This window comes from Numenius arquata, chromosome 8, assembly GCF_964106895.1.
Source record: "Numenius arquata chromosome 8, bNumArq3.hap1.1, whole genome shotgun sequence".
Classification (NCBI taxonomy): Eukaryota; Metazoa; Chordata; class Aves; order Charadriiformes; family Scolopacidae; genus Numenius; species Numenius arquata.
Window position 1 is genome coordinate 40,425,426 of NC_133583.1, and position 144,179 is coordinate 40,569,604.

The following is a 144,179-nucleotide window of genomic DNA, read 5'->3' on the forward strand; positions in this document are numbered from 1 at the left end:
TTTAAAACAAAAATAAAGGTTTGTTTCAAATATTTCCCTTAATTTCTGCTTGCTTGTTTTACCTTAGTTTGTGTTCTATTTGTAGACACTGAAATGTGCAACTGAAATACAGGATAACAGTCAAAATATCACCATATGCATTCTGATAGATTAGTATATCTTTTATCAGCTATTTTAAAAAGGCTGCCTACAAAGACTCCTAAAGACTGGATAAGAACATATTTAAATCTGAAAATTTAAAAATATCTCCAGTACTAGCACACTGCTTTTACAATTGAGAATAGAATTTATTTCTTTAAAATTAATAGTGACACCAAAAGACAAATGTTTTATTTTATATAATTTGGTGGATAATGTTAGAAGAACACTAAGCTGTCACTGCATGATCGTCTCCAGCTGATATAAAAAACAGGTAAACAGGTTTATTTCAAAGCAGGGGAAAATGATGTTGTGATTCTATTCTTTCTTAATCATTTTCTTTCTACTATATACAATGACTTATGTCGATCTTGCCATTTCTTTAATGAACAACTGCTGGAGCAGTAAAGTGACAGTTGCTCACTGCTGTCTTGTGTCCTGAATGATGTACAGAACACAAACATAATGGGTGTTTCAGTCTTTCATATTCTACTTGATTCAAAAAATTACTTTTTAAATTCCTTCTGTACTGTTGTAATGTGCTTGCTCTGCCTAGATGAAGTTGAGGTTGAAGGTGGGGAGTGGAGGTGGCTTTCTTTTAAGTCTTTACCCCAAATAGAGAACAGCTCTCCAAAAGTTTGGTGGATTAAATAAATGTCTTTTGGTGAACTAAAGCAATCATCTTCAAGCAGTAAACCTATGATTTCTTTAGAAAAGAGGAAAAGGAATTCCTACATTTAGTTCTTCCATCCGTGATGCCGATATTTTATTAATACTGATATATCTTTAGAAAATCTCCACAACTAACCAAATAAATAGTATATAGATGAAATTATGAACCTCAATTATGGCAGCATTCTACTTTTCCAAACAAGAGACTCCTGAATGATGGACAATGTGAGAAAGATTGATCAATAAGAGTTATGTGTGTCACTGCAGAAAAAAAAAAAAAAAAAGAAAAAAAAACCACAAAACCAAAAAAATAGGATATGTGAAAGGTTATTAGCTTAGTATGGACCTAATCAAGAACTGAGGTGGGGCAGGGGATTTACTAAACAGAATTTTCTTTCATGATTTTTTAATTGTGAGTTCTCTCCAGTAGCTTTTCCTGTCAGTTACACAGGGAGTGAAGAGGTCCAAGATAAATTCCTAGCAAGCAGGCTCACTGGCTCTCTCATGCACCAGAATCACCTGGGAGGTAATGAGGACATCACCTTTGCATTCTAACATCAATTTCTGAGAATGCCACGCAACCACCTGACTCCAAACAGTAATATCCCATTCCCTAGAACTTCTATTCAACTCTTAAGCAAATTTCTAGTTAGAATAACAAAATCAGCTTTGCTTTTTTGTGATTCCAACTTCAGTCTAACAGGAAGTCTAAATAAGCACTTCACTTACATAAAATAAATGCTTCATAAAATGTAACAAAATCCAGCACAGTTTACTATGACTGGCCCACTCTGATTCATATAACTTGAATATTTGCAATTAAAGAGGCTAATTTACAAAAATGATTTTAAAATGTATCACTGATTCCAGTGACAGTGTCACAATATTCTAAAATAAACAAAAAACAATGCACACGTATATAAACACATGCCTAGATATAAGACAACATAATATAATGGGCAATATACTTGTCAGAAATATTGTATCATAAGCTGACACATTTGGCCTTGTCACTCTGCTGGTTATCACCCTAAATTACTTGCTATTTCAAGGCATTTAACAGCTCATATTCCTTATTGACACCATCATTCCTCTAAAAGGAATAAAGCTGTGATTGTAAAAGGTGCTTCAAGTCAGGAGACCACTGACTCCAGTAAGACAAGCAAGCCCTCAGGAAGAGGGAAAAATAAGGTATGTCTTTCATATTTTGACATATTTCACTTTTTGCTAAAATGTTCTTTCTCTTGGAGACCACACAAATCCAAGGAAATTTATAATCAGACTAAAATATGTTAATTCACAATCAGAACATAACAACAATGCCTGTTTGTGTTTGCAACAAAATGAGTTAGTTCCATACCTTGACATATTAGCCCCAGGAAAGAACAAATACTCTTCAGCCTGATTGTCAGATTTGCCTGCAATAAAGATAAAGCTTGCTGTCAGGTAAGCAATGAGCTCACAGGGACATGTGTTCCCTCATGTCCTCCAGCAGGATTATCTGAGGTCATGCTAATTGGACAAGCAGAAAGTTCTGAACATCTACATGCACTCACAGCATATGACTGTAACCAAGAATGACTGAAAACTAACTCATTTTAACTGGCAAGTGGCTACCAGGTGTTGTGGGTTTTTTCTGAAAAAAAGAAACCGAAAGCACATGAAGGAAAATTTTCCTTTGTAATTTCAGGTTGTTTGTAGGATTGAAGAATTTGTGGGCTAGCTAAAGCAATAAGGAATTTGTTGCCTCTTTATAGTTATGTCTTTGTAGCTTTTGGTTGGTAATATGGAGGTATTTGTTCCTTTTTCTTAGGCTAAAATAAGCATTTTAAAAAACAACACCACACAATGACAACAGAAAAGAACCAAGACATTTGGGAGAGCTACTATTCAAAGGACAGTGATGTAAACCACAGCATGAGATGGCCCAGCTGATAAACAGAAAAATGACCAATAATTATGGGGGCAGGTAAGAAAACAAAAAACTGGGAAGAAAGAATAATGCTACAAGGATTAGTCATAGGAAGTAGTGAGGTAATGAACTAAAAATGTATTTGCTGTTCTTAGACAAAAATTGTGTCTGAAGGTGATATCAAAGCTGTGTTTGTTCTAGATCTCATTTAGCAATCATCAAGCAAAAGGAATTTAAAATGATCTCATTTTAAAATATCACAGAGTTCAGGATACTCCATGGTTTAAAGAAGCTTTCAGCTGGACACAGATGAACGAGTCTAAGCAGATAAAAAATACTCCTACTCCTTTGCGGAACACTCCCTTCCCATGCCTTTACCATACTTTTCTATGTAAATACCTTTACAATGTGCTTTAGGAGAGGTTGCAATTAAAACAAACCAAGCAGAGTCAAAACAGTTACAATCTTGCCAGTGTACAAGACAATTAAGTAAAATAAGTGATGAGCATAAGGCTAGTAATTTGTATTTATTGAATAACAGCACTGCATGGGAGATACAATAAAACAAGCAGTAAGAGAATAATAGAATATTGTTTCAGAGTATTAAAATATTCAGTTAGAGGTGATGTCTTGAGATGTCTGTATTAGAAATATACAGAGGTCAAACAACCACCTGGTTTTGAATTTTATCTCTGTATCCATAAATATGTACTTGTTTCATGGAAAGTCCTTGGATCCAGGCAGGGCTCTTGCTAGCTCTAAAACATACTAGAGCAGTTTCTATTATTATTCATATCGGGTGTAAAGCAGCTGTTCTGTAAGGAAACAGGAGGCTGATTTAGATGCCAACAGACCAGCCATAAAATCATAGCGCCTTAGATGCTCAGAAAGCCATTCACCAGCAAGTTAAAGCCCCCATATAGTCCAAAACTTCAGTACTGTAAGACATTAAGTAGTACAAGCCCACAGAAAGTAAAAATTAAATGCTTCATACTTTAATTAGATCACGAAAGGTAGGAAGTATGCAGGAAGTGAAGACAAAATGGCCATTCTTTCTCATGACCTAATGAACAAGAAAGTCCAGAATTCAAAGTACAATGAGAATTCAGCAGGACCCAGGAACTGTCATGGCCTGAGTTTTCTCTTTTGCACTCCCCTGTCAGCTCATCTGAACAGCCTCTCATTGACAGAGGGTAGAAAGGAGGGAAAATGTTTTTTCCTTCAGGAGTGAAGCTCTTTCTCTGTTTGAACCCAGGGAATCCATGTAGGCCTCCAATGATATGTTCCCCTAATTATTACAGAGACACCTTTGGCAATCTCTGCTTTTCCCAGACACTGACATGAATTCAGTATGTACCATTTTTTAAAGAAAAATCACCTAAAAATTTTACATTAGAAAAGTTTAGGATGTGGGAAAATAAAAGTTTTCTCATGGACTACATTTGCTAGCTATGAAAATAAATGAAGAAAAAGATGCTACAGTGCTGTAGCAAGAGCAGACGCCTGTTGCACCCATAAAAGAGAAACATATTAAGCAGGATACAATTAATATTTCCTGTCTTGAATTCAGGCATAGATCTTCTGAATTAACATAAACATACACTGTCACTGTGTATAAGCATTTGTGTAAGCTTTACACAGCTTAAGTGTAATACATAACAACAAAAGGGGTAAGGAATATAGAAACACCAACAATGTGAGAGGAAGAATAGGGAAGAATGGCTTTACCCACAATGGTTCCATCTTCCCTCAGCGAAGAGCTCTGTAGCCTGATCACCTCAACCTCAGTGACGAAGACCAACGACCATATCCATCAGCACTAATTACATGTCTCTGTGGTACTACCATTAATTTAGGATAAGCTTGTTAATAAGAATTGACTGCTTTGAAGCGGTGATATTGATTAATAATGTTTAAGAACTAACCACTGGCAATACGTATTTTTACTAAATGTCAGTCTAGTATAGGTCTGTTTTGAAGCTTCAAACTGTCCTGATTTATCAAATTCTAAATACTTTCATTGCTGCAATCTCTCGCCCTCTTATTCTCTAACTTGCATATACTTACATTCACCTGCTGAGCTGAGCAGGTAAGAAAAACATTGCTGCAAAATAAACTGTGAAAATATTGAAGTTGCAGGCTTGGAAACAAATTTTTATCTCACCAAAGTTTACAAGTCTGTAAATTTAGACATTAAAATAGGCAAAAATTAGTCTGAAATCAGAAGGAAAATACTGAGTTCTGACAAGTCTCAAGCTTTCAGTAAGAGAGCTTTACTGAGTTCTGATCTTCTACCTGCAGTATTGGCATCAACTGAATCTGAGTGCAGCAGTGTCTCTACTGCTTTGGGACTCCATGCAACAGCCACAGCCCAGGGCCACAGCACTGTGATGGATGCACTCAACCGCTTAACCAAACTAGCGGCAATTTGGTACAGGCTCCAAAGGAGGTAAAGGCCTGAGCGGTAGCCAGACCAAGAATTCCTCTAGTTTCAATCTGTTCTCTGAAACCCACAAAGGAGTAGAGTGATGCATATGAGCTTGGAAAACCCATTATGCGATTAATGCATGAATAGTGGGTGTCTTTTCTAAGACTCACTTATCAAGGAACAACGTAAGTTGTGGGTACAAGGAGTATCATACATACCTTTCCCATTGCATGTACAAGCCAACCACTTTATTGCATAAACATGGCAGCCTAAGTGCGCCCTTTCTGAGCTCTCCCTGCTAGGCAGCGTGGCTGCATGGCGGCGATCTCCCCTTGAGCTGGGACAACTTTCAAGTTTGCTCCTTGAGGCAGAGAGACCTTTTACCAATGGCAGATCTTTGGTAAGTGACTGATAGCATACTGAATTAATACTAATGAAACATTACTAGTCCATGTAGCTATTAAATATTAATCATTATAAACTTTGTATAGATAATTCCATTAGACATAAACCATCTTCCAAGCCTGAGACTAAGATTGGACCTAGCCACACCTAAGCTCCATCAGGAGTTTAGAAAGCAAGGGGTTTCACTCTGAACCTCATGACTCCATCAGGAGGGTCTTCCTTACTCTTTGTATTTCTTCTATTACACATAAACTGTTGTCCAAGTCTGAGACTAAGATTAGACCTGGCTGCACCTAAGCTCCATCAGGTGTTTAGAAAGCAAGCATGTCCATCCTGAACCCTGTGACTCAACAGAAGGGTCTTCCTTACCTTTTTGTGTCTCCAGTCTCTATGTGAATTAAACTCAGTTCCAACTCAATTTTCCTTTGTAAGTTTCTTCCATGCAGTAATTAATAAGGTGAACCTTGCCATCAAACTTATTGAACCCTGGTAAACCATTGTTAAAATTAGTTAAATTCCATCAAATTTATTGAACTCTGTCAAATTATTATTTTTACCTCAATAAAACATATTGCTGCTTCTCTCTTTTGAGTGAGACGCATTCCACGCTTTTGCGACAACATCCCACTAGGGTCTGTGCCCAAAAGGGCTTTGCTGGAAAGCACACCTCTTTCCCATCAAACAACCTTATCTCCTTCCTCAGACATTTTTCTATCACACCCCAGGGACCTCTACCTCCCTTCACACCTCCCCCCAAAATGCAGAGTCTAAAGCACTGAATTCACAATATTCAAGCATCTGTGCTGTTATTCCCCACAGGTATTGCCTTATGGCTTGGCATAAGGTGGAAATTTTACATAATAGTCCGTCTTGTTTCAGGAAAATATCAATAACATTGTGGGAACAGATTTTCTTTTTTACCAGGCAGGTCAAGGAATTTAAAAAGAAGAAAAAATATTATTACCGATATAAGCGTGTTAATTTAATCTCTAAAGGTCAGGTTAAGACTGCAGGATATAAGAGGATATCTGCTATCCTACACCAGCTTACTTTGCCGCTGAACTTCTAACAAAGCATTTACCATGAGGGAAAAGGAAAATGCATGTGCAACTGTGGCAACATCGAGGAGTTTCCTTGGAAAATGAAGTTTGACTCCAGACTTGTTCTGTGCTACACCACCAATACACACTTGCTGTAAAACGCTGGAAATAATTAGCAATTATTGCCTCTCCCCACTGTGACCCTCACCCCTCTACTTCATAAGCACGTTCCTTCAACATATAGCAGGCATAATCCTTTCTACAGCAAACACTAACTCTGCTTCAGTAGTAGCAAAAAAGAGAAAGGGTGAGCTGACTTAGTACTCCTGTCTTGGGCTACATAGTATGGCTATTTGTGGCTCAAACCCAGTGTCCTGACCAGCGTGGCCTCTGGATACCTCCAGTATAGTGAAGGAGGAACATATGAAGTAGTAAAGAGTTCAAGGACATCTGGCTTTAAAAAGTTAGTACTAATGCTTCTGTCATTTTCAGTGCAGCCTGTATTTGATCATGATGCTGTTTACCCTGCTGTGCAAATGATATTTTAATGACAATGTTATGAATAGTAAGAGTCATTAGAAGCAGAGAGAATAAATGAATAAAATAAATGAATGAAAAAGCGAAGGCAAGAGAGAATTTCATTGGAGAAAGCAGAGCTTTGCATACTGATGCTTTTCTCTTCGAGGTGATGGGAGGTGCTACATCACTTGATTCATTTTTAATTGCCCCCAAAATGCTGAAGAAAAAAAAATGCAGAAAAGCCTTATACTGGAAGTGTAGTGGACTAGCTGAACGGATGGTATTTATTTCTTGCACCTGCTCTTCTCTAAAATGTCTCTTGCATGTAAGGTACTCAATTGATGCTGTTTACAGAATGCTATCATTTTGTTTTTGATAAATCTGCAAAGAAATTCTGTTTAATCCTAATACCAATAAGGAGTTCAGCAGTTTCTGCATTCCATATTCCTTTAGAATTAGGTCTCCTATTTGAAGCAGAGGAAACTGTTAAAGAGAATGCATGTTTCCTGATTTTAGAGGTATGCCTTCCTCCATGCAAGGCAGCAGCAATGAAACAGCAAAAGCCAAACTCAAACAGGCATAAGGAACTGCAGTTCCAATTAAAATTGTATCAGAGTGGCATTGAGAGAGGGTGAGATAGCACTGAGAGCCCAAGGATATAGGAGGTCAGATTATACATAATTAATTTGTTAATATTCCATGGCATTTCATTGAGATGTGTTATTTTCTCAAATACATCTAGAAGGATGACAAACTATCTTTTCAAGTGGTTTTATGTGCATGTGCTCTGTGTTCCATATTTTAATAATAGATACAACAGGATGACGATGTTTTAACTACTTTTAAACATCTCTCCTAGTGTTCGGGGATTTGCTTACTTTGCCATATGCTATTTAGTGGCACTTTTATGATCAATCAGAATGTTCAATCACAAGAATCTAAAAATACCAAATGGCAGTATTTTTTCTTCACACAGAAATCACAGGAAACTGACTCTTCAGAAGTCATTCAGTGTGATCCTTTATGTTTGATGTTACAGATATTTTCAGTGTTTGGGGCTTAATTCAAAGTCAGGGGGTTAAAATGCAAGCCTTTTGATTCATTTAACAGATCTGCATTTTCTGTTTTACTAATTATAAACTAAAATTTTTTCAAGGTGTACCTCAAAATGTATAATTAGGTAATTCCTTAGTACAGTGGAGTGTTAAAACTATTTTTTTTTTATTCACTGCCATAAGGGAATCATCACTTATAGAGAGACAGATTTTATGAGGAACAGTTCAATAAATGTACACACTGCTGGACTGCTTTGCTATTTTGTGTGACACTTTGCTGCCTTCTGTTTCCCAAACACTCTCTAAGAAAATAATAATTATCGAGATTTTTTTAAAAAACATCTGTGAGGAAGAGCTATATTATAAAGTGGTTTTATTGAGGCTGCAAATGGTAAAAATGTATTTAACTGAAATGATATTCAGGCTCTTGGTCTGCATGTGGTATCAAAAGAAAAATGCTGCTACAAATGCGAGGAGCCAAGCCAGTGCCTCACTGAACGCTGTGAACAATATTAATAGGAAGAACTTGATGCTGACCTTGAACACACGAAAATTTCCAGTGCTGTATGTCAGTGCTGACTAGTGAGATGGTGTTGACCTACATTAACATTTGATTACCTTTTGGCACTGTTTTTAAACTGAGCCAAGGTAACATTCAGTCATTACTTACTTCTTTACTTTGCCTGTTTAAAATAGAGCCATCCAGGTGAAAATCAGTCAAAGAAAGAAGAAACTAAATAAACAACAAAATATACTTAAATTTAGATTGAAGAGATATCTTAAATATTCATCATGGAGCATTTATTTATGATAATAGCACATTTTTCTATTCTCAGCTGCTGTGATCTTTTGTTATGCAAAATGTGAAGTTACATAAGGTTTTTATTAAAATTCTTACCAAGTAGCTATTTTCAATACTCCCTATAGCTAATACTAGAAGGTGGAGGTAATGCAAATTATTTCAAAGATACATCTAGATATAATACAGTTTCAGGATCACTTAATAAATTACCTCCTTCTACCTCCTAACACTTTGGATTCTGAAGCATCTTTAACTGGTTTAGTAAATTACCAAATGACTTCATAGCTAGCATGACAATTGCATTACTGCCAAACTGTCAAGAAAGCAAAGGTCTTCAGGAAGCCAGAAGCCAATGTCCTCAGAAGCACACAGGCATTTAAGCCAAAGGGGGAATCTAGTGGGCATAATCTGGCCATCGTCATACCGTGAGCCTTATGGTTTCCTCAGACCTCACTCCAACGTCAACAGCGGAAAACTCTGATCTGGAGATTTTCGTCCTTCCTCACTAAGCTTGCCATAAAATACTCATATTCTAGACTCAAAAAAACAAACTGGAGACTAGAGGAGCATACTGAATAGTTACTAGAGAAAGTATATGCACCAGACACAGAATCCTAACCTGGAACCCCAAAATACTCAACACTCAACTTCAACAGTCAATTATCAGCTCCCCCATTCTTTTAATATAGCTTTAGTCCCTTTGGTGTCATTTTTGTCCTGCTACATTTATGCCTGCTTATTTAGGAGATATATAGCTCCAATGCAAGAGTGAATATCATCTATAAATGATACTTTATACACTTTTTAAAGCCTGTGTACAGGAGAAAAAGGAACAAATGCTTACAGTGAGAAACTATGTTTTGCAAATGGAAGGGACAGTTTGAAACTAACGTTATTACATCCATAAATACACAAGGAATTTTCAATGCTAAAGCTTTATAAAGCTTCTGTGATTGATGAAGAAAACCACTACTACACTACTACAAACATATAAACATAATTGGAAGGGAATTTGTCTCTTTTTCCTTGTTTTTATGTAAAATTAATTTCACACACAAATGGAACGTATTTAGAATGGAAATGTAGGAAATGTAAAACTACGTTTGATTCAGTCTTTGTTAATGAAAGAAGAAAGAAGGCAGGAGACAAGAGGCAGGGAGAGAAGAGGAAAAGAATGGTTTTATGGTATAATAAATAAACTTTCAGACCAAATCATTTAAGCTGATAGCTGTTGAATTTAAATATAGGCAGACACATTTCTTGGAGCCCTGTGATCAGCTTCCAAATGATATGGTAGAATGCTAGGGTGAAATAGATATCAAAAGCAATGCTCAAATAGAGAAAAATCAATTCCCCTATAAGGACAGACTTTACTTAGAAAACTTTCTTTAAAAGCCCTAGAAAGAATAAAACAATAGTTCTTAAATGACTGGATAATAAAAATCAACATTTCAGAACACAGAATACAGCACTTTACAAAATGTATCTCAAAGCTCATTACTTGATTTAGTCTAGTCTTGAAATTTGTAATCAAGGTGTTCCTTTTCTCTTTTCATGGCTACAAAAATATTTTATTTGTGAGTCATAGTTTATGTTATTGTAAGGGTGTTAAGAAGCTTTTTCAGTTGGCCTTTCCTACTGATGATACCACATGAAAAGTAAATTTCCACAGTTCCCTAATTAGACTTGAACTAGGTTGTGGAAGATTAAACAACTCTAATAAAGCAATTTTACCTCTTATCAGACTGAAGACTCTTTCTTCCAAATAGATTTTAGAGAAAATCACCTTGTCTTTACCAGGTATTCCCTTCTCTCAAATTTACCACAGCTACTGTGCTTGTTCAGCAATGTCAGCAGAGCTGAAACAGAGATAAAAATGGTAAGTAATGGAAAGGGAAAAAGATTGACTATGCCAAATAGCTCTGAACTACTCACACAACTACAGGACATCAGTTGTACGAGACTTGTCTCTTCTATGAAAAATGAGAAGTCTCTTAACATAAACGAAATCTCTCTGATTCCTCTTGAGCATTTCAACTGACAACCATTTGAAGAGTAGTAATATTAGCTTCTAGAAATAATTTCTTTGGAACCATAAGAAAAAGGAAGAGTTGCTAAATGTATCTATTTTAGCACAACTTTAAATGTTGTACTATTCATCCCAAGTTCATTCAACTCCTTCATTCCTCAACAAAGCAAAAGGATAAGACTGGAAGAAAGTACATCTTCAAAATACTGTGGGGCGTATGGTTAAAATGACATCCATATAATAAAGGTTAGGAAACAGCAGCAATATAGAACTTCCAAATCTGGGCAAAAGCTGGCAGGAAACTGTAGTCAGAGCTGTCAAAATGAAGGGATGTGCCAAGTATCTGCTTACCCTAGGTCTGAACTGGCGTGTTGAGCCTTATTTGGACCAGAACACTTTAAGATACATATCTTGGATCCAAAATAAAATGTAAAAATCATCACTGGGAAAGCTGTACCATGACACAATCATTAGGAAGACGGTAAATAACAAAGACACAGGTTAATCAATATGAAATCATTTGCATCACAAACAAAAGACCCTACATGTAGAAATCACAGAATAAATGCCAGGTGATGAGAGGAACTACTTATTCTGGAAAGCAGTGATTTTGAAAAGAATTTGGGATTCATTATGAATAATTGGCCTTATAAACATCATGTCCTGTGCCAAATGGACTAACACAGTTCTAATATCTGAAAAAAAGAGACTCTCACCTACAACTGGGCAAGTCTTATTCCTCTACTACAAGAAGCAGGAGCATGTATGTACATCAAGAGATGTGTATGTGAGAGAAAAAAGGTGTGGAGATGAGAAGTTATCATATGGCTTTTGTCTTTAAAAAGGGATAGTCCAAAAGTGCATTTTCCCATAATCTAATTTTCCTTTATTTTATAGATGGTAACAGGAGAGTATGTAGAAAGATCTGTATTCAGAGTTGGTTCTAGTCCAATTAACAATAAATCGATATTGTAAAGCAAAGTATAGTCTTGGTCTATGTAAAACCCTACTGTACGTTCTTCAAAAAGGCACACAAGGGAAAGAATAAAATTGCTTCATCAAGCAGAAAGATTCAAAAGCTTGACAACTAGCTAATGGCAATCATTCCTGGATTTTCAAATGCAAGGTCAAATCCAAATTTAGCTTTTCATCTTCTTCATAAACTCTACTTTCTATGAATTCCAACCCTCCTTTAGTAAAACACAAAACTTAAAAGCTCTGGATTAATGTCAGTACCGCAACACTCCAGTTTGCTAGAAATGTAGGAAATTTATAAATGGTAACAACGGTCCACAGAACATTGGCACTAGTTCTCTAGGGAGGCAAAACTAGTTCTTCTAGGGAGACAAAACAGAGTGCCCTGTTCCTGCTTTCATTAGCATCCTTCAGGAGCCCCATTTGCATGCTAGCTGCCAACTTCGGGATCAGAGATATTTGGATTTCCTCTCCACATCAGATTAGCAATTTTTCCTCATCATCCCACACACAGTGAAGCATGAGTACATCTAGCAGCTTTTAATCAATTTGCTGTATTTTGAGATACCTACAAGGCTTGTTTACTATCCACAATCTCTTCCTGTACCACACTACAGTTACAATCTTTGATCTTTGTTACCCTATCAGAGTCATTACAAGGAGTTGGTTCAGAGCATGCAGCATAAGTATCCTTAAAGTCTTTTTAAAAAAAGTCCTCAAACTGTGCCTATGTCCACAATTTTGACCACTGGACCAATGGATGCTCCCTTCCAACATGCTCACTTCTAGTTCTGTGCTCCTATCAAGCACAAAGAAATGACTGAATACAATAAAAATAGTGATGTATCATTTTATTCCATCCATCTTGTATTGTTTTATCCCTGTTACATCTACGATCTTATTTCTTCCTTTCAAAGTTCAAAAATTATTTTAATAATTGTAAATTATGATGGGAGAAAAGTTGGAATTTGAAACAATTTGCACCCCAGAAATTTTTCCCAGTTGAGATGATCAGTAATCAATATTTAAATTCTAGAAGAGACGTATTGCATATACAAACTAATTAAACAATCAAACAATTAAGTTCTCAAAGAAATCATGGGAAACATAGAAGTACAAAAACCAAAACAAGAGGAACAGTACATCGTTTAACAGAAAGAACATTCTTAGTAGTTATCCAATGATTTTTCAAGCTCAGAGACAACTGTTCTTACATGTACATCGTAGTTTGGTACATCAGAGGCCAAATAGAAGGAAGACACTGAAGCACTGACACCACAGTCAGTTGCTGTGACTGAAAACTGCCAGAGACAGAAACTTGGAAATACTTGGACAAAGCAAATGAGGCAGGGACATATAGCAGGGGAATGGACTGAGAAATGCAGCGATGACTGATAGGCTTTATACACTATAATACGGATAGGAATTGCCTGGGGTAACCTCAGGTATTTCTGAACCCCAGAACATTGTTCCTACAGGCAAATAAGCTGCATGGTGGTATGCATCTTGTGGAGGTCACTGTAAAGCATATAGTGTCCCAGAATAAGCTGGGAATGGACCTTCTTTTCTCTAACAGCTGAGTTGCTCCAGAGCTAGTACAGAGAATACTTCTCAAGCAAATAGCCCTGGCCTCAGGCCTGGCTTTGTATCTATACAAGCTGCCATTGTAAATGACTCAACAAGGACCCAGGGAGATGGTGGGATGGGAAACCAGGGCACACAGGAAACCTGGAGCTGAAGAAAAACTAGAATTCAGGCACTAGCAAGCAGAAGAAGACTGAGATTGGGAATGGACACAACTTAGGCAGCAGTCAAGGAAGGAGAATAAATCTAGGGGATGACTGTTATTCTGGAACAATGGATTACACCTGTGGATACAGCTTATATGTGAGAACGTGCAAGTCACTTAAAACAGGCTATCACACGGCTAATAATTGCATACTTTGTATATTCTGGGTATTTAAATGCCCTGTCTTGAGATCTGCAGAAGTGCCGAATTCCCATTGCTGCAACTGAATTGTGGAAGTTATGCTTTAAGCATACTAAGTGATCATATAAGAAGTTTGAAAAAAAAGCTCTAGACATTCAAATTAGGCACTTACAGTGAGTGCAAATTTTTTACTTTCAATTTTCTGTATTCTATCTTTTTATTTCTATAAAAATGAGGTTAACAGTGCTGCCCCACTCTACAAGCACATTGTGGAAATGTATGTATTTTTTAAAGCACTCATATTTTAGTTATGAACATCATTTAGAAGTTCATAAATAAATTACTAATAAAAAATGCCATGTTTAAGTAGTGTGCATGTATCTGGGTGAAAAAGAGATGCAAGAAATATTAGAGAAAATATTACACAGATGCTCAGTGAGTACTGTACATCTTGCACCTTTAACAAGGAATGTGCTCTGCACCTGGGTAAAGAACCACTGGCATGGTTAAGTTGGTCAGGAAGCAATACTGACCTTTCCCAAATTCTGAATACTAAATAGTTGCAGTCTTAGTCTTCTTTTAATGTAGTTTCTGGGGTGTATCTGCACAAAACATTCATATTACGCAGTGCTTCTTCCTTATGATAAACATTACCAGTCACTCCAAGAAAGGATCTCTTCACATCCATCTCTGCTACACAGAGATATACCTCTCAAAAGCAATTGTAACCTCCATCACTTCCCAGGATAGGTTACAGTTTTAAAAAAATAATGTATTCAAGGAGACGCTGCCAACAGAAATGATGATTCAGAACACTGAATAACAAGAAACACAAAAGTTTCCTGGAAAGGAAAGTCAGGCACACAGCTATGCATGATACCATACTTCTGGAGGGACTGGGAGTCATTTTTAATCTATTAAACTGTAGGAATAAAAATCTAATTAATTATGCATTTCTGAATGGGTCATAACAGGCAATGAATCAAAGCCTTGTTGCTTTTTATGTCTTTAATTGTTATGAATTAGTGGGGTTAGATATTCAGTTAGAAAGACAGTACCTGTTTTGCATCAATCAACTATCTGCAGAGAAAAAATATACAAAGGCCTATGTATTTCAGTTTACAAGCTGTCCTAAACAAAACAAACCGAAAATACCAACGCACCACACATGTTTATCACATGAGGATATTAAGGCAATCTCCCACAGGAGAAATTTTCTACCACCATCTACCCCTACACACAACAATATGCAAACATCCCTTATGAAGAAAGTGGTATAAGTCTGCACAAAAGCAGAATTGAGAAGAAAAAAATTTGTGCAACAGATATATATATTGATATGGCATTGTTTTTTCCATGTAAGACTGAATTAGCACAGCTCTAAAGAAGTCTTAAAGATTCTACCACACCGTGCATCAGAAATGTCAAAGAATACCAATGACAGAAGTAAAAAGAAGCAGGGTAATTTCTGTTAGCAGGTACAACCTTAGAAGTGAGTGTGTGATCAGTAGTTAGAATCAAGAGTATTATTACATGGCAGTATTTTTAGCAGCAGTACTATCAGCAGCAGAGTAGCAGACAATCTCAGTCGGATCACTAGTATTTTCATCATGGGTGGATTTCAACTTGAACTATCACGTGGCCACCAAACTAAAGAACTGTATTGAACTCAGAATCTGCAACATAGTATTTGTAGAGTAAATGGTTTTCAGCACTTGCTCATACCTACTTAAATCAATGTGCAGGATGCTATTTGCTTCTTGGCACCCTTCAGTTGACCTCTTAGGCATAATTGTGATCGCTCTAATCAACAAACATAAAAAGCACTTTCAACATCTTAATATGGACTTGCAGACATTAGGCACGGCATTTAGCTAACAAGCACACAGTATGGTCCCTGAGGAACAGAGCCTTAACGTTGAAACACAGAAATGATGAATCAGTTTTAAATTTAAAAAATTAATACTAAATGATAAAAAACCTATCAGAAATAACACAGCTTACTTCATTACTTAAACCTTTTCTCTAATTGCATTCAGTGTAGCAACCATATATTGGGAACTGAATTTCTTCTACAAGATCGATTCAAAACAACTGAATATTTGACTGGAGAAGATCAAGTGTTTAGTCTTGCATTGTACACCAGACGATTTCTTAAGACATTTTCTTAAAAATTACATAAAAGTTCATGAATCAAAAGGAAAAGTGTACTTAATACTACTAGATAAAATAGACATTCATTCATATGAGATCTCAGCAACTAATGGTGTATTTGGCTAATGGAAACTTAGGGAAGGAAGGGCAGTTGCACCGCTTAATTTTACATATTGAAATTAGGTACACAGTTTAGCAGGTTAGCCTTCAAAGTTCATATATATATTTACTCAAAACAAAAAGGGGCCTACAAAGTACTATGCAAGAAAAAAGCCAGATCGGCACAGGTTGTTATTCCTTATGTTGATTTCCACAGGTTTGCCTTTAATACCGGCCAGCTTCTGATTACCTACTCTAGAGGCTCTAGATCTTCCATGCAGATATCTGGATTCCTTAAAGTGATGTTATTCCATATTGTCCATTGAAGTCCTCTGCAGGTTCCTCTTTATCAGTAGTTTTTTTTCTGATCTATCAGCTGCTGTATAGCTAGTCTGCTTGCAGTCTGACTAGAAACTGATATTGTCTTCACTGCCTTGAGTACGGTTCATGAAAATAAAGCCGAAAATAGTGCTATGAAGTCTACTATTTGAGCTACTGTTAGGTAGAAGATGAACGGAATTAGTAACAATTGGTCATCAGGGACGTGTATAGCTAAAACTCAACTATAGTGGTAGCTTGGATATCTTTTATAGCTAGATTGTTTAACGTACTGCAAGACACTGATGTCTAAGTTTTGAACAAGGGGAGACACTTTGAATATGTATGTCGGGTAATGTGAATACCTTTTTCTCACCCTTGGCAAAAATAAGAATATTGTTATTGTGGGAGGATTCTTACAAGGACTCAAAATATAAAATTTTCATTACAGAGGGCTTTCAAAGATTTTTTCTCTGTCGTTTCATTCTTCTGTCATGAATGTCAAGCATTTCAGAGTCATTATGAGAACCAACAATATCCTGTAGAAAAGGTGGGTACCGTGTTAATCACACCACCTCCCTCACTCTGTGCCTCTTGAGCCTTTCAGAAATACCGCTCAATTACTTTTTTCTTTTTTTTTTTAATTTTTCAGGAGAGGCATTGTTGCGACTGTTGCTGGAATAATTAAGTGTTAAGAGAAGAGTACCTGAACTCAAAAGCCATTCTTTCACTTGAAATGGAGGCAGTTGGTAGACGGTGACTAAGAATGCATGAATGTTAATTTCAATGATTCCATAATTTTGGGTAATATAAAACATATTGCTTTAAGCAAACTGTCACTGTAGTCTCTTCCTTATTTCAACCTAAAAATGTTACTATCTGAATCACTTCTGTTTAATTATTATTTTTGCATTCTCATTGTGTGTGCACTTATGATATGCTTCAAATATAACATTTCCTTGCAGACAAGCAGAACAACTGTGTAAGTATAAAGTATACTGAAATCACTTTTAAGCTTCTCAAAAATTTATCTTAGAGCTGTCTTATACCTGGACCTATGATTAAAATTTATCTTGCACTTTGGGGAATAATTTTAATGATGATAAGCTTCTTTAATTTTTTCAGTATGTTCCTTCATTTCTTGGGAACTTTATTTTCTTGCACAAGAAGAGAGATGGGGATGAAGGGACCAACATGATTATATTTAAATAACTGTTTGTATAAAATACTGTTAATGTTTATGGAAGTACGACAAAGGGGATTTTCTGAATAATGAAGTTACTCAATTAAAAATAAGTCAATGTGCTAGATTAGCAGGGTGTTGGGAAAAGACCGAAACAGTTACCTGGCAATTGATCAAGGAGCCTTGTCTTATAGAACAATACTAGCATAAAAATAGCTCATAAATCTGAAAGGCTGATTACTAAAACTGTTGTGGGAGCTTTATTTTTTAGAATAATATTGAATTAATGAGAAACAATACAAAGGGGGAATTTAATTATTCTGAATAGAATAATTTTCTACCCTAGCCTCTCAGGATGGGTATGATTATGTAGGTCACATATCTCAAATGACTTTTATGCATATTTCATTAAAAGCCACATCTTTTCATGAAGGATAGCAAGCAATAAGCCCTCTTCAGATAGTGCTTTCTCTATAATGCCTTAAATGAAAGCTATTTCCTTTGTGGTTATGGGATTGTTAAGATGAGCAGTCAATAAATACAAAACCAGGCGTATCTTATTTTTAGGTTATTGTTTTCACATAATTATAAGGAAGTTGTTTTCTTTCTCACTCTCTCTAACACCCACCATCATTTTGAATGTATAATAATTAGACATTGGCCAGGATTCCTAGTCTGCTTGTACTTCTGCAGGGTTAGTAACAAACTGATGAGAATACCAGACAAGCATTTTTATGTTTATCCAAACAATGAGATTTTGATTCTGAATTGATTTGTAAGATTTTCAATGAAACTTTACAAATGTGAATGTCTTATTAAGGCTCCAGATGCCTTCTGACCAAACTATGTCAGCCATCTGTTACCTGATGAACTTGGCATTCTGAACTATCTATTCACCAGACAAGATAGTTTGGTTGGTATGACGTTGCCAACCTGCACTAAACTAGGCATGAGGGGAAAAGCTTCCCACTCCCCAGAGGCAAACACACTTGCAGCTGACCAAAAAAAACCAGACACATACTAAATTAAAAGGAGGAAAGGTGGAAGCTACACTCTAGTGTGGGAAAGATCTCGAGCTAGAGTGCATACAGGTTTTGTACACACCACACCTTGTGTGCAGAGACTTACTGCCTCTACCATCAAAGTTATTCTGCTTCCCCACACTAGCAAATCCTTCCAACTCAGAGAAAAAAGAGAAAATGTTTTAACCACCCCTAACATCAATGACCTTTATATTCTCTTTCCCACAGGTGCACGCTAAAATCTTCATATGTCTGAAAGCGTAAAAGCCTCTGGGACTGGTTCCCAAGCAGGAGATGACATCTTCTAAAGGACTCTGGCATCCTCCCATAAGAATACACAGGACAAGAATAGGCACGGTCTACAGTTGGGTCTAATACAAACAAGTGACATTGGATCACCACTTCTCTCGACTCATTTTTCCCATAGGAATTCATATTACTTAGCAGATCTCATACTAGCACAGCCCTTCAGTGATTCATATACAACACAGTTGGAACAGGTAAGAAATACGAACTGCTTCAGAGTTGCAAATGATTCATGAGCTAAAGCTTGGCTCCCCTAGGGCCATTAAACATTTACAAGAGAGTGAAAAATTGTATGGATTTTCACACATCTGCTAACACAAAGACCCTAATGCTATATGCTTAAGCTTATGCATACCTTTTGTGCTTAACTTTCCATTTTGCTTGTGATGCTTCTTTTTGCTTAGTTTTCATATGCTGTCTTTATTTAGGGTATTTAATCTGGCACAAAAATTACTCCTACTCTGCACAAGACCATATGCCATGCTTAGAGAGCAGAGCAAATACAAATAAGGAGCTTTCATTTAATCTCTTATTTAATTTGCTATGATCTACACCACTGTGATCTGAAGGAGTACCGTACCAACACCAACATATAAAATCAGGAAAACAGTGCAGAGAGCACACCTGCTACATCAACTAGATTGTGCCTGACCTCACCCACATATAAATTGTGACTGGTCACAATATGGGCAACTTATCACAGGGCTGGAAATTAACATTTTTCCAGTAAGTACTCCTCTGAAACGAATAAAAGAAACAAAATGATACCCAGGATCTGTGCACCCCACTGTTTTTAACTTGCAAAAACTATGCCCAGGTTCTTATCAACAGTTAGACTCAGTCTCAATCTTCACAAAATATTAGCTTGATAGCTGTTAGTCTGAGCCTAGGAGAGAAACCAGAAGAAAAAACTACACTAGCTCTTACATATACAATTAAGAATAGAGAGGTAAAATTATCAGCTTGGCACCACAGGTAAAAAGTAAGAATTGAGTACGCTTTGCATTGCCCAAGTAGACACGGGTAAATTCCAGTTACTTATTCTTTGCTACACCTAACTGAGGTTCTATCCAGTTTAGCTCATATATGTTTTCTGATGCTACTTTATGATAGCGATTCAGCGGGTGTGCTTTCATGTACAGCAACTGCTTCTGGAAGACATCTTCTCAAACAGCATTTGTACTGTAAGAGATAGTGTTTGTTCAATTCTGACGATGACTCAGATACTGAGACATAACAGGGACAACAAAAATATCAACACTGGAATATTTTCCAGTATAAGGTATACTTTATCATCATCTGAGCAATTAAACTAAATTTTAAGCTCATTGTAGTTTATGCAAGGAAAAAAAAAAGGAACAACCATATTGCCATATTGCAAGGAGTTGTTTTCTTCTGCCTGAAAGTTAAGTGACATGAAACATTTCTAAATTTCTAAGGCTCTGTGTTACTTACACAATAGATAGTGCTTTCTCATCCATTTATGCATATTATGTATGTCATTTACAGACATTTAAACGTCAGCAGTATGTGTATGCATACAAGCAAACCAGGACTATTGGGAACAGCATACTACAAATTAATGATGGGTAACTATCAAAAGGTTCCTAAATGTCAAGTCAGCTCACCATCTGTAATTATTAAATGCTTTATCTGTAAAAAGAACTATGTCTATGCAACAGGATTATATCATAATACAGCAAGTCCTTGCTGATCAAGAGTCAATTAGAAATATTGTAAATACAATGTTATGAGAGCATTTTTGCATTTTCAGTTTTAATTACTTGAAACTCAAAATGTAGAAAATAATTCAAAATAATACAAATTTAGGCAAATATGTGTTTTCAGGATGTGCTTAAGGTTGGGGCTTTTTAGCCTAAGCAGGTAATGAGAAGAAAATTTTAAGTATTTATTTCGGATTTGTTTTGTTTTCTATATTGTTTCGTCACTCAACATTTTTATTTTAGTCACTTTCCCTCTTTTTATACCTCTGTTCACAGGCCCTCCCCTTATCTTACCTTCATTCCCCTTACACTGCCAAGTGTAAAATTGATAAATATCTGCAGTGTAAACACTTTCTAAGCTACTACTCCAAACTTTTTAAAAAAACTATAACTGACCAGGTCAGAAAGTATCAAGACCAACAGGAAAGATTTCCTTTTAAGTGATGTTCTGTTAATTACCAAACAAACACCATTTTTCCTCACAAAGATTAAAAATGTTTACCAAAAACATGAAAACTGTTCCATTTAGACTTCTCTGTGTATACATAAGTTCTATATATACAAAAATAAATTAATATAAATTTTCAGATGCAACTTTTCAACCAACCTGTGTATTATTATGAAAAATACAGTCTGAAGCTCTGAAATACAAATAGCAAAATTTTACATAAGCACTTCTAATATCTTTCTTTACTAGCCTGGATAGCTGTGCCATCTTTACAAATCTTTGTTGTCTTATGCAAAGCTTCTTGAGAAAGCACCTACTGCTTATATCTGGGTTTTGTCTTATCTGAGTGCCTTTGATCCCGCTTTGATCTTCTTGTTTCAGTCTCACAGAATGAGAGACTCAAGTCACATTAAAATCCTTACCATGTTTCTAAAAGCTGTCATTTAATACTTTGGGAAAAGTGAGACTGTTAAAAATCTTTTCACAAGATTTCTGTAAAGCTTTGATTGAAAGAAGTAGTTTTTAATTTTTAGAGTAACGTCAACATATTTCAAAGAATTAATTTTCTAAATCTATTTAGGCAAAACATTTTCTCCGTTTAGAAGGCTGAATAATAAAATCAAGAGCTTCTAGTACAGTGTTTTCAAATAACCAAAAGACACAGAATGTCAGTTAATTTCTTTTAGGTGAAGACAATTAATTGTGAAACTACATTTTGAACACAGCTAACCACATTCCTATAGAATCTAATGGACTAAGAGAAAAAAACATGCTAGCCCAGTCAAACTGCTGTTTCAAAGGTAATGTTACTCTTCTATCTGAAGCATAACCCAAAAGTGTTTGAACATAAACAATAGCTACACATCTATAAGGATACAATTTAGTACCATATTCTAAATATTTGTCACAAAACTACATAGTATACATACAGGCATCTACGTATTTGAAAATTGACACATTCCAGATTCTCTTTTTCCAACCATTCATACATAGAAACTGGATTATTTAAAAAGCAACCATCAAACTGATGTCATCAACTCTAACTGAAGATTTTCCTATCTGGAGACAGACAGGAAATGAGAGACACCGGAGGCAGTCCGGTGAAGTTCCCGCTGATTGGAAAAGGGGAAACATAACCCCCATTTTCAAAAAGGGAAAAAAAGAAGACCCAGGGAATTACAGGCCTGTCAGTCTCACCTGTGTGCCTGGGAAGATCATGGAGCAGATCCTCCTGGAATTGCTGTTAAGGCAGATGGAAAATAAGGAGGTGACTGGTGACAACCAACATTGCTTCACCAAGGGCAAGTCATGCCTGACAAATTTGGTGGCCTTCTATGAATGCACTACAGCATTGGTAGATAAGGGGAGAGCAACAGACATCATCTACCTGGACCTATGCAAAGCGTTTGACACTGTCCAGAGCTCCCTTCCAACCCCATATCATTCTGTGATTCTGTGACATCCTGGTCTCTAAATTGGAGAGACACAGATTTGATGAATGGACCACTTGGTGGATCAGGAACTGGCTGGATGGCCACACTCAAAGGGTTGTGGTCAACGGCTCAATGTTCAAATGAAAGCCAGTGACGAGTGGCATTCCTCGGGGTTCAGTACTGGGACCAGTGCTGTTGTTCAACATCTTTGTCGGAGACATGGACAGTGGGATTGAGTGCACCCTCAGCAAGTTTGCCGACGACACCAAGCCCTTCTCTTTCTAAGTATGCTTACCCTGTCCAAAGACTTCTCAATATCAGATGTGTAAGAGATTCCACGACTGGTTTAGAAGTAAAGATATGCTGATCAGCTAGCTAGCAAGGCAAACAGAACAGTAAAATATAAGACCTTTTCTCTGAAAGCAGTGCTAATGTAGGTCTGTCTTCTGTACAACCACTAATACTTTTTTCCCCAAAGCAAGTATGAAAATAAATTTCTTTGACACCTCTATCCCTCTCTTAAATTTGGATGAAATTAGCCAACATCTAATTTCAAAAAAATAATGGGAAGATGAAGGAGGGAGCAAAGAAACAATGTGATTGCTTTTTTCCCCCTGTAGGAAACAGGATCAAAACAAACAAGCTAGTCAACCCAAACATTTCTTTTGTCAATCTGTTACTGTAGAAGCAGTTATCCAAAAAGCATAACTTTTTTTTTTTTTCTGGACAATTATTTTCAAGAATTCAGCCATGTTTTGCTGAATTTAAGCCTCATACCTTAGCAACAGAAGTCCTATACACGTTCCTTGGCAGATGGAAACAGCATCTCCTCAACTATGATTCAGGTTCTCTTAACCCCTGTCAGAAGCTTTTCTGGAACCATTGTATGCCTTCTCTGTGATTTCTAGCACCCAGTTATTACATTAAACCAATGGATACCCACAGCAAATATTTCATTAACACAGTAAGGACTTCAGTAACTTTCCAAATAGCTAATTCACATACAGAATTTGTAAGCCATTATAGATTTATAAGCTTTTATAATTCTCTTCCTGTTAATCTCGCAGGTCTGCCTAATCAGAAATTTTCCTTCTTTTTCATACTATGCCTGACTGCATTAAAATACGAAATGTCTATGCACAAAAACTGACTGTAATAATTTGGACAGTTTTGACCATTTCTATAAGGTAAACAGAATTTCCACTGCAATGGATTTATATGCAAAATATTCAGTACTATGGCCCTAGACAGTGCCAATAACCTATAATTTGATTGTAAGCATCTCAGCACAACTGACAGCTATAATAGAATCAAATTGAAAGCTTACAGCACTCCAAACTGTTGGTTTTCTTGGCTGAATGAATTGGTCAAAACTAATGTTTAAGTCTGCCTGTGAAAAGACTTTAAGACTTCCTAGACTACAGGTAATTGGTTTTCTTTCTTTAAATTATTCTTCTGTTACATTAATCTTCTGAGCTGTGGTTTTATATTGGCATTTATTTTGTAACAAACTCAAACATGAGAGAGAAAATGTTTGACTTTAAACACAAATAAAAGAAAAATGTAAGTTATTATGTGAATAAAGCTTTCCTTTCTCTCCAGTCTTCTTTAATCAGTTAAGAAACTAATACACTTGTAGAAAGACAGGAACACCAATTTGTGCATTGTATTACCTAAATCCTGTCAAATTTATCCTGATAGTTTGTTCTTGACTTTCACAGAAGATCTACCTGAACTCACACTCCTTATTAACTGCAGAAATCAATTAGCTGGGAAAAAAAAAAAGCCTTATATCCTATATTACAAGAGTTAAGTTCTCAAAGAACAGGTGTAGATAGGAAGCCTCCACAATATGAAACACAGAATGGAAACAGCGCGATTCCTTTATGACTGTGCTGGTTTTCCTGGAGGATGGCAAGAGAGTAGAGGCCCTATTATAGGAGTCTGGCAGTAACAATCTCTTTGGATTCAGGCTGAAGACTTTAATTACAATTAGCACATACAGCAAGGTATTAAAAAAGAGGATGTCAGAAGCCTTGCCACTGAGCTTTTGAATGTGTCTATCACCTAGGCTTAAAAGGTGAATTGTAGAATGCTCCCATTCTTGATGTGGATTTCATCATGTGCGGGTTGGTTTGGTTTTTTCTCCTCTTGGGACTAACAGATTTGAAATTCTGTATTTCTATTTCCAAATCATTTAATAAACAATTAGCAATGCCTCCTTAACAGTGTGGGGAATACGAAGTCATCAGAAATTACATTCTAGTGCTGCAAAACAAAGTAACATCAGAAGCAGAGTTAGCCCTTGTAAAATTTTCATACTAGCCTAAGTGCTCGTTTATCACACCACTCTATCTGACCTACTTAGCTGCTGTGACTTACAGTACTCTTTCTGCTGTGAAAAATTCATTCCACCTCCACACGCACCCTCCTGGTCATTGTCTGGAATGTTTCAAACATGCATTCAAGTCAGATCAAAGATCTGCTTCACAGATCAGCTACGAAACTCTAGGACATCTACCTTTATAAATCCTCCAGCTAGTTTCAGGATGGAGCTTAATTGCCTTGCAAAAGGGTCACATTCAATATCAGGGCCAGGATTCAGTGTCCTTTCCACTCCCACATTCCTCTTGTAAACTAATATGTCACTGAGAATTTGTCATTATCTATTTCATTAATTATTGATCTTTAAATACTACTTCAAAAATTTTTGATCAGACTCCAGTTCCTTAACATAACTTCAGGAACAACATACACTCTGGCTTGGGAGTCTTCTTCAGGAAATTAGAATATAAGTAATTTCCAACTGGTTTGGAGCCAGACAAAGGATCACACTAAAAGCATTAGCCAAGAGCAACATCTAAGTCTAGGCTTAGCTCTAGATATCAACCAGTAAAAAATAGTATTTAATGCATGTATATTCAATGTGTGCACAGATGGACATCCCCAGTTTTGTATGACACCCCAAGAGCCTTAACTGTAATAAGATACACCCACACAGCATCATTATTGATTTCAAAACCTAGCTGAAGGTTATACACATCCCTTTGAGAAGTTCCAGTCTTTTCTCCATTACAAAAGTGTAAGTTGTAAAACAGTCCCATATTATACTGACTTTACCAATCTGGAAAATACTTAATTAAGACAACAAATAAAGCTTCAGAATACAAAAAAAAAAAAAAAAAAAAAAACACCACCAAACAAAATAAAACCCCGCAACATTTATATTGATTTATAGCAGTGCTCACAAAAGTATGGCTGAAGAAATTCCCCTGCGGTTTATTTAAATGGCCTGTACATCTGCTAGAGCCAACCTAAGCATTAGATTGTCTGCTAGAAAAGGAGAGGTGTGAATCCATGAGCAAATTACATGAGCCACTGCACTACCAAATTGAAACTAAGAGTGATAAGTGGGAAAGTACATTATAGTTGCAAATATCTTCTGCATCCATATTAAACATAAAGAATCTGCAAGATGCAGGTGACTGCCAACACAAAGATGCAGGCACTTCATGACAAAAATGGTTGTCTCTAAAACAAAAACAAACAAACAAAAAAAACCCCTATTTCTTTTTTGTAATACTGAGATAAAACCCCAAAAGAAAGCAATATTACATTATTTGAACTGCAGTAGTGCTTAAGATCATGCCATGGTTCTACGTAGTACAAGGTACTACAGTGTTATCTCTTGAATCCATGAACTCCAAACTCAGTGTGTTTATCTTTTAGATCTGGCTGAAACATAGGAAAAAGTCATATGTATCTTAAAATGCATATTCAAATAAATTATTTAGCTTTCTTTTTTTTTTTTTTTTTTACAGTAATAATTCCCATTTTATAAACATGTTTTACTCAGAATTTGGAGGGTACTTTTTGATTCTGTTTTGTTAGAGTTAAAAACACCTTAAGAGAATTTTTAAATTAAATTTTTAAAATATGTCACAACTTGTATTGATAATTTTGATTGTTTGTTTCAGTGACAAATTTCAATCAGTAGTAGCTTTTTCTCTCAAGTTTAACATACATATTTCTCAAAACATCTATAAAGAATTTTAAAATATGGTGTACATTGTTACTTGTACTCACACTGTCAAATTAGCCTCAAATTATTTTTTTTATATAATATTCCTTCCAAGGTCAGTATTTAAAAGCACAGCATGATATAATAGCTGCTTTTAAAATCATTACAGAGCAGAATGATTTCAGCTATTTGTCTTCTTTTCACAAAGAACTTAATCTGAGAAGCATTATTAAAATGACAAACCACTGGAAAATTAAGGAATTAAAAGGATATGCCTAATAGCATAGGTAATGGTATAAAATTGTATACCATAAGAATGGTATAAAATTGTACCTGTTTGCCGAAACATCGTTTGAGTTAAATGTTTTGTAAAATTTTGACCAATTCAAATGTCAAAAATATCAGTTCTCCATGAAATAGAAATCCAAAACGTTTCAGTTTGTTCTCATGTAAATGTGAATATTTATCACATAGTGATAGCAGCAATGCAGTAACACACAGAGATTTTCATAGTGCTCTCAACTGCCTTTTCTTCACTGTGATGTCACTGGTAGATCAAAAATTCACAGATTACAAAAATGTCATATGTCTCCCATTTTAAAGTTGCATTTTCAGTGCCAATTTCAAACACCGAAGTAGGATGCAGTGTGATTTACAGAGAGGATATTAAAGTTATATACACATACACAACTACAAACTTACAAAATCAGTTTATACCCTTTTTATCAGGACTTCACCATCATTGTCCACATACTTCTTCAAGAATATTGCAAGAAGCAAACATGCCTCAAAACAAAAATAAGGGTGTCATTTTGGGCTCATATTTTCTTGTGCAACATCAATCTTCTATTTCCATACTACAGAAAAAAAAAATTACAGATGAAGAGCAAACAAACACACAGTGGGTGTGAAATTCAAAATGTAATGTAAGTAAAATGAAACTCTTCAGTAAATCATTCACCTGTCACCTTTGTTGTCTAACATGTTAAATTGGATTTAAGGCTCATGTTACTCTTCACAGATATTTAATGTTTAGAATGAGAACCTTATAGTCTATTACATTACACAGTTCCTCCTACATATTGAGAGAGACCCTTACAGTAGTAGGCTTGTATTTATCACCAAGCTCCTTAATCTTCTGGAGAAAGCCAGTTGTCAATATAAAAGACAGAGGCACCCAAACATAAGAAGGAACTTAGTACGAGACAGGCATGACTTTATATAAGTGTAGAAGAGTCTAGGACTAATATAAATCAAGAGTTAAACAAACCCTGTTTTGTCTGAGACAAGAAATTTAATTAAAAATTGGGGGGGAAACAATTGAAACTTGCTTTTATGTTTAAAGAAAAGAAAGTACTGTGAAATTGAAGTTTATGTGAACTATTTTTTGTAAGATTCCACAAACAACATAGAACTTAGTGTGTCTAAGAGCTGGGGGGAAAAAACAAACAAACAAATTAAATGCAAATCCTATTTTTCCAAAGATCTATAAACACATTTGATACATAATAAATGCCACCACTTTACACTGATGAAAATACAGACAGACAACATTCCTACCAAATGGATTTTATCCATGTTTATAACTATGCATATAAATCCCTCCAGGATCAGGAAAACAGGCTGTTCCAGAAAGTGCTTAATTTGCAATGAACAATTTTTCCAGCAAATTACTGGGCAAAATTAGCATTTCCTATATTGCCAATTACCTGTATTTAGATAATAAGATCTCATTGGGAAATTATCACACAGTTTTCTGAACTAATTTTAGTTGTAAAATTTCTTGTGAGGTATGCAGTACTTTGTATTACTTAGTAATATACACTAATAAATTAATAGTAGCCTGTATGATTGTTCTTTTAGATCACATGATAATGATCTTTTTTGGTAGATGATGCAATATTTAGTTAACCTTTCTTAAATAAATGTAAGATAGTAAGATGCCAATTTATCGTCATATTCACACAAATATCACCAATAGGTCTTAAAATTCAGTTTCTATAAACTCGCACAAACAGAAATGCTGCTTGAATAGTTAGAAAGGAATGAAAAGAAACACAGATAAGATAAAATTGGACCTAGAAAATAACGATGAATTCAGTTCTTACAGTACGTTCAGCTCTAGATAAAGTGCAAATTTCCAGTATTCAGCAACAATCAAAAGTCTATCACATTTTTCACCCGTGTTCACCTTAAAAGCCCTGGCCAAAATTCAGCACAGCTGAAAAATTTGGATAGCATTCTAGATTCTGTCTTCAACACCCATTATTCCTGCTTCTGCAAATCTGATAAGAACACTACGATGGAAAACACCCTCTTTACAATCTCCTGTGTAGATCGGAATATTGAGGTTTTTGTCTACCTGACATGGCAATTTGTCTTACATCGTTATCGTTATCATATGCCTTCATTGCTCATATTCAGGGATTTGATAGTATGGCATCTACACCGCATTTGATTTGATATTATACAAAAAACCTGGCCAAATTCAAAGGACATGAGTATTGCTATTGAAAAGTCACACATAAACATTTGATTGGTCATCAGACTTTTTTAATTTTTTTTTTGCATGACCTTTCATGACCTAATCCTCAGGCCCCGATCCTGGTATCACTCAGATACTCCTGAGTGAAAATGTTAAATCTGTGCTTTAATGTTTTAAACACCAGGGTCCTGAACCGCGCTCTGCTGGTTTTACATGTTTTCCTTCTTCCAACACATTGTATTCTAGGAAGAAAGTGATACAATTCCACAATTAATTCCTACCTGCTGTGACAGTACCCCCTCAGGGTAAAGATGATTTTTTACATTAACACACTGAAAGCTTCCACTGTGATTGACCTTAAAGACACTGACAAATTAATTACTTTGTACTCAATATGGCATGGCAGCTTAAAGATTTGAGCAGATACCCAGCCAGTTAACATGCATGCTGCCATCTGCTGAATATGACAGCAAGGGATTTGAACTACTCTCTGAAAAAAAAGCTGCGTAGAGCCTTCCAAGAATATGTTGCAAAACTCCTCATTCATAGCTTATTTCACAAGTCAAATAGAGACCGACCAGGTTCTGTAAGAGAAATGGTAGCATCTTACATTTCTCTGACCCACAGCTTTAAAATGAAAAAGGAGACTATCTCAGAGAATTCATTAAAGCTTTGGTATTGAGCCCGCTGCTTAACAGCTGGAGCTAGGGTATATTCAAAAAGATCATGAGATTTATGTGAACACTCATGCAGTGCAGATGTAAGCAAGGGAGTTGATAGTCTATGTACCTCACTGTCAAGACTTGGTGTTACCCTGATTTAAAGAGCTTTCCTCTGGCTCGAGATAAAAAAGTGGCAATAACATATAAACTGAAGTTCCTGCAAAACAATGGTCAGGGGACAGCACATAATAGTGATTTTTTTAACAAAATTAATTATGAGAAAGCTTGATACCATTCTTATAAAGACTACAGCTATCTTCTGAAAAAAAAAGCAGAGGCATACCAAAAACTCCATATATTTTTTTTTACTTTTGATTTTCAATAAAACCACATCAAATTAGAAAAATGAGTAATTTGTACACTACTGTTCCTGTAAATAAAAACATATATCAAACTGGTCTAAAACTATATATATACACATATACACATAAAACTATGTAACATACATCATATTAGTCCAAAAATATACACTGATGGGAAATAGAGCACCTATTTTTTCATAGACATGTTGACAGCTAACATAGATGGCTTCAAGACCCACACATACAGCAGAAGAGGCAAGCCAGTTGTGCAGATCACCACTGTTCACATTGATGCAGAATCATAGGATAATTCAGGCTGGAAGAGACCTCAGGAGGTCTCCAGTCCAAACTGCTGCTCAGAGCAGGGTCAGCTGTGAAGTCAGAGTTGGTTACTCAAAGTTTTATTCTATCTGGTCTAGAAAACCTCCAAGGATACAGACTGTGCCACCTTGCTGGGCAACCCGTTCCACTGCTTGAGTGTCCTAATGGTGAAAAAGTGTTTTCTTATGTCTTGAAAATGGTATTTGTCGCTTTTACAATTCCTGAATATCAGATATTGTAGGTATGATCCACTTTTCAGATACACTAGTTGTACGTAAGGGATAGCTGTCTAAAAGACCAACAAAATTACTGGAACGTAAACCACAGTATGAGGGAAAACAAGACCTTTTTGCTTCAAAGCATAGTTTTATTACAATTATTTATTATGGATGATTTAATCCAATTATTCCCTCTACAGTTTACAAATGGGCTGATATCCTACAGAAAATTGAAGACAGTCTTTATAAATTTGCTTCTTTAAAGAAGAGATACCGTGTTTACTTTGACCAAGTACGATAGCCAAAGCTATGAATAAGTGGAATTGGAATGAATGGAATCATTTCACCTTTCACTTTTTCACTGAGTAAAATCAAAACAGAACTAGAGCCAACTCTCAAGCATTTGGATTAACACTGGGCAATGGAATATGATAAAAAAGGGATAATATGTCCCACATGCAAGTTACAGTCTCCTAAATTTGATATTATTACGAGAAAATAGAAAACAAGTTACACTGTATGTTGTGGAAGGCAGAATTTGCTGAGCTGTTAACTACCCAGTGCAATTCTTAGTGAAAACATCTATACTGCTTTGAGACTTGGATGGAGCCGGTTTGCAGGTCTCTTCACTCATGACATTTAGTGTATAACCAAGATAATCTCCTCACAGATTAAGAAGAGCAGATATTTGATAATTGCCAAGAGACACACCAACTTACTTTTTAGAAAGACTTACTTTAGAACCTAAAAAATGTTGTATGAAGTAAACTAAAATACCTTTTTTAAATATTTATCTTCCTAACATTTGTCTTTTGAAAAGCTGTCTCCCTGCTTAAACTGATCTCAGAGAGATCATACATTTCACAGCCACGATCCTGCATCAGTATTCAAAATCTAATCCTACAGAAGCACCAGGGGAATGCCAGTAAGCATCAGCTTAGATGATTGCTTTTTTTCAGATTAGTTATATTTGAGTATTCAGCTGGAATTAAAATATCAAATATGTGTCAACTAACAAAAATTATCATAACAGTGCCTGAGTTTACGTCATCAGCTATAATAACATCCTTCTTGGCTATATGGGACAGAACCACAGATATTGCAATAGTACCACAAATAGCACTATACTATGAGGTTCTTTTAAAACCTGAAACTGATTGAAAATCAAAGCAATGAACTACTGTATTACCGAAACCACCCACCTCTTAAGATCATTTGTCTCTGTGGCAAGTTCTCATGTAAACTTTTCTTTCTCCGTTCCAGCACCAATTTCTGCACAGAAGTCAGATGTGAGGTATGAGATATACTGATTCTTCATTTGGCAAAAAAAATCAGATATGAAGCTAACATTCACCACCTTAGAACAGAACAGAACATAAAACAGAATGTTAGCACCATAATTTATAATCATGACCTAATCGTTCTTCTAAGTACTTGTGCCCTTAAGTGATTATGACAAAGACTGGTATTGCAATTGAACTTTTAGTAGAGATTCCTTGTTATTATTTTTATTATTTTGAGAGCCAGTCCTGTGAATGCTGAGCCCCAAGAACTCCCCAATGATCAATAGCTGAGGATACTCAGGTCCTTTCAGTTCCCCCAAACATCATGTTGTTACACAGAAATATTGAAACCAGCCCTTCACTATGACACTGTAGTAAATAATTGTCCATAGATAAGCTATGAGACACAAACTAGTTTTGCTTGCATATAAACATTTAAAGTATTGAAATTCCTACCAAAATAAATTCATAAATATGTCATCATACAGTATACTCCTCTGTCTGTCACTTTTGCAGGATGTATTTGCAAAGTACATTATGTTCTAAATTAGAAGAAATATTTAATATTAAAACATTCTACAGATTCCTAAGACTTAGCTGGGGAATTATTTTTCTGATCATCCACTACTTTGCTCAACTTTAACTGTGACAGGCTGCAAATTATATATTTTAAGAGGTAATCATCAATTTTAAATTATGCCAACTGAATATTTTACTGTTTAAAACTTATATTATTCCTATTCATATTGAGTAATCGTACCTTCTTTATTTTCAAAATCTGTCAGCCAAATCAAATGTCTATTAAACTGACTAGATTTTACTATCTGCAATAGAATTCTGAAATAAAACATTTCAAACTTAGTTCTCCAAGTTTCACTTATTGTATGTGATTGTGCAATTTTAAGAACATCAGAGAGTTCATCAAGAATACACTTACTATGCTTGTGATATTTTAAAAGAGAATCTTTATCCTTAAGTTTCATGATATTTAAGATTATAAAAGGCACACATAACCAATATTACACTTAACGGGCACTGATGGAATACATTGTATTGTACTTGTCCATATTGGAAGGGGAAAATATCAGAAAGCTTGTGAGCAGAGTTCCATAATCTTCTAGGAAAAGTAATTTTGGTAGATAAGTATGCTTCATATATGCTGTCATTTTCATGAAGAATGCCATTCCTACATTTCAAACTGATGAAATCTTTAATTGCATGTTCTCATTTCTATTTATACAATAATTTATATTTAAATATAACTGATTTCTAAATCTGAAAAGACTATAGCCATATGGTGCTCTAAAGTAAAGAGGATATTAACTCCTAAAAGGCCAGAAAGAGAAAGAGGATTTATTTTACTAATTTGTTTTTGATGCATAAATAAAGTCCTGAATAATTTTAAAAAAAAAAAAGCATAAAATATATCTAAAGGAAAAACAAAGCAAACTAAATTGCTTTATATAAATATTTACAAATACCGATATTCAGTTTAGCTTTAAAACAACTTACATTTCCACAGAATTAAGTCTTTGTTGTATTTCATATACAACTTTACTTTAATACTTTACTAGGGCAGTTCCTTCACCAATTAAAATCAAACTTAAACTTCAACAGAAGTAAATTCTAAATTTACTTTCTAAACAGATATTTTTAGAGAAAGAGCTGGAGATCTGAAAGAGGTGCTTAACTCACTGGTTCTCTATTAAACCTGCCCAATTCATCCAGTACTTAAATTTTTCTGTACATCTGTCATGTGCAACTTTGTATACTTCATAGAAGCCAGTAGCAATTATGCTGATTCACAGCTACTTAAATCTACAGTACACTTCACCCCGGCACTGACAGTACGCTCACTGGAAACTAGTGTTGCAGTCCTTCAGAAACTTGAATTTTAACTATTTTTAGTGCACTCGTATAAATATTTACAAAGGAAGGTAATTTTCACAGAAAAGTTTGTAAAAAAATGAGTAACAAAAATTCTTTTAAAATATTTGCTTTAAGAGAGAAGGCAGTAGGAAAAACATCAGCTGCTAGATTTATTTTCAATAACTTTTTACTCACATTTCAATTTTGACAATGTACAGAAAAAAGAAAATACATTTTTCAGGTATTAGTAGGATTTCAAAATATACTCAGCATTGACCTAATTACACAATTCTGTTTAGTAATCATCACTAGGACAGTTACACTAATAAAACATGCTTCTAAAATCTTATTTCAGTATTGTAACTAACTAATATAGCAATGTGCATTAGGAATTGAGGTTGTAGTATTGACAGATGCCCAAAAAAATTGCTCTACTTACATCACTGATAACTATAAATTGTATTTCAATCAGATGGCAAAATCTATCCAAATATAAGAAAATCTAATAAATTACAGTAGTCCTGAATTTTGTCACATATCTGCAATAATGCTGAATTTTATTTAACATCTACGTACTCTTCACTAGCTAAATTAATTAAATTAGTATTTTACTGATTTTTCTATTCACTTGATTTAACAACACTTCAAGCAATCTGTTTCACGTTCCTTACAAATGTAACATCTATCATAAAAGTTTGGCTTCTGTATCATTGACAGCTTAATTTTGTTTTTATCTTTTTCTCTCATTAGTCTCACTGAAATATCAAAACCTCTTCTGTAATGAAAGACACATTTATGCTCTCCGAGGACATCTCAGCTCCATTACAGTCAAGAAGGGTCAGTATTGAATCATTCTTTCCAATTCCCTAAAATTTTCATTCTTTTAATAAATACGGAGAATGCCTAAAATTGTAAATCTGGAACACCTTCCTAACTTGGTGGAAAATTCAACACCCATGAAATATTCAGTGTAAGTATAAGACTGATTTCATGAAAAGTTTTCTTGTCTAGAAAAAATATTTGATAGCACTGCAATTAACAATACAGTTTTCAGATGTGACCTGCTATAGATAATTTAAAGAGTGTCTTTCTACAGACGCATATGTATGCTGTCTTTTATCATAACTCCTGACAGTACTTTTGAGCTGTCAAACTCAGATTGCAGAACTTGGAACTTATTCATATATAATTCAGTACCTACATCCAATTTATCAGCTTTAGTTTTCGGTTCACCCAAGTGAACAACTATCTGTCTTATTCCAACTGCTAGCAATACGTCTTGCAATACGGTGTGAAAAAGAAGTTGTTATAACTTTAGCCACACACTGAGAATATGCTTCACTATCTAGACAGGCTGTAGTCAGCGTGCCTCCATTTTGCTAATTATTGATGCCTGCAGGAAAGCTTTTGATATCTCTTTTCTAAAACACTCACAACTGAGTATTTTACCTTGACCGCAGCCATCTCCATACAAAGAATTCAAGAAGAAAGGTAATTCATGTAGAATTTCATAGGTCTTAAGGATGATTAACAGCTTTGTTAGAGAGACATCTTCAGAATCAGGTATTCCTTTGCCACTTTGGAACATACAGTAGAAGTAAAAACTTCTCACACAGACTTGAATTTTGTTTCATCTTTCTGATACTTTTTAACAAACCCAATTATTTTTGGTACTAATTGCTAGTGATTCTCACCACTCTTCAGACAGACTTTTCTGACAAAAAAATGACTTGTCAGGTCGCTAGAGAGTGGAAGAGTAAGTCTATTACTTATTTGCATTTTCTTCTTAATGGATTGTTAAAAACAAGCAGAATAGAATTGGGTCACTTTATGTCGTCCTTTTGAAACACGTTTTGGTACCTTTTCATCTATCAAACAAAGTATTAGTTTGTAACACATAAAACCATCTGAAGAGTTCAGGAGATCTGAAGTCTCACTTTTTTCAGGTGCCTGGGGAACCACTGGCTTTATTTTTAACTTGTCCTCTTCAATATTTTACTGATTTCAAAGACAGATGTTCCAAGCAGCATCAGGAGGTGGACAAACATATCATATCGCTGAAGCTCTTCAAAAAGTTTGCATTCTATGATTATTTAATAGTTCGTACATTTTGCCAATTTTATTTTTGACAGACTGAGAAAAAGAAAGGGGAGAGAAGTGTGGGGGAAATAAAGGTAGGGAAAATAGGAGTAGTAGTCACTGAGGTCCTGTAGAAAAGACCTAAATACCTTCATACCTGCCTTTGTGACTTCAGAATCTACATTCTTTTTTCATAAGAAATTGTTTCTTTTGAAAACACCATTCTCTTTGTCCTTTGGAGAACTTCACATTTTCAATGCTTTGGTACCATTACTTTACTTATTATTGAATCCCCATTAATATACGCAGCTGCCCCTTTTTACAATTTTTTATCATTATTTCATAGAAAATAGACCTTTTCCCTCTTTTCTACAGGAAAAAAAAAATAACTAAACCAGTCTCTTTTCTGTATCTTTTTATGTTTTCATCGCAGAAAGAAATTCAACAGATTCAGTATCAGAGAAGACTCTCCATTATAGACCCTGGAATGTCAATGGAAGCTCATTCATAAATTCTATAATTTTCTTTTCTTGTCATAAGGAACTACCCTTTGTAGATCTACCATCCACAGAAATGAAAGACTATATCTTTGTAAAAGATACTGCTGACCAAAAGGGTGCTTCTCTAAGTTATCTTACCATTTTGATTCACTCACAAAAGAAAATCTGGTTATTTTAATCCTAGAAGAAATTCAGAACTCAAAAGTATAATAAACCACTGTAGAAAAAATTAGCACTTTTTATCTGGGAACATTATGCCAAGGATACACAATCTTTTCAGATAGAATGCGGGCAGAACAGTTTCTGCTCCATTTGGCTTTCAGTGGCAGTCTTAACTCTTGAAGACAAAAGACATCAATCTTGTAGGCTAGGAGAGAGTAAGCTAGAAAACCGTGCCCTGCCCATACTCGTTGTCATGGTTTGGGCTGGGCTGGCCACTAAAGTGAACAACAGATCCTCTCATTGACTTCTCTTCTTTTTCAGAGACGGGAGAGCATCTCCCTTCAGCGAGAGAAGGGAGAGGAAGAGACTTACTAGTTTAAAAGAAAACTAAACTACTTTAATGAAATATTAATAGCCAAATTAAAATATAGTAAGATTATAAAAAAAAAAAAAAAAAGAAATATATATAATATATATAAAACCAGTGACAAGCTCCCAGGATGATGATCACGTCACCGGCAGGCACTGGGAACGTCCCAGACTGGACTCAATGACAAATGGAAATTGGATTCTGAATCTGGATTCAGCAACACACGAATCAGAATCAAAGGCAGATGAACAGACAGAGTTCTCCTTGGACACTGGCCACTGAAGAAAAAAGGCTGACCTTTTGATCCCTCAGTTTTTATACTGCGCATGGGGCAGATGGGATGGAATACTTCTGTTGGTCAGGTTTGGGTCACCTATCCTGTCCCCTCCTCCCTGCAGGTGGGACCCCTCTACACTTTTCCGCTTGCAACCCTCCAAAGGGGCAAATAACGAAGTGAACTGACCTTGGTTGTTATAGCAATAAGTATAAACAAGAGCCCTCTGCATACCATTCCTTGGTATGAATTATAAACATTGCATCTTATCACTCTGGAAGCGGACTACTGCCTAAAAAAATATACCATTAATTTCAGAGAGTTCAGTTAGTTAGAAGACACCTAACTGAAAAGCAAAATTACTGAACAGAAAATTGGTCTGTTTCACCTCAAACCAGGACACTCATCCTAACAGACATGCAACCAAAACTACCTCCCAAGTTTGGATTTTTATTTTATTTTTTATACTGAAGTTTTGCTCCTTTCAGGACATTTTTATCCTATTTTTCTCTTTGTCAAGATTACATAGCACCTAAAAATCCACAACGGCGTTGGCTTTTCTGTGCTAGGTGCTGAAAAAGTACAATGCAGACTCCAGAGAATCTAATCAAGACCAAAAAAATCCCAACTGTAAAGCTAATACATTTTTACCATGTAAAGCTGAAAAACTCATTTATAAAAAAACTTAGTTATAATCTTATAACTAAGGTTACCCTGACCAGAGTTCCTGAGCTTGAGCCTTGTAGGAGAAAATAATTGTAACTTTAACATACTTCGCCCATACTAATAAGATGGGGCTGTTCTAAGAGTGATTTACATTTGGGCCATATTCAGCTGCGCTGAAGGTGCAACCCTGAGGAAGCCAAATCACATCCATGGCTGTACTTCCTCATCTGCAGCTGAGGAAGAGTGACCACGAGCTGCTGTATGGGCAGACAGGAGCCCACCCAGAGCCTTGGCTGGCAACCAGTGTTGTCTGACTATACTGGTTTAAGTAGAGAAAAGGAAACTCCTGCTTGCATGCTATGACACATCCTTGGGAGGGGTCCCCAAAAGTCTCCTCAACCAATGACCTCCACCAACATTCACCTATACAGGCCTTCCCACCACAGCTCACTGGCAAAAGCAAGGAGACATGACGGTCCCTTGCTGGCCCGTGGTCCAGCTAGAAAGCAGAGTAGTAGCTTTCCCCTCATCAAGGTTCACCCAAACCCTCACTGAACCTTCCAGGTGAGGGAGTGAAAGGGCGGCAACCCTCAGTCGAAACCCTTCTCCTCTGACCGCCCGCTCCCCACTATGGCTCCTCACAACAGCCCACCCTTGCTCCTCTCCCAGTGCCACCGTGCCCCTTTCTGGAGGGCCGCACCTACACGGGGAACAGAGCCACCGTTGCGGGAGAACAACGCGAAGTTCGGGTGACGGGAGAGGGGGGGCCGCCCCGTGAGAGGGGACACCTCGCCCTTCAGCAGCCCGGGTCGCGCCTCTCCTCAGCCCGCGGCTGCCGGCGCCCCCTCAGCTCATCCCGCCGCCGCATCCCCGCCAACGCTCGGCGGCTCCCGCGCGGCGGCGGTGATGTCACATCCGCCGCCCCGCTCCCCGCGCCCGTCCAGCCGCGCTCGCCGCCGTCTCCCGGGCCCAAACTTTTGGGGTGGGCTGGCTGGGGGCGGAGGGGAGGGGCGGGGGTGGGACGGGGCAGCCGAGCCGCTCCGGCAGCACGGGCAGCGCCGCCGTCGCCCGCCCTCCCCGCGCCGAGGCTGCCCGCGGAATGAGCGTCCCCCGGGCGGCTGCCGCTGCCGCCTCCACTCGGGCTCCGGCGGGCGGGCAGAAAGCGCGGCTGCCGGCGCGGTCGCTGCAGCGGGAGCGGAGTGAATGACCGAGGGGAGCGGCGCGGAGAGGCAGCCCCGGGATCAGAATGCGGGCGCCCGCCAACATCCTCAACCTCCTGCTGCTGTCCTTGCTGGCCGGGCTCGATCCCTCCAAGGTAGGAGCCGGCCGGGCGAGCCCCGCCGACGGCAAGTTCGCCCGGCGCCGCGGAGCGAGGCGAGGCGGTGCCGACCCGCGCACGGCGAGCGATGCTGCTCTGCCGGGCGGCCCGATGGCTCCGGGGAGAGGCGGGTGCGCGTCCTTGGTCTTCCGATGGGCCAGGCCGGGAGAGTTCGCGGCGGAAACCGCTGTCCCCGCTCCTGGCGATCACCGGCTTCAGGGTGCGAGGCGGGGAAGCGCGGATGCAAGCGGTCGGGGGGGGCTTACGGGCGCGGGCAGGCTGCAGCGGGGCCCACGGCACCGGCGCGCAGAGCCCGCGTACCTTCCGCAATCTCCTCACGGCCCCCCGGCACCACCCCACGCAGAAGTTGCGCCAGCTGCACAGGGAAGGGACGGGCAGCGGGAGCGTCGGGGCGGCCGGGGCTCATCCGCTCCTCAGGGCCGGTAGCTGTCCGGCTGACACGAACAGGTATTTATCCCACTCAAGGCAAAAGCGGCGTTTACAGTGCTCGGTGACTGCACCAGTTCTGGGGAAGCAGCTACGCACTGGAAGCAGGGACCGACAGCCTTCGACTGGAAATAAATTTGTGTAGAGTGGAAGCGGAGGCATCACGTGAAGGCACTGGTTTTAGTGCTATAGCCAGGCTCCAGGCTGCTGCAGAGTTTTGCTATTTTCAAACGTGTACATGTCACCAAAAGATCACATCTGATATTGAAGTAATGATAAAAGTAAACAATGTTTTAGCCATGCAACCTTGCTAGTGAAGGTGATTTTAGATTAAATCATCCAAAAAAATCAGAATTGCACTATACCACTTAAGAGCAATAATGCCTGAACCCTCCTAGGCCTGCAGATGTCTATAGTGCTGCATCTTAGAGAGGCAGAACTTGTCTCATCTGTCTTTTTGTGACATGCAATCTTGTAACTGTGAGCATTATAAAAACGTAACGAGAGAGAAACATTCTTATAGTATTGTAGTCTGTTAACCAGCAGTAGTCCATACCATGTTGCCACAATTTATATTGTATGTTGGTGCATGTCATTTTAATGATACTGTTTAGGTACCAGACAACCTTATGAGGCAATGTTCAGCTCTTCCTTTAAAATAAAGGGTTTTTTCCTTTAAAATAAAGCCTCTAATCACGTAAATTAATCATATATAAATATGTACTGAATTTCCAACAATATGGAAGCTATATTCCTCTTTAAAAATACAAAGATTGAAATCAGATTTCCACTGAATTGCTTTTTACAGCTGCAGTATTGTGACTGCTGTTTAATCAGTAAGACACAGTGACAACATAAAAAAGCAGGAGGTGATACAGGATTAATAACATTAGCTAGATAATTAATTATATCAGTTATTAAATAGGAGCTATTTGATAGTATCAGCTATTGCTATATCTGTAAAGAGACTCATCAGGCAGCACAGAGAAGTTCCACATCTGTGTAAATAGCAGCACATGGTCACATCACATTATAATTACAGGTTCCCACACACTCATTTTTCTTTATTTTTCTATCTTGTGTTACACTTAGTCAGATCTATTAAAATTAAGAGACTTAAAGAGACTGCGTGAAAGCAAGAAAAGCAATGTTCCTATCACTGTCTATCCACAGAAGAGTCAAACCACTAATGGAGCAAACGAGCTTCAGCTGGCAGAATTATTATTTTCGTTCAGGTGTCAGAGATATGCCCCAGAATAACAGTGGGAAGAAATGCTCCATCTTATGTGCCTGTCACCATCCAGCACTGAAAAGCAGGATGAGCCACTGGAATGAAATGGCATAAATTAACTTTTGAAACTTTGCTTCTAGCCCTTTTTACTGTGGCATACTGTGCAGAGGGCATAAAAACGGCCTTTTATTCATCACTCTGTGTGACATTTTCAGGGATATTAAAATGTTCATTGCAGGCTCTTTTAACTTTGTGAAAGGGTCATGAGCCAGAAAGCTCGAAAGTCCTTAAGATTATGTAAAAATAAGAGCCCTTAATCAAAGTCTGGTGTTTAACAGAGCTAAATTGGGTATTCAGAAATAAAAACATGAGATCAAATGGTTACTGAGATCCTTGGTTAAGATGCTGCACCACATTAAGCACAAAAAAGATGCTACATGGCAGATAATCATTTAGGTTTTTTGACTATAAACAACAGATTTCATATTTCTGTGAAAAATTATATACGTAAAAATGTTTACAGTTTTTTGTTAGCAAATAAGTACAAGTTGTGACTGAAATCTCACTTTAGAAATGGAAGCAGTGCTCAGTTATTTATCTTGCTTTATGCTAAATTGAAACGGAATAGTAATTTTCTGCCCTGCAGGTTGGGAAGCAAATATATAAAATTAATTGTAGGAAACAAGGGGATGATAAATTCTTCTTTTACAAAAAGAATATGCTCATGACTAGACATACAACTTTTTACATGTCCTTGACACTCACAAACTGTTCAGCTTATGAAAATAAATCACATCAGCTATTTCAAATTATACACAATACATTCCTATTCCTGTCCTACATAATTAATATTCAAGTAATAACTTATTTTACTGATCAACTACTTTAAAATAATGCCTGGGAAAAAAAGCTTTGATTTAGTACCAGGCCATCACTGACTCAAGACTGCTGTCCACAGGCACTCTTATTATGGCAGGCCTTTTATGCTAAACTTACTAGGTTATTTAGTCATTGTAAAGTGTTTAAGTATCGCCATCTTATGGTAAAATATGTAACAAAATATACATATAGTTTATTCTTAAGTCTCTGGTACATTAAGATTTTGTTTCAACCATAGTAATTTATTGCCCATGGTTTTTTATTTCTTCTTATATTTTATGCTAAACGCAGTATAGAATATTGACCAGCTCTAGAAATTCTTCTTTAATAAACAGAAGACAGCTCACTACTAATTAATTTTAAATGCTCTTAGTGCTAATTACAGAATATCAATTTTAAGACATACTAAATGTTATATCTGTTAATTTGATTGTAATTTTTCTCTGCATTTACACAGAAAAAAACAAGAAATGATAATATATTTCAGCAAAGTGTTATTTCCAGCAGGGACGCTAGATATTTAGCAGGAAGCCAGCTATAGGGAAAGGACTTAGGAAAGATTTTATATTCCTTCTCCTACACTTAAGTGCAGTATCTTGAAAGAAGGAACTATTAAATATTAGGAAATTTCTAAGAGTTACTGCTAGATGGCATCTCTGTGCTGCTTTTCTGCAAGCCTGGAGTTATCTGTAATGACCTTCAAAGTATGTAAAGTGGACATACTTTATAAGGATTGCTTTTGCTGGACATCATTTGATAATCACACTAGTATAATCAAGTAAGCTGTTTATAGTGGTGTAATGCTGCTCCACATAGAAATCAAGTTCATCAGGATTCAAAGTCTAGATGGCATTTTTAAAGTTTAATTTTGAAAATTTAAATAGATCTGAAAAATACATTCATTTTTCAAGGCAGTTAATGAACTTAATGCCTTTAAACTTTTATAATGGCGGTATGTCCTACATCTGTTGGGTTTTGGCTTTCTGAATTTCACAAAAAAATGTTTCAGAAGAAGACTGCCAAATACAATCCCAAACAGAAGCTAAGTAAGGACAGTTACAGAAAGCAACTGCTATCTGTATTCATTGCTTGGGATAATAGGATATTTGGGAATAATAACACTAAAAAATAAAAGCAATTTTGAAACCAGTCATCCATTTTGGAATGCTTAATTACACTTTGCATTTTGATCTTTGCAATGGCTGTGTTTCTAGATTTTAAAAAATTTTCACATATAATCAGACTACAAAACTAGCCACTAAAATCTTTCTTTTTACCATATTTCAAGAAGTTGTGCACTGCTTTAATGCTGCTTTGCAATACAAATTAATTCATCCTATTGTGAGATTTTGTAACAAGAATACTATGTACAAACAAGGGTTACCATAATACACTGTTTTTGTTGGAAATATGACTCAGAGTATTACAATACACTGCAAAATTAAATGGGAAACTCATTAGCTATTTGGAAATTAATTTACCCTGTTTCTTACAGGTTTAGTAGTTACTCAATAGAGAAATCGTATATAATTATTTAGCCTGCGTGATTTAAGAATGCTCTAGATCACTAACTGCTGCATGCGGTCAGCTCTTACCTGGTGTCTGGTCTCCCATTTCTGAGCAACATGATTCAATTGAAGAACATCCTATTGCTATCAATATATCCTGGGCCCTCTCCCAGGTGTTATTCTGGGAGATTTTACTCTCGCTCTAGTAACTTCAGTCAATGGGTAAAGACCAAAGACTGTTGTCAACACTACTGATTCTTCCTGAGATGATCAATACAATGCCTTCTAACCTTTCATTCCCAGAAAAACAAAAAAGCTTCATAGATTTCCTATTCGTCCACACTCAATGACACACATTCACCATACGTGATATAAAATCACAGAAAGGTATTCACTACATCATTTTAAGTAACATATATGAAGATATTAGAAGAGACTATGCAAAAACACTCATGTGAGTGACATCTACGTGACTGCTAACTCTCCTGGTGCTATCAGACATCATGTGGTCTTTAACGGCTTTTTAAAACTGTTGATGCTATGTGAAGAGAACTTTTTTTCCCTTTAGCTAAAACCAGATTCCTCTGTTGTTCACTACTAATATCCCTGCTACTTCTTTGAATGCACTCATACACCGATTATATACATTATATATAATCTCAAAAAAAAAATATGTATGTATATGTATACATAAACATATGCATATACATCTACTAAGTAATTCTTTTCTCACAGGAAACAATTATTTTCCCATTAGATGCATATTGCCTTCAGTAACTGGGCTTCCACCTTTCTTCTATATTTAGTCAAGTCATAAACCAATAAAGGAAGAACAATTCATGAAACAGGCAAAGAAGAAAAAGCTGAAGCACAGACGGTGACTGTCAGGAACAGGGAATGCAGCATAACAGCTATTAAAACAACATCCAGCTATAGCTCTAAAAATTGTGTTTCTAGTTGGCTACAGATTTAAGACAGTTATAAATTTAAAGTTCAAATACATAAGTTCATAAGGGGCCTATTAAAAAATGAACAGGGAGTCCTCAGAGAGGGAAACCTCCTTTTCCAATACTATAGTATGAAAAAAAATGCTTCAGGGCATCACTTAGGCATTCTTATGGGATCTTCACTGATAACCAGGTAAAATTCAAAAGCCTTGCAGGAGTAGTCTGGGACTAGTCCGCTCGAAGACCATCTTTCACAAGAACAGCAATTAATCCTACTGCTTCACTCCACAAGGCAGTGATCTCTCGCCTAAGATGCAACCTAGAGAAAGTGAGGACTTTGTGTGCCTGGGTTTGAATACAGAATTCTTTTCATGAGGGAGCATTCAGGAACAAATGGAAAAGTGCTCTTATTTATAGAAATTAACTGAAACTTTCAGAAATTCTTTCATTTAAGCCTAAGTGGGATAAAAGCAGAACATACCTCAGAATTCCAGACCTGTTATTCACATGTTTTGAAACCAAGATGTTGGTTTCAAACACAAGCGTATGTTTCTATACACGTTAATCATTCCACCTAAGAAACTAGCCAGCAGAATTCTTAGTCCTCCAAGCCAGTAAAAAACAGAAATACAGTAGCAGCACATATCACTCTTAAAAATACTTTGAATGGTCTCCAGAAAAACATTCCAGAGTTAAACATTTTTATGGATTTCAAGAATTCTGAAAGAAGACAAAAGAGCTTACATTGTACTCATTAATAGAAGGATACAGTGTGCACTACTTCCCACATGGTCAGCTAATAAGTGGGCACTTGGTGCACCCACAGAACAGAACAATTCACTGTTCACCTGATCTGACCTCATTTTTCAAAAAAGAGTTCTTTCACCAAAAAAAAAAAAAAAGAAAGAAAAAACAGCTCCACAGGTGTCCCTCTTCAGTATTTTTACTCACTTTTTCTTTCTGAGAGGAAATTACCTTAATGCATTCACAGGGAGATCTCTTAAGAACTCTCAAAGTATACATCATCAATCTTCATGTACTTCGTCCTGGCATTAATGATGTTTTTGTTCAGTTTGCTAAAAAGAAAAAACAGGTGATAAATATCTTAACCATTCTTTTATTCAGTCAGCTGGGACATTTTTCTAGCACTAAAAAGAAATTCATTTTCTAGAGGACACAATTCCTTTTACTTCAGTACTAAGTTATCTTTACCACCAATTCAGAAAGTTGATTCTTTTGTTTATCATATTTGCACTGGAACACATTGAATATTAACCAGAAAAGATAGTGCATGTTATCCAAGAAGTAAGAATATAAGTGAACCAGAAGTGTAAAGGTGGCTGTTTTGTGAAAGCTGCGTGGAACTCTAATTTAGAAATGGACAAAAAGTTGCAACTTTAACAATTATGATTACGGCACGTTATTATCTAGCTGAAGGACACCTATCCACCACTGATGGCCACTTGATACTTTCCACCGTCTAAAATAAAGGATTTACCCTCATTTCAAGATGCAGGAATCAAACATGAGTAGTTCAGTTAAGGGAGCATTTGTCTCTGTTCATGAATTTAAGATTCTTTCATGAATTAAGATTCTTCATGAATTAAGACTGGGTTATGGTGAAGCCCAAGCAAAGACAATTCTGAGATTATTTCTTAATGTTGTGCACAGAACAGTGTCAAGACATGTATTTGAAAAGAAGGGAGACTAATCTTGGACATAAACTCTTATGTCCCAGCATTACTTCTAAGAATCGGTGACACTTCACTGTAATCTTGGACTGCAGCTTCAGATTTTTTCATTAGTGACTCCAATCTTAAAGGCAACTGAGCTTCTATCAGAAGCATAATTTATCAGAATGCTTGAAATTATTTCAAAAACATTACTATTTTTATTGTCATTGTTTTATTCCTGCCATTAAAGGTTTTTTAAGTCTAGACATGGTTTTGTTGGAGAATTCATATTTCTGTCTGAAAGAGATACCAAGGCACCAGAATGCAAAATAACAAGGCCCACTATATGGATTATCTTATCCCCATTTGTAAGACTTTCTCATTGGGAATAGTACTAAAAGATTTTGTAATAAATATGGAAATAACCTATGTATCAGACAAAGAAAGTTAGTACCATTTTTCTAGCTAGCTCTGTGTTGACTAAAACCAAATGATCTCTAGTCTTCATCTCTACTGGCCAGCTTCTAGAACAGTTTCCTAATAACTACCTTTTCTGGCAATATGACTGGTTCATATTAATGAACTAAATACACCACAAGATGTGCATGCTTCCAGAAGGAAACACAGAGCATAAAATGCTGGTGATACAAGCGGTTAACATTAAGGAGGTAACGTATTAACGGATACAGGAGTATACAAAATAATTTCTTACTTAAAGTTTCATGGTGGTATCACACAGAGCATATACTTTTTTTCATACTATCCTATTGCCCTCTTCAACTTCATGACAGAGGTTTACTTATCGGAAAATCAAAAGAAACAACCTGGCATATTTTTCATAAGTCAGTAACCAATCATAAATTGAAACTTGAGATATAGCCAAAAGTAAGTTGAATAGGAAATGCCAGGCCTATGGATATGGAATTTTGTAAACTCTTACTGAGCTGCTTCTGTATTTATGTTTTTTTAATAAGAAAGAAAAACATACTATGCAACTATTCACAAAATACGCACTCCTATTTATTTAAAACTTTTTTCTTCAAGAGAAATTAAAGTTAGTTTAATATTCTGACCCCTTCTGAGCCTTTATCAGACTTTTAAAACACTTAAATAACTAACCTAAAGCAGTCCCAGATAACACAGATGTCATTTTTTCATACTGCATTCCCCTGAAGAACAGACGTTTATCTGATGCACTGCCTTCTACCCAAGTGAATCCTTGTAACTGTCAATGCAGATTTAATATTTCTATTTACTCACTTCACTGAAAAGCATATATCAGTCAGCATAATAGCAGCTTAAGCAAATTCTGGAAGCAAGTAGCCCTCTTCACTCCTATGGTTTTGGGAAGTATTGAATGAACCCTCTTATTAAGTGCCAATCACAACACTGTGAATAATATTGTTCTTAATTTATTGGTGCATGTTATTAAAAAACAGAGTTTTATAGAGACCTCCATTTTTAGAACCACTCCTTTGGGAAAAGACTTTAAAATGTGTTTCAGTGTATCCCTTTCAATGAGATAACTAAGCACGTAAATAGTTTTCCATATATGAAATTGCAGATGTTATTTCAGTTTGGACTTCAGTTTTAAAATTGGATTTACAAAAACAGGTACTTCATTACATTCAGAATACATTAATACCTGTGGTTACAGCAAATATTATTGATCTGAGATCTCATTATAAATGCAAACCTGTCACACACTTGTTTACTCATATTAAACGGGGTTGTTCAGTCTCAACCTTCCCACTGCAATTATTTTTTTCCTATTCATTTTGTATAATCTCTTACATATTATTCTAACAAATCTACCTTCTTATAATAAGATTCTGTGCATTTTCAATATATAGTATTGAGACTTTTCCAAGAAAATACATAGAGAACAGTGTAGTTGTAACACTGAGCTACTGTACCATGTAACAAACAGTACATAGAATAGATGATGGTATGAAAAATTTAGATACAGCTGTAGATACATGCACTCTCAGTTCTCAAAGGAAAAAAGTCAGATAAGCTCAGACATCAAAAAAGTCCACAACTCTATTAAATAAGAAAAACACAGATATTAAATAATATTCAAATTATTCCATCAATAAAATGATTGTAGAAAGGAACGACAAAATACTGGTTAACAAAATCAGAATTGCTGAGTTCTTAAGTTTTCTTGGAGAAGTGTGACCTCCTAAATTATTTATAATATGCCCTGCCCATATTTTACTCAGACTGACAATGAATTGAAAGCTTTTGGGAAATACCTTATTCAGAGAAAAGGTTTCTGAAAAGGAAATTTAAGTCTGAAAGTTACTTCTGTCACCTCAATTTAGCCAAGGAATTATTTTAAAATATATGTTTCAAAGAATGTTCAAAATTGTGGTTGTTTGCTTCAAGGTAAAATTACATTTCCTATGGGATCAGCATCATTCAACAGATTATTTTCTTTTGAGTTAGCCTTTCTAATGCACTCAGTGACTTACTTTTCAAATCAGTAGCTATTTTTCAGATACACAAAAAGCCTTGTTCAAAGTGTCAGTTACAACTTCATATTCACTTTATTCAGCCTGGACATAATTTCTATTCTGATAACTGATTTATCTTGAACAGCAGTTATTTAACATACTTTCAGGAATGAATTTGCTGAGGAGTAAAGGGCTGTGCAGACTTCGCCCACTATCAGTCTCAGTGCACTCCCAGGATCTATTCTACGGCCCTGGCTCCCCAATGCTTTAATACATTTTTCAGCAACTTTTTAGTCCCCACTGCTTATTCAGTTTACTCCTTTTTGAGGTATTCTGAGAGAAACTCATGAGATTTTTTGAGATACACATTACGTCACATAGGGAGAATTAGTCATATCTTTGTCCTATGTGTATTCCTGGTCCACATGGACATCTGGTTCATGAATAGGCTTGTTCTCTGACTTACAACAATAGTCAGTCCTTTTTGAATGTATCCTAAAAAGAGCACAATACACAAACATTGCCACTGACCTGTTTTCCATCCTGTCTCTGAATACACACACAATTATCAAAACATTAAAAACATATGTAATAACAATCTCCCATGAGGATCAGCTTTAGCCACAAGCAAAGAATATGGTCTCCTGCATTTTTGTCTTTTCAAAGCCTCACGTTCCCCTCTGACTCTTTAACCTAAAGGCTAATCCTGCTTCCACCTCTGCCTGCCACGTAACAGGCAGGATTTTATTAACTCCTAGACACCTCCTCTACCCCCAATGCAAATTTTGCAAGTGTTATTGCTTTTCTTTCTCTTTGTGATTAATATGTGAAAATGATACAGACATTACTGTTTAACGAGCTCAACGGTACGTATGTTAGTAACACATGTAATGAAACTAGATATGCAGAAATGCATATGAGTAAATGCATATGAGCTGAAAAGCACATGAGTAAACTGGAAGCTATATCCCATACTATGCCCCACAAAAATTAAAGCTTCCAGTCTCACAGAAGTCCCTCCTGGCCCAATAAACTGTACTGAAACCAGAAGCAAAGAATAAGAGAAGTTCCTCTAAGGTAGGAAGAGAGTATAAATAGTGAGATTGGCTATATCTTTACCCCTCTACTGAATGTGCACATAAAACTTCTGGAGTTACACAAGCATCACATATTTCTTCATTCTGTGATATTACAGGTTCACTTACAACATCAAAAAATCTGTCAGTTGTGGCTGTCACAAGGTTAAGTAGCTGATTTGCATTCTAATCCTTTTTAATAAGAAGTTCATAAAAATAATTTTTAATGACCTTCTGCTATACTAGTCCTGCAGAGACTGCTAAAACAAATACTTCTCTATTAGCAGATGGTATAGCAATACATGTCTACCTTGTTTCCCTTCCATACTTCTTGCTGTGATCAGCAATCTATGCAGCACAATTCAAGGAGTTCAAATTTCTGTGCTGTAGTCATCTTTTGCTGATCTTTCTTTGCCCTCTGGACTTGCTTTCTCATAACCATATACATATTCTGTTAAAGTTCAAGTCAGCAAATGTGAATATCTTCACTGCAGTGAGAAAGTAAAATTAGTATATCCAAAGTTCCAATTACTGGCCTTACATTTACATATGGTACCCTAGTGGCTTTAAATAATTGCTGTTGTCCTTATCTAGAGTGAACTGCAATTCTCTGAGATCTTTGGAGTTTCTTTCAATTTAAACAGCTTTTAAATTTTTCTTGGCACCACAGCTGGAACATTCATTCAGATGCCTCCTACAAAAAAATTTTATATTCATAATTTTTTATTTTTTAATAATTTATGGTCCAATGCATTTGAATCAGAAGTGCTAGAAATTACAAAATACAAAGACCCCTACTACATCATTTTCATCATAAGCTCATCAAACTTTCAGAAAATCTACTTTTAAAGCAAATTTCATATCCAGAAAAAAATTAAAACTAGATACACAGTAGTTTATGCTCCCCGTGATTGTTTTTCTAGATCTAACTTTTGCTGAAATGGTACAAATTTATTATTAATTGTGATGATCTGAGACATAAAATTGTTGTTTTGGAGAGACAAGAGGCTTTTTACTGAGAAATGCTCATGAAAGAATAATATCTCAAATTCTGTTTAGAAAAGCTAACTATTAGCCTATGTATTGTGGTTCTTTGTAAGATTGTGATTTTATTATCAAAAAAATGCAATGACAAAAATGCTGGCCCTCCCAAAAATGCCTGTATTTACACTGCAGTCAGTGGTAGCTTTCCCCCTATTCCTTCTCCTGTTCTGAGCTACCAGCTCCAGAGAGCAGCACATGAGGAAGAACACAAACGCTACTCATCTGCTCATCCAACTCTTTCAACATCTTCTGTGTGTGGAGGAATGTACAGACAGATCTATTCCTCTACTTGTTGGACTAGACAATGAAATTGTCCCTGATGGATAAGATTCACTAGGAGAGGAAAGGTATGTGTTGGCTTAACTTGAGTTTCCTCTGGCCTGAATAAGAAGTGAAGAGACACTCTTCTTCCTTCGAAGATTTCAAAACACTCTCCCAAGGCAGAATGACATGGCTTTCCTAATGTCTCTGATAAGGCCAGAAGCCAGAAGCTACCAGATAAGCTACCAGAAGCCACCAAGCAACACTGAGAGCCTTGAGTTTAAATGAAAGAAAAGGGTCTTTGATGCAATACTGGCAGTAGCTGTAGTATTCAAATTTGCCCAGTTCTAGTTTTGTCAAGTGAGAAAGCTATGCTAATGGCTAAGGTTCACCACTGCTCATACAGAAAAAAATTTACCCACATGCTAGTGGAATTCATATTACATTCACTGGTATCTGTCAGGAACAGAATAAATTGCTCTTGCTTATAGCTGTATCCCGTTTAGAAATGCCACAGAATTAAATTAGGTTAAGGCTGGTTAGGTCATTGAGTCCACCTCTGTACAATGGACACGACCAGTTCATGTTTTCTCATATGGTTCCACAAATCCCTTTCTAAACAGCTGGTAATAGTGATGGTAGTTATTGAAAAAAAAATCCTGATAATCCCTAACTGCCAAATCTTCTGGTAAACAGAAACAAGGTTGCAATTTTTTCTCCTTCGGAATTTTCCCGAACCATGTGAAACTAGATATTGTCTAACACTTACTTTCCCCTTCTCGTTAGTATTCTTGGACATATGCTATTTGTATTTTGTGATTTTCCTGTTTTAATTGCCTCTAACGCATAAGAATGACTGATGTTGTTATTTCACTGTCTAATTATTCTGGGCCCCTACCTCCAGAAACTAATCTCTTAGGCAAGTTTTTTCATGTTAAAATATCACTCTTTTCTTATCCGTTCTCATAAATTTCAATTATAGTTCTAAACACCTACTGTATCGTGTCATCATTAGTTTCCCAAACATTTACAGGTTTTAAGAAAGTAAACTAGTAAATGTGGTATCTTCCTTTTCTAATATTTTTGCTTTCTCTGCAGAAAATATGCTATTTTTAGTTAATTTCATACCAAAGTCCTTAGGCTTCTCCTTTCTTCTCCCTCCAAAACACTAATTGTTATTCTGTTCCCGCACACTTCTCGTTTGCAGTCTTAGAATGCTTTCTGACTAGCCATGTTCCTTACAGATCCCCTTAACTGTGAGCCATTTGCTTTTGCCATATTCAGCTATCTTTAGAGGATGGCTTCTTTTTCCAGGAACCTTTTCCATATTTTTCAGTTTTGAGATATTCTTAAAGAGTTTTGCTAAGTTTTCACAGATTCCTGCGGTCCCATCCATATCACTTCATATGCTGAATTTTGTTTCTATTATTATTTTTACTAATAATTGAAACCAAATCCTCTGAGCTACAAATAAGTGCATTTCAAGCCAAATGCACTATTAACCTAAGGAAAACAGCCCATGATTGCAAGAATTCACATGATTATGGTTCATGCACCATATATGTTTGATTTTACTTAAAAGTTCACAGCACACAGCTCTAGTAAGTTCATTGGACTGGAAAGACTTTCAGCTATCCTTCCAAGGGCATATATCCCACTTCTGGAACAGTTACTCCAATTAGGATCATTTTAACTAAAATGCTTCATGACAGGCATGGGGAAAGGGGAAGGGGGGGAACCACAAAAACCACTGCCTAAAGGTACCCTTTTTTTATATATTGGTTGTTTTGGGGAGGACATTTTTTAACACAAGTCTGCTCGAACAAAGCATTGACTGTAGTAGGAGGAACTAATGATCAGCATACCTACCACTATTTAAACACAAGCTTAAGAATTATCTTAAATAATCTACTTGGTTATTTTAAATTTTAAAAAAATATATCCAGTCTGATAATTCACATCTGGATACCAGGCCTATTACTTCAGACTCTCTGCTTTTTCTGCTGAATCCTTCTTTGAATTCAGAGCATTTTAGAATCGGCAACATCCTGTTAGAGATATCTTTATGCTAAACAGGGCACATCCTCCCCATTTCTGCACTTCTGTTTTCATTAGGACCACTGTGCTCAGACCTACAATCATTGGTGCTGGGGGAATTCTTGCCTGACAAAATGACAGGGCTGATTCCACAGTATAAGTGAGTGCCATGATGTCTATGCCTTACAAGACTCTACTTGAAGATTAACTTCCTTGAAGAGTAACTGTCTGAAAGGCCAAAGATAACATTGGAAGCAATGAGAACTTCAGAATAAATTCTTAAATGCTCAACTGTGGAAACAGACTATACCACTGCTGACTTCTAAAAGGGACCTCTAAAGCCAATTCAGAGCTACATTCTAGACCACCTGCACTGTTTACCTTGAGGCATGCCAGAGGAAAACCTTTCCAGCAAACCACTGTACAGTCATGTACCCAGTTGCAGTATGGACATTACCATATCCAGGCAGCTTAGGTGTAGCACAGAGGGAGCCAAACAGGCTTAAGAACAACTGCATATATATATATACGTATTGCTGGGCTGTAGTCTTCTTCTGTTGAGAGGGAAGCATATCATCATTTTCACTGGGTCTTTCTTCTCCTTAATTTTTTGCACCACTGATTCCGAAGTGAGAACCAGCACAATCGGTATTGTTTCTGGTACATTCCCCTTACAAAATCTGCTTTCTACAAGCAAAACATCTCTTGGTGACAAAGACTGCCTCTAGACTGAGCAGTAGATACATGCTAGGGTACAGCTGGAGGCTTGATTTGTTCATTGTCCAGTCAGGGTCAGTGGGCACTGGGACTTCTTTGCAGCTCTCCTTCTTGGGTTTGTCTCCCACTGAAGCCGAGGTACAGGGGAACCTAGTTAGGTGCCCATAACTAGCCTTAGGTGGGCTTATAGCCAAAGCCTGTACCCAGAGCTAGTAGCTTGCAAGCACTCTCAAGACCCCAAACTTACAAAATCAGAGCTGAGCAGATAAATGCATCCAAATACTACTTTTGCTACTTCAGTTGTCACATGGCACAAAAATTGTTTCTTCTGAATTGTGTTGTTTGGAACAATGCCTATGTTATTAATGCTGAATGCATAAGATATGGTCCTTATAGGATAAAGTACAAAATCAATCTCAAATGAATAGACTGTGATATTGTGATAGCTTGTGAAGGGAAGAAGTATGGCAATAATAAGGACTTAGCGGAAGGTGCTAAATAGCAGGCACATTGTGCAAAATGTACAAGGTATTCTGAAAAGTGGAAAGAATAGGCTTAGGAAGGAAAGATAACAGGAAACCCAAATGACATGATGTGAGATTAAAATAAATAATTCTACTGGGAACACCCTGGAAACACTGAAAATGGAAATATCTGAAAAAACATTATGATATCTTGAGTAATATTTTGTCTTTCATAAAAGTACTGACCTATTAATAAAAGAGCATATTAAAATAAGACTAACAGTACCAAAGTAGATTGTGACTGGGATATATTTCATTAAAAAATACACTGCTGTTTGCCTAAAGAAAGTCCTATGGCTGTACCTCCCACTGCCTTCCACCAAGGACAAAACCAAGAGATCTCCAACTAAAAAGCTGAGGTCACTGCAGCAAAGCTGGGTTCATTTCTCACTTGCAGCATCAACCAGTTGTGAGTTAGAATGTTAGCATATCTGTGACCAGATTAGTGGGCCTATGCCTGCCAAAGATTATCTCTTAATGGACAGGCACAGCAGTGCAAGATGCCTATGAAGAAAATGAGGATGAAAAAGATTAAATGATTTAGCATTTTTCTTTCCTAATGCACTGTCCTTGGTATATAGAAAGGAAAATAGAAATAATATCTTCCACAAATAGTCATTCCAGTTTTTAAACACATGTAGGTTAAAAATTACTCCTTTTCCCGCAAGCAAAGCGGGTGACAGAGGAGAATGTTAGGTGAATATTGTAATATATTTTTGAATATGAGTTTATAATTTGTACTTGTATTTGTACAGGATAACAAATTTTGCCTACTCATTTAAGAAATGCCAATATATTTTATGGCTTATCAATCCAAAGTAGCTCAAATTTTAGTATTCAGGTTTGTGAATTATTCATAGAACAGCTACACACCAGGAACTATTTATAGAAATGTTGCTGAAAATAGTACTGTCTGTAGACTGATTCTAGTAAAAGAGGAAGCTAATTTTGTTAAATTGTTTAGATCGAATTATCTGCTTAGCCTTATTATTAAGTATACAGTGCAGTCTATTTTTAACTATGCGATGGGGTGCTCAGCACTTCTCAGAAGAGTATGACAGCCCGGCACATTCCACTGCTGCAATCTTTTTTCCCAGTTCTTCACACTCAGATTCAGTCCCTACTGTTTACAACAAAACCACCCAGAATTAAGTAATGCTTAAAAAGCAGTATCTGTTTCACTGATTGCTGGGAAGAAGAAATATATGCTCCTGTTGTACTTTTTAGAAAGTAATTCCACACAATTATGAAAAATTAGAGAAAATAGGCAAGGGATCTGTGACTCATTGTATAGACCCAAGGCTAAAAAGAGAAAGAAAGAGATCAGTCACTGAAGCCTTACATAAGAATATTAAGTACTATTCAATGGCAGGGAATAGTAAAAGACTAAGAGAAGATTGATTTTCCTTCAACATATGTCTGAGAAATGTGTCAGAAAGCAAACAAAGCAAGGAATAAGCTACTATATATTTGAAACAGACTCCTACACAATGTGATTTACAGCTGTTCTCAGGTTTTATCACTCTTTAGCTAGCCATTAGTCTCAAGTAGTTTGCAACAAAGAAAAAAAGCTCTTTCCTACTAGTTTTATATTTCTTGCAACATCATTTGCTAGATTTTGAAGTCATTTACTCATATCTTTAAATAATGAGCACAATGACATAAATGCATTTTGAAGAATAAGGGGGGAAATGACATGCATGGATTTAAAAATATTTTTTCAGTTTTATTTGCTTAATTTTTTTACTATAAACATATAGATCTTTGCAAGATGGATCTATATAGATAGACAGATGGATGTGCATCAATACAAGTCATCTTATTAGTTGTCATCATAAACGAAATTATCAATACTATTCGAAGGTGAGATTGCATTTTCTATGCTGCTACCAAGACAGGAAATAGTATTTCTAACTCTTAGTATTCTCTCACATTGTACTAAGACTTAAGCAAATATTATCAGGATATATCACTAAGATTTAAAAAAACAAAACAAAACACAAAAAACCGCTAGTATCATCCATACTTACACTTTCACTTTGTTCATTTTCAAGACCATTTTTGGTATTAGATTTTCAATAGTGTAGATATACATAGAATTCTAAAGTTGTGCGCTTAATTATTTTCAGAAATTCATATTCTTAAATTCAAACAAGTATTTACACTAGAAATACTGTCAGGATTCAAAAAATAAGCACATATGACTAATGTGACTGGTCAAACCATATATACTGGAATGTAGTTTGCTTTCAGAGACAGATTTGTAACAAAACTTCAAGGCAAGGTTTCAAGTGGGTCAATACCACAGCTTTTGGCAAAGACATTTGAGGACATCAGTCTGGTTTCAGTTACTTTGTGGTTAGACAACAAGGCCACATGATATTCTCTGCAAACATTCTGCCCAGCTCCAACAGTTGTCTTTCTGATAGGTAACAGATGGAGTATACACCTCCAGAAGGTTGTACCCAGAACTTCATGAGACCTAATAGCCTTTCAGTAATATAAAAAATGCTACTAAAGCTTCTTAAGGCAATGCCCGCGTATTCTTGTCTATCTGGGAAACAAATATTGTGCTGTAGGCTTACTATGAATATATAATTATGAATGGATCCAGTGTATGGATTTGCTTTGAACTCTACTATTGAAGTAAATCTTTCATTGTGTTCCTGGGAACTTCTAACATCCTGGGAACATAACTGGGAACATCCTCTTCTGTTTCTGTCAAGATTTTTTTCTTTTGAGGAAATAATACAGTAGGCAGAAGAAACAACAGATAACTTCCATATGAGAAAGACTACAGAGTAAACAAGATGGCTGGTATTATGGGTTTCACAAGGGATTTGTATATCGCAATCTCAAGGCAATAAATTTCCTTATTCTATAAGTCTGAGGTACAATTAAGAAGCTTTAGGACACCCCAGGCAATGTTTCTGCTCAAGGATAAATGCAGCAGCAAACAATATCTGCACTGCAGCAGGGAAACAGAGGCAAAGACTAAGACTTGACTTCTGACCAAAGAACAGCAGAGAGGTATCTGATCCTAAAAGTTTTGTCTTACAGAACTGGTTTACAGTTTTTATTTATTCATGCTGCAGAGTTACAAAGACATTTTATCAGAAAAATACAATCACACTGCACTCCAAGTCCTTAGGGAAAAGAATGATCATTTTTTTTCCTATTTCAGTACTCTATTTTCCTTTACTGCCTGAAAAAACAAAACAAAACAAAACCCTTTTTGAAAGTTTCCCCAAGTTTGGATTTCTTAGATATTTTTGCTGTGCCATTTTCAAAGATTCATGAAAGGGAAAAAGAAACTTCTGAAACTGAGAACTGTAAAAGCCAATAAAAGCTGCAGGAAAGCGAGAATGGGAATTAAAGTTAATTTCTTCATTTAATACTGGATAAAGCGATTGTGCTTTAAGGGAAAGAACAATCCACAGCAGATCAATGCAGGCAGCACATTGCTTGGTTGATTCTGTGGACTCCAGATATTTTGAAAGAACAAAACAGAATTATACTGAGGATGCCAGAACTTGTAACCCTTCTGATAAGCCCTTTTGCTTTGGCCAGTCAGGTTGTGTATCATGCACAAGGATAGCATAAAATTACCTTAACTCTGGTCTCTACTTGTAACTGAGAGACGCTGCAGCCCCTGAGCACTATCAGAAGTCAGACATGCAGAATTATACCAGTTGAGGATCTGACTCTAACTAAATTTTTTGTCATAATTTTGTGGTGTTACGGAGTCCTAGAGTAATTACCAGCTATGCCTGGGCCTGACACTCACACAGCACTAAAAAGCTAGGGAGATGAGACAGAACCTGGCCACCATTATTTGACATCCTTGCCCCCATTTTCTCCTTCCCTCCTCCTCACTAAAGGAATCCTAAGCTGAAATAACAAGACCTTTTTTTAGGGTCATTTCTGTCACCAGAGGTTCTCAGAGAAGTCAAGCTGAGTCAGGAGCTGGACCCATTCTAGTCCTAAAGAGAAGTCTAACTGCGTTACGCACAGTGGAATTCTCAGTTGCCTTTTCTCCTCTGCTTGAAAGATTTTTAACAAAGGAAGGCATACCACTATTTACTCCCTGTTCATCGTTAGCTATGTAAAACTGCTGCATAAATATTTCATTCTGATAAGACCTTAATAGTCAAATAAATCAGCATATTCAAACAAACATGTCCATTATTATAGGTTGCTCTGAGCTGATCAGGCATGTATTAAGATATTTTTTTTCCCCCAGACAAGAAACAGAATTGTTATGCTTTGGAAAGGATAGATCACCCTGAATTTTTTCATTCTGTTTATCTGGTGAACCAATGAGCAAAAGCAATGTCCAGAGAACAAAATTCTGACATCCCTTAAAATGGCTTAAACAAGATATTATTTTTAAAACAGTCACTTCAGGTTTACTCCTAGATATCAAATGACACAATGGGGCTCAGTACTTTTTGAGAAGGCAGCTAAACTTCCATAGTACAATGGCATTTAATAGTCAGAGTTACCACTAACAACCACCTTAAGGTAAGCACAGAGTTGCATTTCATACACAGAAAGGCCTGTGGAGCTAAGCATCATCTGTTCTCGGTAAGGATTTTGCTCATCATTTGTCTGTTAGTTATCATGCAAACGCTGTTTTGTTATTTGCTAACACCAGGACTGGAAATCTACAAAACACAGATATGGTAGTATTGAATTCATGTCTTTCTTCAGCTCAATTTTCAGAGACTGTTTTGAGAGCAGTGCAATAGCGGAGTGTGAAAAACAGGATGATATTTTTTGTTTCTGTACACAGTGACAGACAACACAATTTCTTTTACCATGCACACTTGCAACCAAGTAATTATGTCTGGTGAACAGAAAATATGGAGCAAAATCCTTAATCCTTAGCCTGTCTAACTGAATAAGAATGTAGGGATTTAGCTCTACATAACAATTGCTTCACATTAATAATATACGATTACTTTTACCATGTTTAATGGTGAGATAATATATTGTCACCTAGTGTTTAGTATTTATTGTACCTAATCTAGAAACAGAGTGCATTTATGTGATGTTGTCTCGCACATGCACATATATTCTCCATAAATTGCAAAGTAGCGTATCGACATGCTACTGAGAGTTATACAGAAGGTATATTTATATCATATATAGGATATCCTTTTTATACCAAACCTTCAGCTTAGGGGCTAGGTTTCATCACAAGAGTATTCAACTGCAATCAAAAGATGTTACATTCAGTTCTACCTCTACTGCAGTCACTTCAGGGTTTTAGGAATTTAACTGTAGTTTCATATCCATGACAAGAAAAGACTGTTCATACCGTATGGGAGGTAACAGGATTTTAGAATTCCTCTTTCTTGCTAGGCTGGACTGACCATGTTAAAATACTGTAACATCCTTAGATTAAAGTCTCTGTCTAAATTAACATCTTTATTATTACTGAAGAGAAATTAAGGAGCAATTTGAAGGACTGAAATGGAAAAGAGTTCGCTCAGACTTGTTCTGGACTTAAATACTTAATATCTTTCTGTGAATTAAAATTTGGTTGAACAAAGAACCTGAGGTTGGATAACCTACAATTAACACATATGAAGTAGTTTTGTGGAGTCCTTCTGAGGAGCTTCTATGGCACTTGGGAGATGGCTGCCGCACTGCTGGGACAGCTTCTACCTCCATGGAGTTTCCACAGCACACCCATCAGGAAACCCTCACTGTAAGATTAGTCTACTCTTTACTGACTGAACCTGAAAAGATGAAAGTGCAGTAGAATTATTTGCCAAGTGACACAAATTGATCCCTTGTCCTTAATGAAAATTGTGTTCCAAACCCTTCAAGCTTTTCTAGTGTGTAAAGCGCAACTCATTTCCAGATGATCTAAGACCGTTTTTCCTCTCTTTATAAGATTAAGACTTTGTAAACTATATAGGTCATCTACCTCCAAATTATGCCCTGGGGATACAATTCTTAATGAATATTGGATTGTTTTACTATTACATGAGCAGCACAAAGAAAGAATTGTTTTCCCCTTTCCTCCCAAAGATGTTAACTTATTGCTATTAATATAATGAAGTATTTACTATTCTTGTCACACTGGCTCATTTGCATTGGCAGATATCTTGGGAAGAGAAGAGGCAAGCCTATATCCATTTTTGTATTCCTCCCTGCCTTGAAATTCTGTATAGCTCTCTGTGTGAAGAACAAAAGCACAGGACTCATTCTCCCTTAGTTTCCTCAGCAGTCACACAGCTGATTTCACAATGGAATGCTGAGTTCATAATGCTTCCAATGTTTCCCAAAATAAGGGAGAGAATGCTGTTTGTGTGTTTGATTTCAAATTATGAGAGATTTCAGGAATGTATACTCCTGTATCAACTGGAGGAGCAAGTGATCCAGACCTCAGCTTGGTTTTTAATGTTTCTTGCTCTTTCGATTCTTATTCCATCCCTGTTTACTAAAGGAATAATGTAGAAAAAATATTTGTAAAGCGACACAGGAGGGGCCCTTCCTTTGTTCACTCTGACACTTCCTTGGCATTTATTTTATTTCAGTTTGGCAGAATTATATTGCAGCTGTCTGGAAGCATCATTTAGTCTGTTATGAACTCTGCAGGAAGCATTTTTAGATTTGATTTTGTTGAGCCACCTCTGTTTTAGTAAGTTATTTCTAATTCATATGAGTCACATGAACCTGAAAGCTCCATTAACCTTCATTATGCCATTTCTGCAGTTCATAGTCTGAGCTCACATAAAAACACAAAGAAAAGATATACATGAACCAGGGTCTTAAAAACCATTAAAAATATATGAAGTGAACTATTGGTTTAAGGAGAAGCTGAAAGGCAGAGGTAGCTTACCTGTACTAAGATAGCAGTTGTTCTGTTTGACTGTTTTTAGCAGACCAGAGCCTACTCTATGGTTTCTGACTTCTGTGATTTGGTTTCTTGTCAGCTGTATCAGAAGAGCTCGCTTTCTGTCACTCTGCTGCCCTCTAAGAACATTGCTTATTTTAATGGCATTTTGGGGAATTTTTCCTCCCTTTATTCTCACATGAAAAGTGGAAAAGCCTTTTGGGTACTTCAGAAACTCTTCTCCTTCCCAGTTCACTCCCTCCACCCAGAAACAAATCTTGCGCTCCCTACTTTCATCAAAATTATCACAGAATCACAGAAAATAAACTACAGGTAGAAGCTCCAAAAGAGCACTATTCCTCCAAAACTGAATGATTTAACATATTTGCGTCATAAACTCTCAGCCCTGCATCATTGTAGAAATACAGCTGAAATTAATTACCTTTGAGTGCTTTATGCTGACAGAGGATGTCGTAAGACCTTTTTTTTTTTAAATGGGAAATGAACACATTTGTCTCAAACTAACAAAGACTTCAGGCCTTTCAGCTCTTCCCTTTTGCTCTGAAGTCTTCAAAATCACTTACTGAATTTATCATCTAAGCATTACAGAGTTCTCAGTCATAACTTGTAACTATGCATTGGGCTACCTCATGGAATGTGCAGTTGGGACTGATCAGATCTAAAATACTGTGCTACAGAAAAGAAAGGAAAAAAGCGATCACTATGAAAAGTGTCACAAATTACATGTGGCCTGAAGTTCAAGAATGTTATTCTGAACATAACTGACATGCCTTATGCTCCCTTTAGGCTTTAAGTCACTTCCAATTCATTAATTTCTGTTTTAGTGTTGCCTCAATTACAAAAGAAGATAGCTTATACAGTGTTTTTTTAAAAACACAGTATGAAGCGGTGACTTTCCTTCCGTTTCCCAGAAGAGTCTCTTAGAGTACTTATATTTCAACTGATAGAATGTTACTTGTATTAAAACTACCTCAGCCATTCTCACTGATTCATCTTCCCTCCTACAGTGCTGTGCAACGTCTTGGTCAGAACCGAAACACAATTAAATATCTTTAAAGTCAAAGGTATTTGATCATTTAACATTGCAAGTACCAACACGCTAATTGATGGAAATGATGACACATTTTTAGAAATTCATATTACATTTTACAAAACTCTTTAAAAAGTTGCAGTATGTTTCCCTCAATTCTAAGAGTTTTTTTTCCAATTCCTGTGAGTAGCCGATAATTTAAATATTACTTCAAGAGCAGAGACAGAACCTATATTCGCATTCTTGTGCATATTCCTATAATTACAGGATATCCACGAATTTGTGTCATAAGCAGGAAAAAATAAGTGCTGAAGTAACAATCAGTGGTTCCATAATGTGAAATAGGTTTTATTTCATAATTTCATTGATTAAATAGTGAACTTGTAGCAGGAAATTCTCCCCAGTTGTTGACTGGAAAGACGTTTCACAGGGTACTAGTCATAGGAGCTTTTAATCATAAGCATATTCCTTCGTGTTTCAGTAATACTAAATCAGACTTGGTTAGTGTGATTAATTCATGCATGGAATAAAAATCATCAAGAAGCACCACTGCATACAAGATTTTTAGTGATACGTGCACACTCCTCTATTATTGATAAAGAACTCAGAAGAAACAGTAACACACCAATCCTTTTCCTTTAAAGCTATCTCAGTGCTAGAGCCTCCCATTTCTGCTGCAATTTCCTAAAGATTACAGGTTCGCTTTTCAGGAACCGCTCACGTGTATCCAGTAAAAGACCAGAGGAGAAGGGCTAACATGATCATAAATCACTTGCAGTACCTGCAGTCTTGGTGTTGCCAGGAGAACCTGCTCATCATGACGTAATCAGAGCTGACTGAAGCCTGTGATGCCAACAAGTGATCGTCTCAGAGGTCCAGGAAGACACCGAGCAAGAGAGTCATATAACCCAGAGATCTTTTCACGCGAAGACGTCCTTTCTCAGCCAGCACAAGACAGCTACAGAGTCCTAAAGCATCCTAAAAGAAACCAGAAAGCATCTGTTTCTTGAATTATGTCAGCCTTAGTTCTTACTTTTTTGTTTCATTCTCCCTGTGAAAGAGGTCAATTTTCAGCTACGGTAGTTTTCTTTCAGTAGATTGTTAGCATATTACCTAGTAAGAACACCATATTAGACTGAGGAAAAATATTATTTAATAAATAAATAATAAATAAATAATAATATAATAAATAAATAATAAATAAAAGTAAACCCAAATACTCCCTGCCTCTCTTACTTCTTTACTTTGACTGTCCCTAGTCTGAAAGAGACAGAATTATCTATTAAATCTCAGGTTATTCTGTTACTGCATACATTTTCTTCTGGTTTAATATTTTATTTTGATTTGTATAATTCTATTTTCCTTCTTCTTCCCTACTTTCTCATTTAATCTTGTAAGTATTAGACCATGTAGTATTTTTGCTTTTTTCCTCTTTTACAATAGATTGCAGACAACTGTTTCCCAACCGAGAAATTATGTAAATTACAGTATGAATAGAGATTGTGAGTTGCCTTAGATTCTTCATAATTACTAAAGACTGACTTTTTGTAGGAACATAACTGTCTGTATAGAATGCTGGAAGGCTTTTATCCAAATGGTTACATTCATAACGCATAAAACAGTATACTATGTTATAGCTACATTGCAGTTCATACGCCTTTGGCATAAGTAACATTTTTAAGTAATATGAAATTTATCATCTGTCCTTCAATATCTGATAAACCACATTCTCCTTCAGGGGTGCTTTTCTTTTGCAGGATACTGATATTCCCAACTGTCAGACCTTTCAGTTTCCATTTCCTTTTTTAAGGGTCTGTGTGGTCATCTCAGCCACACTATTTTCTCCAGGGTGTCTCAGTGATGGGTAATATGTTTGATTATCTTCTCTACAGGTATCTAATATCTAAAATTTGAATTTTTTCACATATAGACTGCAGTTTTCTTTCTTTTTCTATTTGGTAAGTTCCTGGAGAATTGTTTTCTCTAATGGAGCAGCACTTGCATTTTGTGCTCTGAAACAATGTTGTTTCCAATTCATTACATAAGGAGAAATGAGGCATCTTGTGAAGTAAGTATTAGAATATGAAGTCAGAAAGTCTGCATTGCTAAGCCGGATTGGTCTTTGAGGAAATTGGATATTTCCACCCCACTAAAAAGCTATTATAACCACATTCTTTTGACTGCCAAGCAAGCTGCACTAGAGACTCCATTTGCTCCCTCCTTAATGCATCTTACTTCTAGTACCTCACTTTTGAGTCAAAGCAAGAGATTTTACCTCTTGTGAATCTCTTGCACTTCCTGATTCCCAACCTTCATTCCCATACTGATTTCACCAGATTCTAGCACTCTTGGCACGTCCTGGACAACATAAACTTGCAGCAACACAGGAACAAGATCTTCTGAATTAAACACTCATTCTTCCAAAGCCCAAAAGTGCAAAGAGGAAGAGTTAAAAAAATTAAATGTTTATATCTAGATAGCATTTGTAACCTTTATACGCTCAATCTTAGCTTTCCAGCTTTATCTCTAGAGCACAATGCAACCGAGGTAAAAGCTGAATTTTCTCATCTTCTATGTAAACCAGTCTTTTCCTGTCTCCTTCACTCTGCCTCCTTTCTGATGTATTCAGGGTACAAATGTCTACAATCCCACATTTCAGGCTTGAGAGAAGTACTCCATTCAAGGCTGCAGGAGTCAGACATACTTTCTTCTGTAATTATGATCAAGTCATTGTTATCTTAAACCACTTGAAGCAGTTTGCCTGGGCCTTACCTTTACCTCCATTTCATTTACTGTATGTTTCAAGTTAACAATATGCATTGAGAAAGGACAGCATCACAGAAATGAACTCATTTATATATATGATATATTGTTATATTTTGAAAGAAATATTTACATAACCAATATATTCTATGTTTCTCTGGGGCTGCTATCAGCTCAAGAGATTTATAGCCGTGACATTTCCCATACATCTGGGAATTCATAGCAGGAATGAAAGTCATCAAGGAACACTGCTTAGGACACTGCTTTGTGGTTTGCTATCTGTTCTAAACATACTGTACAGTCCAAAATTTACTTATAGGCAATCAATCATACCCTCAAGGAACTACTAGAAAAGTCCATACTAGGAAGGCTTGGACTGGAGCAAATCTAAGTCTACAGTCTGATACCTCAGCTTCTTAATACAGGTATCCTCTAGCTTCAACTCCTATGAAAGTATTTGACCATGCAAAGAAAGATGGAAAACCTGGAGCCAGAGGACAGAGTTCTGAAAAGAGATCCAGATCTGGGAATCTAATTCTGAAATCAATTGTTCTAAACCCAGAAAGGAAACTGTAGCACAGAAAACTAATACATGTTAAGGCAGTGTTCTTCATTCATGTATGTGCATAAGCCATGTAAAATTTTTAGGAAGAGGTCATATCATGTATTAAACCAATGGTTAGAGTTAGAGAAAAAGGTTTGCTAAAGGAAAAGTTTGGCAATTTATATCGCTTAAAAAGAACATAACCGTGAGTTCTGAAGAATCAAAAACACACAAGAACTGCAAACAGCTGCTTCTGTACAGCTCAGACATGTATCATAACAATAAATAAACATGAAAGACTGCCAGCAGCAAAACATTCGGTTAGATTTCAGGATAAAACAAGATTGCTTGAATATCCCCACTTAACTGTTTTTGTAGTCTGCTTTCCCAGGCTCTAGATCATTCCCATAGGCTGTTTTGCTTTTAGAGTATGGCTATATCCAGTACCCTATTAAACAACAAAGTAAGTATTTTTCAAGTCCCTATCAATTTTTGAAAAAAAAATTGAAGTGTCTAAGCTAGTATTTATTCTAAACCCTTTTAAAAGAGAATTTGGTGTTCAGCCCAAAATATCAATTCATGTTACTAATAAACCATTTAATTTATGTAAAGTGACTTGGTTGACAAGCTTTCTGTGGATCAAAAAGTCATTTGCAACCTAGGGACTTGTCTCTTTATCATATTAACAACTGATTAAAAGAAAGCATTCCAAAATGTTTCTTTTTGTATGAAAGTCATTTAAAAAAATCTCCAGTGATAAGTTTAATATTTTAAATTTATCACAGTATTTTAATTCATCATACTACAGATGAAAAAATGCACGTGTCACTATCTACTGAGTTTCCCTTAACTCATGAAATAACTCATCTGCATCCTTAGTACACTGAACAATGAATCAATAGAAATTAATCTATTCAAACTAAAAGAATGGTAATATACCTCTTTTGCAAATCATGCAAGTCATGCTTTGACTTTAAACCGTTTTTGATTATTTGACTGTAATGAGTGAAAAACATTTGCAAAGTGACTTTCATTTAATTAAGTTACTCCAGAGCTAAAATTTAGCACTTTATTTTAAAACTTCACTTAAATTCTTCTAGGAAAACATGAAATAGATTCAAACTGGGTTTTGTTAAAGTGCCCTTCAGGAAATGACTTGTATTATCTGTAAAACGTGCATGTGGTAGTAAAAGAAAAAGAGCTCCCAATGGAGATAATTTAGAAGAGTATTAACAGTCTTCAGCCTCAAGTGGTCATCCTTTGCATCAGATTTAAAATCTGCAGAAGTCTGTTTCCTAAACAGTATAAATAGGAGAGAAGCTGCAAAAAGCTAATTATTGGTTTATTGGGTTTTCTTTCTATTGACAAAGCCAGCTTATTTAAAATTATCTGTTAGTGTCTATCCATTAGGCAAGTTTTCTTGTTATTACTGACTGCACGCTGATAAAGTCATGCAGTAATATTTCTGCTTTCCTTGCTCATTTGACCCTTTCCTTCCCCTTTGACTGCAAGAAGGCTTATGAGAAATAAGAACACAGGCAGCAGGCATTTCCCTACAGCAGCCACCTTTTCAATCTAGAGAATGTATTTTCACCTTTTTTTTTTTTCCACATTATATGTTACATTAAAGAAAAACACCACCTAATTCTTGCAAATAGCCCTACAGCATCCCATCTGGCCCCAAAAAAGACAAATATTTTCCCTAAGCACTGACTGAGGTGAGTTCCATCTGGAATCACTTTTCTCCTTATTTGTGACAGATTGACTATGTGCTATATTCATAAGAAAACAAATAAACAATAATTTGCTAGCTCATCAAAAGCAAAAAGTCAATAAAAAAGTAGTGTATGTGAAATGCAGTTGCTTCAGCTTCCCACTTTTGAGCTCTGTGATATTTTCTTCAGCATCTTCCTATTTCTGTGAAACCATCTCACTTTTTATAGATTTTAAATCTTTTTATCCTATTTATAAAATTAAAAACTGATTTCCAAGGCTAACAATTATCGTCCTCAGTGCTTTCTTATTGCCATTTAATTGCCTTAACTCTACCAACATTTTGACAAATTGGCCAAGACGTATCCATTTTTTTCCAGTTTCATGTTAATAGTTTTTACTTTCATGGTTTAACCTCTTGGTGCTTTTAAAAAGTCAATGTGTAGTTGGTAGTATGTTCAACACCAGAAGATCTCAACCTTGGCTAGGAACACACTAATGCAAGACAAAATTCAGAACAAATTTTTCATAATTACTTCTCATAATTTTTCATTATTTTTCTCATAATTATTTCTGCATTAAACTGCTTAAGCAGCAGAATGGCAAGTCACACCCCTTAACAGGAAGAGCATCTTGCCTGCAACTTGCAGGTAATTTTATTAGGCTTCAAATAATCACTAGGGGCTGGGAACAGAAGCTTGGACTTTCAAAAGTGACACCCAAATTCCTTATCCATGAAGAGCTTCAGTTCCTATCAGCGTACCAGCCCTTAGCACCCTGCAGAGGGCAGCACCCATCCCTCACAAGGATGGTCCTTGCTCAGCCACCCAGAGCCTTACACATCTGTTTTGATAATCTCAGTAGGGAAAAAAAAACCACACCAGGGAAAAGGGCAAGCTTCATAAAAATGAGTAATTGAATCCTTTAAAATGAAATATGTTTTAAAACTTTTATTTCTGTTCTGTAAAATATAAACTGAAAAATGGCAGATAGAAAAATATTATGTCATAATTTCAGAGGTCTGTAAGAGACACAGTATTATTTTTCTACAAGTAATGCAATTTTGATACGTTTACAAATAAATATATTTAATTCTTCTTAGCATTATTCAAATCAGAAACTTTCAGGATTGTTACGGCCTTGTAAAATAACAAATGTTTGCTTTCTATACCATTATTTAAACATAACATATTATGTTACAGCATCTTTGATTTCAGATCATGCTTTGGTGGCATATACAGGGACTATTTTACCCACTACTGAAATGCAGCCATCTCTGAGGTGAAAGACAGCTCCTGTTTAATTGTACTGAAAGCACTATACAGCATTTAGAACAGATTACAGTATCCAACTGAAACTACAGGAAGCATTTTGCTAGACATAACATATCTAACTCTACTGGAATTTGGCCACAGCATTCTGTCTTGCAGGAAAGATCACCCGTGGAATTTTCTCAATATTCACTTATACTCCTTGTATGCTTTCATCTCTGTTTAAACTAGTTCTTCCAGAATGGCATTGAGAAACAATATGTATTATAAATGGATTCACTTGCAATGAGACACATTCACAAAATCTTATTTTTTGAAGATTTTTCAGGAAGCACATATAGTGCTTCCTGAACAGCCACATAATTTTCTTTCTTGGTCTAGGTCTTTCTTCCTACTGAAAGAGTGATTCACATCTCAGACAGGAAATGTTGTCAATGCCACTGTTGTTAGAAAATGCTAACAGGAAGATGCTACAGCCTTTAAATGTCATTATCAGTGCCATGCTGGTTGAACAGCCTTTGTGGTGTCAGACTACTGGAAGTAAGCACTAGTTTAGATTTCTGAGGAATTTTCCCTATTTCATCCTTATAGACGATATGACAGGTATATGGTAGCAGAGGGAATCACTATGACATGACAGTTTGAGAAGACTTGCCAAAAGAATGTATGAGACATGGCGGGATGAAGGGCAAGTCAATAGGATAACCCTCTTCGTTTCACTTTTTCATTAGTCGGTTTATAGAATCTTGACAACTATCTGCATCGGGACATAAAAGAAGGATAAAGCCAAGTGTTTCTGTAATGCAAAGCTGTTTAATTTACAAAGACGTGTTTGCCAAAATACAGCAGAAATCAAACAACAGTAGATGGTTCCTTTGCTCTCAGTTCCAAAGACAGCACTTCGCCAAATGTGAATACAACCATGCTACTAAATAAAAATGAGATGAGCTGCTCTCTGGACCCAGAAGCACAGCACCTTTCCACACACTGAAACTACTGTCTACTCCTGAAATGCTGCATCTGTGTCCAAACCATCTAACTCTGAACCATGCCCAGGCATAAAAAGAAAAGATAATCAGGTAGTGTGTTAATAACAAGCAGTATTCTTTGCTATGGGCCAGTGTCCAATCCCATGCCCCAGCCCTGTTGTATTTAGGAGTACAGACATAGCTCAATAGTCTTTCCCCAAAGCCAAAATTCCCCTTTTACAGGGAATTTTATTTTACAAACCCTTTTGACCTTCTTCATTTCTGTCTTTTTCTCACTCACAAAGATTCAAGAAGATTTTAAAAAGGGACTTAAAAAAAATTACCTGTGGCTATTAAATGTGACAATCCCCAGACAACCTCTAGTTTAGGGGTCTGTAACCACTGACTGCCAAAAGCTGTAAGCGTAGATTAACCAGAGGAAGGTTCAGTTATACTGGCCATTTTCACAGAGTCTAAATGGACTTTTGTTCTAAGAATCTTTTGTCTCTGTTTTCTGATATCTAGTTGCAGTCAGAGCCAGCTGAAACCACTTATTTTATTAAATTTCAACAGAATTCACTGATTTTCATGGCTCAAGCTCTACTCCAGGAGTATAAATGATCTAAATTCATGGTGAATTTCAGCTTCTAGACATCTTGGAAGAACCAAGTTTCTTTTTAAATTTATCCACAATGAAAGCCAGCTCACCTGCCTCACCTTCCATCAACAGAATAATATGTATTTTGAGTATGGAAAAAAAGATAAAATTACACATGGTTAAAAACCTTAAACATGAGAATTGCTCCAGGAGGAATTACGCATAAATCCTTATATCCAATCCATACAGTTTTCAAAAGAACATGGAAACTGCAGTACCGTGCGATGCGCAACCAATCCCAGACCCAGAACCATCCAACATTGCACCCTGCCATTATGGGGATGTTCATAGCATGAGGAGGGATGCCAGGATCCTCCAAAAGCATGCAGATTCCCAGCCTCTGTTGAATCAAAAAAGACTGCAAAATCTTCAGTCATTCTCTATGAAATAGATATCTCTTTATATTTCAGAAAAGAAGCTTTTTGAGTAACCATGAATAACCTTGATTACCCAGAGAAATAATGAGGACAGAATATAAAAGGGTGATCTTCCTAAACTCTTTTTCTCCCATTAGATCTCTCATCATATCACACATTTGAGGGAAAAGCTTATGAGGTTTTACTGAGTATCTGATATAAATGTTACTGAAAATAAAAATGGCAGGAAATCAACTGAAGAAGTGTTTGTTTTTATTTCAGTTAGTCCTTCCCCGCCCATTTATTTTGCCCAGCTGTTTCAATTAACTGCAAACTTTCCTAAAGCACACCAGCCAGCCTGCTTCTAGTTTCAGGTAATTCTCATCTTGAAATAAGCCCACTGTAGACGCACTATTTTGTTACTCTGTACACTTGGGAACAGTTAACAGCCAAACACAAGAGAATAGGTGGCAAAAAAACCCATGAAAATGCTAAGAACAACATCTTCCTTCTTTCAAAGAAAGCTCCATAACGCCTGAAAAATGAACAACAGATAGCTAAGACCACTTCAGAAAGAATGTCACCTCAACAACATTGGTATAGAAGCATGTAGCGAACAACAGACTTTAAAAATCCCTTGCTCAGTAGTTTTACTCTCAGTGGAGACGCCTGGCTGAAGAATGTGACTCTGTATGCTCAGATGAGCTGGTGAAAGGATATTCTCTAGAAAGGGCACATACCTCTCAATCTGCTCTGACAAAAAAACTGGATATTACTACTCACAAGTAACACCACAAAGCCAGAGGGATTTGCTGAATAAAAACAGAGAGTTATATGAAAAAGCAAATGTTTTCTCAGTGTTTCTAAATTCAGAGAATTGGAACTGAACTGAAAGGGCAAAGATGTACTTGCTCGGTCCACCTGAGCTCTATGAATTTTAATTACTATTCAGATTCTGAGAACTTTGCTTTATACATGCATTAACCTTATGTGAATAAATAACATTGCTCAGGAACATGACTAATGTACTGACATACATTTTTTAGATCAACGTACTACTGAGTCACCACTAGCATATATCACATGAAGAAAAAGAACTCTATGGAAGAACAACACTGTAACAAGGGAAGCTTTGACTTTTATGCATGAGCTTGCTTTCTAAACCTAACCCGTCAAAGTACAAACTCGGTGAGATTTGAGATTTAAGATTCCTGACTTTGCTCTGCTTCAAAGGAAGCTATTTAAGACATCTGAGTCATGAGTATGCAATTACTTTGATCTCTATCTCCATAAAATGCAAGGCTTTAGACAAAGCCTTTATAGCATTTACCCATGAACATGATTTTGAATTTTAAGTAATATTTAGGAATGACTAACACATTTTTTCTACATACATTAAATCAGCTGACATCAAGGTTAAGTGACTGCTGCTGAACTTCACCATTTCCTCTTTCTTACAATCACTGTTTCTTTTCCTCCTGTCAGGAGGTAATTAGACGTTTTTCATGCATTTATGTGTGTATGTTCACGTATTGCTGACTCTCAGGACATTTGCTTTGTTGATACTCCTAATACTGAATTAATTTTTATAGTAAAGAGATACCTTAGTTGTGATAATGTAACGTTAGGCTGTATTCTCTTTTACATTAGACTTTATTTAACCCAAATCAAAATGTAACAGGATCTCAAAGTGAAAGTAAATATCAGAGACTAGAAGAGCCTCAAACTTCTTATGTAAAAACAATAAATTAGTGCACTCATGCAATGCCTTAATAATACCTTTAATACCCCTAATAATTTATAATATAATAATTGAATATTACAGAACTGGCGTACAGTAACTCTGCTAACAACACTGAAATTGTTACAGATTCACATACTTGTATGTAAGATCAAAATATGGCATTTGTAGTCATTCCGTATCAATATTTTAGCAGTTACTGACTTTAGGAGTAGTTAACAATGAAAAAAGGAACTTATCATACCAGTAGAAATTTCAGGCTAGTAAAGAATAATGTTCAGATTTTAGAAATGCTATAGCTTTCTAGGTCTTGTTCTGAGCTACTTCATAGTGGTTTATCATAGACTAGAAATACGAAATTGCACCTTTTTTAAAAAAAAAAAAAGAGGAAAACAGAGCTGAAATGAAACACATCATAAGATTTTGTTTCTACTTCTGTGGCTTCTGGTAAGATCGTTATATATGCAATTTCAGATGAGTTTCTCACAAAAATATTCTACTATTTGCTTGCCAATTTTTGCTTTACCCAAATATATATGGCAAAATACAGCTGAAGTTCTAGTTCCTTGACAGAAAAGTTTTTTTGACATTTCTACAGATCTGATAAGAACACAAAGCAGAGTTCCAGTGAGTATTTCCCCAGTTCCACTTTGTCTTTTCAGATATGTCTTTTCAGAGACAGATGGATCCCACAGATATGTTCTCTCGCAATGCTAGTCTGTAGCAACTATTTGACAAATAGGTGCATGAAATGAGGAATATTGGATACACAGAATACTGACCATTACACTGAGCCAGTAACGTTCCTGTCTAGGGGGAAGGTGTAGCCTATGTAAACAAACCCAAGTTTAGCATTACATTTGCAGCGCTATAGGATACAGCTGCCACATTCTTACAGTCCTAGAAAAATGGTTTTGCAGCTTTCCAGTGTAAGCTACGCTGCTGTCAGTGCCTGGGCTAGGGCTGCATTAGCAGACTCGCATAAACCTCTACAACCTGCCATCATCCCCACACTGCTGTGCAAATATGCTTTAACACCCTTGTGCAGTTATAGGGGATCTAACTTCAGGACAATGAGGAATCCAGATACCAAATATATGGTAATTTTAAATTGTATAACCAGCCAGGAGTACTAGAGGGTTATCTCCTGCTACACTTTTTAAAGATATATCTAGCAGCAGTACTGTGTATCACACGTCAGCAGGTTTTCTCTATAGCAGGTAAATTAGTTGGAAGAAAATTAAGTTCTAAACTACATTAATGAATACTCTATCACAAGAATCAAGCAGCATGTCATCTGTTAGAAATAATCATAATAACCAAATAAACAGTGTTCTTTGCAGGAGCTGACAATACACTGGATTAAGGATAATCACCAGCAATTATTCATCCGGACTTCAGAAAAGCCTTTTATTGTCTTTTGAATGTACTTCATCCAAGGTTAAAACAGTCAGGAGGGGACAGATTATGGTCTTTTGTGGAACAGAAAATGTTTAAGAGAAGAAAAATATTAACAGCTGCAGTTCAATGTGGTAAAAAAAATATCTATCATGACTTTAAGGAAATGTGTTGGAACTGGGGGAATTAATGTGCTTATTAAACTTCTGAAAGAAGACAGGAACAAAAAAGATGATAAAACTAGTGAATGACAATCCTTTTTGTGTTAAGTCCAGAGAGGATGCTGAGGTACCTCAGAAGAACCCAATAAAACTAGACAATTATGCAACATTGCCAAATGTTACCTAATCTGTATCGAAAGTAATCAGTGGAGTTACTCAGGAAATTGATAAATTGCCAATGAAGTGTAACAGTTCAGCAAAACGCCTGACTCTTGATGTCATTCTGAACAGTTCAATATGCACATGTGTTCAGTGGACAACTTTGAGCCTATCTCCACAGAAACATGAACTCTGTTTCAAAGACTCAAACACCTCCACTCACTATGCCCTTCATCATGCTGAGGTAATGCCTGACCAACCTCTCAGTCTCAAGACACCATAGGGTCTTGCCACAGGGTCTCTGCCGTCAGAGAAATATACATAATGGTGACCATTACACAATCCAAGCTATAATGAGATTTATCTTCTAAAATACAGAAAATATGCTGAGGAAAACAGCTGCCATGACAGAACTGTGAAACACAGGAGTGCTTCTGAAGCTCTGGATCCAGCAGCACATCCCCATACCACCAGCCTGAAATGTGGCACATACCAGGCATCTTTGCACTCTGGTTTTCACAGTAAGGAAACCCTGATGCCCGGCTGGAGCCACTGTATTGCAGCAGTTGCTTACTCCAGACAAGTAGGAGGCCAAGGCCCTAGAACACCCCCAGAGGGTAAGCACAGACACCACTACAAAAGCCGATTTATGAAACCTAATGCTGCTATCGACTTCTTTGGAGCCAAGAGAACAACAGAAAGTAGAGTCACCACTGGCTCTCAAAAGATATTAACAGTGTTATGAGATTTAACAAAACTGAGTTATTTCATGGACTTGATTACTGTATTTGCAGTATTCAAATGCATTGATGAAGGGTTTTTTCTATTAAGTAGCTCAAAGTAATTCTGGTTGTTGGAAGTAGATGAAGGTTATCATTTTCCAAAAAAAAAGTTTTTCAATGGAAAATTGCAGATTTGGATTAAACACCAGCATTTCTCAAATTTGCAATCTAATCATGACTTCTAGTAAGTATGTTTTTCCACACAAGACATAGTTAAACTGTGGAACTCCATGCCAGTGGATGTTGTGCCTCCTAAAAGTACAGATGAGTTAAAAAGTTACTTGAGAAACTCATGGAAGAAAGCATCATGAAAGACTATCACGTACAAAGTTACAACCTCTGGCCTGGTAAATACTACAGTTTGCTGGAAGGTTACACCAAGAAAAATATTGCTGTATGTTTGTTCTCTTCTTACACTCCTCTTTCAAGCATCCACTGCTGGCCACTGCTGGAGAAAGGAGCTAAACAGATCATGGAGACTGATCCAGTGCAACATTTTTTCACTGGGATACTTTTTTTTGGAACTGAGCAAAAAGATCGTGTTTTCTTATTCAGACATCAGCATCATCAACTGTCAGTTCATATTCTGAAAGCAACCCAAGTTCTCTGGAGAAGATAGCCCTTTTGTGTTATTTTATCCCAGAAGTTTTGATATCAATTAGATAAAGAATGTGAAATAAGTCAAAAAGCACGCAAACAAGTGTGTGCATTCAACATGCTACAAGTAAATATAGCTACGACACATTTAGTATAATTGATTATCGCTTTCATATTTAGGTCTTTCACTGCAACGTCTATATATACAGAGAAGCAAGAAGCTTATTTTGCTGTGCAGAATCTGTATATAAGCAAATTTATATTCCTTCACTGGTTTCAAATGCATCTCTTCAGTGAATTCAGTTTTTTGAGTATTGGAAACATTTCACAGCTCACCTTACTGTGTTACTCCCAGAAAACATTTAATGTTTGGATACACAGAATTTCTCTCTGTATTCTATTGCTGGAAGACTCCTTAGTTTATATTAAGATTATGTAACAGCTCTCTGTTACTTCAATTTCTTTTAAAAAATTAATTTTCCACACGTCTTCATTAAACGACAAAGATTTATTGAAATAATTCTCAATGAACGTTGGAAGAGAAAAGTCTAGCCTGAATTTGGTGTACGTGCTCTGAGAATCTGAAAAACAGTTTGCAGGGTTTTACTAACTTTCATAAATGCATTCACGATCACACACTCCTATAAAAATGCTTCCCTTCAGTTTCACTACAAGTTTCCTTCATACAAACCACCAAAATTCCTTAAGAAAAATACAGTCTTTTAGAAGTAAATTCAGAAACAAAGTCCATGACTGCCTCTGGGAAAAATGCAGTAGTCTATCTCTTTGCAAACTTCTAAGCAAGCTCTCTCTAAAATAATTGCTGTTAGAAATCTTTGCTCAGCATTTCTTTTTTTAAAATAATTCTAAAAAAGTAAAACTACCCCAACGGCACAATGATTTCTACACTATTTTTTTTTCTGGTGCATTGGGTTTTTTTTTTTCTACACTTGCTAAATCTATGAAAAAAGGTAAATTGCTCCTGAACCTGAAGATAATTCTACCGCACAAGGAAACAGTGGATTTAACAGCAGATTAGAGCCAAAAGAAGTCTCAAAATCCTAAATGAGCAACCCACAATTTGTCTTCTGTTCCCATCCAAACGGCAACGAAGATATACTGAGTCTGCCAATCCTGCTCGTAATGCAATAACTCTCAGCGTAAAAACTTGTAAACTAACAAGAACACTGAGAAATGTGAATCTTTACTCCTTCAATATTCTTTTATGAACAACAAATATCTTAATAACAAGCTGTGCAAATTATAATGTCACTGATGTTTTTGATTTATGTAAGATCAACAAATCAAGAAAGGTTCAGAAAGGTTGCTGGTGTTTTCATGGGCAGGCTGCTGGTTCTCCCCTTTTCCCATCCACTTGGACAAGTCTGGAAATATATCTGGAAATAGACCTGAGCATATTTCTGCCAAAGAAGCGATGGGGAGTGGGGGGGTTATTTGTGTTTGGGTTTGTGATAGGGCTTTTGCATTTCAGACAGGAACACATACCACTCTGCAAGGACTGAACTAATTAAGTGCTAATTGACTCTCTAGCACCTATAAAGAGGTAATTCACCTATACCATCTCCCACTGGAAACTGCAATAATTATTAGCATAGAAAGGACTGCTTCTTTAGTGGTCAGCATAAGATAGTCATAAGTATTTGTTTGTAAGAGTGGAAAGACAGAGGGCAAATAAGGATAGGAGTGGTTTAAATGGATGATTAAATCTGGATAGCTTGATCTCCTTTCATGCTGTGGATGTTGTGTGCTGCAGTCACGCCTCTCACTGCCAGCCTGCACTGGGATGATAATCACTCACTATGAAAACTCATTAGCTCCACAGCAATGAGTCCTCCACTGCTGAAGCTTGGTGCTGTTCTTAGTACCATGGCAATGATCTCTAACTGGATGTCCCAAACTCTCCCATCTCTGGTAGGACTGAATACCACCAGAATAACCACTTCAGATACTCTAGTAAGTAGCTCTGATGTGTTGCAAGCCATCTTAATGCTGAAGTAGTATTTAAGTACCAGCAAAAGCTTTAGTTTGTTGCCTCTTTGTAAATCTCTTTTTAAGCTACTAATCTTCCTATCATCACTTAATGCATGCTTCTCTTTGGGCATCATAAAACTGCACATTAGTGAGCATGTTGTGGTCTTACTATGACAGGAAAGATTTTAAAATAGCATCCTTAAATATTTAAGAACAAATGCCTTCATCTTGAGCATGAAATGCTAAAAATAGTACAGCAATGTCATTTCATTTGTCTAGACTTTTTTTTCCTATGTTTACTGCTCAAAAAAATGTACTGCATTATTAAGAAAAAAATATCTGGCAGTAGGTTTCTTTTTGTCTGAATAATGGTTATATATTAGCTATTCACTACAATATGCAAGGGGTCTGATTCTTTCCTATTTTTCTTTATTAGAGTACAGTTAAGCAAGTAAATAGCTGTTAGAAACCAAATAAAATTGGTACTAGGAGGTTGGGTAGCAGAATTTTAGAAAGGCTGATATGGGAATAATACAAATGACACAAATATCACTTTGTATGGTTGATGCTTGTATACAGCAGCCTCTGTTAATGAAGACCTACAGAAAAGCTGTGATTAACTACTCATGAGAAGCCTAAATATGAAAGTAATACTTTAATTGCACGAGGGAACAGTATACTGCTACTCATAAATTAAACCAGAACACCGTTTTCCTAAATGTTTAGTAAAACACTCTGTGTATCTTTTTGTGTAACTGCAATCAGATGTTTACATAATAGTATGTTATGTAAAATGGAAATTTAACTATTTGTACAGTAGCTCACTATGCTCAGAACTTCGTTTTTTAGTTGTAACTAAAACTGATGAATTTACTGATCAACATTTAATTAACCGAACATATGCATGCAGGAAAAACATTACTGCAGAAAAACACTGCACTTAGACTTTAAATATTACTTAATTAATTAATTAAATGACATAAGAATTCTGTTGTGTTTTAGAGCAGCAAGAAGCTGAGAAGACAAGGAAAAGCTCTCTTATTTTCCTTAGATGTAACTTGTGCTCATTGAACTATAGTATATAATGCCAGTTCTGGTGGCAATATGATATTACAAGTAATGAAGTTCTCTATCACAAATCCAAGTTTAAAGTTGCAACTGAGTATCTAAGAGATGCGCGCTAGTTATAATAACACACAGACATATATATATCTATTTATACACACACACATATATATGTTTACATATATTAACAGGTTCAGATTCCAAGTAGTGTAAACTGTCATTCCCCCCCCTTGTTTACAACAGAGCACTGCTGATATAATTACCTCCTACGTATTATTTCAATAATGCTCTTTGCACAATTGAGTTGGAACTATATGCACATTTTGTGTTTCAAGGGGTAGGAGTGCCTTCAGAGCTGGGGAGACAATCATAAAAAACCCCAATTATCTGAGCCTGAAAATATCTGCCAAGTCAAAAAAACAAACAAACAAAAAAAAACCAACCAACCAAAGAAGCCCACTTCAATCATGTGGGGGTCTTTTTGCATACAACCAAGCACCCCAAATCTGCTACCTTTTTCTAAGCTTTAGATATTGGCTGAGAGACTTCATGCTGCAGGTGCTCAGTAATACTGAGGTCATCACTGACTGGTTTTTAACTGCCATCAAGAGTTATCCACTGGCAGCTTGTCCAGTGAACAGTGCAGCACATGCGCTTCTCCAGAAATTCTCTCCTAGCATATACACAGCTCATAAATTGTGTATATTGTACCAGGGAAAAGAAGAAAACTCCCCATTTCCTCCCTTCAGCTGGAAGAATTGTACAAGGAGGTGAGGCTGGGGCAATGGCCTCCTCTTTTCTGCTCTGTTACAGTCCCATGATTGAGACTGCAACACAAACTGAAAAATACTGTTTATATTTAAGCAACCATATTAAGTACACATACTGCCATTTGCCCTGTTACTATTAACAATGGCAGTAACTATGACAGTTTTATCAGAATATATAAAAGTGAAAAAATAAATCTTTTGGTGGTAAGTGAAGTGAGTCTGTAGCACAGCAGCCTGCCAAGGCAATGATCAATATTGGTCTTTGTAGGGACTCCTCTGTTTTCCCCAGATTTTCAAGAACTAGCAAAATTTATTATTGTTGCTATTCTCCAGTTGTTATGCTATTTTCTTGTTTACTAAGGCCTGTCAGCAGTAAGCCTGCATTTGAAGAGTAGATTCAGTAGCTTCTGTAAGGTTTTGATGCCTTCTAGCTCCTTCCCTGCACAGCACAGCAGCTTCTGCTTGAGGTAGAGATTAAATGTCAAGATGAAAAAATAAGAGCGAAAAAAAAAAAAAGCAAACTGCACCTACATACACGTGCTTGTTTTCCTCTGTGATCACTCATATTACCCATCCTAATTGATGAAGGAACCCTAGTGGCCCAAATACAGAGAACCACAGAATACCACAGAAACTGTAGCCTAAATTGTAGGAGCACTATGTGAGCACTTATTTATGCACAAGCAGCCAATAACCACTTGTATTGGGCCTGACAGTCTCTCACTGTGAGAAATATTTTCCCAAATAGCCGTTAGTTTTTAAAAATCAAGCTGTATGCTAGACACCATGAGAAAACAGCTGCCAATTTAATCAATAGTTTGGAGTTTTTAACTTAGATAAAGCCGAGAGACGCTCATGACATCATTCAAATATATAAGTACCTTTTGATAATACAGTCTGGATTATAATGGCTTTACTTTAGACTGCACATGATCCTGGTATCTCATCCATTCTCCACTGTAGAAAACTTACTTGAATGTAGTAAAACCAGTTGCTACCAATCTAAATGTAGCAGGTATAAGGCTCAAATATCACAATTTTTCATAAACTCATATTAAGAATTTCTGTTCTAAAGGAATTATAATCACAAGCTCTAGATTCCTGAATTTTAACAAAACTTCAGTTTCCTTGCTCTTGCATGACAACACCATCTGGGCATAAATTCTACAGAGAAGCATGGTCACTACTGGAGTGAATACTGTAGGCTCTACACTTCACAAGGGTTACCAGCCTTGACAGACTTCAGTTGTTCGAGCTTGCAATTTTAGTAGCTGATCAAAACCAATTTAAATTGTCCCTGCAGGGGTAATCTTCTTTAGTTTTTATTATTCTCCATGTATTAAGCTAGGTTCCCTTTGCCCTAAAAATGAAGGCAAAGAGAACACCATAGAGGCAGTATAATTTAGCACTGAACTCTGGATATGCCTTTTTTAGCAAACCCCAAAGCAAATTCAGCTGTCTTCTTTTTACAATCATCTACATTACGACACTTTGTTTTTCCTTGCAAAACAAGGGAACAATACAACTTCGATTTTTCAATTAACTCCCCAACAGAAGAGGTCACTGCTATCTTCAATGACTTCTTCAGAAGAGTCATCATTGTGAAAAGTCTGTGCTCTTTTCTAACCTCAGTCTACAGATATTGCACCTCTTCTGAGGTGAGGAACTCTGCCACTTATGCTGCACTAAGCCACCAGTAAAGCATCAATAACAAAGCTCTCCAGTTTAAATAATCAGTCTCTGTGCTGACATTGAGCACAGTTTTATACTATAACTAGTAATTGATTCCAACTGTGTCCAGAGCAAAATTACTTCAGTGGCATCTATTAGCATCTGTACTATGAAATCCAGTAGTCAATACTATATTACCAGAAAAGAATAATGCATAATACCAACTTTAAATTACAGATTAAAAAGAATTCTTGTGTCCATTAGTTTTAATTCCATCACCTGAATTTTTTCAATCACCTAATTATATTGCTGTCTCTTATTCTTATATTGAGTATTTCTGTACATCCCACTAAATAGACAGATACCAACTCTCACAAAATATCACACAAAGTTTAAATGCAGTGCAGCGTTAGCCTGCTCTGCAAGCAAATGTGATTTGTTTGCTTTTCTTTTTTTTGGTGGTGGTTGCTGTAAAAATAGGACAGGTTAGGAATTTCCAGAATTATTCTGGTCCAGTGAAGGATGCACAATATCTTAACCGCACTGGGCCATGCTTGCCATGACCCCCATTCACCTAAACTAACTAGACACTTTCCGTCACTAGCCTGCAGCGAGCCTCTCCTCCCTTTGGTGTGTGTGCAGTGGAACTCAATAGAGACCAGTTTTTCTCTGTGCTGTGTCTTTAAGAGCAAACCTGCTAACCCACATCTCCAACCGCTTCTGAGGCAATTCCCAATGCGTGAGTCACATACACTGTGCTCTCTCTTTGGGGTTTTATATTTGTTCTTTTCTGCCTTTGTTGTTTCCATTAGTCTAAAGTAAAAGTCATTCAGGCTGAAAGGACATGTTTGTTCTCTGCTGATGAAAAAACGTAACATCTCTTTGCAAAGAATTAAATCAACTAGTTTGTGCTGACTCACAAGCAGAAAACTGTTCTCATCCACCCTGGAAACAATGTGTGCTGGACGCTTCTAGAGAATTATTATAAAGGTGTAAGATATGACAAAACTGCATGAAACCACCAAGCTAATTAATTAAGAGAGTAATAAATGTTGACCAGGAGGAACCTCATTGCAAACATATACTGCAAAAATAAATATGTTGGAGGTAGTGGTTTTTCAAACAACAAAGAAAGCAGTTCGGTTCCCTTTATTTTTATTATTTTGTTGTTACAGACACAGATTAGCCCCAAGGAAGGGTGGCAAGTTTATAGTTCAGCCCAGGATCCTGATGGCCGTTGCATTTGCACTGTTGTTGCACCTGAACAAAACCTATGTTCAAGAGATGCCAAAAGCCGGCAACTCAGGCAACTGCTAGAGAAGGTAAGTCTTCCCAGCAAATTCCTCCTTTTGATCACTAAACTTCCCACGGAAATCCACTGCTTTCCCTCTAAGTTTAATAGATAATGAAGTACTGAAGAGTTATCTAATAAAAATATTTCTTCAGGGTAAATCCCCTACCTGTGTTCTCACCGCTGATCATTATTTGTCTATTTTCCTTATATCACACCTTTCCCAACCCCAGCTACTTACCTAGCAAACTGAAGTTGCATCTTCTCTCTTGTTCACTCCTCCCAAAATTCTTCCCTACACACTGACAGGACTGATTTTTCTGTGTAAAAACAGTTACAAATCCCACCTCAAACCAGCTAGATGCTGTTGAGATTTATACTACAGCTTCTCCTTCAATCATATGAGACTCTTGAAGGTCATCCCTTGTCTCTTATCAACAAATAATGAGATATAGACATGACAGCATCTGCAAAGCAGACTGTACAGAAGAGAAACAGTTCTATTTTTTATTCATTTGTTCTTTCATCAAATAATGCTATTTATTCATTCTCTGGTGGTGCAAATTTTCCTCAAACAACCTAATTGTTATTTCCAGTATTATCCAATATTGCATATATAGAAAAATCAGTGAAATGTTATTTTGCACCAACAACGAAAAAAAAATGCTGCAACTGTGAAAACACAAACTATTTTTCTGCATTCCCTGTACAAGTAACCAAGGCTGTAGTTATTGCATCACAGCTGGTGATACAGAACCTGAGGCCTGAGTGCTTGAACAGCAGCGGAAAGCAGCATAAAATGTAGACTTAAAAATGCAATTTTTAGCATAAATTTTCAGTATTTTTCTAGCTATAGAAAAATCACTCTGGTGCTAATATAGTGCCAGATTTTCCCCCTGTAAACCTCCATAAACTTCAGCGGGGACTTAGTTTCAGGTTGTGACAGAGCCCATAGCGTGAGATGCAAAGAGAGGACACTGGTGAACCAGCACACAGAGGAGGAGCTATCTCCCCTCATGCTATCTATTTACTTAACAGAGGAAGAGTTCAGCCCCCAGAGTCTTTGCTCTGGCATATTTCCCAAACACTAAAATATTAATGTTTAAAAAAAAAAATCTTACCTCTTTTGCAGTGGGGGCTGGAGGGATGTTAAGATGTCAACATAGTTTTGGGACTGCCATGGAAAAAAACCTAAATCATCAGTCTCTGAAAGCTATTTTATTATGATTAGAACTGTGGTAATTATGGATATGTAATGTCATATTATGACTTCACTAAGTCCATGCACAGTCATGTAATTAGACCCTCTATGTGAATGCATGTTCTGCCAAATGGAACCACTCAAAGTTCTTCCAAGATATGAAGGACTTTATTTGCCTGCTTTCAACAATTAGAAAACAAAGAAAATGGAAATATTACTTTTTTTCATTAAAAATATTTTTTAAGAACTGCTAATGGCAACTGTGCAATAACTAATGTATACTCTTTTTAAGAGTATTTTAAGAGTATTTCCTGAATCCACACATTCTGTAGGTCACAATATATTAGTTTCAAACATGAATATCAGTTCAAACATTGCATATTCTTGCAAACAGCAGGAATACTGCCAGGTTTGTCTTTTACTTCTACAAGGAAGGTAGAACTTTTTCTTTTTCTTTTTTTTTTTCACTTTAGCCAAAACCTCAATATGGTGCCTAATACGTTTACAGTAGGCTCCACTGCCTAATAGCCTTTTTTGAGCCCATTGATAACGGTGCTGGAAGGATCTCTACCTCAAAGAGGCTAGTCCAAATCATTTATGGCTTCAAGGTTTTGCTCCCGATAGTCCTCTCTTAGGCTTGTTCCCCAATCTTTGTACTGTCCTGCAGTTATGGAATTTAAAACTATACTGTGGTATAAATGACTCGCAACTAAAGCATTGACATAAGCATATTTAATTGCCTGACATTTAACTACCTAACCAGGAAAAAAAGTAAAGCAACAAAAAGTGCATTTAGAGAGTGTTCTTCTTTAACAGGTTCAGAATATGTCCCAATCTATTGAAGTTTTAAATCTACGGACTCAGAGGGATTTCCAGTATGTTTTAAAAATGGAAACACAAATGAAAGGGCTGAAGGCCAAGTTTCGGCAAATTGAAGATGATCGGAAGACATTAATGACAAAGCATTTTCAAGTAGGTTTTATTTTAACAATAACTTTGAAAGCCTGCTGGAAGCAATGTACTAAGCAGCAATGCATGGACTGCTAAGATCTCAGCTTGAAATGCTCATACAAGAGCAACATTAAAAAGAAAAGCATAATAAATCTTCCTTTATGGTGATAATCTTTTGGTCTGTTCAATTTAATTGTAATAGGGAGTAACTATTAATTATGAAGTCATTAGAGAAATGTCACTATAAACAGATTCCGTTTTTTTCTGTATCAATGTGCATGTTATACTGAGACATTTATATTCATTCAAGCTCCAGTGATAAATGGGGAGATCCAATGGAATTAATAGCAAACAACTAGAGAGTTCTGCACTTCTGCTGTTCCCTGACATTTACTGCAGTTGAAGGGAAGAAAGCCTATAATAAATCAGGTTATTGTAATTTTTATCCAGTACAATTAAGACCTAATTTCATGTCTGAAGGTTTGCTATTTTGAATTTGGGATGGGGAGGAGGGCAATCATTCCCAATCACATTTGTGTGATTAAAAAAAGACTTCCAAGGAATTTTAATGACAACAAAAACTACAAGCCAATCTTTTTGTAAGGACAGTTGCAGAGATCACAAAATAGCATTGTGTATTCTGAAAAAGCTATCTGAAGTACTCTTAAGGAAAAAAAATTACAAGAGCATATTTAAGTTCTTTAAATATCAAGTCTGATAAATTGATATTTCAAGACAGCAAAATAGGATCTAGAAAATACCTTCTGAGGATTACATTATGTTAACCAAATATATATTTTTTAAGTGTTTGTGAGAATTCACATAAAATGGACTTAATCTTCTAATTAGTACTAAAGTTAGACATCTAAACAATTACATAGCTAAGAAGTCTAATTTATTTTTCAGAGACACTGAATATCCAATGAGTCTTAATAATATCAGTAATTAAGTACGCAAATGATCTGACTACCAAACTTTATTCTTTATGTCATCATTCTTAGTTTAAATTAGAATTTGAGAACACACTTCCAGTTATTTTCAGGTAGTAAGAAACTTCACCTTTTTTCCCTTCATCACTCATTGCTACAATAACAACACATTTGTATAATGCCATTAAATATTCTGTATTCTCATTATAGTTTTCCTTGGGAACAAAATATCAAAATTTGAATGTCTGATACACAATGTCAAAGGTAGCAGATTTCTGCAGTATTCTAACCTTTTAAATATTCAATATTTGTATTGGCCAGTCATTTAACTTCCGTTTGACAGTTTGCCAGGAGTATAAAACAGAATTCCAGCAAATCAAATTATAGAGTAATTTAAAAGGTCAACATAATACAATATGCTGCTGGCTTTCTGAAATTTGATCTACTAAAACTCCAGTGCTTTATCTTTCCTGAGACAAAGAAACTCATTGTGGATATAGCATAACCCCTCAGATCAGCAGTCATAAAGCGCCAGAATATGCTATCACCTATCTGTGTTGCAATACAAATTAGTTCTTGTACCACTCATCAGAGCAACAAGCTTGTAGTGTCAGCAGAAACCAATAAAATTATTTTCATTTTTCATAAAAATACCATACCCATCTTTATATCATTTACTAAAGTGAGATATTCTAATGCTGTGGTTCCATGTTGATGAGAATCAGAGAGTACAGATTTGATCCAGATCACACTTGAGCACGTGGTCATACTTCAGTCAATCAGCCTTTATGCCAGGCAGGAGATACCCGATTGCCACAAAAAGTTACAGCAGTTTGCTCAAATGACATCTGATCTGGCATAAATCCTATCAGGAACAAGTTACCTTCACTAATTCACTTTAAAGACATTTTATCTTCCTGAGTTTTTACAAGCCTTGCATTTTCTTCCATCGTGGTTTACCCATGAATTTCAGCGTTCATCGCCCCACAGAACCAAAGCCGAAGTTTATAATTTCAAAATGAAGTAACAAAACCTTTGGCTTCTGGAGCTCTACTTTCAGTGTCACAAAGCCTACTCTCCTTGTCATCAAGGAAAAAATAACGATTCATTTTAACAGGCATAAAGTAGGCTCAAGTTAAGTTTTTAATAGAAACAGTCAAATAATAGTTTTAACTGTAGGCAAAAAGACTCTCCACTTCTTTTTTCCATTTCAGTAATTCTGATACTATAATGTAATTGGAAGACCCCTTGGAAATAGAACCAATGGAACTCCTAATACTCTCAAATCCATTTATAGTGGTATATCTATCTGCTTATAATTTAAAATGCAGTTTTCTAGCTATTAAAGATGACCTCTGTGCAAAATATACCTCCTAGCAACACATATAAGTCTTTATTTTGAGTAAATAATAATTCCTATATGAAAGCAATTGTTAAAACAATATGGATATATTAGCCAAGTGATGAAGAATACTGCAGAACTCTCAAGCTGTCTTAGAACATGTTTGAGGCAAAAATTCAAAGGTAGATCTTCAAGCGGATCAAATGCTGATCCTGCCTATCAGCCTCTTTCACATCTCGTTAGCAAAAATGCATTTGGCATCATCATGTTATTTATTTTGGAAATATCCTACCCTGTTTATTGCATCCTTTAATGCAAGTGATGTAACAAACTGTACATTCGTGTCTTCGCACAGCTCTGACTACACTAACCTCTAACCACATTTGCTTCCACATCTCTTTCTTGTGCTTGGGCTTCCATTTAGTTCTCTTCTGCTTTCCCTTTTAACCTGCTGACTACTCCAGCTATTCTTCAGGACTTGATTTTTTTAATCCTTTCAATAGCCTCTCCCTGTGTGTCCTCATCTGTTCCCAATGTCTATTGCCACCTAATGCTAGTATCCAACAAATCTTTATTTCCATCCTTTGCCTTGTTTTGTCCAGGCTTGCATCTCCTCATGTCTCTTGGGCGTTTGCTCATGGAAGTCCTGCTGTTTCCTCAAATTATATAGAGAGATGCAAATCTCTATATACAGGTGATACATAAGGGACAAACCTTGTCTGCTTTTCAATAAAGCAAAACCTTTTGACTGCAAGGATTCTTTGAGGTTTTCTACAGATAATAACTAAACAAAAAACAACCTCAAACAATTAGTTTATATTTAACAAAGCCCCTATGATTAGTGAATTTAAAAGAATAATTAAGAAATGAAAGATGAGCAGCCACTATAGGTTACGAACTGAGACGAATTCTGAAAGTATGAGACTCGGTAGAAGTCCGAGAAAGGGGAAATCCAAGATTCCAAAGTGGAGCCTTATTTTGTTTAATCAGTGTTTAAGAACAGGATTGCCAATGCAGTAACAACTGCACATGGCAAATAAAACAATTTGTGATAGTCCAGAAGAGAGATCAACTGAGGAATTTCAAAGGCACCTAGTGATGTAGCAGGATGACAAATAGAAAGCACAGTTAAGAACCATGGATTTTTTACTTCGGAAGAAAGAGGTATACATCACTGTGGCCAGAACAGAGCTAAACAGTCTTCAACAGCCATTGAGGAAAAAAAATGAATTCAGTATTTCTAAGGAGTGAAATAGAAATTAAGAGCTCACCAACTATAACAGCACTGTAAAACAGGTATCAACTCCTTGAACGTCACTTTGTGTTCAGGCCTAATCAACTTCTCTTAAGAAAGACACACCCAGGAGGGGTTTATACCCTCTGGATGGAAAGTCAGACCTTCAACAGGTTTGGTTCAGATCACTTGAAGGTAATTGTGTACTTTCAGTAGAAAAACTATTCTCTCATGCATTTTATCTACTGCTTACTACCATGAAGTCTGAGGTTTCTAAGACTTTCACAATACACAAATAATACATCTGTAACTAAAGTCAATAGTAATTTTCAAGTCATTTTAATAATCAGGCATAAATATTACATTAAGGGGAATTAGGGGATTGAACTCCTTTAAATTGCTCTAATGCACATCTGATTGCCTTTAACAGGAGTTGAAAGAAAAGATGGATGAGCTCCTGCCACTGATCCCAGTTCTGGAACAATACAAAACTGATGCCAAATTAATCACCCAGTTCAAGGAGGAAATTAGGAATCTGTCTACTGTCCTCACTGGGATTCAGGAAGAAATTGGTGCTTATGACTATGAGGAACTACACCAGCGTGTACTCAGTTTAGAAACCAGGCTTCGAGACTGCATGAAAAAGCTCAGTAAGTTAACAATTTCATGGCAAATTTGGTCCCTTGGCTATGTATTTTTAGTTGCCTCTGTATAGAAAGATGAAGTTTTCTTTTTTTCTTGTTTGATGAGAGATTATATCCTGACTGTGCTACCCTAATAAAAGTCAAGAGTAACTCAGCCTAAGGTCAGTCATATCATTCTAAGTTTGCACCAGTGTATCTTATACAATGATCTGCCCTACTGTATGCAGAAGGAAATAAGATGGAAGATTACAACAGATAGCAACTTTAAAATCTAAGAAATTTACACCTGGTTGAAGAGCTACAAATATGCTTTCAAAAAAGTTCAGACAGGCATTGCTACTTGGGTCACCTTTGGGATGTCAGTGTGAAAAAAGATTTAGTGGGAAGTAGACTGGAATCAGTTTTGAGATGTCCACAGCATAACCCTGTGCTATGACACCTATGACTCCAACTGTACTGTCTTTAGACCTGTAATATGAGCGTTAAGAGAGATGTGCCATTCTCCAATTTGCAATACAACATAATTAATCATTACATGTAGTTTAAGGGAAAAAAGCATGATTTTTGCAGGAAGCACAGCAACAATCTGTTGTGAGCACTGCGCTAGATTTACATCAGGCAGCCTCCACCTTGGTTGCTCACATGCTGGCTTTAGTTAGAAAAAGTCAAATGCTGAGCATCTCTGACAATCAGTACTAGCTCAGTATCAGTTACCAAAACTAACAGCCTGAGGTATCATTATCAACTGTCAGCCTTAAAAGGGGATCCCCAAAGGGGGATAATTAGTACCTACCTGCTTTACAACCACAATGGAGTCTCCCTCTCCCCAACCTATCTATGCGTTCTGAGACTCCTGAATGGATCACTATTGCAATCTGGATTGCTACAGCCAACAATCTAGACCCTCTATGAGAAATAAACACTTTGTAAGTTAATACTGAACATGAATAAACTAGAAATTCCAAGATTCAGTCCTGTGATGGGTATCTCATTTATCAACTGTGGGAGGTTTACTTTTAAATGCTACACACGACACAAAATATGTTATTAACTTCATAAGCAGCGCCACTTTATTTTTGTGAGGCAATGGAATGAGAAAATATCTAGGTTAGGCTAGCCTCTTAAATTATTTATTTTCAATCTCTTTATTTTACACTAGAAATGACACAGTGACGATGGGCTAAAATACATGAAAGACTTCTTCAAACAGAAATTTCTTATGATCCTATTTTCCCCTCAACACACACACATAATAGCACATTACTGCATTCAGAGGAGGTAGTCAGGAGAAAATGCCTGCACTGCAATACCGCAGTGAGCAAGAAAAACCATATAAATAGACAGTATTTTCTGATAGTGAGTGTTCCAGCAAGTTTATTAGACACCAAAAGGTAATCAACTTATCTTTAGTGAGTAACTTGTGGTTTTTTGCTTTTACAGCATATTCTTGTAACACTCATTAGTGAAGTGACTACAACCTAAGATACATTTTATACATCAAAATGACTAGGTGTATTCAAAGGGGTTATTTCCCTATTTTTCATCCACATTTCCCCTCCTATCTATGCTGAATTCCTGCAACACATTCTATCTCGATGTACTAATGTAAAAAACACTATTAAATTTATGTATATTAACAATAGAGAGAAAATTTTTGTATGAAATAGATTATTAAGGACATTCGTTATTAAAGGGGTTTGGCCTTCTTAAGCTCTGATACAGATTTATTCATCTTTCTTGGCATTATTCCCTGGTCTTAGATACTTAAATGACTTTTATACTCGGCTGCTAATGGACTGGGTGTATTTCTGGCCTATCTCTGTGTGCCTTTTAAAGTAGAAACAGCTTCAGTTAGGCTTACTGTGAGTAACTCCTAAAAGCTGGTACTGTGTGGTCAGATCAGTAAGCATGAAAGAAAAACAGCTTTCATGCCTACACCTTCTCCCCAGCCACATTCACCACACTGGAGAAGATCCAGCTGTGCCAGTCCATGCCAGTCTGATGGCCAGAAGTCTATGGCAGCAGAAGGCAGACTGGCCCCAGCATGCCACAGGATCTGTCTTAAATCTTCACAGATTTTTTTGCATTTCACAATATAATTATCTAACCAGCGTGTGTAATAGCTATTTTCCATTATTCTCCCTCGCAGGTGTTTTTCAGCAATATAATGCATTATTTATATTGTCCTGGCCACTTAAGAGGGATCTTCCATCTGCACTGGCAACACTTTCAACACTCATTAACATATAGTAAGCAGTTGTCTTATTTTCACTGAGGTTTAATGATTACCACAGCAGTTACGATGACTGAAAGTTGCTCCTTGTCTTTGGAATAAGAGAAAATTCAGGTCAAAGCTGCTGAGAAATTTGTCCATGAAAATTAAAAGGGTGCGTGCAATTGAACACATAGGAATAGAGTGCATATGACTGCACACACCACAAATTGACTTATGCACATATGGGTCCTTTGCTGGCAATCATGTAAGGCATGTGCATTTATAAGAGAATGCAGGTTCCACGGAATGCTTGGGACCCTACTATTGTCATAATGCGTTTATGAAATTGGAAAAAATTTATATGGGTAGCATTCATAGAAGCCAATACTCTGCCAAATGTTGCTTGTGAAATATGAAGAAATAATTAGAGTAGATACACATCGGATTCATTTGTAGCTACATCTGATTATAATGTAGAATCTAAACAATATTTTACAGTAACATTTTTTGTCAGAAATTCAAAAGTAGAATATTCTATGTATCCAAAGAAATGCTGTTACAACAGTGGCAGAAGAGGTATTAGTGCAAGAATGAGATTACTTTATTGATTGCAGTGGTACTTGTACTTCCAAAGCATCGTTCCCTTTGGGATTTGAAGAACTTTACAAACGGCATTTAGTACAAAACTGTGCAATAGAGAAATATATTATTATCCCCATTTTTTGGATGAAGGAACAAGCAGCCCAGGAGGATAAATGACTTTCCCAAAGATTACACGGCAAGTCATTGCACACATGCAGAAGAATCCAGAGGCTTCCTCTCAGCAAGCTCTGATAACTAGACTATAGTGCTTTCTGGATTTGTATTATGCAGGACAACAGACATACACCCATTAAGAATGAACTAATTCTTCATTCCCTCGCATTACAATGTTATGACAAATTTGACCATAAGCAGAAAAGTGCAAGTAGTAAAACACTTGGAAGTCATTTGTGCAACCACTGAAAAAAATACTCACTTCACTTTCCCCTATTTATTACCTACAATACATAACGATGTTTATAAACACTTCAAGAGAATGTTCTGATTTTATTTCCCTTGCAAACCTTTCTATAAATCATACACTCACTTGGTATATATAGCAGCTACCAATATTCATTTGCGTCACAGAGACTGGGACTATCAACTACTTATTCCTAGCTATCTTCAAAGCAGCTCCTGTTCAACTGATCTATCAAAAGCTTCTCCTGCTTTTTGCTCACTTTGGAGCAGCTTTCCAGATGTGTTCTGCCCCAGAGACTTTCCCATCCTACAGGTGTAGCTCAACTTCTTCCTTAATATAAATAAATACAGGAAGCCACAAACAGACTTACTGGAGTCCACAGTACAAAACTGTTACAAGAGATGAATCAAGCCTAAACACCCAGATTGTGTGATATAATGTTCCTTGTACAATTTAGGATGGATAAACACTCAGAGGCTTGATTTTCTAATTACTACAATCAGTTATGGTTGGGATTTTCTAACGTAGGCAGCTGCTTCTTTCAAAGTCAAGGGAAAAAGACTGAGTGCTTCTAAAAACCCCAGGGTGCTTCACTGGGTTAGCACTTCTGTGTAACCCCATCTGAACATCTTACTGGTGGAAAACATGCCTAGAACTTCCTGACATTTGTTAGTATGGAGATGTATTTGATCTACCTTCTCACTAGCATCTGGTCCTTCTCCTGTCAGGGAATTAAAGAGCAGAGGTTTGCTATGAACCAAAACTTTTCAACCAGTTAAAAAAAAGCTTTCCTGCCATCACAAGAGTTATTTCCACATTCTCATATGTTCCATTTTGCCTGGTTAAAAAAAAAAAAAAAAAGAAGAGCGGGCAAAAAAGGGGTTTTAGAATCATGGGATAGTTTGGGTTGGAAGGGACCTTTAAAGGTCATCTAGTCCAACGCCCCTGCAATGAGCAGGGACATCTTCAACCAGATAGGTTGCTCAGAGCCCTGTCCAACCTGACCTTGAATGTTTCCAGGAATGGGGCATTTACCACCTCTCTGGGCAACCTGTGCCAATGTTTCACCACCCTCACTGTAAAAAATGTCTTCCTTATATCTAGTCACATTGAACAGTATCTCAATACATTTTGAAAGATCGTTCCCTAAAAGCATCTGGCTCCCGTCACAGGAGAAAGTGGCACCATTCATATAGTTTAACACAAATCAAGACTGAAGAGGTTTATGAATTATTAACAACGTCATTAACTGGCAATCAGTGAACTATACATTCAGGATCAACGTAAGTAATACAACAGACAAACCACAGTACTAGACACTTAAGAAATATTAATAAACCTACAAATTTCTGACACCCTTCTCTAGCTGGAATCAAGGAGCTCCGGTCACACATGGTGCACCACACGCACAAACACCCATGGAGTTATGTGTGCACCCCCCACACACAACAGCCAGCATGGGCTACAAGCACACCCCCTATTTTTACACCTCTCCTGTGGGAGATGTGGGGCCTCAAGCTTGATGTGTGCCCCTGCTGCTCCCCACAACCCACTAACACACACGGTGGTGAGAAAGCCTGTGAGTAAACACGCTCCTGCCCTGGCTGCAGGACCCAGCTCGCTGCCCCCGTGCTCTGACTCCGCTTGGCGAGCGCTGGCTGCTCCCGGTACCTGGTGGGGTGCCTGCCCTGTCTGGCCTCACCAAAAGTCATCATGCCAGCAGACGTTTTTGCAAATTCAGCTCACACTGTCCACGCTCCTGTGCCCACCCTAACACAGGGTGTTACCCAGGCTGTGTGCCAAAGGTGGGCTCTGTGACCACCCCCACTTCTCCACCATGGGCTCTTCTTTAAGTTTTGTCTGTTCAGAAGCAAAATTTCACAGTTCATTTAGCTTCCTGGATGTCTTTTTTTAATAGAAGAAAGAGCGTTTCAGAATTCCAAATTCTTTGTTTATGTTTTCCTACTAATTTCAATTCTGTGTTTTAAAGGCACCAATTAGTATACCCTTTAACTCATATATGCATTGTATTTTAATTATCTTAAAAACTACAAAATCAGGAGTAATTAATTTTTTCCTGATTTCTTTCTACTCATTATTTTTCTGATTTTATTCCAAATTAAATATTACAAATTCCAAATTAAACCCCTCTGAAGGTTTGCGTTTACCTCGTATCCATTTCTGAGACTATTTACTAACATACCACCAAAAATTAACAGCCGTCACCTAGATAGGATATAGTCCCTCTACTTTCCAAGCTAGTAGGAGTTCATTGCTGTAGAAAAACAGCACTCAGCACACAATACTAGCAGCCTATCTACAAAGAAAATCCAGAATAAAAAATTATGTACTATGATAACCAACTGTAGAAAACCCATAAGATTCTTTAAAATGGGAAATTTCAAAATATCTTCAAAAGATAGTAAGATACACAGGTTGAGATATGTAAATAATAATGCCTTTGAATTGGCCCAGAAAATAGAAACAGCCTACCCTGCTCATTGAGGTCTCAGCAGGTACTCAGTTATCTTCATTTCCATTACACCCCACTTCCCTGGCTGTGAAAAAAAATCCCTGTGAGCAGCTCCTGAGTTGTCACCACAGCATTAACCCCCTTCTAATAGACTGAAACAGGCTTGCACAACACATTCCTTGTCAGCTGCATAAAGTAGAAAATCCAGGCTTGATCTGACCTTCTCTTTTGAACTGAATAAATTCACTCTCAACACCAGATACAGTTTGTTTTCCACATTTCCTAGATAGATAGGGTTATACAATATAGCACAAACCATGTACCAGGGAGAAGCACTTATTTTTAAATTAAAAAAATAAATTAAAAATGTCACATCTTTTTACATTCTTATGAAACATCTTTTCTTCAAAGCGTGCTATTTCACCTAATCACCTTCACATCACTGTGTGATATTAAGCCTCTTGGTAAACATAATTCCACCAGGGGCTTGTTGCTAATAGGTATGTTATTAAAGTCCCCTAAAATATAGATTTTTGGGTTGTTAGGCAGGTCAGCATCCAAGATCGTATCGACTCTCATTATTTCCTCCTAGACAGTCTAATATGAGCCTAATGGATTGGAAGCCAACTGATATAGCCAAGGTTGCTAAATAATTCTCATATTTGGTTTCTTAACTTCAGACAGTACTAGAACAGTAACCACAGTGCAGTCAGACACAAGCATTTGTGTACAGCTATACGTTTCATGCAAAAGCTCATTTTTTTCCTGTCTGCCCTTAACCTCCTTGTTACCCTGGTCAATGGAAAACTGAAACATCCATCAATCCTAGCCTTGCATTGATCTTTCTGAAGGCAAAAGTGTTGAGGGTAGGGAGAGTATTCATTTCAGCTCAGAATATACTTTACTAGGTAGCATTTTTCTTTATGCCCAGGAAATGTAGCTGTGCTTTAAAATATATAAAAACAAAAATATACACAAATAGATTTTTATTTGTATATTTTTACATGTTTATAGTACTGCTTGATATGTAAAAGTTCATAGGGTGAAGATGACAATCCATCTTTGACATAAGCCTGAAACCCCTGGAGCCAACTATTTCGTTTAGAGCAATTGGTCTTGTGCTCTGACTGATGTCAAGGAAAGTTGTGTAATTATTCGCATTAATGCATTTGTTTTTCTAATTTCAGCATGTGGCAAATTGATGAAAATTACAGGCCCCATTACAGTCAAGATATCCGGAACCCGATTTGGAGCCTGGATGACAGATCCATTAGCATCAGAGAAAAATAACCGAGTATGTTAAGGCACTGAATATCTTTGTGTCCTTCTGGAGTTTTACTGGCTTTATTTTAGTCTTTTAAAAGAGAGTTTCCCCGTAGGAGGTTACACTCGCCAGCATGTTTCTTCTTCTTCCGTTATTTTCACTGTTAAACATCAGAGAAAAAGCAACAGTGTTTGTGCAAAAATATTCAATGACAAAAGTTAGCTATGCACCTTTGTGCCGTTTCCTTCAACTGTTTCAGGGATGACATACACCTATCTGAATCGGCTACACAATTTTTTTCTTCCTATCATATTTAATTGAGCTTGGGCCTTTAAGAACCCAAGCAATAGAACACAAACATCAACACTTTTATCCAAGAGCGTAACCCATAATGCAGCACAGTCAAAATTTGCAGGATTAGGCCCCATATCAGTTGTATTCAGACCATCTGCCACCTCAGATCTGAGTTCTGTTATTGTTTGCATCTGCAATAGGATCTCTAATTGGCCACAGCTTTGAGGAGATGCTCTCTCCGTCAAAGGGCTTTTGAAGTCAAAACACTAGGTTTCATTTGTATGAGACCCACAAGGTTAATTTTTTGAATACAGAAAAAAATAAAGGCAATAAAAAAGGCAACATACAAATGGCAACTAGTAACTAAAGATTTGTGTGCAGCTCTCCCCTGCCCACTGTGTCTGTGCAGGTTTATTACTGACCCCAGGAAACCCAATTACCTCTTGTCCTGAAGAAGCAGCTTCTGACACCCCAGAGCGCCAATGGCTGCTCCAGATGCATCCTCATGGGCCATCGCCTCCACCAGCAGCTCCCCACTGTGCTCCGCAGCCCGCGCCCCCCCCAGGCAGCCTGTACTTTCCCCCCACTGCCACCCTCTTAAAGCAACACAAAGACTACCCGTGTGCACGCAAATTAGAGAAAACAATAGCCCTCACAGCACCCTCAGCTACTAGGAAGACGGGGACCTGAACTGGCATTTATACAAATATTTTGTTAATGCTAGTTTTGAAATTGGCACAAAAAAAATCTCCAGAAATTATTCTGTTCTTTTGTTAGTCAAGATTTGATTTGTCCTCTGACAAACTAAAACGAGAAAAGGTAAAATGCATGAATGAAAAAATGGGGGAATGGAAATTGGCATGCAGAACATTAATAAAAGTATTGATTTTGGTTTTTGTTTAAGGGAAAAAAATTGTTCCTAAACTTTACTGGTTTCATTGCTATTTTATTTGGTTTCTTTACTAATAATACACTATTTTTCACCAATTAGAAGTTCAGCTGAAGAAAATTCAATCAAATTTATTCCTAGGTGTAAATCCAAGCTTAGCTTACATGCCATTTCCCACCTCTCTCTTTGATTATTAGTCTCTGGGAATATCTTTAGGCAAGCCTCATATAGTAGAGACCCAAACACTGAATAATCCAACATTAAATTTCTCTGAAAATGCACTGTAGTTAGTAACATTCTTCTTAACAGTTCATCTGTATAGGTAAGTTTTGATTCAGAAATTCAAGAATTCCTCATGATTTTGTAACAGGAATGTGGACAATATTGTACTTTGATAGCCTGCTGCATGCCTAAAGCCTTTTTTCCTTCTTTTTTGTGCAATGTATCCATCATGCCATATCATAATCATGTACCACAGATTGCGTTCTAGGTGTTTACTCCCAATCTTTGTTTTCTTTCCAGGTCTGGTACATGGATAGTTACACTAACAATAAAATTGTCCGTGAATATAAATCAATTGCAGACTTTGTCAGTGGGGCTGAATCAAGGACATACAACCTTCCATTCAAATGGGCAGGAACCAACCATGTTGTCTACAATGGCTCCCTCTATTTCAACAAGTATCAGAGCAACATCATCATCAAATACAGCTTTGACACTGGGCGGGTGCTTGCACAGCGTAGCCTTGAATATGCTGGCTTTCACAATGTCTACCCTTACACCTGGGGTGGCTTTTCTGATATTGACCTGATGGCAGATGAAATTGGGCTGTGGGCTGTGTATGCCACCAACCAGAATGCAGGCAACATTGTCATCAGCCAGCTAAACCAGGATACACTGGAGGTGCTGAAGAGCTGGAGCACAGGCTACCCAAAGAGAAGTGCTGGAGAATCCTTCATGATCTGTGGCACCTTGTACGTTACTAACTCTCACTTAACAGGAGCCAAGGTCTACTATTCTTACTCCACAAAAACCTCCACTTATGAGTATACAGACATTCCTTTCCATAATCAGTATTTTCATATATCCATGCTTGACTACAATGCAAGAGATAGAGCTCTCTATGCCTGGAATAACGGACATCAAGTCCTGTTTAACGTCACCCTTTTCCACGTCATTAAAACTGAAGATGACACATAATTTCCTTTCCCTTCCCTTTCCCTCACCTCCCTCCCTCAAAGCAGTGTCATTTGTGATGAACTCTAAAAGCATCCATCTTTCTCAGTTCCTTTTAATTTATATTTCTTTTTTCATTAAGGAAAAGCAACATTTTTCTACCATATAATGCATTTCTAATATGGCCGAGTCTGTCAAAAATGACCTGTTGGAAATAAAAGCATCTTAACTCATGATTCTACAAGGTCTGTCAAGACCTTGTCTTGAAAAGCACTAAAGAGGATTTAAGTGGCTAAAGACAGTTTTAAAAAGATTATGATCTGCCTTATTTTAGAGTCAGAGACTAATGGTGGCTTAAATGCATGAATGTCTTTTTTTACCTGATTTTTGTTTTTAATCTATTGCTCAACTTCAGGATATATTTTGGTAGTGTCAGACACATATTGCACATTGTATTTTTTTATTTATTCCAAGAGAAAGATTTAGGAATTTAATTTACTTGGACATGGAGTAACGTTCATTTTGCCATCACCCAATTTCAGATGTGGTGCTGTACAGTATGTTTTTAAAATCTCTTGCAAACATTTTATCAACAGTATGTATTTCTACCATTGTAACCACCATTGTGCAATTGTATCTCTTCACTTATGTGAAAGTAAACTAAGTACTATTTTTTATAAAATATGTTGAAGCTTAATTGCAGTTCTGGCTACAGGTCAATTTAAAGTGGTAAAAATCTGAGAAAAGATTGTTATTTCTAAGAAAGACCAACAGTTTCTCAGGTACATGATCCCTATTCTCAGCTTTGCTTGGTAGACACCGTCCTATTCACCATTGGTGGTTACTGGCAAATTTGCAACTTTGAAGCCTCATATCAGTCCCAGCTTTAGAATTGTTTTCCCTGCCCAAGTTCTATCTTATGCTACTGGCTTCTCTCTCTCTCAATGTCTTTTTCTCCTACTCTTTTTCCTTCCACCATTTTATTTCCCTTGTTTATGCTCACTCCCTGATCTGGGCTTTACAGGAGAGAATCTGCAAGCGGGCAGCTGCCCATGCCTGCAGCCCGAGTATGAGTGCATCCCGGATTTGTGCTGCTCTGGGGCAGTGAGGAGCAATGTTAGAGGACAAGTTGCTTTCCTTTATCTGCCTGTCTTCTTACTCACAACAGAAGAACATTTATCTGTTGACAAAGCTCTTCTCTGGGATGACAGTTGTATTTTCAGGGAGAAAAAACAAAGGGAAAGGTTCAAAGCCTAAACGATCAATGTGGCATCTGGTAGCCACCATATTGCTTGCCCTTGCTAGAAAACAGCCCCAACACTGAAGCCAACCTCTTGCAAAGAGGTTTGGGTTTTACTAGCAGTAGTATTGTTACTTAAGGTCAAAACTGATGCCTTTAAGAAACAAGTATTTCTGGAAGCTATGTGGTTTGCTACGCTATCTAATTAGAAATTTGGGGTGGGGGGAATATTTTATTGAGAAAAAAGAATGAGGTGCTATTTATCTATTTTAGTGTAAATTGAAAGAAATTAACATGAAGAACTAGCACAAGACTTTTTAAGCTGGGCTACCACATAATGCAAAAAGACAGGTATCTGAAAAATTGTGTGAAAGCTGCATTCCTTGCAAAATCTGAGATTCTCCTCTTTATACCCTTTGAAATTGGGCTCATAGAAAACCAAGAACATTTATGAAAATGTTCCTATGTAAGAACAAGAAAAATAATAAAATGCACTGACATTTTGCCAGATCTATTTTGAAGACATTTGATTTGCTAATTCTTCCAACATACCAGTTGAGACCACCTTAAGTCTCATGAATGTTCTCATTTTCATTTCATAAGGCTGCTTTAGAATACGAGCCCACGTGAAGCTGAACAACAAATTGCCTCATTCTTCATATTGGTTGAAAAACAGAAGACTATCAATTAGGTTTCAAGAACTGATGGGGTGGAGGGGGAACCAACAAATTACAGTACAACATGACCAAGGAGAAGTTACTCTCCTCCCTCCATTTCCCCCCCTCCTGCCTCGCTGAAATGACAGCTATTATCCCTTACAATCGGTTACACAGGATTTGGAGAGACCGAGTTCAGCTAAACAGACAAATTAAACCACTTCACTCCAGTAACCAACTTTCCTGTACTGACAATGAAACCTCCTCTGTGACATGTGAAAGAGTATACAACTACTCATTAAAAAAGGTATTTTATCTCATATAGAAATGTGTTAAGAAAATAAAGTATGTTCAGATTTTTATCAAAAGCCCTAAAGCAAACCCTAACCTTTCTCCCACATAGAGTAACTTCAACAAAACAGAATTTTTTTCACAAGTACGGCATTCTTAAAAATAAGTCATTAGTTTGAGAAATTTAACTTCTTTCTACTGTATCATCATAAACCAGACTAATAGTCATGACACGAGGATCACTTCATCTGAAAAAAAATGGTTACTACCATATTTCTTTATAAGAATTTCATACTGTGTAATTAGCATGCATACATTAGTACAAGTTGATAACAGTTCTTACAGTAAGATTAATCTCACCTGATTTCAATGCCATTTAGTTAGCATCTAAAGGGTAACAGACTCCTATTCATCAAAGGAAAAAAAGAAGGAGACATTACTACAGGGTGTGAGAGATGAGTGGGTAAGAGGGATAGAAAAGGCACCTTTGAAGCTTGATGTATCTTACTGATGAAGCCACTGTGCTAAAGCATAGAAGTTATACCTAGATAAATCCTGCCCATCTAAATTAGTAACAATGGGTTGGATTCCAATACCTTTAAACACGAAATAACAACTTGCACAGCATCAATACAACAAAACCTGGTGAGATATTATCAGGTATGTAGCTCTGCTTCCTGCTTAGAAGTGTTCGTTTTTCGGTGAATCACTGTTTATCACCTGTCTTTTCCAAATTGGAAATTCCAAAGTCATATTCCCAAAAGGCTGAAAACACCATACCTCAATATAAGTAAGTTTGTGTTACAAGCTTTGCTTCATAATTGAGCAGCACAAGCAGAAAATCTTCATAACATAGGAGCAACCTACATATCACAAAGTTTTATTCTTATAGTTGAAGCATAGGCTGTTTGTTATGAAGAGGTACTGATACTATAGTGGTAATAAAACACCTTTCCTTAAACATGAAAAAATTAACTGTAGAGGCTATTTTAATATCTTGGTGACCTGCAGCTTCAAGAGATAAACATGTAAAAGGACCACGTCATTCCTGCACCCAAAAGATAATTCTTAAATTTCACAAAGCTGTGCTGCCAGCAGAGATCGGGATGCACACAACCACAAACCTAGCACAGCAACACAGATCTGCCAATCCACCAGGCATGTCTCTCCTGTGGGAGCCTAAGGAACGTGAATGATGCACACCGGAAAGCCCACAGCTTTCTCCCTGGAGTGGGTGAAACATTCCCCAAGACAAAACAGGTAGAACAAACTTCCCCAGGGAAAGCTTCCTGAACAGTAATCATCATTTATAGTCCCTTCTGGGAATTTTTTCCAGTGAGTAACTACCAAATCCATTGTTATGCACATAGGCTGCTCAACCTGCCCTATCTGTCACAGTGTGCTAAGCAGACCACTAGCAGAGTGACTCTGTGGAGCCTGCTCGGCACTGTAGTCACCTAGCAAAAGATGGTATTCAATTTGAAAAAAATAAAAGAAAATAGTTGAACGAGATGGAGTGATACAATGTTTAAAACACAGATTGCCTATCTCTAAGAATACTCATTTCCAGACAAGATCAGGGGTGCTAGCTGGCTCTCAGCTCAGCAGGCTGCACGCACAGAAAAGGAAGACGGGATCTTTGTTTCAAATCACAGCCTGAATAAATTTGTTACCTGGTAATTTGTCATAATAAACAATTGCTTAGAAAACACTAGAGATGAACAAACCATTCACAGCAAATTATTCATCCAGTAAGTTTTATCCTTTTCAAGAATTGCCAGGGAACAGTCTTGATTCTTACTACTCTTTATGCTAGTTAAAACGCTTTTGAAATCATTTGGATGGGCAGGTGTCTTCCTATAAATCATCCAGGTGTTCCTTGCTGTGAATCTTACTCTATATCTCTGGCATTCAGGAAGCAATGCTGAGCATTTGGGCATCTTTTCCACAAAAACCCAATGAGGGCTGCAGCTGCAGAGCGTTGGGACAGAGCTGCATCTCAGCCTGTTGTGCTGACAAGGTCCCCACTGCACTGATTCTGAGGAGATCTACTCCTGCTCCAAGACACCCTGTAACAACTGCATCCCGCCAGAGGTTCGCACTCAAAAGGACTCAAGCATGCAGAGACTTACTTCCACAGATCATAGAGCCAAGTCCTGAAACTCTCTTCCACACCAAGAATAGTGACTATCTTATTGACAAAACAAAAAGCAAAGTCCGTTTTCTAAACTGACTTTTCCTCAGTAATTTTCTCACACATAACCATATACATGCACATCAATATGCAAACAAATAAATTAACTATAAACTAATCCTAGAATTACAGAACAATAAGGTTATTTCTCCCACAGAAAACAGACTATTTAGGTTATGCAAAGATCATTATTACTGGGGCTTCTGCATTCGGTTACTGGGAAACCGAGGAGACAGAGTTACCAGCACCAAGTTGTGGAGACTATTCAAAAATGAATGTTTTGTGCAGTATGGCTTTTGCTGGGCTCTAGAAACCAGATGCATTACATTGATGCGATAGCTATGACCACAGATCCACAAAACTGAGATGTGCAGGGATTTTCTCCAAACTGCAAAGAGATCATCCACTTGATTATTTGGTATTATGATTAATTACCACTCTTATAATCTGTTAACTCCTGTACAGACTTTCAGTTCCTGTCAGTGCATTTAGTAAGCATTTCAGGACAACTTCTAGCCTTCCACATCTCTCTCTTTTTCCTCAGAACTAGCATACACATAACTTCTCACATAACTAGCATACATTGTGTCAGACAAGCTGCAAGGGAGATGAGCACAAGGGACACATCCTTTCTGCAGCCCTCATTCAAGTCAGCAGGGATTATTCATAAAAGTAGAGATTGGCCTCAGATATCAACAGTCTGTATTTCTTCTGAAACTGCCACATGGAGGAAATTCTCTCTCAAAAATGAAAATCATGTTTATTGATTTTATATCAACAGGAGTTGCACAAGCTTCTTGTAAAGGTGCCCAGTTTCTTAAAGACTTAGGATATTTGTTTCTATCTCTGAAATTGAGGGAGGAAAGAAAACTCACGTTTTCTTTAGAATCAGAAATTTCTGCTAGACTCACATGCAGCTTGCCAGCTAAGCATCAGCAGCAGAGCCTGTGGAGTCTGCCTGTATCTACTGCTTCAGAAAACTCAATTAAAGTAATTACATCGCAGAAACATTTCAGCAGCCCAAGTAAAACAAAGCTTCTTCAGGATTTTGTTTCAAAAATGGCAGTTTTATACACATCCCACTACAAACGCAGACAATAGTTAGATCAGCTGCATTCTGTCCCCACACTGTACAGAAGTCCCATTTCCCCTGAAGACTGTGCAACTGATATACCACAGCAGCACAGAAAAGTATATGAAGACACATGAAAATGACAGCTAACAGGTCAGATTCGGCATCTCAGAACACAATCCATTTTACTGTGCTTTTTATACAGAAGCTTGAATTCACATTTACACAGTTCTTATGGTGAACCTGAACAGTAAGAATCCACTGGGTCACAAACACTCATATTTTATTACTTCAGCCTGCAGTGACAATAGTGCTGTGCTCAGATTGCTTCGTGCTGTGGACTGTCCACCCTACGCAGATATTCCCAACGTTTGCTGCTGGCAGAAACCTCAGTCGACACCTCCTCAGACAACCTCCACTGAAGCCAGCAGCAACTCTCCACAGCCAGTTGCATCTTTCTGAAGCTAATAAAATCTTTCTCACCAACAGTTTTTTTCTGAGCCTTACATCAGCTCGGTGTTTTAAGCCCTATCTATCTCGCAGCAGAAATCACATTCCTGACACAGTGTCCCTAAAGGTAAGCCAAAGACTATTCTGGCTCCAGCAATCAGAACACGCTGGGGTACACCCACTTACAGCTCTCCATGAAAGAGTCCAAATGAGCTCATGAGAGTCTCCATGTTGCTGCAATTGCTCGTTTATAGACAGGTCAAGTATCTGCAAGCATTGTTACACTCAAGGGTCCTACTGACAGGTACAGTTATCTGTAAGATTTATATCCTTTGTATCATTTAGTATTATTTTTGTTCTTCGTTCCAAAGAACTAACAATACTAAAACTGAGTTTACAGTGGCATTTATAAATTGATTAAAGTGATTGCTGTATATTTTACTCTATACTAGGTTTGATTCCATATCTTTTTTCTTTTTTAAAAACATCAATGGTTTGCAGCCCTTTAAGATGGAAACACTTACTGTTAATACAAGACACTGAAGCATCAAAGAAGCCACTGATTTCAGACTTCTGTAAAGGGTCTTTGCCCAGTATTATCTACTCCTGTCTAATCCCTGGGGATAGAATAGCTTATTTTAGATTTCTAGTGAGTGCTACTATCCCAGCCAGCGCATCAGGAGGTGGAGGAGAGAGAGAAAGGATCCAGAACATGGTACTGGGCAACTATCTGTAGCCAGGAGGAATGGGGTGCTTGCATGCTGGTAACAAATGGATGCTGCTCCCTTCTGCAGATGCATATGCTAGTCCAAACTGGACTGCTTAAATAGGTGCAGCCAATCTGCAGCCATTCATTTCCAGTCTAAGGCAATGGGATCTGGTGTATATAGACAAGAACTCTTCTACTCCAAAGACCCGTTCGCTTTGAGTCTCACTGCTTTTAGTTTCTGAGAGAATAAGAAAAATGGATTTTTGTACAAATAGGTGTCAACTGCTATACACGCTTTTATATAAAGTTATACATTAAGTTAGTCTGAAAGATGTCCACATGAAAAACATTTGGAGAGGAAAATACATATATGGCAAAGTTGTTGTTTTAAAGTAATTTGAAAGAAATGTACCATATTGTATTACTGAAATGTGTTACTCCTTTGATTTTCTTAAGCTTCCTGAAGTCATTCCCTTAGTTTCCTTCACTCGCTATCAGCCACATGTACAAACCCCTCCAGACTATTTTTTGTCTGCATTTTCTCTTCTTTTCTTTGTTCTAATCTTCTTGATCTTCACCTAAACCTGCCCCAACCCCTCTCATCTTGCAGTGTGAATTTTAATGAAGGGCTGTTCAGATAGAATTCAAACCGTACAGAAGATTTATACCACAGCAAGCGTCATCTGGAGAAAGCCTAAATTTATTTTCCCGGTTATGTAAAATTTAGCTCTTGTGGGCCCATAAAAATGCCTACAAGCAGTACTGATTGTATATCATCGGTTGCTCTACAGAAATAATTTAAAACAGATTCGAGATAACTTTCTTCCCTTTTATCTATTTTTAAGGAAATATTTTGTTTCATATCTGCAATGGTGAGAAATTAAATTAGAATCGTCTTTCTCCAGAGCAGGTTTAGACATCCATTTCTCCCTTCTGGATCACACTCTCAAGCTGGTAAGCAACACTTCCATCTCCAGGAAATCAGGCATCACAGTAATTAAGTGTGCATTCTGTCAAAGGTGCTTACGCCTTTTGAGTTAAGCTCCAGGTCTGTGTCACAACATGCAGACAGGCCATTTATTTAAGTTCCTTCATCTGGGTAAACTGGGCTTATTGTCACCTTGAAGGACATTACAGATTAATGGTTACTCAGGACCATTACTGTCAGTGTAGCACTTCAAGAGACAAGTGCCTTTTGGAGAAAAGTACACAGCAGAACTGCTTTAACTCATTACTACAGCTCAAACAGCAGCTCATTCCTGGAGCAAGAGCACACACCACCTGACATTTGGGTAGCAGCCACCTCCTCAGGACTGCAAGCCAATTTACAGACACTAATTAACAGAGTTTCCCACTCCATCAGGAAAGAAAGGAAATTTTTAGAAATCTCATTCTTCAGGCTAAGCAGTTTGGACAGAGAACGGCTCAGCTTAAGCCTAACGGGGTTTCTTTGGCTCACCAGGAGTTTATGTTAGATTTTCAATACGTCAAGTCAGCGTATCATTCATTAGGTCTCCTGCAGAAGCAAATATCTGTGCTCAAAAGTTCAGTTCTGACATTCTTACAATGGTTTTTTTAATGGCTTTTTCTATTTTGTTATCAATGTACTAAGGAGGCCTTTGTTCGTTGGCAAGCTGTTATTTTTAACTCAGGATTGTTTCAGTCTCAGTGGCACGTATTTCAGAGGTGGCTGGTTAATTCATAATCATGGCACGTCTGTCATGGGTAACCTCCAATGATTTCTGAGGAAAAACACGCCACTTCTAAAAAGAGTTACTTTGCTTCCCTTCATGGAGAAGGAATCCAAAGGGTGCTGTATGGGACTACTTTTATGCTGCCCATATTTCGCATGCCTACAAAGGTCTGTCTTCCCTACAGACTGGCTTACAGTGACTCCAATACCTCCAGACTTTACGAGCTTGTTTTTGAATCAAAGAGGATCATCCACAGTGCAGAGCATTTTATCCAGCCCAAACTGCTCCCACGGCAGGGCAGTGTAGGGGATGGGGTATAACCTCGGGCACAGACCTCAGCAGAGCTCTGCACTGACCCACAGCACTACATATGCACATTCAGAAAGAACACTGGGTACCTACCTAAACATATTTTAGGCTCTTCCATCTGTGGAATAGCTCTCTTCACTTAAGAGCACAAACCTTATAAAAGTATACACAAAAGTAGTTCTGTTCACCAGGCTAAATGAGGGAGGGAAACATGACGATTTTTATGCTTTTACACTGATTTGAGAGCTGAAGTAGGACTGGGGAGATTCACAGGCCTCATCCTGGCCCTATGCCCAGGAATGAATTTCACTCTGAAAGACTAAACTGCACTCTTATGGCAAATATTAATATGCTGTTATTCTAATAGTATGGCAATATCATGATACAGAACAGAAAAATGACACCATATACAACAGAGCCCCTAATCTGAAAGACAATAAACACTGTAAAATATAAAAAATTAAAATAAATGAAATTACCCAATGAACTGTTTCACAATACATCCTCTACATTAATAGCGCTCAGTTATAGTTATTCAATAGAATATACTAAATAAATACCAACTCAGTTGATTTTATTAGTATTTACTGAATGTCAATATGCATGACATGGCTAGACAATTATGGAATTGGATATTTATGTACCGTATGAAAATGCATATTTATGTCATTAGACTGGCTCACAAAAAAATCAAGAAAATCCTATAATTATGAGCATGTAACACTGCTTATTTGCCATATTAAAACAGAGTAAGAAAACATATGGAAATAGAAATATTTTATACTACAGTGCAAGATTACAGTTATATTAAAAATATAAATTAGAAATCAATACATACAGTGCATCAAATACATCTGGATTAAAAGCTATATAAAATTTAGTTTTATGTTTTCCTTTCCAAGTTGCACCTAGAAAAAGCACGTCCCTGATTTTATAGATAATACAGACATAGATGCAGATGTAAATACAGATACATGACTGTACCTGGATCCTACATGGTATTTATGACCTTGTCTGGAGAGAATATAGCATCTCTGGGCAATCACTTACACACTGACTGAAGCAATAATATCCAGAAAAAAATCCAACAACACACAACATAGGATAACTACCCCCTTGTTAGTCAGACTCCCTGAAACAGAGATATTTCTTCTATCAGAACCAAAGTTTGTCATGCCATGCAGGGGCTGCGGCTGGCCAGAGGTAGCGGGGCAGCCATGGACCCCAGTGCCCCGGCAGCTACCACTGCACAGTGCAAACAGCAAAACATTCACACCCTACAGAAACTGTAAAGTTCTCAGCAGATGTTCCTGAGAAATTACAATGCTCCTCCTTTGCTCACTTGAATAATCAAAGGAACCTTTTTAAAGAAGTCAAGCATCCTGTACAGTGTAACAAGCTTTGTAAGAAAACAATCTTTGTATAAACAGGTTCTGTCTGGAAGAATAAGCCCTGTATGCCAAAGTTTCATGCCACTGCCTACCTAGTCCACTTGGTGGCACAGACTAATGGACAGGGCATTTTTTTTTCCATGTTTGCCACCTGATCTCCCAGGAATTAGGTGAGAGAGATGAGAGAGATTTACTACATACATTTTGATAAATGAGCAGACAGCTACAGCAGGCCTAGAAAAGCTAATCAGGCTTTTTTACAATTTTTTTTCTAATTTGTATTCTTTTAGGATACCTTACTCATCTGCTACTAAATAGAGATTCCTCTGGCCTGCCAAATAATCCATTTAAATTAACATACATTTACATACATTGACATACAAGTTGGCCCCACTGTCATGTTTGGATATGGTCTTGTCTGAATCCACCTATCAATATTATCAGCTGAATTACTGATCACTACTGGGCCCACTCCTGTAAAGTTCCTGACTCCTTTTACAAGATGTTTCCCTAAGGGGCTTTAGCATTTCACATAAGTAGGTATCATTAGATAACAATTTAGCAAATGCTCTGTTTTTCATCTCCATTCTTACGTAAGCAATGCTGTCCATTCATTTTAAAAGGGACATTAAGGAACAACTTCTAAAGAGAAAACATTTTAAAATCAGTAAGGGTTGTAAAAGGACTGACTGAGGAGATTTCCATACCCAGCGATGTTGGCAACGTGAGACCTGTCATAAGTTACGCCTCAGTTTTGCTTCAGTCAATCCCAAATTATTGGACTCAACAAGGAGCCCTTACTGGAGTCAATTCTGGAGAAGTGTGATGTTCTGTGAAATAGGAAAGGTCAGATTAGGTGATGCATTATTCATTATAGCCTTAAACTCTGACTGCATGAGTCTCTGACATATTTAGATCTAAAGCATTTATCAGCACTTTGGGGTGCATTCTTCCATTTAGCTTTATAAAGACAGAATAAACACATAGCAATGCTTCAAGAAACATAAAAAGGTCAACATTAACCCATCGCCCCATTGATTCGCACTTTCCTGCGCTTACTGAATTACTGATCTAGAAAGTCACGTGTATTTATAAAAATTGTCAAGACTTTGTGACTTTGTGCTTTTCAAAAGCAGGTAATATTAAACAATGGATACTTCAGGCAGTCTTTTGGTAATACATATAAGATACCAGCATTTAATCCATTTTCAACAATTTGTCCTTAACATAAAAATCACTAACTTTAAGGATTTATTGGGTAAGTAATTTAATTGGAAAAATTGTGGAGTGATTCCCGTTTTGTGAATGACTGTTACACTCTTGGCATGAATCAAGACTGCAATCACGAGTTTCTACAAAAAGTATAGTTTTACACTTCATTTTCAGCAGTAGTAAATCCAGTTAAAGAGCTTCCCATGTTTCTCTCCTTGCCTCTGTTTCCACCTCTCTGCTGCAACCCACGGTCTGGTTGAGCTCAACATTTATGCAATTTATAAATCAAATAATCTAGGGTTAAAAATTAAAAAAAAAAAAAAAAGAAATAGATAACTAGATAGATATTGCCACATAGACTGGGAAAAATAACCAAAAGTGTCTCATGAGGTAGAAAAATACAGTACTCATTGATTTGAATTAGAAATTACATTAAACAGAGAAGAAAGATTTAGTATCCACTATAATTTTGGAACATGATTACAAAGTTGGGTATTGAATTGTAACAAAATACAGACCCTTCCAGACTCCTATCTTAACTACAATAAAGTTAGCATTGCACATGGAATATAAATGTTAAAGGAAGAAATACAAAAGCACCAACTACAAACAGCAGGATGCAGCAAATTGACTTTCTTATTTTTGGATAAATTTAAGATGAAGTTTAAAAATTGCCTTGGTTAAAACAAAAGCATGTTACAATAGCTACATAGAAGATCATGGTGAGCTACTGACAGATTTGGCTGAGACAACCTCTTTGGGTAAGGAGAGAAGCATCAGACAGATTGTCTGAATTCCACCAGTCCCCCACGCTGGTGATTCTCCTGACTGCTTCTGCCCGGCCGAGATGCCTCTCCAACAGGAAAAACAAACCTCAGGCATGCTGAGGGAATTCAGCCTTTCTCGGTACAGCTTTAAGAAACCCAAAGAGTTTGGAAAAATACAAGCCAGATAAACCTCACAGATATTAGCCACCAGATAACCTGACATTTACTTCTACCTATTTATGAGTCAAGAACTGGTTGTTTATTCACTTCAGTGAATACTGTGGTGTATGTATAGATGATGCTTGTAAACAACAGCCATCTTCCCCAAACAGCACCTTTTATTTTTCAAGTATACAAGAGTGAGTTAGAGGCCTCCATATTTCCATTTAATTTTATTATCAGAGAGAGAAGTCCAACGATTGTCATTGTACCTTTTTACTTTTCATCCTTGAAGACGCAATAGTCCTATGAGAATATTTTCTTTGTCTACTCAGCTTTGAAGTCCGTATATTAAAATGCCATGGACAGAAATATTTCTAAGAGAATATACGAAGACACCAGCCTCACCTATCTGAGTATTTCTGAGGTATCTAAGTTAACTTTTTTCTAAAATAGCTATCATTCTTTCAGGAAGTATTTTCTTGATTAATTGATCTAGGCCCATCCATCTAACTTCAGCAGAAAAGGCTGAATAAATAACCTTTCAAACTCTTTCACAAAATTACATGAAATGTAATTTGGCAGATAACCACGAATTTACACAAAATGTCTATACAAAAAGTCACTTTATTAGACAATTTTCTGGCTCAGTAAACCTTCCTCAAGAATCTTCAAACCTGTACTAAGTAACCTATTGTTGCTGTCTCACTGACTCAGCTGACAGATACAGCTTTTACTGCATTAATATTCTAAAAATTCTTCCGTTCTTTCAATTTTACAAAACCCATCCATCAGGATCACTTACAACAATACTGTCTGAGATGCTATCCTAGCATTCAGCTATAATTTCCAGAGGTACTAGGTTTGCTCAGGTTAATAATTCATTACAGAAGCTGAAATTGCTAGACCGTATCAGTTGTCTTGAGGCTTTTCTGGGGGAAAAGATGGTGCACCAGCTTCACAGCTACCTTGTAGAAGTATAAACCTATACAACTATTCACTTTTACAGCTAAGTTGTCACACCAGGGTGCAACAGCTGTTTCAGATCTGTCACTCATGGAAAGTGGAAGACTTTCTCAGCTTTACTGTTGCTAACAAATACACATCATTTGGAGGAGGCTCAGATAGTATGAGGATGAGTGCCCAGTAGCTGATGGTTACTTCATCATTGTTATCATTGACCAGTTGTGGATAATTTCTTTCTACTTTACTGGGATGATATCAAGCATAAATTCAAAGACCATATAACAAGAGAGAGGACAAACACTTCAAAGCCTTACAAGAAATAAGCCTACATTTTATCTTCATGAGTTTAGTATGCAGCTTCTATAAAGGTCTATGTTTAAATACAATAATACTTTGATGGGACTGGCTTTCTCTGCTTGAGAGCTGGATCTCTCTTTTGTACACTTTAAAGTATCTAAATGCTAATAAAAATATCTTTGGGAAAGAGAATTCCCACTAGAACTTGCATATTAAGTTAAGCCTTTCTACCGAGAATATTATTAAATCCCACTAAATCCTATTTCCGTTCAGTCATCAGCAGCTCTGTGCATAAATAGATAGAAAGAATGCTGTGAGGGATTATGTTTGTGAAAGAACTATCAGCTATCATTCCTGGCTCATTCTTCAGCAACAAAATAATGATGATTCTTAAAAATTAGTTTTAATCTCTCTAAATCAAGAGGATAATGACAATACTATTTTAAATCACATAAGTACCTTAAAGACCTTTAGCAACACCAAAACATGAGGAAAAACTCGTGGAGACAAGCACTTTTCTTACTGTAACTTGCTGTGTTAGAAGCATAATGGTCAGGAATACAAAATGAGGGATTGTGTCAGATTTGCCCCAAAATACTCTGAACATTGGTGGAAAATGAAATATGTCAATAAACATACAGAAAGACGTATGTGACGAATTCACAAATTTTTTTTGTTAGATTGTGTGAATTTATCCAACAGGGGAAGAGATTTCTTCTGAAACATTTTTATGGAGAAAAAAGCAGATATAAGATGTAAAATATATCAACAGTTTTAAAATAAATCCAGGTCAAACATGAAAAGACACTTTCACCCCAAACACTCATGCACACAGAGATTTAACTTGTATAATAATATGATACTTCTGAATAATATGTTGCTTTTGAACTACTAGCGCAAAGCTAACATACTTCATTTCATGTAAGTAAGGGAGAGAGATTTGTTTTGCCATTACAAATGAAAGGGAGTTCTTAACCTTACGAAGAATGTAATTCATCCAACAATGGCATTGGTTGGCAGAAATTAGATGCAACACACAGCATACTGGGAATTGCTCAGGAACTGGTAGACACATGTTGATAGGTGGCAGGGAGCTATCTTTCCAACTGCAAAAGTCACCGGCTTAAGTCTCCACAGGGATTCTTCCATCAAGGTAAGTAGCAGAGTCCATTTCTATATTTCCAGCAACAAACTGCTGGCATCCATTTTTACAACCCATTTGTCAGCACTTTCCTCCAGGAGACCTTAGCCCATTCACATCACTCGCATGCCACTTCAGGGACCAGACAGGGATTAACTCACCACCCTCTGTCCCTGCTCCTCAACAATCAAAGTTGGTGATAGCTCACACTAAGAGAAAGTTAAGTCCTTGAGAGTGCCTTTAAGGCATGTGGATGCCTTAAAATTATCTTCCCGTAAGTTCTGCCTCTGAGCCTACACATCCTACTTTAAGATCTCAACCTTAACTACTATTTCGACAGTTTTCCTCAAAGGCCAATGGGAAGAGTATGCCTAATCCTGGCATACTTCTCTGTCTTTAGCCAGCCAAACCTGTACGCACTCAGGATAGATCCTGAACCAGGAAAATATTCTCTGTAGGCTGTAGAAGAAAGAACAGATCAAGCTTTACTCATCACCTCTCAGAATCAGAGAGGGAAGACTCAGTATTCAGGTATCACTAAATGTATATATATTTTGAAATACTGTTTTTGTTTCACCAAGGTTTGAGATTTTTAACATACTTTCATGGAAACTGCCCATTAGAACACCAGAGAATTCTCAGAGAAAGTACCTCACCTAGAGCAATTTTTTCTGATTTAGCCATTTTCCAGTCTGACATGGGCTTCTGGACTTGTGCTGCTAACTGCATGCTACACACACTGATGACTCTGGGGGCTCTGGAAAGAAAATATTTGGTTTGGTGCTATTCTTTCATCTCTCAAAGAAATTTGCTCACCTCAATGGCCTTAGAATATTCAACTCAGTATCAATACTGAAAGAGCACTTTGCTTCCAATAGCGCAGTGATGGTGGCTGCACAAGCAGCCTAACTTTGCTGTGAGAATAAAGACAAATATTTGGAGCCAAATATATTTCTTGTTCACAGAGACATCAGGCTAAAAAAAAAATCTCTGTGGATGTATGTATAAAAACTCTAGCGTAAGTCTTCAGCTTTCTGAGGAATTTCCTTATAGTCATTTTCTATGTTAACTTTCCCATAGTTAAAAGTTTCATATTTTATATTTTTTAGTATAGCTTTGCAGGTTCATTTTGATACCTGTTAAAGTTAACAGCTTTTTCCTACATACTATAGCAATTTCAAATGCTCTGTCTTTATCAATGGCTATATCTAGGTTCAGATAAATTTTCCCAGTTTCATCACATTTGCTAGCAACGAGTATTTTCAATTAATGTTTGGGGGATTTTTAGTTTGTTTTTAAGACTGTATTGATAAGACAGAAATGGTAGATTTTTGTGCTTTTAGGGAATTTAGATTACACATGACTGAAAATTACAATGAAAGAGAGCACATCATACCACACAGGAACACCACGTAGAGTAATAAATCGGGTTATTCAAGCAACATTATTAAAAGCATCAGACCTGAATTTAAACCTACATTATTTGTTTAGCCTAGAAAATATAATTCAATAATATGTGCTGTTGGAGCTAAATGGAGGAAGGAAACGGAGCTTTAGTCTCTACAACACGAAATGAGAACTGAAACAGAGATGTGCTAGTGTGTGTGATTTCAAGGGCAGCTGTCTCCTTCCTCAGCTTGCCTTATACTGTTCTAGATGGACCTAAAGACCATTCCCTTCAACGGTTTCCAAATTGACAAGACTACTAAAAAACAAAAGTGCAGCAGCTGATGATACGATACTGCAAACTGTATAGTTTACAGACTATTTCAAAGCAAATCAGTAAAGACCGGGATGCAGCAAAGAACAGAATTTGCTTTTGCCAGGTCCAATGCAAGCTGTGCTTCCTAGCCCCCCACCCATGCCTAGTTCATAATGAAACAAAAAGTTACGTTGCCCTCAACAGGAAAACTGCAGGGAATTAATACCTTCTGATTACTGTGCACCATACATGCTGCAAAACAGCAGCATAAACACCTTTTATTTAGACCTGAAGAGACCCCATGTTGGCTATAGATAAGTCTTTTCTTGCCATACCTCACAGCCAGAAGTAACACAAAAAGGATTCAGTGATGCGGGGAATCACTACCTTACAGAACGTGCACGGAGATGTACTACAGTTAAGAACAACTACTAGCATTTAATTCCCACCATCTTTTTCTGAATTAAAGCAATTGTCTCAATCCTTCCACCTATTCTAGTTTCTGTTAGGAAGTAATACAGAATCTTACAACTGTCAGATAAATGTTGGATAAGTAGGATAAATATGTCTTAGCACTTATTCAAGCCTTTTTCAAGTATTGGAGAAGCAAAGAAATATGTCTGATAGCTACCAGAGGCATCATAGTGTACAAAGAAACATGAGAACCTGAAGTCCCATACCTTGAGCAGCATTGATCATTGGGATAAATAAGACAAATAGATTAAATGTGCACTGTAATGTCAATTATGTTCATAAAATGAGAAGTCCAGTGAAGGTTAACTAATACTGAAGTCCATTCCTTCACTTCAATGCACTGTAAAATCATCAGCTGTAATTACTTTATGCATTCCATTAACATAGCTAATTTAGTCTACAAGGTGTCTGGTTAAATGAAATGACTTTATTAAAATATATAGCTAAACTGTAATTGACAGTATTTTTTTAACTGTGACTTCAGCAAACCCGATTTTTTTCACCACTACTTAGGCTCAGATAAATATTTATAATCCTCCTAAAGCTGTGGCATTTTTCTATTCTGTCCTTTATACAGCATTTATGATGGATAGAAATTACATTGACAGTACGGCCATACATAAATTTAAACTATGATAGCATGAAGAAAAAATAACGTATTAAGAGTACTCAGAAAAGACTGCCACCTACTGTATCTATTCTTTTCCCTTCTTGCTTTCTTTTTCCCTTTGAACTAGAAGAGCCAGTAGCTGTATGCACTTAAAATACCTGGCTTTCTGTAGAAGATTACATGCAAATTATTTTGAAAAGTCAAAGTGTCACAATTATTTTCCATCTATGGAAAAACAAAAGGGAAATTTACGATATCTATAGGAGTAAACAGAGACACAAGCTATATTCTTTACTTTTCCCTCCATGAAATACTAAATATAATTGAAAAACAGGTTATTTAGCTACGTAATATCCGGTGATAGAAAATAAAATTATTGTATTGATCAAATTTCAAGGAGGAATATTTAGCAATGTTTATTTTGATTCCTTTTAATCTAGCTAGTATTTACATTGTTGTGTCAAACAAACAAAAAAAAAGGAATAAATCCAGACTCAATCAATTTTTTCTCTAATAAAATCCATTTCTAATTAACCAGATTTTCTTGCACTCTAGACTCCCAGCACTAATTTGGCTTTTTGCAACTCCATAGTGTCTTTCCTGCATTTTTGTGCTTTGATGTAAAGAAGTGCACAACAGAGACTTAGGCAGTTTAAAATTCACTTCTGCAAAATAACAGACAGGATGATCAGCATCTGCCTTAGCTATGGAACAAGGAGTACTCTGTGATCACGCCCTCATACAGCAAACCGAAGACATCAGGCAGGTTACCGTTACCCTCTGTTTTCTCTTCCTTCCTGACTCCCAGTCTACTCTCAGTCCTGTTGTTTCCCTAACTCATGGTTAGCTCCTCCAGGGCAGGTTTCATTACACACAGTGAGAAGTAGTGGAATTCCCATGTCATTGCAGAGAAGAAAGGAATAAGAGGACGAGATAGGAGAAAAGAAATGCTGCCTTCACTTCATTTTAATTCCCATTTATACATAGAACCTGAGGGCTACAAAAGGCAAAACAGATTAGATAAATTAATGAAGAATAGCCATTCACGTACATGCACCGTGCCATACCTCCCAGAAACACAGCCTCTTGCTTGTCCTGTCCCATGAAGACAGTAGACGAAAGAGAGCTTTGTATTATTATCTCTTCACTCATATTTCAGGGTGATTCAGAGATCAATAAGGAGTCTAAAAGACTCTTTGTTCCCTGCTTCCCTACAGCTAAACATTGATTTACAGTCACTAGAGTAAGTCTGTCAGTCTCTGTGCACATCTCTGGTTCTACATGATAAAGGCACTTTTTATAGATGGTGAAAGATTTTGTTGTGCCTCATCAAACGGTGTGAAGATGTTGGAAGTCTCTGTGCAACTCAGCATGTTGTTAAGCATGGATTAAAAACAAATATTTGGCAAACTTCAAAAATGCCTATTTGTTTTCTGGGAATTGAAATTATATTTACATTTCATGGCTGTGGCCGTACAGCATGTGTACACTTACTAACTTTTGTGATATACTACGCAGATCATCTTTCAGCTACAGAAACAGACCTGTGGAAATAGATATAGTTTACTGTAATTATATATCTCTTACAAAAGTTTTTTTGCAGCAGATGGGAATTATTAAACTTATATCCCATAATAAGTCAATGGAAGCGCTTCCCCTGAGTAGACTGGGAGAAACATTCCACAGTTATTTATTTTCTAATAAAATGAATAACTGAATATCTGATGTTCCAATTCCCTGAGAAAGGAGAATAGACTTCATTCTTACTGGCAATTTACCTGTTACCTTTGACAGACTTGTATTTCAAATTCACTTACTAAATGATGACACCTCAAATGTAAATTGCAAATGTGTTTTTTTGTTTATACATATGCTTATTAACACATAGTTTGAAATTAACATCCAGGTTTTCCAAAGTAATTACTTGAACATTACAGAAGCTCACTACTTATCCAATTCATGTTTAAAGATACCAGAAAAGCAGTCCATGCAAAATTAACCAAAGTTTCAATTCTGTTCCCTCCCCAAGAACATTTAGAAGAAATGGGAGAGATTAAAATATTATTTGGACAGATAGTCTTGACTAATATCTGTTGTCTATTTTCACAGACATCTGAAGTGTTTTGAAAATTCAGAGAATCACAGAATGGTAGGGGTTGGAAGGGACCTCTGGAGATCATCTCATGCAACCACCCTGCCAAAGCAGGTTCACCTAGAGCAGGTCGGACAGGATCACATCCAGGCAGGTTTTGAATATCTCCAGAGAAGGAGACTCCACAACCTCTATGGGAAGCGTCTTCCAGTGCTCTGTCACCCTCAAAGACGTTTTTCCTTATGTTCAGATTGAACTTCCCATGTTCTGGTGTTGCCCCTTGTCCTGTGGCTGGGCATCACTGAAAAAGAGTCTGGCCCCATCCTCTTGACACCCACCTTTTCGATGTTTATAAGCATTGATGAAATCTCCTCTCAGTCTCCTCTTCTGCAAGCTAAACAGACCCAGGTCTCTCAGCCTTTCCTCGTAAGACTGGTGCTCCGGTTCCATGATCATCTTCATAGTCCTCTGCTGGACTCTCTCCAGTAGTTCCTTACCTTTGTCAAATTGGAGAGCCCAGAACTGGACAGAGTACTCCAAATGTGGCCTCATCAGGGCAGAATAGAAGGGGAGGATGACCTCCCTCAACCTGCCAACCACACTCTTTTTAATGCACTCCAGGAGACCATTGGCCTTCTTGGGCACATTGCTGTCTTGTGGTCAACTTGGTGTCCACCAAGACTCCCAGGTCCCTCTCCACAGAGTTGCTTTCCAGCAGGTCAACCCCTAACTTGTACTGGTGCCTGGGGTTTTTCCTCTCCAGGTGCAGGACGCTACACTTGCCCTTGTTGAACTTCATTAGGTTCCTCTCTGTCCAACTCTCCAGCCTGTCCAGGTCTCTCACAGCCTTCTGGTGTGTCAGCTATTCCTCCCAGTTTTGTGTCATCAGCAAACTTGCTGAGGGTGCACTCTGTCCCCTCATCCAGGTCATTGATGAATATCTCAAATAAGACTGGACCCAGTACTGACCCCTGGGGAACACCACTAGTTACAGGCCTCCAACTGGACTCTGTGCTGCTGATCACAACTCTCCAAGCTCTGCCATTCAGCCAGTTCTCAATCCACCTCACTGCCCACTCATCTAATCCACACTTCCTAAGCTTATCTATGAGGATGTTATGGGAGACAGTGGCAAAAGCCTTGCTAAAGTCGAGTTGGACAATGTCCACTGCTGTGCCCTCATCTATGCAGGCAGTAATGTCATCACAGAAGGCTATCAGATTGGTCAAGCATGACTTCCCCTTGGTGAATCCATGTTGACCACTCCTGATAACATTCTTCTCCTCTACAATGCTTAGAGACTGAAAACCAGAATAAGCTGTTCCCTCACCTTTCCAGGGATGGAGGTGAGGCTGACTGACCTGTAGTTTCCTGGGTTCTCCTTCTTGTCTTTTTTAAAGACTGGTGTGACACTGGCTTTCCTCCAGTCCTCAGGCACCTCTCCTGTTCTCCATGAACTTTCAAAGATGATGGAGAGCGGCTTAGCAATAACATCTGCCATCTCCCTCAGCACTCGTGAGTGTATCCCATCAGGGTCCATGGATTTGTGGGTGTTGAGTTTGCCTAAATGATCTCTAACCCAATCCTCCACAACCAATCGAAAGTCTTCCTTTCTCCAAACTCTCTCTCGTCTCCAGGGTCTGGGATTTCTAAGGGCTGGCCTCAGCAATAAAGACTGAGGCAAAGAAGGCATTCAGTAACTCCATCTTCTCTGCATCCTCCATCACCAGGGCACCCACCTCATTCAGCAGCGGGCCCACATTTTTCCTAGTCTTCCCTTTGCTACTGATGCACTTGAAGAAGCCCTTCCTAATGCCCTTGATATCCCTTGCCAGATTTAATTCCAAGTGGGCCTTAGCCTTCCTCATTGCGTCTCTGCATACTCTGACAAGGTACCTATATTCCTCCTGAGTGGCCAGTCCCTTTTTCCACGTTCTGTAAACTTCCTTCTTCATTTGAGTTTTTCCAGAAGCTCCTTGCTCATCTATGTAGGTCTCCTGCCTCCTTTGCTTGATTTCTTACTCATAGGGATGTACCGATCTTGAGCTTGGAGGAAATGGTATTTGAATATTAACCAGCTCTCTTGGAGCCCCCTACCTTCTAGAGCTTTAACCCATAGGATTCCTCCAAGTAGGTCTTTGAAGACACCACAGTCAGCTCTCCTGAAGTCCAGGGCTGTAATCTTACTTTTTTGCCCTGCTTCTTCCATACAGGATCCTGAACTCCACCATCTCATGGTCACTGGAGCCAAGGCTACCCCCTGACCTTCACGTCCACAACCAGTCCTTCTTTGTTTGTTAGCACAAGGTCCAGCAGCACACCTCTCCTTGTTGACTCCTCCACCACCTATGCCAAAAAGTTATCACCAATGCTCTGCAGAAATCTCCTGGACTGTGGATGATTATTTCAAAGCCATTAAAAGTAATACCTGTAGTCTGTTGTCAGACTCAAAGGCCTGATATTTTATAAAAGATCCTTCTGCATACAATTGCATCACAGAATGTCCTTGAGGACTTCTGCTTTTCTCTTTGTGTACACATACGTTCCAATTTTAGATAAAAAAATAGATAAATATCATATTAGATAAAGCATAATTTCAAGAGAAGCATCTCTTTTATTATGCAACCACAGTAGACCATGGGGTTTTCCTATTAGACCATAAACTTTAAGTTCAGATGTTCAAGCTACAGCATTATGAGAGTGGCTAACAGACACACTGGCCAAAAGCTACAACACAGAGAAGAGCAAAGATGCTTGGAGAGCACCTTAAATCCCTCACTCAACTGCATAGGAATCAGAGGGGTTTTTTCAGTTGGCAAACCTTATGTCTGGAACTCAAATACTGTATATTGGAAATTTTTTCCCATAAAGAAAAAAAAACACCTCAGACTTACATATGACTTCATAAAATAGTTGTCAGATATGTACAGAAACAATACAGAACTGACTCCTTAAGCTGGCATGGTTACTCTGCAAAGGAATCAGATCCATAATAAACAGCTATATAAAAAACACTGCTTTGGTACCTCTGGAAAAGTACCTCTCTTGCTGCACATATCTGCGCATACTCATGCTATTTTTTAATTGTTCAAATCTAAGAGCCTGCAAAGCAGTAACATTAATATTCTTACAACAGATGTAACAATTTTTGTAGAGGAAAAGTACTGTATGTAAATACTCACTTTTGAATGATACTGAGAAGCAACATTATAACAATTTTGGATCTAGTTTGAATGTTCTCTGGCTATCCTCCCATGGCTGAACACAAGTGTGGGAGCCAGAGACGTGATAAATTTTGGCTTTTAGTGTTCACTTAATTATTGAACCTACCATTTATCCTAGTGCTTATCTAGTATTAACTCTTTTACTGGTGAAAGAATAAATTCACTTCATCAGGAGCTAAACCTCAAATAGCACATCAAACAAGGCTTTCAGTTGTTGAAATTTTCAGATCTGACTTCTGGAAACAGCATGTAGTCTTACATCTAAATTTTGGTGATGAGGGCTCAACTCCATGGATTCCAGTACGTCAAATGCTTAATTGGTGGGAATTAGCACAGGTATATGGGTGTCAAAGGAGAGTATCATGATAGAGTCACTTTACCTCCTCCAAGTTCCTGAGCCTTTGTAATTAACAGTATGTAATCAAAGGCAGAAAAATGAAAAGAGGAAAAAAAAAAAGTTGCTAAATATCTAATAAAGCATACTACCCAGTGAATGCACTATGACTTTCTAAAGTTTGTGAGTGCAAAAATTTACCTACTATTCATTTTTCATTAGAATACTTTCAACTTAAGACAGAAACATTCTCATTTCTACAGCAATCCCTTCAATTTCATCCCTCCGTAGACAAAAAGACCACATTCAAGTATTCAGCTGGTTCACCAACTATACAACAGTTCAGTCTGTACAAAATAACTATTAAGGATTCCAGTTGTCTTAGTTTAACCATGCCAAAATAGCTTAGCTTACAAGCCTTCAACAATATCTACCAAATAATAATTCAACAGTATGAACACAAGGGTCCAAGGAAAGTGCAAAGGTATTTTATAAGCACAACATAGCTATTTAAGGAAACAAAACAGCCTGATGGTTTCATTAATTTGAACAGTTCATTAGCTTTTCCATAGGAAAAAAATCCATTAGCATTAGGTATGTAAAGGATATTTTTAAAGGGTGAGAGACATCTGCAGCCACACTGTGAGCAAATAGCAGAAACCTCTAGTTAGGGCTTTCTCAATTTTTCCCATTTGTGCCTCAAGTATGCATATATGCCAACAGTAATTATTTTAGCAACATACAGTGTCTCCTGTGTGCCTGATAAAACAAAAAATACCCATCTCATTTTTAGTCAATGTTTATTCATTTCCTCTCAGTTTGCAAAGCTGAATGAAATGTTAGTTCCAAGCATAACGAGAATTGTTCCAAACCTCCAGACAAATATATTGCCTTAAATACAAAGTGAAGGAGAATCTATAACAAGGTATTTCAGAGATACTTCATCTCCAGTACAATGCCCATTAAGCTACTCTGCTACTTAACTCTGCTTATTTACCACGTAGGCAGGCATCCTATACTTCATTGTTAATGTTCTTTGTTCATCACATGTACATTGAGCTTTAAGAGGCCAAACTGATTCTGAGCTTATAAGGGCAGTCCCATTGATTAGTCGAGAAGTGTAAGAGCACAGGCTCCCTCAACATGCAGGAGTGTAGAGAAAGCACAGTCATGCTGTTCTACAACTCTGTTCAGTTTTCCAAGTCTGGAAAATCATAGGCTGACAATGAGTTAGAAAAGAATTAGAACAGTAAATCCAAGGTCTAATTCAAAGGCAGGGTTATAATCAATGTAGCAGCATCTGCTGTTTCTTAGGTTAGCAACATACATTAAAAAATGTTAAGAGCAATTAAAACTCTAAAATTTGCTATGTTCATACACAGAATATTAATGATCATGTGTGACATTCCATTAAAATATGTCCTACTACTGATATCCCATAGACAGAGCCGATGCAAATCATTTACAAGTAAAATTTTTTTAACTTAATGTTTTCAAATACCTACTGAAGCCATTCTCCGTTGACATTTTCTTGTAGACAAGTTTTAAATGAATAAAACTAGTAACAGCTGCAAACTGTACTACTAGGACATCTTAGCAATGTCTGAAGTGAATTAGACATGTACTTCCCATTCTTGTTAATACTAGAAAGTCATGCATTGTGCTGAAAACAACTTTCACATAGCAAGTTTTATTTGTACCTAATGTTATTGCTGAAAAATCTTCCTACATACGTAAGGCACCTGTATCTGACTTTTTACCATTAGGTAAAACATAATGGGTAGTGTAAAAATATTCCTGACCCCTAGAGTCAATACATACCAATAAATTCAAAGAGGTAAAACCACTAAACACTGCCAAATCTGAATGCAGCCTGATAGCATCTCATTAAAGTAAAACAATTTTAGCCAGTTCTACATAGATCCATTCTACCTCTTTAAGCACCTAACCAAAATGAATAACCTAGAAATGTGGTGATCCTAAACTGTGTATATATATCATCTGTTCCCTCAGGATAGCAACTTCAGGGAGCAATAATCCTGGCTTTAATGCTGCAGTTGCGTGACTAGGGACAGGTGGGCTTAACTGATCTCCCGTCTGCACCAGTAGAAGATTCAGGACACACATGTATATTCAGTCAAGGTGTCTGCCGGTGACCATGTTCTGTGGGCAGCCCCCTTGAAAGGAATTGTGGAATTATTTAAAGCACTAAGAAACTGCAATGGTGAGAACTGTTCACATTCAACTCATGACACTTTATATTTTGCTACTCATTAAAATAATACAATTATCAAAGAATAAAGAGAAAAGTTAGTCACAACATTTGGGCTAAGGAGAAGACATAAGTATATAATATTTCCTAACATAATTTGTATTATTCCTATGAAATAATGTATATACAGGAACTATTAAACAGTTGCCCAACATTCTGTGTCAATTACTAAGACCCACTCAACTATCTTCCACTGCTTTCCATTCACCTGGTCCCAGCACCAGTTTGGGCATCCAGCACCCACCCCTATTGTGCCAAAGGAACAAAACATTTCTAATGAAGAGATGGCCATTTAGATGCCTCAGCTGTAGCCCCTACCTTCATCATGAAATGCTTCTTCTATTCTGCTTTCATTTCTGTTTTGTCAAGCACCAGTCATTTATACTGCATCTCTAAGAGGAACCAACAATTTACTTAATTCCCTATCTACAGGCCTTTTAGATGCCAAAAGTAACAGTCCCTGAAGCAGCAAACACAGCAGCTGTGTAACTGTATTAGTTGCACAGCTGTACTATTCCTTCCTCTAGCAGCTCAGGTACCGAACATGCAGTGTCATTGGGAAGCAGTAGCTTTTCTGGATAAGCTAATGTAGTCATCAGCTAATTTACCAGTTCCTTGACAGCCTCCTAGCAAGTGCTGGACAACTTCCTGCCACTGGCCTTACTACTTAGCCAGGATGAACTTGAAAATTAAAGGAAGTTTTCTTCCATGCTCCATTTTGAGGGTTTCCATTTGTTTGGCAGATTTTCTGAATGGTTAAAAAGAAAAATTCAGCTGGAATCAATGATATCTTCTCATTGCCAAGTCAACTTTTATTTTGCTTAGAGCCACAAACTAAAGACTTGCTAATTTTTTTTTACTATTGTTGATAGCACTATGGATCCAACAAAAGGTTGGCATACTGCTGGGAAGTGTAAGGCTCTCTTCCGATGAAACTATTCTGATGAAATATTATGAAAAGTCTTGGGGAAAAAAAGAAAAGAAATAGTCTGAAATATATGCAATATAGTGCAGTAAGTGTGAGTATAAAGTGCTGTTTTCAGCCTACTATGAAAATACAGGATAGCAATGACAGTTGTTCTACAAAAAGCGAAAGCGAAATTAAAACTCTCCTTTTGCAGAAAAAAAACCCAACTATACTAATATGCATGTTGGTACATGTCACAGGTAGATGTGTTGGACATAAATATATGAACTAAATCTTATGGAAATTCATCACATGGGCTATAATGCTGTAGCTGATTTACAGCATCACAGTCAAGAAAGACAAGAAAAAACTGGACAAAGCCCAGAAAAGATCATCAACTCATCTGACATCTAGAAAACATGACCTCTACTTGAAAGAGTTAGTTTTCTTTCCAAGAAAAGAGTGTTGTGAAGAAAACAGAAGTAAACTCTACTCCGTGTTCATTGCAGGCAGGTCAAGTAACAAGCTGAAACTGCGGAAGGAGATGTAAAGTAGACGTTATATAAAATATTCTCACTAATAAGCCACTTGAACTAATCTATTTTTCTGATAGTTGAATATATTTAATATGTGGTCAACTCTTATGTATTGTGAAGTATATGAGTTAATAAAAAAATTTAAAAAAAAAAAAAAAAAAGAGAGAAAAAATACCAGGCATGAAAAAGATGTCTAGATCACTAAAGACAGCAGCAAAAAATCCCGTCAACTTTTGCAGGTTCAAGATTTTGTCCCATAAGATGCAGTGCTGATATGGCTTTATTTGCATTTTCTTTCCTAGTTGAGTATGTGTAAAAAGAGGCAGAATAAGAAATATTTCATTGAGTGCATAATGTCCACAGCAGAAATTAATGTTACTAGCAGTAGCTGCAGAATTGAATTATTTTTTTTTAGCCAGTGGTACATCAAAAGGGATTCTGTAGTGCTTGGAACAAATGGGACTAATTTTTTCCTAAAATTAGAACCACAGCTGTATTTTGAAGCACAAAAAAGGCAATTACTATGCTGGTTAATAGATTTCATGTTGATTGTGCTACCGTTTTCAGACACCTTTGTTTCCTGATAGTAAAAATAAAAAAAATTATCAGAACATTTAAAAACGTCAAGTGTTAAATTGAAAATTTTTTTTTTTTAAGGCTAATAACCCTGTGCTGGCAGTGGTGTTTTTTTTCCTTTATGGTTCATCTTGCATAAAATCCAATCTTACTCAGTTTTCTTAAGTGCCCAAAAAGCAATATCCTGGTAAGAACATTGTTGAAAACAGTAATTGAATGAATCAGCTATGAATCCTAGCCCTGTGCTCGTCTAGCAAATACATGGCATTACGGAATAATTGTCTTCACTTTGCAGTTACATCAAAAGCAATATTTTACAGATAAAGGCAAAAATAAAGGGTTGAAAAACCACTTTTATTTTTCAGCATTACTTGGACAAGAGCTCAAACCATGCTCTGTGAGCTTTTAACAATTTTGCCCCCAATTTTGTACATTTACTATCAGGCAATTTCAAATCAAATCAGGCTGAAAGTTTGTACCTGTATCAGTTCAAAACTGATGGGATTTTTGTTACAAAAGGTTTTCAATTACTTGTCTTTCTGAATTTATAAGGAGAAAAAATCCTCCATTTTAGGAGTAGATTTAGATGCACATTACCAACTACAGTACTATGAGTTGAATTTTTTTGATATATATTTTATTTTGAAAGGAAAAAGAATTTTTAGATAATAAATTGACTAACCTTAGGGTGGAAGGCTTTCAAAGGATATTTAAATATGAATTAATGAATATTAGCAATTTAGTATAGAATATTTCACAGCTAAATATTTGATCAAGCACATTCTGAAACCTTGTGACTGCATAATGAACCTTGATGAGTCAAGCAATGGTTCCCATTTATAGCTATTTTATTGTATTGATTTGAATTAAAATATGTTGAACAGGTTATATTTCTGTATTTAATATGCTGTAGCTATTGAAAAAGCAAACATCCCATTAAAACAAAGATAAAATTGGATTCTGACTCTTTCATCCCTCCTTAAAGTTTATAAGGTAATGGTGTTGTGGTGGCTGCTGAGACAGCAACCTGTTCTGAAGGGTGGGCTGCCTCCAGATAATATCCAAGATTGCCTGCAGGCCTACTGCCCTGCAGCTGCTGGCAACAAATAATTGTTTCCATTCCATTTTCTAATCTGGTTAGAAAGGTTATCTGACTCTTCTTCCTCTTTCTGACATGTGCTCATCTATATCAATTGCTGTGAAAAGTGATATTATGTTGTGGATTGGCACTGTATGGAGGCTACCTAGGCATAACCCTATATAGACTTTATACACACTGAACTTACTCTGAAAGTATAACATTAGGAGCGATTAGCAGATTCTGTAGCTCAAACAAATACACGTACAAGCCTCTGCAACATGAGGGTCACAGTTTTAAGCTTGCCTCTCCACCCCAATTATCACATTCTTAGACCACCTTTATGTTGTGCTGCTCTAGACTGTTATTTTACTGGTGATCAAGTGATGATTCTATGTTATGTATGAGGATTACAAAGAGCACTTTTGAATGCTAAAACAGCACAAGAGAACGATGCTTCCAGATGTTACATAAGCACAACAAACATCACTTGGGTTTTTATTTAGATCTTCTAGATATTTTGTTAATTACTGATGAGAACTAGCCCTTATCAAATTTCAGGTTAACATATGCTTTTGTCTGCTTATACATAAAAAGCTCTATAAGTACATTTTCACATTGACCTACCATTGCTTGCAATTGAAGGTTAGATTTTTAAATTCTCTTGGGGATTCTGTTGCCTCTGCCACCACTCTTCACCCGTAAAATGCGAATAGAATAATTTTCATTTCCATCCTATTGTAAAACTTAAACTCTTTCTGCCTGTCTGAAATCATGTGATTGTAGAGCTTTCCTGGACAGATTGTACTGGACAGGCCTCTTCATTTTGAGAGCATAAATACTGCATCTTCCACATTTCTTCAGGAAGCATCACCTCCATCACTGATTTCAGTACGCTATCAACAGTATGCTGATTACACTTGTTACAATATTTTGGCAAGGACAGTAACAAAGTTTATCATTTAGAGGAGATGCCCCTCTGAAAAAGCATTTTAGTGAATATTGCTAAAAAATATCTAACCATTCTTTTGAATTGAGGCAATAAAGAAAAAAATTGTCTACAACACTAAGAATTTCATTAGGTCTTCAATGTATTTTGCCTGCTTCTTTAATAAATAAGTTACGAAGACATGGGGCCAATCTGTTCTATTTATTTAAACTTAAGATTCTTTTGTTTCAAATATATTTGATTTTCTATACTTATATATTGTTTATTCAGTTTACATGTAGTCTATATTCTATATCTCTTCTTACCAAAGTGCCGCTTTGTTACTGCATGCTAGAAATAATTAATGTTGCAATAATGTTATGGCAGCACACACATACTTGACACTAATGGATTTGTTTTCATTGCTTTTGGATATCTCTCTACATGACCCGACAGCTTTAGTCTGAATTCAGTTGAAGAATAAGAGTCAGTTCTACTGCCAAAAACACAATTCATTTATTTCTAATGAGGTGTTTAATCAAAATATATTTGATATGATAGTTGAGGAAAGTAATGCTGAATATAATGCAAGCACAAGGTCAATCAACAGGCCAGCAAATATCCTTGCTTTTCATCCTGAAATGTTTATGAAGCAATTATTTCAGACCATGAAAAGACATCCCTGACTTGTAATCCTGACCAGGCGACTTTAAAATATCATTTAATTTATGGTTTATCTAAACACTACCACAAATAAACTGAAGTACCTGCCAGGATGTATTGTACACCCAAACAATTTTGAACCTTAAAAGTTGCTGTAAGAACTTCAGAACTGCAGAAGCAACGTGGATAAATTCCAAGATGTTAGTGCTGTGTTTGTTCTCTTAGGAAAATATTCTGTGAGTTAGTATTATACTGGCACTACGTTCTGCTTATTTATCTCCAAGGACTGAGAGTTCTCTGTAAGAGAGAAAGGTTGTCTATTTATAAGGTAACAATGCTTTCCCTTTGCTATGAAGTGACCTGACAGCAGAGCAGAAGGCCTGTACCAGATCTGAGTGCTGACCAGCTAGAAGGCGGCAGCTGGCAGAAGCTGGGTCCAGGATGAGATGCCTTGGAGTTATCAGCTGTGCTGTGACTACTTACATATTCCCTCGCAGGCAGTATAAGAAGTGGCAGATAGGCTATAGCATCATGCCCTCTTACTAGTTATCTCCTCTCTATTTTAATATTGTTCAAGCCAAAAGGAGAAAAGTATGAAGAAAACACAAAACTTCCATTGCGATCTACAGAGTATATTTAAGTTCACCCTTACTGCACAAACAGTGAAAGTAAAGGAGTAGGTTGCTATATGATTTTGACAAAGGCAGATCTCAGCCAAGAAACTGAGAATAAGGAGAATGAGAAACTTCTAATTCTGCACTGTTAAGTAGACAACACCGTATCTATACACATGCAAGAGTGAGCAAAGAGACCACATTCTGGCCCTTGGTATTTAAAAGATAAGTCTGAAATAGTTCTTATTAGATTCAATGGCCTAATTTTCAGTGGAAACACAGAATACACCTGCGACTGTAATTGCTTGCTGGATAGTTAATTGTCCATGAATATTGCAGGCATGGAAATGGATGGAAAAACAGGTGCAACTTGACATGAATAACAGCACTTTTAACATTGATAAAAATATTTGTTTACAAAGAAATTAAAGGAGTTGATGAAACACTTTCACACAACATCAGCAGACAAACCGTAACTGGTTTCTAATGTGACATTCAGCACCCTTCAGAACTATACAGAGATTAGAAAATTTTAAAATGTGTTAAAGAAAGTGTGGCAAAAATAGAAACCACTTTGTATGAAAATTCTGCAAGAAGATTTTAGCTACAGCATTTTTAAAACAGGGTTTAAAATAGGGTTTGCAGATACGATGATATCCTGTCTGTTGGCTTTTTCTCCTTTCACCGCTTCTCTTGCTGGAACAGAGAATCACCCAGCAATCCAGGTGTTATATGTTACAGCCCATCCAAAATTAGTTGGACTATAATCATGACTCACCCAGCTCTCCTCTGTTACTAAATCTTCTCTTTCTCAAGTGTATTTGGAAATCTCATCTGCTGAAGTCACAGGCACAGCTGAAGTCGTACTTTACTACAGATAAAATATATCTAAGGGATAAGACATGTCAGTCCACGATTAGGTTAGAAAGTGATTAGTGACTTTATCCACCTCAGCTGTGGATACCCAAAGTGGGAAACCTTAAAAGAAATATTGATAGTCAGACTTCATTTAAAGACTTTTCCAAAACCTGTAGTGTATTGAAAATCAAAGTAGTCTTGGCTTCAGGATATAGACAAAAACAGAAAATAGAAATGAATGGTCATTTGCATAGCAAAGGAAAACAATTCAGGGGACAGTTTCATCCCTTCTCTGATGCTTACAAGTGCACACGCAATCAGGTCAGAGTTTCATTCCCTCTCTGATGCTTATAAAGCCACACACACACAGAATCTGAACTGTAAAACGGAGAACTGGGTTGGTCCCAGCTCTATCTCACAGTAAGGATGACCATGGTAATACATCCCTTTTCCAATTCTTCTACATACGCCACTCATGCAGAGACCTGGCAGTATTTTGTTTTGAAAAATGGAAGTGAAAGAATAACATTTGAGGGTGATTTCATATTTTATTTTTATAAGGAATTTTACAGATTCTGAGACAGATTCATTATGACCAAGCCCAAAGGATTCAAATTATCATATTTTTAAAAAGGTTTGGCCCAGAGGTCAGAAAAAGTGGATTGTTTTGACCCACTAACAAAAAGCCTTTCAGGGACACACTGAACATACTTATTCTCTGATGTAAATTAGAGCAGCTTCAAAGCTACTCTAAATTCCACTTTGTCTGCAAAAGCCAGGGAAATTATGCCTGCCAGAGGCTGCTGCAATACAGTATACTCTGAGGATGAAGAATAGAGCAGACAGCTAACCTGCTGCCTTTTTTCTGCATAGGGATTTATCTTACCAGTAGGCAATCTTAGCTGCCCAATTAGAACAATTTCTAGACTCTTGGTTTTTATACATTGAATATATGTAATTTAGTAGTCCTGTACATGCAAATTATTTCCTTTTTTAACAACATCATGATAAAAGGCTATATGGTGAGTGTTTTCTTACATTGATCTGTAGAACACAGGTTGTTTAAAAGATGCCAGATCACTGTGACAATTAATCACTTCACCCCAGTCTCAACTGCACTAACTTCTTTATGAAAACCCCACCTAGTATTTATGGCCACGTACAATGGTCCATAGTTCATTTCACAGTCCTGGAGAGACACTGTAATAAACCAGAAGAAACATTTCAAAAATATTCCCAGGTGGAAAAGCACCTGTGCAGAGATTGCCACAAACATTTGGTTATACAGGTTGGGACCACTTCTACAGTGTTTCATAGCAACACCAGAATCTAAGATTTATCTTGACAATCCTTTGTAGAGGATTAGACAACCCTTTGTAGAGACTGCAGTCTATGCTTCCAGGTTATCCCAGCTCCACAAAGACAAAAGTAGGGACCGAGCAATGAACAGAGTAGAGTTTCTAGGGATTCTGCCTGGCTGAATTCCCACAGCAGGGATTAGCTATCAAAGTTATGAAGAAGGACGTAGGACTTTCATCTTTCTCAGTTTCTGATAGGAGCCAATATAGCCTCAAGGAAGCCGGCAGGGGTAAGCCTCCAAAAGGGATGAATTGTGAGCAGTATCAGACCTATTGCTCAGGATTGTTCTTTCTTAATTCACATGGTAAATACCCTTTTTTCAAAAACAGTCCACTTCACCACATCTACCAGAAAAGTCAGCATTGTAGCATTTTCAATCACGCTCTATGGGGAAAAAAATTTGAGTTCACAAAACTGTGCCAAGCTTGACTATTTCTACAGAAGAATGTTGATCTTTTCAAAATGCAGTCTTTGAAGTGTCCAAACAGCATTTACTGTAAAATATGCACAAGTGCTGCTTGCCACATCTCAGATGCATAATCCTAAATGAAAATACAAAATTCCAAGCACAAAGTGGGAGGCTGAACCCTGAGCCTAGTCTATCCCAGCAATCAGAAAACTCAAGCTATAGGCTTGTGAACATTCATTTTGGATCAGCTTCTGATTAACTTACTCAAGTTGAGCAATATCTTATTCCTCAAATGATTGTGTTGAAATGGAAGTATTTGTACAGTTCAACCCAAGTCTGTTGTATTTTAACATGTAGTATATAATGCCATGTACTTGTTACTGTGCTATATATTGCTGCTAGGAACAGATGAAAAATACTTTTGGCCAGGCTTTTTTCCATTAAAATAAATTCAGTTTATGACATCATTAGGTTTTGATGTCCTATCTTAACATGAAGCCTAGCTGCTGAGGAAAGGCAATGTTGCAGCTGCTTCTGCTGGATACGACTATCCGTAGGTATTTCCTGCTGGCAAATCAAAGTCTTCAAAGTTGTCAAAAGGACAAAAGCTGTTGCCATTTTGTCAACAGTTTGCTGAATTTGTAAGCATTAGATGTTGCAAAACCCTTGCTGCTAATTTTCAAACTACACTTGGTGGAAAACACAGACTACTGTCCATCTTTACCACAGATTTTTCACTACGAAGGAAGAGAGCAAGCCTAGTAGTTGTCTTTGCCTTCAGAACAATGACATGAGCTAAACTCAGTGGACTACTGGAACATAGTGTGAAATAGCACGTGTTGTACTAGTCAGGAAAATAGAATTGCCATCACACTCTCACTTCTGCCCCATTCCCCAGGATCACTTTTTCTCCTACATGCTGTTTGATTTTCATTTGTCCATTTTATTCTTCTGGTGATCACCTCCTGATATTTTTAACTTCCTTTTGCAATAACAATGAAGAAATAGTGCGGTATCCTTGGGGAAGAAAATGCGGAGTGGCAATCCGAGAAAGCAAGATGTTTAACCACTACGTAACTTACTCATTTTTATCTACATTGTTCTATTTCTTTGTGTTATGTATAGCTTCCCATGATGCAAAGTAATGGAAAAACCATCCACATAATTACTATTAATGCATTATATTTACATGACTTCTCTCTAAAATAATAAATTAGGAATGCTTTCACGAAGGTCACCTTGTTAATGCAGTAACACAGAATACAACAGGACCAGCTGCCACCCCTTATTAATATAGAGTGGAACCACAGCTAATGAATTCACAATTCTTGGATGGAGGTCTCACCCGGCGAACAGTCATACTTCCATGCACAGCACGTTTCTCAGCAGCTAGGCATTTTATTTTGTGTAGGATAACCATTAAGTATCCACGAAAAACCAGATTTAGTTTTGAGAATTTGGCCCAAGTTGTGGGTAAGCAAAACCTGAATATGGGGGCTGCTTTAAGAATCTGCAGCACTTGGAAACCAGCACTTGGAAAAACTTCCTCCGAATTGTTTTTAAAACATATTTCTTAGTTGATTTATTTGGGGAAAACAGTACTTTTTGTCTGAAGTCTGAAGTCTTCAAAAATAACAACAGCTTAAGCTACTCTGCAAAAAGCACCAAGTCAAGAAGCTAACTTGCATCCTGGACTTCCTTAGAATTTAGCACTCAAAAAATAAATTTATCAAAAAATAAAAACAAATAAACATTTATGTAAAAGGCTCAGTGGAACTTTTTAAGTAGATCAACTGACAGTGCATATAATGCAATAAGAATTATATTAAAGGAGATTATTTTATGTTGAATACTGTCTATGGTAGTCTTAACAATATCTTCAGGGAGATAATTTAACGAGATGTTATTCAAAATATTATATTGATGCAGTACTGAAACAGAAATTTTAATCCACGCAACTCAAGAAACTTCCAAACCCAAGGCAGGTTCCCATAGCAACTGCAATTATGCTACCTTCACATATCCATTATTGCCTTTTCTTACAAGATAACAGAACACGTAGTTTGGCAGTCTAAAACTGTACTGGCACATTGCTTTTACTACATTTGTAACTCTGATCTATAGCGTGCTACTATACTCTGAACTTTTGAAGGTATCTTTGTACTCGAGGATGAGTAATGTTTCATCTTGAAAGTCAGTAAGCCTGACTCTGACCCCACTAATACCAGCGTAAATCAAGATTGAAACAGTAAAACCACAGCAGTTCAAATCTCATTGAAACATGTAACACAGTAACACATAAAGCCTGTTACATACAGTTTTTGTGAGAATAAGTTGTTGCGACCTGGTGATGGACAATTTTTTTTATTATTATTATTGGGGTTTTTTTTTTTAAATACCTATTATTTTTAGAGTTTCTAATCTGGAAATCTTAGATTCCTCAAAATAAAAGACATGGAAAAAAAAAATCTGTTTCTAGATGTCTGTTGACAAAGCAAATTCTTAATAACGGAGTGAGCCAAACACTAGAGGAAAGAAAATATTTGGCTTTAAGCCCTCCAAAAAAAGTGCACTCTGCATATTACAGATGACCACAGAAACCTCAACTAAAACTGGGATTGCTCTTTCTTTTTTTTTTTTAATTTTTTCTGAAATAATACATTTTGATCTGAATTTGAGTCAAATAAATCCTCACACAATTCCACCATATCTCCTCTTTAAATTTGGTTAGACAATGTAACCCTGACCTAATAGTTTGGCTCGGGACAAAGAACAGTTGCAAACACTGACTGTTTTTGTTTTTCTTTTTTCAACTAAAAAAAAAAAAAAAAAAAACCACCAAAAAAAAAACCAAAGAGGTTAAGAAAAGATACTAGAATCCACTAACATCCCAACAAAAAGTATTAAAGCATAGCTATTATGCTAGAGTTTATATCCTGCCTTACCAAGTTAAAATACTATTTTAGCACACTGAAATAGACTGGGGGTCAGAGCTTTAAAGATGTGTTAAAGGTATACAGCTCCCACTGAAACAAGGACACCTCAGAAACCTGAATGTCTTTGATAAACTGGGTTTGTGGACTGTCTGTGAGCATGGTCAGCGGTGCTCATATACCATCAAGAGACTGTATCAGAAGAATGCTTGGTACAACAAAACTGAACTTTTTTTCTTATTATTGAGGAAAAAGACCAAGTTTTTTGGACAATAGTAACCTAGCAATCTAAAACATTGAAAATTTTGGCTAAGAGGAGTTGATGGGTCAGCCATCCCTAGAGTATGTGGAACAAATAACCTCCACTTTCTTGTTAGAGAGGCAAAGACTATCCATTCCAAATCCATAGAAGATATTCCTATGCTAGGAACCACATCTTCAATGTCCCACCTTAAAATAAAACAAACACTAAACAGGGCATGATGATGACTATGGTATAAAGAGCAGAATACTGGATGACCATTGTTCTTTACCCAAAAGCTAAAAATCAGAATTAAATTTGAGCTGACCTATGTATTTCAGACCCCTTAACTGTAAATGAAAAAAAAGTTATACTGAGTTATGTTACTAGGGTACTGTGTATGTGAGCTTACCAGTGATTACAGCTTTCAGGGAGGCTGGCTCAGACCGCTGAGCAATTCACATTCTGCTGACTGCTCTGTGGGCCTGCACTACTCTCCCATGTATTGTGCACTTTAGACGACCTTGCCTTTCTGTATTAGGCACTTGGATAACATCCTCAGAATATCAGTCTTTACTCTGTAGAGACCTTTTCCAAACTTCGGCTAATCTTTCCAGGTTTCAGTTGTGTTTTGTGGGTTGTTCGCATTTTTTCAAATAACGTGAAAAATTTATTTGAGGTCTAATCATTTCTTTATCCTTTTAAGGAAAAGAGTGAAAAAATATCAGGCTATCACTAAGCCATATGAAATAGTCTGCTGTCTTGTATTTTCCCCGATATTTGCTGAACACAGAAATATCCACTCTCCCTTTCTCAGTTTTTCCCTTTGCGCATATGCCAAATGCTGGCACGCAGGCTGCCCAAAGGGAATAGCATATCATCTCCGGAAAGTTGTTAACATAAGGCTGAGCATGTACCATGCCATTATTATGACAGCTTGCTCTAAAACAGAAGAGACAAGCAGAAGGGGGGGGGGGGGAAGTGCACAGCTCTTGTTTCTACCTCATATGTCTACTGTTCATTCCTAAATATTAAGCTTACTATGATCTAGAATGCAAACAGCTGACAAAGCAGAGAGCACTTCAGCAGTTTAGTTTGCTGTAGCCAGTTTTGCCCACTTTTATCGCTGACAATTAGTACAATCTTCTGCACAGGCTCCTGAATGATTAACTTCAGTCAAAATACATATCACAGAAACGTCTTGCATGACACAAGAATCTCTCAGCTCTTCCACTCCTCTGACCTGTGGGATCATTTGGATACAACTTGCAGAGATTTTCTGTATTGCAAGACACAGTTAGCTACAGCAAGAATCCGTTCACTTTATATTGCTTTAAGTGGCCAATCTGGATCAAACACAAATAGCAAACTTTGCCATGTCATTTCATTATGTTATTTCTCCTTAATTCTTGTGCTTCGTTATATTCCCTACCTCACAGAATTAGCCTGCAAATATCTGAAAACATATGACTTTCATAAATATTTTAAATAAAATGTTAATGAATTATTGTTTCCATTAGCTTCTCGAGTATTTTCCCCAGAGTGCCCACTGCAGCCTTGAAATACCCAAGAATTCCTTCCACTCTCACATCGCCGGTTCCTATCACAGCTATTCCACGCTCCTTTCTCAACACTACAGCAATCTCATTAATTTCTGGTATTCCCCACCCTCTTTCTTTCTTTCTTTAATAGGCCCCAAAGAGATATTAATTTTTAATTATCTTCTACCTCTTGTATAATTAAACTGGAGAATGCATGTCTTCCATTCTGCGATTCAATGAAACCAAGAATGGTAAAAGAGTAGTGTTTCTCTCCTGTCAGTACTCACACTATCTTCTACCTTTTGGTATTGATAGTGGTTTTTAAACTGGGTTGATACATACATTTCACCTGGTTGGGACAATGTGTTGTTTCTCTACCGTTTGCCAAAAAACATTTTTTTAATACCTTTTATACATAACTTCAATGCAAAGATTTCCCTGGTTTAGGATAGAATATCTAGTCAGAAGAGCAGAGCTAGTTTTAAAGACAGGGCAGTCACTTGCACCCTCATTAAGACACCTGGCTTACATGTGAGAGAATGCCAGGTCTTTTCCCCACAGGAATCCAGGCAGGTCATAGCGATAGCTGTCCCTTTGCAGGTCTCTACCCCTCATGCTAGCATTTATTTTGTGACTACTTTCTCTCTCTCTCTTTTGTGTCCTCGGCACAAACGTTCCTGTTTTGTTCAAAAAGAAAATCAAGGACAATAGCTAGATCTGAAATTTTACTTAATGAGAGTCTTCTAGTTAGTTCACACATAAATCAAACCAGTTGCAAAAAAGGTATGTCAGACATTTTAAAATGGTTGAGTTTAAAACGTTATACTACAACATTGGCTTTTTATGTGTGTTTATTAATTTAGAAGTAATATAGTGATCAAGTGGCAGAAAAAGAGTACACCCAGATGCCAAAAGGGATCTCTGCAAAAAGAATATATCCAATTGGTAATATTACGTGCTTTCTTCTTTTTCCATTTTTTTTATCTTATAGATTGCCAATGGACTGTAATATTCATAAGTCCTACAGGAACAAACAAAAAAAAACCCCACAAGAACCTGGGAACAGGGCTTGGTGTAAGGAAGGAAGCACAAGAAAAGACTGAGCCAAATACCTACAGATGTTCACGTACTTCTTCAGCCAATTTGGCTCCTCAATAAAGGATGCTTTTTTCTTCTTGAATGACATAGGGTATGCTTGTAGCAGCACATAACCAACTTTCTCAGGTTTCCAGTTTTGAATGATCTTCCACTTTGACAAATTAAATTTGAGGACATTTTCCTACTCTCTCCTTCCATATTACTTCAGGATCGAAGATGCTGAAGCATGTGTTATGGTTTTATGGTATTAGTCAATTCTTACTAATAGAGTTTTTTTAATATATGCTTGTGTATCTTCATGAAATGCTAACTTCTTTCCTTCTGAAAAAAAAAAAAGTGATATGACTGTACAAAAAACCCAGATGAAGCAATTAAATGATTCATCCAGAACCACATCTGTGTCATCCTCATCATGAACCAGATGCTAACACCTACTACCAGAAATTAAATTCACCAGCATACCAGCATATATATATATTTTAATATATGCATATGAACTCGTGTATATAAACATGCACTAGTCAATAAGGGGGAAGTCTTGGCTTACGATCAGAAGGGGGTTGAGAGAGCAAGCATGAAGGCACTATACAGAGAAGGAATAAAGAGAACGCATGTATTAATTTCTAGCAAGTGCCAGTATAACTGAAGATCATATTATGCTTCTGGAAATTGCCATTTGCTTTGTCATTATCTCTGAGTGTACTAATTTTAGCATTAGTATTATATGAGAGTAAGATCTCATATACTTTCAATCACAACTTCAAATTATTAATGGGAAAGACAGCTTTTGCAAAATAATTTTCTTTAATTCACATTTTTTAATAATACAGATAAATGTACTTCTCTTGAATTCTTGACTAGTATTTCATTAAGACAAGAAAATTCACTAAAGATGATTATTTCTAAGGTATTCTTACCACTGTGATTATTTTATTGAAACAAGAACACTTTCTATTTCATCAAAATGTTTATGCTGCAGAACATAGCAGAATATAATAATCAGAACATCTTCACAACCCTGATCTTCCTGCAGGGTAGATTTAGTATGTCCAAACTGGAGGATGACCTGTTGCCATCCTCCTCTCAATACTACAGGCACTATATGCTCATAAAATTCACACAAAGACCCTTTTTAATCCAGTAGATTTCACAAGGCACAAAGTATTACTTGCCCTGGCTATTAATTGCTTCTCTTATTACCACTCATTTTCATGCTGCCTGCACATACAGAAAAGGTGGAATTCCAGCATCATGGGTTTCTTAAGTTACTTGCTACTTCGCAAAATCTTTCACATGAAAAGCATCATGAAAGGGAAATGGAGCACAGAACAAAATAATAATTCAACAGTTAAGCTTACTCAGGCTTGTTTGTTTTGCCTTTTTTTAAGGAAGCTATCAATATTTTGTTTGGCAGGTAATTAACTGCTCCAACAAACTATTAGACTGTAGCTATTTCTTGCCTGAGATTTTGGAAGACCCTTAAAGAATTTGATTCCTTGACACCCATTGCTTAGTAGTTGTCTACCCCTGACCTGACATGTAAAGAAAATAAGCTGAAAAGCTTGTACCAGATCAGTACTTTGTAGCAGAAGCACGACTGAGAACATCCACAATATAAATTCCTAGAAGAAAGGTATCGGTACAAATGTGCCAATGGACTTGTGCCCCCTAAGTCCCCCTAACATGAAGGAAAGAAACCAAATACTTAATTAGTACATGTTTCAGCAGAGTTTGTTCACTGTTTTATTTGGTTTGAGCCATTTCTAAACGAAATACTGCATGCAAGTAAAGCCATGTACCTCTTGCCCTTGTTTTGATCTTTTAATTACCTTGCACTTCTCAGGAAACTGATTTGAAACACTGATGAAGGATTTTTTTCTGCCTTCATGCCTACAAAAAGGGTAATATTGTAACTTTGATATTAGCTTATTGAAAAAACAGTTTTGCGCTTAAAACCAAGTGTTATGTTTTGTGAAAACCAATATTAAAAAATTAGAGAAATTATGCATATATTTGTTTCTTCACCCCTTGGAGACTATAAACACCCTGAGGCAGCTCATTTTTACAGAGTGTTTGCTGTCAAGAAGCAATGAAGTGCAAATGGAAGCCAATTGAACTCAGCAATTTGTTTACCCTGGAAGACAACAGCTGGAGAAAAATGGACTATTTTAATAATTAGTCAGTTGCATTAGATAAGGGACAAACTGTTATATGATCTAGCATTATAATAAGGAGACTTCCTTCGAGGGATTATAGAGAATTAGTAATTAGCTCCCTTGAGGATCAAGAAATTTATTTCACCTTATCTGAGGATGCTGGAAACTACGAATAGTCAAAAATAGTGCTCCCTGACTGTTTTTTTCCAAATCCTCAGGCAGTACCAACTTTACAGTTTTTCACTTCAGCGTTCACAAACCATTGTGGTATATCCACCAGGCCCTATCTTCTCCAAAAGTAAAGCTTCATAAACCAGAAATTGTTTAATGATTAGATATTAGGATTCTGAAGAAATTAAAATTTGTGTTATCAAGCATGTATTGCTTTGATACCTTCTTCCAAATTATCTATTGGGAATTCTTAAGTTTGATTAAAACTTTACTAATACATAATAACTAATTTACCCAAGCAGAAATAGTGATGAATTCTAATATGTTGAGCAGTGGAATTATCAACTACCCACTGGTACATACAAGGGACTGGAAAAAAGAAAAAAAACGACACCATTTCTTCATTAAAATGTCTGCATACAAAATGCTTAATCCAAAACCTGCTGCAGCAAACAGAAAGCTTCCTGATGCCATCACTGGCTTTCAAATCATACTGTCTTGCAGAACAACAACTTGAACTCCTCTCACAGGCAGCTCCATAGATTTTTAATGTGTAGTGGGTTCAATTGAAATTGGTTCTGCAAGACATTATTTTAGACCTTTGGCTAAAGTGACAAATCTTCTTGATATGCAATTAGAAAAAATCACAACTAGAGGCACAAAGACCTGAAAAGCATAAATAGGAGGCTGAAGAACTTACTACAGGACAAACATTCTGAAGAAAATAAATGTTTCTTAGCCCTATATAACAATATCCTTTGTACTGATTTATCTGAGTAACAGTGACTCATCATTACTGGACAAATTATAGAATGAGTACCAGCTCCAGTCTGTCCTTAAGTCCTCGAATTTAAGGCCACTCAATTTCTGTTCAGCTTCCTATTTTTGCATGGTTATACAAGAGAAATAGACCTAATAATACACTGCAATGCATTGGGTAAAGGTTACTGCTATGAAAATTTGGTTGCTCCTTAAGTGAAACACAACAGTGTTTCCTCAGCTGCTCCATCTCCCCATCAGCCCAAGTGTTCTCCTGTTCCACAAAATTCAGCTGAAAATCATAGGGGAGGAAGAGCAGCAAAAATTGCTATTTCCAAGCCTGGAAAAGCTCCCAGGAAGCAAGTCTCACATCTTTGTTGAACTAAAATTGCTAGTCCATTCTGCTTGCTTCTAATTTGTAATTACAGAGTTCCTTGTGATTACTGTTGTTGCATCTTCAGAACTGATGCCCCCACCAGCACTTCAGTTTTTATGTGAAGATGCAGCCCTATGTGTATGACAAACGCTAGAGAAACATAAGGCGTCTCTGAGCAGCACGCCTGTTTTGCCAACGCCGCAGTTGTCAGTTTGGAGGGAATAACATAGGCAATTTTGTGTTTATAGAAAAGAAGCCAAAGAAATAGTATTATTCTGCCAGTTTTCGGAAGCAGTTGCATAATTCAAACTAATTAAAATCTCGTATTACACAGAAGAAGCTGTAGTTAATAGTTAGTTGCTAAACCACTATCTCTACAATTGTATTTGTACAGTCTGTCATACGGCACATAGACAAGGAGGCTTTATGACATTTACGGGTAAACTAATTACAGAAGAAAAAAATTTCAAAGCTGCCTCTGGCTTATATGCTTCACGATACAATAATCTTATTATTTTCTCCATTTTTTCTTTACCTGTCTTGTTAAATATGTCTTACAGAAAGAAGTTCGACCTTTTTCTGCTGATAAACCAGTGTGATACTTAAAACAAACTTATATATTTCTATCTAAAACTAGTCAACAGCCTAACCTAAAGTTTACACCAAACAACTTTATACACAGCCCTGGAATTCTCACCAACTATGTCCACATTCTTTCTGTGATGGTTTTCTGTGAGTAAATTGGAAAAGGTGCAGGAGCAACAGTGACAATGAATGTGGGGTTGGACTAGAGGATCTCCAGAGGTCCCTTCCAACCCCGTATCATTCTGTGATTCTGTAATTGAAAAATACGTTGCGTTACTTTGTAAAGTTAATTTTGAATGTGCCATGAAAAAATTTGTATCCAAATCCTGCTTTTATGAAGCAAACTCCCATTCCATAAATGTTACTGATATAAAAAATATTATTAGGAAGTCTGAGAACACTGAAGCCCCATTTCTCTGCAGGTCAAGAGCTATTTTGAAAATAATTAAAAATAAAATTAAACTAACCTGTTCATGGGTAATTTGCAAGAGGAAAAGAGGAAAAATACAGAAAATACATTGTGTTCACCACAAAACACCAGTGTCTCTACTTTTTATCAAATAATTCATGACCACCAAAAAAAGGGATATAATTTTAACATCAACCCAAGTGTTACCTCGTAACCACCTGTTCCGGCAAAAAAAAAAAAAAAAAAAAAGGAGACAAAGTCTTCTATTCAACAAAACAGAAAATATCAAAATGTACCAATATAAGTTTAACAAGACACCTATGTTCCAGAATTTCTAGAATTTACTATTTAACATACTCAGAGATTCAATCTGCAGACGTGTAAATACCACTTTTCACCTCATTAGGACCAATTAAACCATGTTTTCATACTTATGAAAACACAGAACCAACTTCAAAGAAAAATAATAGCCGTGAAATGAACTTTTTCTTTTAAGTTTGTGTAATTGATAAGTCCTCAGATTTCTACAAAACTAATTAAACAAGATTAACTCTTGGTAAATAAATGATAGGACGTGAAATTTGTGAAATATGAAGCAAAGCAAACTTTCAAATGTTCTGGTCCAACTGAATTATTCATTGTGAATCATATTCTTGTGAATTTAGTCCTCTCTCTTATCACAAATTCTCCAGGAATTTATCATCATTTTATTCAAACATTCATTACCTGCTAGTATTTGCTGAATATTTTATGTCAACAAAGTTCAGTCCTTGGGATGCTTGTAAAAGCTTCACCTCAGTACCATACTACTTTATTTCTGGAATGTTTGGTCAACTTAATTATATAACAATGTTTCTAGTGCTCTGATTGGATGACTAAAATAGGTTAAACAAGAGAGTAACAAACAATGAACACTGAATAGCAAACCATCAGAGCAGATTTTTTATTTATTTATTTTTAAATCGAGCATTAAGGCATAGGTATAGGAGTGAAACTGATATGTTTAAATTTAATCCCTGCCTCCTTGAAAGACATTTGGTATTTTTATGTCTGTCCACTTCTTTACCTCTGACTTGTTAATGGTGTTGAAGCTGTATTGTCAAGGGTGCTTACATATTTAAAGATGAAAACAAGGTCAAGAACGGATTTGCACATGCATATAAATCCCTTGATTTAAAGATGCTTTTGAAAAAGCCCATTTTTATGCTTTTTTTACCTCACTGGGCAACTAAACAAGCTTAAAGATCTGATCTTTTTGTGTGTCCTACACCTTATTGCCTTAATTCTTCATATTTTATGATTAATAGCAGCTCTATTGAGCTCATTTAGATAATTTAGTTAGCTTATGCATAGACAGGATAAACACTGGGTCTCGATCAACTATAGATTGATGCAGTGCTGAAAAAAGAGAATGAAACTCTACCCAAATTATGGGCAGAATACAGCAGCTCAGTTTATTGTATTCAGTCGGATCAGGATTTGACTAGGAATCAGAGAGAAGGCACATTTCTCCTGCTATTTTAAAACCAAATGCTAAAAATAAGTTGAAAGGATAAACAGCAAGAATCTCACTACACAAAAGACTTCTTTTGAATATGCAGTAATCTATGCCTGTGATGGGAAAAAAAAAAAAAAATATCAATCTTTGCTTGATAAAAATAAACTTAACTGAACTGCACTAGGCATCAGTTGAAAAGATGATGCTCTTTGTTTCCCCCAAGTTATTCTTAAATGCAAGACTAATTCTACATGGAAACAGCATTTATGGTGACTGTTTCTCCAATTACATGATAACTGCAGTAAAAGGCATTCTATACCAAATGAGGCATATATGCAAAATTAAAGTAAAACCTAACACAAACATTTCAAGTTTGCCCAAGACTTTGCAGCAAACCATGCATTAACATTTTGTTACATTTCTCTGAAGTTCTAAGCAGCAGCAATGGCCTATGAGAATAGCAAAAGGGGATGCATTCAGCCTTTCATTTTACCTCCTTAAACATAGGTCACCTTTCTAATATTACATAGCCCCATTTGAAAACCTCTGTCATGAGCTTCCTAAAACCAGGCACGACGCCAAACTAGCAGAATAAACACGCAAGTCAGAAACACAGTCACGGCCTTACACCCTAACATTCAATAATAAAGCTTGTAAGCAGACATGTACATTTTCCAGAAAATACTGATACGCTTCAATTTCATTTTGCTTTGAATTAGAATTGGAATTAAAGTTTTTTTAAAAAACTTATTTTAATATAAATTAGTTTTACCTAATTCTGCAGCATTATACCTCAATAACACTGAAAAACTACTGAACTTCATATCTAGGCTATACCCGTGATATGGATCAGCACAAGGTAAAAATCAGTAGTATATTAATAACAAATACTTCAATCTAAAAATCTAAGCAAAAGGGGTCAAGATGGAAAAAAATTTAAATATTTCAACAATATCAAAATGAAACAAATTTGCAGCATCTATTTTGACTTTTTATGCAATCCTGTGACTAGTTTTAATAAAACTGCGTTTTCTAAAGATTCTGCTTAAGCTGAGCCAGCACAGAAAGCGAACTTCAGAATTTAACACCTCTGAAGACTACCTGCTACGTTCTGGCAGACACTATGTCTAAGGAAGTGCAGTCTCAATATCTATGCTGTGACCACAGTGGCAATTGGAGAATGTTAGTGTTTCATAGGAAAGATGGAAAAGGACCATGTAGAATTGAACTCCAGGAATAGCTGCAATCCAAATACTTTGTTGCATTCAAACAGTATATTGATGAGGCACTCTACAAATAGTTCAGAGAAGCAGGATATGAGAGACATACTCAAAGTCAGAGGTGATTAAAGTGTTACTTGAAAGTAACCAGTAGTACTGGTTTAATAGAACTTCTGTTGACACTGACTTTCCAAATGAAATCAGTGTCCCATATTAAATTACTATTCAGAGAATCCAAATAATTTTGAATTAATATTTATTGGAAACCAGTAAGACATCAACACAGAGGCATTTATGACCATTAAAAGAGTTTCTCTGTAACAGAGCCAAAAAAAAAAAAAAAAAAAAGGATCTGCTAGGGCAATGCACGAGAGCGGCAATGCTGTGAAAGACATCAGTGGTATTTAACAGCACGAATGAAGAAAATTCTACTTTTTCTACTGTCTTTCAAAGTTGAGGTAAGATATTTGCATAGCTGAAAAAAGTGTGTCTACATGTGAGTCAAAGAATTGAAATTAAATAACTGTCAAACCAAAGAGTGAAATAAAGAACATGAGGAAGGTAGGAAGAAGTATGCAGAAGAAAATAAATGTGAACATTGCAGAAA

The 144,179-nt window shown here is 36.8% G+C and overlaps 1 protein-coding gene across 7 annotated transcripts; it reads left to right on the plus strand.

Annotated features, from left to right (window-relative positions):
- Nucleotides 1–38,822: 38,822 nt before the first annotated feature.
- OLFM3 (olfactomedin 3) lies at nucleotides 38,823–99,150 on the plus strand. 7 transcript variants are annotated; one of them, XM_074151432.1, is made up of 7 exons: nucleotides 75,140–75,177; nucleotides 76,029–76,047; nucleotides 81,671–81,817; nucleotides 83,804–83,959; nucleotides 87,874–88,093; nucleotides 94,966–95,072; nucleotides 96,748–99,144. In XM_074151432.1, exons 4-7 carry the CDS (start codon nucleotides 83,813–83,815, stop codon nucleotides 97,423–97,425), a joined length of 1,152 nt encoding a protein of 383 aa, XP_074007533.1. In that variant the 5' UTR covers nucleotides 75,140–75,177; nucleotides 76,029–76,047; nucleotides 81,671–81,817; nucleotides 83,804–83,812; the 3' UTR covers nucleotides 97,426–99,144. The 7 variants fall into 7 exon arrangements, with proteins under 7 accessions (XP_074007532.1, XP_074007533.1, XP_074007530.1 ...); XM_074151426.1 differs by lacking the exons at nucleotides 75,140–75,177; nucleotides 76,029–76,047 and adding exons at nucleotides 76,843–76,986; nucleotides 79,674–79,697; XM_074151431.1 differs by lacking the exons at nucleotides 75,140–75,177; nucleotides 76,029–76,047 and adding an exon at nucleotides 38,823–39,179 and having other exon boundaries at nucleotides 96,748–99,150.
- The last annotated feature ends 45,029 nt before the right edge of the window (nucleotides 99,151–144,179 follow it).

What these genes read in the sequence shown, in the direction of transcription:
- OLFM3 (XM_074151426.1), top strand. Translation starts at nt 76,843, where the DNA reads ATGAGTCCTCCACTGCTGAAGCTTGGTGCTGTTCTTAGTACCATGGCA. An exon ending in CTCTAGTAAGTAGCTCTGAT is followed by an intron (nt 76,987 to 79,673) that starts GTGTTGCAAGCC and finishes TAAAGCCGAGAG; the next exon opens with ACGCTCATGACATCATTCAA. An exon ending in CATCAGAGAAAAATAACCGA is followed by an intron (nt 95,073 to 96,747) that starts GTATGTTAAGGC and finishes TTTTCTTTCCAG; the next exon opens with GTCTGGTACATGGATAGTTA.